The 144179-nt window shown below is 32.9% G+C and overlaps 1 protein-coding gene across 1 annotated transcript; it reads left to right on the forward strand.

Annotated features, from left to right (window-relative positions):
- Positions 1 to 42434: 42434 nt before the first annotated feature.
- LOC133321201 (bumetanide-sensitive sodium-(potassium)-chloride cotransporter) lies at positions 42435 to 99183 on the forward strand. Its single transcript, XM_061530289.1, has 18 exons — positions 42435 to 42689; positions 65427 to 65594; positions 65683 to 65797; positions 72255 to 72519; positions 74616 to 74869; positions 74944 to 75058; positions 75138 to 75277; positions 75364 to 75529; positions 76974 to 77116; positions 77301 to 77410; positions 77722 to 77857; positions 78793 to 79275; positions 80728 to 80838; positions 81147 to 81366; positions 96387 to 96484; positions 96567 to 96796; positions 97756 to 97973; positions 98939 to 99183. The coding sequence occupies exons 1-18, from the start codon at positions 42463 to 42465 to the stop codon at positions 99181 to 99183; spliced, it is 3444 nt and encodes a 1147-aa protein (XP_061386273.1). The 5' UTR covers positions 42435 to 42462.
- Positions 99184 to 144179: the final 44996 nt, after the last annotated feature.

The following is a 144179-nucleotide window of genomic DNA, read 5'->3' on the forward strand; positions in this document are numbered from 1 at the left end:
CTGTCATTGTTTGTTATTGGTAGTGGGAATTTTTATTCCATTTTTTCTGAAATGTTGTTTTTCTTCGTTCGTTTTTTTATTTTCTCATTTTTATTTATGTGTAGAAATTTAAATTAACAGATTTGGTTTGAATTTTTTTTTAGCAAATTTTTTTTTGTTCGTCCTGTTGATTTAACTGTCATTTGACAAGCCACATTTCAATTGGGAATGCCATCATTTGTAAAACGTGCTCAATTTCCATTTCTCATAAAGAAGATGAAAATAAAAAAGTTAAATTCAAATTTATACCTGACATCGTGATATATAGGGGAAAATGTTGTGGAGGGCCATTGGAGGTAATGGTGGTGCTGAAATGAATTTGTAATAGCATCAGTATTGGTCCAAGATAATGTAGGTCGAAAAGTGGCAGACTGTAAATTCAATACATGTTACTGTTTGTTAGCAATGAACAAAGGACCTCCGCCTACTCCTCCCCAGTCTCTTTTGCGTAATCTCTGTTGCTTACTTTTGGCTGTTTGCCATTTGAATTATTGATTGAAAATGGTGACATTCTGGTGGTTCACAATGAGGGAAGCAGTGCGGCTGCTTCATCTGGAATTAGTGGTAATTTCTGATTGTGATATTAAATTGCAAAGCAATATTGTAATTTTATGATTTTGTGTGTGTGTGTGCGCACATTTTTATGTCAGCAACAAATGGCAGAGTACCGCCACCAATAATTTTACAACTCCCCAAGAGAGAATTCATACCGGCAACCAAACCACGTTCCTTCCTTTGTCTTCGACTTCTTCTAATTTTATATTCGTTTTATTTATGATTTACATTCACATAAATTTGCCGCAAAGTGTCATAAAGCGGAGTGGTGAATACATTTTATTTCATTGTCGTCGTCTCCGTTGTCGGAGCCATTGGGGACCACAGCCAACGAATCTACTTGCCAAAGTCCAAGTCCATTGAGTATTTATGAGTGTTCCGTTTGTCATCGTTTGAACTTTATGACAAAGTGACAAACCAACCGACTGCCTTTTTTGTATGCGAATGCTGTGCCCACTGCGAACAGTCGGGGTATATCAAGTCAAAAGTTTCACCGCATGATTGGAATTCCAGCTGGTGTTGCTGCTGCGCCTTCTCTTCCTCCTTCAGCTGCTTCTGCTCCACCTCATGTAGCCTGGCATTGTTTCGAAACTAACTACCACTGGGCAGGATATTATTTCCATTGGAATGACTTTGCCATTATAATCATTGGCAACAGCCGAGCATCGATGTTACTGCTTTGCTCTTTTTGATTTTTGTTGTTGTTGCTGCTGTAGTTGTTTTGTTGTTATTCTTTATCTCAACATGCAGTAAGGTAATATATTTGTTTGCTATTGTTGTTTTAAAATAAAATCCAACAAAATTATTACAAAGTTTGATGTCCTCAAAGCCAAGAGGCATTAAATTTCCTGCCACAAGTATTTCCTTGGAATTTAAAGCAGTGACAGTTTTGTGATAATTTTTTTCTGTCAGGTTTTTTTTTTTGGAAAGGTAACAAAGGTGGGTTTTAGGTTTAAGGCACCGAGAATTGGGGTGGTCCATTCTCGGTGTCAAAAATTTTTATTTTGTTTTTCGAATCTATTCTAATTCAAGAATGTCACTACAACATTTCAAGTGAAAATCTCAACCACTCTTGAAGATATAGGCGATTTATTGTGTCAGCATCAAGTGACGGCAAGAGTGATTCTCAAACTTTAAACGCATTTTTCTCGAAGCAGTGTTTGGCGGGCAGGATAACTCAAAAACTAATAATCCAATCGGTTCCAAATTTTGACACGTTTCTCTGTGAGTTTATAGCATTCATGAATTTAAAACAACAACAACCAACTAAAATACATAGTTGAATGTTCGACCAACACAAATGTTCTTAAAAGAAACCGACGCCAGGCTAAAAAGTTTTTAAAAAATCTTAAAGAAACAAGTTTAAAGATGTTTGAGAAAATATTTCCAATAAATTCACGCTATAGGCTTTTGAAGTATAAGAAATTCATGGTTAAATGTCCTTAAAAAATCCGCGTTTAAAGGTCCAGGAAAACATATTCCTAATATAAGTCTACGCTAAAAGGACATTAAAAGAGATCTAAAATGTCCTTGAAAGAAATCCCAAATGTCCTTGTGCTCCTAAAAAAAATATTCCCACAACGGTCCCTGAAAATATCCTTCAACAAATTCTTTGAATATATCATTAAAAAATCAAACCTTAAATAATAGTCTCTAAAAATAGCTAGTTTTGAGCTGTGACTGCATTTCAAAACTCCTCGCTAGTAGTTTGTTCCTTGTTCCTTGTTGTTCCTTGAAAATATTCGTCAAAAATTCAGTCCTTAAAAAAACTTTTTTTAAACTCCTTGTTTAATAAATGGATGTGACAGTTCCTCAAATAATCCACTCCTAAATATTCTTAAAAAAATGTTTCCCTTGGTCCTTATCTTGTTTTCTTCTAAAAATGAACGCCTACAACTGTGTCAGACCCTAAACACAATTCTTTAAAAATTACACCCTGAAGAAACTCGAAACAACAAGATTTAAACTAATGTTAGCTACTCCTTGTTTAGGAACTACTTCCAGCTTATGATCTAGTCCATCAACTTGGGCAAGCGTGGGTAATGATCTAAAGCCTTCAGTGTTCGCATAAACGAATTAGAGCCGGGGGGTCCAGGACTCGAAGTGTAGGGATTTTATTGAAATTTGATTGAGCTTAGGTACTACTTATGAGAAGCAAGATCCTCGTCTAGTATTGGTTGTATGATAAGGTATTAATATCAGTGATGTAGTTTTTGGTACTATTTACAAAATATTTACATAGTTAACCGTTATTTTCAAATGTTTAAAACAGAGTTGCATTTTAGTATTTAAATGATCAATAAAACGTATGTGTTTATACTATAGTAATTAAAATATGAATAAGACTAGAGTTGATTCGCTTCAACCCTTTGTACATGGGACAGTCCTTTGCTAATAAAAATAATTCCATTCTGTATTGGAGGAACAGTCTTTAACAAATATTTTTAATAATTATAAAACTTAATTTTAATACTTTTATAAAATATTCCACGTCTTGTTTATATGAGTAAAAAAATGATTTTTGAAAAATGAACACCTTTTAATAACTGAAAATATTTCAAAAAATTTCATGCCTTGTTAACGATTAAAAGAAATAATTTTTAAAATATCCTGTGAGAGCAGTTAAAAGGATATACTTTAAAAATTATCATTTAAATATATTCTCAAAAAAGCATCTCCTATTATCACATCATCCTCCTTCGCAAATGGCGTGCAATATATTTTTACGGCCAACCAATATTTTGCCTATTAACGATAACGAATTTTCGATTTTATTTTGGTGGTCAATAAAAAATTATAAAAACTGGAGAAAAAATATATGTTGCCTAAAGAAACTTTTGTTGCTTTTTCTATATCTCTCGCTACTCGCCCTTCCTCCATGGCAAGACAGCAACTTTTTCATGTTAAGTCTATTTTAGAACAATAGGCCATACATTCCGGAGCTGTCAAAGGAAACGTGGTCCAAACATAACTTTTCAATTATTAACGCTGTAATAAAGATATATGGTTATTTGAAAAATACATACACATGCACCAATACATACAACCACACATAAGATTGGTTTTTTATATACTACCAATATTGGAAAATAACGATTTTCTTTCTATACAAAACCCATACATGGAAATGCATGTATATACATATAATAAAAAAATATGTGATTTATGATAAAATGAAAAGAAAGTAAATAAATATGTACGTATGTATATTTTTATATAGATTTTCACACACAGCTGCCACAGTAATAAAACAACACAGCAGCACCAACAACAACAAAATAACTCACGTTTTTCTTCAATTATTTATATTTATGTTTTTTGTTTTATAACACCATATTATCCATATTTCTTCCCCACCACCACACCACCCTCCTGGACTGTTGCTGCTCTGGACCGACCGACCAACCGACCATACCTAAACATAATCAACTGACGCACGACCATTTAAAATTGTATGGGGTTTTTGTATTTTATTTCGTTTTTTGCTGTTTTTGTTGTTGTACCTCTACTTAATTTACTGATAATAAAAAAAGTGGTGGTGTACCCCATTGATGATGTACCAGTACCGCAGCCAGCTCGCAGCAGCCCCCATCTCTTTAATTGGATTAGTGGCTTGTAATTATGATAGAGGCAAATAATAATAACAATAAAAAAGCAACAACATCAGCAACAAATAACAGTATCCCATTAGAAGTCAATGAGTTAATTTAATAACAACAACCTGACTGTCTGACTCACTCATTGACTGGGCTGGGTTTGGAGAGACGAGTGGCCTGGTGGCCATTTGATAAGACAATAATTGTTACAGTGGACTAATACTATTACGGACATCGTCAATGGTATAAAAGCGGATTTAAAAAATATATATAGCATCCGAGCTGACGAATGTGGTGATTTTTTTACAACTCTTAACAAGGCGTGGATTTTTTTAATCGTTTAAATTATTTGTTTTAAATTTTAGAGATCTTGGATTTTTATACCCTACACAACTATTTTGTCAGGGTATTATAGCTTTGTACAGCCCTAATGTAATATTTAGAGGGCGGAAGTATAGCGCTGATAGATTTCAAATTTTCCTTGAGGTTGCAGTTCCAGTAATAATTTGGGATGAAGTGACCGACAACTTAATTTTTATACCCTACACAACTATGTTGTCAGGGTATTATAGCTTTGTGTAGCCCCAAGAGTTTTGTAACGCCGCGAAATATTGGTCCTAGACCCACCTTTAAGTATACCGATCGTCATATCTCGACTAGCTGAGTCGATCTAGGCATGTGTGTCCGTCCGTCCGTCTGTCCATTATAATTTGTAAACACGATACAGGCCACAGTTATGGACCAATCTTCACGAAATTTTGCATGTAGGATGGGTTCTGGCCAATGAAGACCCCTATTGTTTTTGGTAAAGATCGGTTAATATTTAGGGGATGAAATGGACCAAATACTAAATTTTTGTCGGTTTTTCTGGTCGCTCCAGAGGCCGCAGGTATGGTCTGAACATCGTGAAATTTTACATGGAGAGGGGGATCGGGCCTAAGAATAAGCATGCCTGTTTTGAAAAAGATCGGTCCATATTTAGCGGTCAAATGGACCCTGACTTTTGTGTGAAAAATGACAAAATTTTTATTCTGGGGCGTATATACTTGTCCCTGAATGACATATGCCCGAGAAGTTGATAGTATACCCAAGAGGAGTTGTTGGCCTTCAAATTGATACCTATTATATGGCTGTATGTACTCCGATGCGGGAGTTATACGTAATTAAGTAAAGGTGACTATGTGCATATTATTACTATTACTCCATTAGAGGACGGAAATGTCGCGCTGTTCGCTTTTAAATTGTACATGAAGTTCCGATTATGGTCAAGGACGACGCTTATAGTTTTCGGTGAAGTTGAGATTTCATTCAGGGGGTGCAATGAATCGAAAACTTTAATTTTGTCAGATTTTCTAGTGGCTCTAGAGGCAATTATTATATGCAGAACATCACATATTTTACAAGGTGAAGGGGATCTGACCAAATACTTAGGGCGGCTGTTTAGATGATGATCGGTCAATTTTCCTACGGTAAAATCAACCAAAACCTAAAGTGACCAATTTTTTTATTTTATGGCGTAAAAATTCACTTCAAGAAAAAAACATTTTGGAAAATATGCAAGACTTAGAAAAAGGAGTTGTTGATCTATAATCGGTAAAAAGGGTGCAAATATCACGAAATATTGCCCAGGCTCTGAATATAGAACCGCCGAAAGTGTACTTTTCGTGGTAGTTGTGTAGGGTATCATATGGTCGGCCCCGTCCGACTATACTGCTCCGCTCACTGGTTTTTTGTTGTATTAAGCCGAACATCGCAACAAAACCCACGTGAAGGGAATATGGACAAGTAATTAGAAGGGCTGTACTGAATATCTATATATATAAAAGAGCTTAGTGTTAAGTGATTGAGTGAGTGAGTGACTGACAGATCATCGCCCAGACGAAACGGCTAAAGCTAGAAGCTTGAAATTTTGAGTGTGGGTTGGTGTGTAGGCGTGAGATAAGGCTGGGTTTTTGGAAATTCGAACTAGAAGGGTACGAAAAGTACTAAAATGTACCAAATATGGTACCCTTTGTATTAGGCGAACGGGAAGAGCTAGAATTCTGAAATTTGGAATGTGGGTCACTGATGTAAAGTTAGGAAGATGTACAAAAGCGTTTTTGGAAATTCGTACTAGAACGGTACGAAAAGTACTAAAAAGTACTAAATGTGATACCATTTGTATTTGGCGAACCGGTAGAGCTAGAACTCTGAAATTTGGATTGGTGGTCGCTGAGTGTAGGATAGATGTACCAACGGGTTTTTGGAAATTCGAAATAGAAGGGTACGAAAAGTACTAAAATGTACTTAATTTTGTAAATTTCGTAGCATGTGAATTGATAGAGCTAAAAACTTGAAATTTGGAATGCGACTTAGGGATGAGATGTAGAGTCTATTTAAGGAGATGGTTTTGAAAGCGTGTACTCATGTGTACGAAAAGTACTATATGATACTATATTTGGTACAACTTTAATTTGGAGATACAAATCGAGCTGGAATCCTGAAATTTGAAATTAACATTACCGTCGGAGTTGGACATCTGAGTGTAGGATTGGGAATGTACGTAGTTTTGGATTTTTTTTACCCAGTTTCAGTAATTTATATTCATGGGTACTAAATTTGGTACAATTTGAATTTTATGCGAAACAATAGAGCTAGAATCATGAAATTTGGAGTCAGGATAACTGTTGGGGTGTAAGATCGAGATATGTAGGATGTTTTAAAAATTGTTACTAATGTGTACTAAATTTGGTACAATTTGAATTGTGGGTGAACCGATAGAGTTGGAATCATAAATCTTGGATTTAGGATCAGTCTGGGGGTGAAAGTTTGGGTTAAGTGGGACGTTTTGGAAATTCGTACTACTGTGTACTAAATTTGGTACAATTTGAATTGTGAGTGAACCGAAAGAGTTGTAATCTTGAAACTTGGATTTAGCATCTCTGTTTAGGGTAAGTAAGAAGTTTTCGAAATTCGTACTACTGTGTACTAAATATCGTACTATTTGAACTGTAGGTGAACCGATAGAGTTGGAATCCAGAAACTTGGATTTAGGATCACTGTGAGGGTGTAGGATTGGGGTCTGTAGGAAGTTTTGGAAATTCGTACTACAGTGTACTAAATTTGGTACAAATTGAATTGTGGATGAATCGATAGAGTTGGAATCTTGAAACTTTGATTTTAGGATCACTGTGGGGGTGTAGAATTGGGGTATGTAGGAAGTTTTGGAAATTCGTACTACAGTGTACTAAATTTGGTACAAATTGAATTGTGGATGAACCGATAGAGTTGGAATCCTGAAACTTGGATTCAGGATCACTGTGGGGGTGTAGAATTGGGGTATGTAGGAAGTTTTGGAAATTGGTACTACTATGTACTAAATTTGGTACAATTTGAATTGAGGGTGAACCGATAGAGTTGGAATCCTGAAACTTGGATATAGGATCACTGTGGGGGTGTAGGATTGGGGTCTGTAGGCAGTTTTGGAAATTCATAGTACTATGTACTAAATTTGGTACAATTTGAATTGGGGGTGAACCGATAGAGTTGGAATCCTGAAACTTGGATTTAGGATCACTGTGAGGGTGTAGGATTGGGGTCTGTAGGAAGTTTTGGAAATTCGTACTACAGTGTACTAAATTTGGTACAAATTGAATTGGGGATGAACCGATGGAGTTGGAATCCTGAAACTTGGATTTAGGATCACTGTGGGGGTGTAGGATTGGGGTATGTAGGAAGTTTTGGAAATTGGTACTACTATGTACTTAATTTGGTACAATTTGAATTGAGGGTGAACCGATAGAGTTGGAATCCTAAAACTTGGATTTAGGATCATTGTGGGGGTGTAGGATTGGGGTATGTAGGATGTTTTGGAAATTGGTACTACTGTGTACTAAATTTGATACAATTTGAATTGTGGGCGAACAGATAGAGTTGGAATCCTGAAACTTGGTGTTAGGATCACTGTGGTGGTGTAGGATTGGGGTAAGTAGGAGGTTTTGGAAATTCGTACTACTGTGTACTAAATTTGATACAATTTGAATTGTGAGTGAACCGATAGAGTTGTAATCCTGAAACTTGGATTTAGGGTCACTGTGGGATTGTAGGGTTAGGGTAAGTTGGAGGTTTTGGAAAATTATACTACTGTGTGCTAAATTTGGTACAATTTGGATTGTGAGTGAACCGATAGCGTTGGAATTCTGAAACTTGGAATTAGGATCTCTGTGAAGTGTAGGTTTGGGTTAAGTAGGAAGTTTTGGAAATTCATACTACAGTGTACAGTCATTATGGGGGTGTAGGATCGGGGTATGCAGGAAGTTTTGTTGGAAGTAGAAGGGTACGAATAGTACTAAAATGTACCAAATATGGTACCCTTTTTATTAGCGAACGGGAAGAGCTAGAATTCTGAAATTTGGAATGTTGGTCACTGATGGAAAGTTAGAATGATGTGCAAAGGGTTTTTGGAAATTCGACCTATAAGTGTACTAAAGGTACTAAACTTTACTGAATTTACTTCCTGTTGTATATATATTGAACATATATAGCATGAATCCTGACATATGAAATGGAATACTGGTTGGGAAGTGGTGTTGATGTACGGAAATAAGTACATTGGTACTTATGTGTATAAAAAGTGTAAAATGGTACTAAATTTCGTACTATTTACATTCAGTTGAGTGTGTAGAGATGGAATCTTGATAATCGGAATTAGCTTTAAAAAATCGTACTTATTTGTACGAAAAGTACTAAATGGTACTAAATTTGGTGGAAGTTGGATTTAGGTGAACAGACAGAGCTGAAGTCTTCAAATTGGGAATTAAAATGACTGTTGGAATGTAGGACTGAGGTAGATTATGAAATTCGTACTTATTGGTACGAAAGGTACTATATGGTACTAAATTTAGTACAATTTGGATTTTGCTTGAAAGGATGGAACTGAAAACCTGAAATTTGGAATTAAGATTTCTGTTGAAGATTGAGCTATAGAGACATCTTTGGAAACTCGTATTTATGTGTACGAAAAGTACTAAACGGCACTAGATGGATTTGGGTGAACGGAGAGAGCTGGAAACCCATAATTTGGACTAATGGTTGATGTTTGAATAAAGAATTGAGATATGGAAGCATAGTACCTATGTGTACTAAATAGTACTATATTTCGTACAACTTGATTATGTGTGAACGGATAGAGCTGGACTCCCGAATTTTTTAATTAAAATTACTGTTGGAGTGTAAGAAATTGTTAATTATAGAAACAAAAAGTACTAAATCGGTCCGGAAATCTTACAAATGTGTGAACGGATAGGGCTGTATTCTAATATTTTGAATTAATATTACAGTTTGAGTGCAGAATTGAGATATGTCGGTAATTTTTTAAAATTCGTCATTATGTGTACTAAATGGTAAAAAAATTTGGTACAATTGTGATTCGAGTTAACGGATAGAGATAGTAAACGTAAATTTTTAATTAAAATTGCAAGATTAAGGAAGTATTGGAATTTCGTACTTATGGATACGAGAAGACCTAATTGGTACTAAATATGGTACAATTCGTATTATGTGAGCGGGAATCCTAATATTTGGACTTAAAAATAATTTGGAACAATTTGGACTTTGGTGGAAGTAAGATTAGGATTGATGGATTGATGTAGTTTTAGAAATTCTTACCTATGAGTATGAGAATTACTAAATGGTACTAAATTTGAAACAATTTGGATTTGGTTGAATCTTGAGATTTGGAACTTAGATTACTGTTGAAGTGTAGTATTGAGCTATGGAGACAACTTTGGAAACTCGAATTTATGTGTACCAATAGTATAGAATAGAAAATTCACTAAACTTGGATAACGGAGAGAGCTGGAAACCTAAAATTTAGAATGTTGGTCATTGACAGAGAGGTAGAAAGAAGGACAAAAGGGTTTTTGGTACTAAATTTAGTGGAGGTGACGGTGTTCGAACAGTTCTAAATGGAATTACATGTGGAACCTGTACGTTTTTGCTAAAGTGTGGATTTCGGAAAATAGTGCTTATGTGTATGAAGAGTTATTAATGGTAATAAACTTGATATTAAATGTAGGAATAGAGGTGGAATTCAGAACTATAGTACAACTAATTATACGGTATTCACCATTTCCATATGAAATATTTTTTTATTCCCTTTCCGCATACGAAGTAGCGGGTACTTTGCTAGTTAGTAATATTCGGAAAATATGCTAGTGTAAGGAAGAGGATGATTAGAGGTCAACATCTAATCGGACAAGAGGGTGCAACTAACACGAAATATTGCCTAGGCTCGGAATAAAAATCTGCAGAAAGTTAGAGTTCAGTGACAGTTGTGTAGGGTATCGTATGGTCGACCCCATCCGACTAAACTCCTCCGCTCACTGTTTTTTTACTTATGGTTCGTATAAATTTTCATTTATTTATTTCTAAAAATGTTCCACTGTACAAGTATAGCTTGTGTATTCCATTCATTTACATGTCTAGCAAATGGGGCCTCGTCAGCTAATTTAGCGCTCCATGGTATGGCTGACATATGGCTCTAATTTCATAAATTAGTAGCGCATAATTAATTTGAACATAAAACAAAAAAAGAAAAATATTCAAATATGAATCGTTTAGCATTATTACACGCGTACAGTCGGTGCCAATAGAAATGCAAATATTTGACTTGTATGTATCGAACTTTAAGCTATTACCCTCAGGTCGCATCAATCAAATATTAAATTCGAGACTATCCCAACACAATTGAAGAATGGGCAAGAAATTATGTTCAAAGAGAGTTAAATATAGGTGTGGCAAAAACAATTAAACCTCCCAAAATATTTGGCACACTTTTAAAAGTGAATCCAAAATATAATATGTGGGGAAAAATCGACACAGGTACATATTTACCACACCCACTCACAACACAAGCGTTTTTATTTCACATAATAAAAATTGATAATTTCAATATATTTCAAATTACGTTTAATTGTCAAATATTTCGGTGGCCACCCATGGAATGTAGCGACTTTCAAACCGCCCCCAAAAAAAAATTAATATTTCTCATAGAAACCCTCCGGAATGCACGTGTGCAACAACAACCACTTTGTTTACAAAAAATTGAATCACAATTTCAATACCACGAGTTGGCTTTGATTGTGATAACTGTCCATCCATCCAACCAATCAACCCACTGACTGACTGATGGCTACGTCGTTTGCTAAAAATAGCCTCCATATTCAGTCATTAAAAATAATCTCTCAATTTCTACGTAATCTCCAACAGGGGCGTCCAATAAAAAAAGTTGTAATCAATTCAACTTTTTTTATTAATATTTAATTATTATTTTATAAATAAACCGAAATAAAAAGGTGTATAAAAAAATTGATATTCTCTCATAAAAAAGAGCAAGCATTTTTAGATTCAAATTGTGATCTTTTAAATAAAAAAAAATCTGTTGATAACCAATTCGAATATTCGAAAAGATTTGAGAGAGAGAGAGAGAGAAGGCATAGCAAGACAGCTGCAAGGTTATGAAAACCCCCAAAGCTCTTATTGAAGAAAAATACAAGTTTAGAAAGATCGTAAAGTTCTTCTAATATAATACAAGGATGATCATCTTATATAAGGACAGAGATTCTTCATTTAGAAGACCGGAAAGCCAACGTAAAGAGACAAATTGGTTTTCCAATTTGAAAAATGGAGGAATTCTGATTATTATAAAATATCAGATAACCTTTTTATATAACAGATAGAATATAGAATACCAAATGGCCTTCATATAACAAGTTAGAAGGTTTTCTTAGAGAATAACATAAGTTGTTTTTTCATGGAATACCATAAATCCACCTAATAGAAGACCAGAAATGCTTCTTATAAATGTTCGGAACTCGTCATTATAAGAATACTATAAGATTTTCTTATAGACTAGAGAAAAAGTTTTATAGACAAGCAGAATGACTAATTATTAAAGACCAGATAGCATTTCTACAGAAAACTTGCAGGTCTTCTTATAGGAAATCCGAATGCCACATTGTGGATACCAATTCTTTTTCATATCGGAGGCCTGAAGGTCTTACAAAGTCTTATTGGAATTTTTATAAAAGCCCAGAAAATCTTCTTATAGATATCGCGATAGGAGAAGGATTATTTATAGAATAACTGAACCACTTATAGATAACTAAAACGACTTCTTATATGTGATTTTATGTTTTACAGATTTCAGAAGGTCGTCTTTTAGAACACTAGATCGCTTGACAATACATTTGTTACAAGGCCAGAAGGTCTTCCAATGGAATATAAAAAGGTATTCTTATTGGAGACCGGATATATCCTCTTATAGGGGAGGGGAATAGCTTCTTGTGGCAGGCTACAAATTCCTTTTCATATCATCAGATCAGAAGGTTTTCATTCAAACAATTTGAAAGAACTAATTTGTATCTATTCGTTGAATTTAAACCGCCTAAAAAGAGATAATTGTCTATAAAGATTATATGCTTCAGTTAGATAACCTGGAGTCCCGCTTCAACTCATCTATTGAGGCTCCATGTTTCAGCTCATCTATTGAGGTTCCCTGCTTCAGCTCTTCCATAGGGACTTCCCACTCCAGTTCGTCTTTAGAGACTCCCTAATTAAGCCCGCCTATAGAGATCCCGTGCTTTAAAGTTCCACTGCTTTAGTTGGTCTGTAAAGACTCCCTGCTTTAAATTGTCTATAAATTCTTACAACTTAAGCTCTTATAAGAAGGCCTGAGAGGCCCTCTAATTATATAAAATATCTTTAAGGACTGTAAATTATAGTAGATTATCTTCTATAATTAATAGAACATAAATATTTTCACTATAGAAGATCAATGGTGATCATTATCTAGATGATAACCTAGAATACTTTTTGAAGGTCTTCTATTTCGAAACGTTGTATAGGGTCACTAGCGGATTTTCTTGTAGTAGAAAATTTCTATATTTTTTGAAGTCATCCGCCGATCCGAAAAATACAAGCAAAGGTGAAGAACACTTGGAGCTGTTTCCAGAATTCTTTTATGGCCTTTAATTCAAAATGTGTAGACCCTGTATTTCATTTATTATACCCTACACAATTATGTTGTCAGGGTATTATAGCTTTGTGCAGCCCCAAAAGTTTGTAACGCCCACCTTTAAGTATACCGATCGTCATATCTCGACTAGCTGAGTCGATCTAGACATGTGTGTCCGTGCGTCCGTCCGTCTGTCCATTATAATTTGTAAACACGATGCAGGCCACAGTTATTGACCAATCTTCACGAAATTTTGCTTGTAGGATGGGTTCTGCCCAATGAAGACCCCTATTGTTTTTGGTAAAGATCGTGTTATATTTAGGGGATGAAATGGACCAAATACTTAATTTTTGTCCGTTCTTCTGGTCGCTCTAGAGGCCTCAATTATAACCCAAACATGCCGATTTTTTACATGGAGAAGGGGATCGGTCCAAAGAATAAGCATGCCTGTTTGGATAAAGATCGGTCAATATTTAGCGGGTCAAATGGACTATTACTTTTGTGTGAAAAATGACAAAATTTGGTTGACCTTTAAATTGATACCAACTATATTGTCGTATGTACTCGGATGTGGGAGTTACACTTAAATATTTACAAGTGCTTACGTATTCAGATATTTTTTAGTAACCCATTTACATACTAGAGGGCGGAAATATAGCACTGATCGCTTTGAAATTTTTCATGAGGATCAAGGTATGGTCAAGGACAACGCCTATAATGTTCGGTGATGATCTGATACTAATATTGGGATGAAGTGGACCGAAAACTTTATTTTTTGTGTTTTTTCCAATCGATATATAGGCCACAATTGAAAGCCGAACATCGCAACACAACCCACGGTGAAGGAAATCTGGATAAGTAATTAGAAGGGCTGTACTGAATATTAATAATATTTGTTGCCCACAGAAGGTCAGATTTTCGATTTTGAAGTTGTGTAGGGTATAATATGGTCGGCTCCGTCCGACTATACTGCTCCGCTCACTGGTTTTTAATTGGATTTATAAGGTCATTTTATTATTCAAGGAAATATTTAAGTCCTTAATTAATTTTTACCCTCATGATGGATTTCAGCCGTGCTAATAAATGAAGCATTAGCATAATGGGGAATGGCATTTTTTCAAACGAAGATCAAATTTCAATTCGCGGAAAAATAAATACCCCAAAAACAAATCAAATAATCAAATTAAAGGATTTCTTTAAATAATGAATGGTACCGCGAGAATAGGAAACCGCCATCAACCAGTAAAGCGAACAATTTGTTTTGCACTCAAATTCATAAGAAAGGATTGTGGACTTGTAAGGAATTTAGGCTGAAAAAAATGTTTGTTTCATCAGAATCTCGAAACTAAATATCGACAATTAACATTTTATTACAATCATTTAAAACTGTTCAGCGGCTTAAAGAACAAAAAAAAAAAAAAAAAAAAAATGCAAAAGATTGCAAAAAAGAGAATCAAAAAATGTGAATAGCAACTCGAAACAATTTCAGTTTGATTGAAATGCCTACATTTTAGTTTTAATGAAAATTTATTTCATCAACATCTTCAGCATTATCATTTATTTATTCAGCAAGAATAGTGTCTCCATCATCATCAGATGACGAGGAGTAGCAGGAGGCGGGGCCACTAGCAGACTATCAGCAGCAGCTGACACTGCCATTGTAGTCAACAACTAACACTAATTGTAATGCCTAAGCTTTTAACTCATTTTGAATGGATTTGCGACATTCCATCCATTCATTCATCCATCTATCCATTCACTGGATTTGAATGGAAATGATAAACTAAGCAAAGAAATGGGAATAGAAAGAAGAAAAAACGCTATGCACAATACAGTGGTCGGCATTATTTACTTGGGCTGACAGCTATATAAAAAAAACTTAATTTAACTAAAAAGCTATTGCTGACCACTGTCTATAACAATAATAGATGGAACGTGCAATTAGTAGCGATGAGTCAAATCATGGAAGGATATCCAAGTTGATGGTTACGCTGATGATTACTGGTCATCCATTTAAATTTTCTTTCTTTCATTTTTCCTTACATGTCATCGTGTGTCAGAAAAAAGGTGTCTTAAATACACACACTCACATAAGCACGCACATATTATACGCACACACACTGTATAAATTTGTTAAATTCTCACAATAATTTAGTTAATTATACTAATTAAGCTGGCAATTAGCGTATTCTTACAGAAAAAAAAAAACAACAACAAAACCAACCACACATAGAAATCGATTAAATTAATGAATCAGCTTGGATTTGGTATTAGCAAAAAAAAAGAACATTACAATGGAATTTGAACTTCTGTAGGATACCAGGAAATATCAGGATAATTGAATTAAAAACCACAAATAAGATTGCCGAGAATTTTTTGCTTTTGTAATAATTGGACCACAAATTTAAAGGAGATTTTGTTTACGAAAAGAGTATGACAATTTTTTCAATTTTTTTAGGATACGAGAAGTAAACTAAACTGAAAGGTATAGACGAGTCGAATAAGGGGATCTTCATATTGCATTGAATTTCTGCAGACGAGCTGGAGCGGACAAGCTCTCTATATAAGCTAAGGCAGGGAGACTCTGTAGACAAGTTGAAGCAGGGAGTCTTAATAGACGAACTGAAGCTGGGTGTCAGTACAGAAGGGCTGAAGCAGTGAAACTTTATAGACGAGCTGAAGCAGGGTGTCTACAAATCTCAGGATCTTCATAGAATAGCTGAAACAGGGATCTCTATCGTCCAGTTGAAGCAGGGAGTATTTATGGACGAGCTGAACCAGTGGTCTCTATATACGTGTAAGGGTCCCTATAGATGAATTGGTGTTTTATAAACGAGCTGACGTTAGAAGTACCAATATGCGAACTGAACCAGGGAGGGCCTCTAGACGAATTGAAGTACGTATTTCTAGACATGATAAAGTTCGTTTATATAGATGATGTGGATGAAATCATTAGGAAACCAGGGAATTTTTGCTTACAAGCTTCAGCTCATCCCCTAAGGGTTATTGGCGATCTGATATAGAAAATCGTGACGTGATAATGACATAGATGTTGGGGACCTACACCATACCTGCAGTTGAAGTAACTGGAAATCAATCAGAATATTAACCAAAGATCGACTTCTATGGATGGATGCTGCAGGTAAGGTGGCAGTGCATCTACATCCAATACCTATTTGGCTTTGTAGCGTGAGTTTTGGTTGACGACTACCCTGTAAAAAACGTAAAACTCCGCCAAATTAGACCTTGGTTCTTGAAATTTACATATTCAGTAAGGATGTTTTGAGCGAACTGAGATAAGGGGTTCTCTATATGAAAAAGATATTCTAATTAGGCTGCTTTGGGGAAACTTTTTGGACGTATTGACGACGGTGGAAATCGATTAGTACAACAATCGATGGTGGAATTCTATTTATAGATGTTCCGAATTGTTGGTTGATATTTCCATGGTTCTGGTATGGATAATATGGTGGCAGTGCGCCAACAATTTCTCAAATACCTCAACGGCCCTTTAGTAAGAATTCTGATGAACGACTTCAATTTAATTAAATAAAACCTCCATCGAATTTAATGCGCTTCCTTGGCCTTGGTTCTTGAAAGTTGAAATTCTATCTAAAAGCAGAATGTGTATTTTCAACCAACCATGTAGAAGAACTTCTGGAGTTCTAATATTCTACAGGATCCGTGTCTGATAATTGCTATAAAATATATTTCATACATATACTCATCAAATATAGGCATAATGGCGGGTAACTGAATCTAAGGTATTTAAATTTAGTCCTTGCTGCTTGTTAAATGTAACATCATCTACATATCAACACTCCCTTCCCAGCATTTCAACTGTTTCGTCATTGTATAATTTTCAAATTTCTTATCTTCTATATTTCCAACCTTTTTTTCTTCTTGACCTTGAATACGAATTTTGTCCTATTACAAAATTGCCCCAAAAAAATGTTACAAATCCTTGGAAATTGTTGGTCCTTAAAGTTATTTAATTTGTTTTCTTGATTTTTCTCTCGATTCATTTAAATGCAAAATACCACCCACAAAAAAAAAAAAAAAAAAACTTCGAAGCAAAATACTTTCAAGTAGCAACCAACATTCAATTTAAATCGACATTTGGCTGCTCTAAAATAGTATTTTTTTCTGGAATGCAAAATGTTGTTGCTTTTTTCTTGTTGTTGCTGTTGTTCTTGTTAATTTTGTTTTCTTCCATCGCCGCTAAATGAACATCTTTTTATGTATCTGTCAAACACGCAGCACATAGGCCATCATTTATCATTCACAATGTTTGGCACTTCCTCTTCCTTTTTTTCTGTATCTCTCTCTCTCGTCATTTCTCAAACCCATTTTTGTTTTTTTTTTATTTCTTTCTTGGTTTTTGTTCGTTGTGCATTTTATCTTTTTCTTAGGTTTTCTTCTACGCTTTGTAATTATCTTAAGCAAATATTTATGTGTTTGCTACGTTTTTGTTGTAGTTGTTATTTTACACGTTATGTCAATTCGCGTTTTTTTTGTCATGATGACATAGATGACATGTCGTAAAAGGTCGGTGTTTTTGACATTTGCGACATTTAGAAAATTTGGGAAAATAAAACGAATTTATTTTTAAAAGACCATCTAAGATGTTCTAAGAAAGAAACTTCGATGGCCTATTAAAAGTTCGAGAGAGTCCTCATGGATAGATTGTATGCTAGAGGGAGAGAAGTCGTTAGTCGCTAAATTCGTCTACTATTAATTTGATCTTGTAAAAGTATTCTTTGAAAAGGTTTCCTGTCTACAGAAGACCTGCTGAAAGTATACTATCTGAAGGTCATCTGTCCAAAGGCCTGCTGAAGATCTAATGTCTACAGAAGACCTGTGGAAGACCCACTGAAGGTTTTCTCACAATATATGCGGAAGGTCTTCCGCCTACAGAAGTCCTGCTGAAAGTCTACTATATATAGAGGACCTGCTGAAGGTCTTTTTTCCTATAGAAGATCTGTTGAAAATCTGAAGGTTTTCTCACTATAGAAGACCAGCAGAATAAGACTTGTATAAGGGCTTCTGTCTATAGATACCTGCAGAAAGACTTCAGTCTATAGAAGTCTTGTATAAGGAGTTCTGACTACAAAAGATCTGCTAAAGGTCCTCTGCCTACAGAAGACTTGCTGAAGATCCGATGTTTAAAGAAGACCTGCATACGACATGTCTATAAAAGACCTGCAGGAGGTCTTATGTCTACAGAGGACCTGCAGAAGATATTTCTCCTATAGACAACTTGCAGAAGAGCTTCTATCTATTGAAGAACATGCAAAGTCGTTGGTTCCATTCTCACAATGGCCTCTGTAACTCTTTGTACCCTTAGAAGAACATTGGGTGATATGAGGGTGATTTCTAAAAGTATCATGAGAAAACTTCTAACTTCTATCTTTGGAAAGTATTTGATCTCTGGAAAGTCATCGGTTGACTCTTGAAAGGCTCATGTATCTCTATATTAGCAATGGCTGATTTCTAACTATATAAAGGCCATCTTTTGACCCCATGAGCTCTTGAGATCTCCGAGCAACCTCTGCTAGGCATTCATATCCAGCAACTAAACAACCCATCACTAGTCCTCTTATCAACCTCAAAGATCATCATCATCAGTATCATAATAATCGCCCGGAACAACCATCATAGACATTGCCTAAATGAATATGAGAGCTGTATGCCTGCATGTCTGGTCGCCATTAAATGATGCCTCCTCGTCTTGATGGCGTTTGAAGAAGATATTCAGGAGGTTTCGTTGTGGGTTGTTGGAGATTTTTGTTTTTTTTTTATTTCTTCAACGTGGCATATCACCGCATCACCATGTACTAAATCAAGATTTATGACTATTTGTAAGATGGACAGACAAGACACACACAAATACTTAGGCAGAGATAACTTTTGACAGAATGCCTGTAAACTGGACAACAAACTACACACTTCCACGACAGATAACAACCTGAGCGGGAGGTGGGCGAAATTTATTCACTGACTGGCTTAAGCAGCATTTAAAGTGCCGTAAAAAATATTCAACTACTGACCCTCATCTTAAAGAGCATAGAATATATTTTGCACAAAATTTTCATTTCTCGTTGTTGTTGTTGTTGTTGTATAAATAGCATCTATTTATCCCAAGCTCATCCCAACATCCATATAGTAGTCATTCATTCAGTCAGTCAGCAGCCAGGCACTCATTCCGTTCCATTGTGCCTTCATAATCATCAATGAACAAGAACATCCCATCATGCCTATCGAAAAATACAGCAGATATTTAGATAGAGATTGTATAAATATTGGCCTATTTAAGTTGCCAACCCCCACTACTCACTCAGCATTGCATATGATATTGATAATACCCAGTGATAAAAAGATGCTGATGAATTTCCCTGTCAAAGCCATTGTTGTCGGTCGTTGGTTCGGTTGCTCGCTGACGAACAATTCAATTGTAGGCGTTCTAAGTTAAATGATTTTGCGTTTGGTTGTCAACGTTTTTCTTTTTGTTGTTGTTGTTGTATTTTAAATGGTCGTTTATCAGTTTAGAAAAGGCGTCAAAGTCATCATTGCAAATTCCTGCCAGTTTTCTATTTCATTTTGCAGCCCCGGCGTTATGGCTTTATTTTTTGTTCTCGTACATAGCACGTGCTAATGTTTCGTGTTTCTCAAATCAATTGAATTTTATCATTGGCTTGATAGGAAAATGGGATCTGTGTTTAGATTGACATGATTCCAAGCGATAGACAATTTTATACGTTCCCTCTTCAGTTTCTTTTTGTTTTTGCGAATGATTTAAAGTCTTTTCTTCAAATTACCTTAAAATATCAGCTGCATAGTTTAAGGCGTTAACATATATTGATTGATCCTTTAATCGTATTGAAATTCAATCAATTATCGTTTTCCTTGAGATAATTACCATCAATAAGCATAATTACATATGATGAATTTCGTACAAAACCCCCTGTAATCCCTTGTTAGGGATTACTGCATGTGTGAAGCACACTTTTAGGCGTTTAATAATTAATTGGCCTTTTTAATTGGTATTCTTATGAAAGTATTTTGTTGTATAGTCTTAAATGTATTTGAGCAGATTTGCATAAATTATAAATAACATCAAAATGGGTGGAAGGTCACCCTATATATTTTATGTAGCCGTTATTAGGTCTTATGTTATTAAATTAAGAAGATAAATATATTTATTCGGGGGAAGAAGAGATTACATGAAAATCTTCTTTTAATATGTACAAGAAAATAAAATAAAAGAGACGTATGGGGAACTGTCGTGTTCCTTTAAAATACATTTGAATAATCAGCCTCCGATTTTAAAGAAGTCCTGAAGGGAAATATGTGGACGGGTATGTGAACTATGTTAGAGACAAAGTCCTCATGAATAATTTTATTCTTAATATACTAGACCTTCTTAATGTAGAAGCTGATCATTGAAGGCAGACATCTCCAGGTAGAAGAACTGCCTTCTAACTATAAGATACCTTCAGTGTATAATATCTTGGGGATAGGAGATCCCTAGACATTATTTTTCTCTTTGAAGTTGAAGGTCTTCAAAGATTGCTCATCATATGTTCGGTATTTTGAAGGTTTTTTCCAAAGGAAATGCTAGTAATTTGTCTTTTTCAGACAGCCCTCATATAAAGGAACGGCGTTTAGAACGTTTTTGTCACATTTTCTAATTGAAATCCGAAAATGGAATCCGTAGAAATACTTATTCAGGGTCCTCCACAAAGAATATTAAAACATGTGTGGTCTAAATATGACAGCACTTAATATGTAAATATAGTGTAATTTCCGGTTATATGGGTCCATCATCTATGATACTTCCACTATAAACTTAACCCTGTTGAAGATTTATAAGTTATATTAAAAGGTTATTTCTATATATAAAGGCTGTCGGCAACACCGACTGGCACTTTTTAACTTGTTTAGTGGACATAGATATAAGGTATTCTGAGCACAGATCGGGTAAATTGGAAAAAATGAAAACATGCGGATATAGATTTCTCGTCCTTAGAGGCCCTATGTAAAATCTTATGAGCGACATTTTTGTAGAAAACTTTGGATGTAAAAATAAGTGCGAAAAAGAATCACAAAAGAATTCCTCATTCGATTTTGCTGAAGACATGGGATTTCAAAAAATAACCTGCAAAGATATTCAAAATTTTCCTCATGAACTTTAGAGTTACCAGCAAAAAATGTAACACACCATAAATCAAAAACTTGATTAAGTCTTCCAGGGGTTTTTATATACCTGCCAAGGGTTTTCATTCGCATAAGGAATTTTCCACTCCCCAGAATATTTTTGCAGGGTTGGAAAATGCATACAAATGATCCCATAACTTTTTATGCCATTGTAATCAATTTCATGATCATTTTATGTCCCACACATTATTCGGAATTCTTATAACTCGTGTTAGGATTTAAGTTGTGGGGGACCCTAGGTTGACCTTCAGACATTCTTTGAACTGATATATTTTATAATATGCCAAATAATAAACTAACATCTCTTTCATTTCATTCTCATTTGCACGAATTAAAAATTTGACTTCATTATTTTTGTTTAAATATTAATACCTTTTTTATTTATTTTCAGAATAAATCCCACGTCATTATTTCGGTTAAATAAGTAAGTAATTCTGCGAAAATATTAATTTATTTATTTAAAACTATAATTACGTTATTTATATTGTGTTTGGCCTATTTAAATACCCAGCAAAGTTCACCAAACAATTAACAAATGGAATTTTCATATCGTTTATCGACTTTTCATTATTACTGCTGTTAATTGCAATACAATTTGACCACTGCCATGTCAGGCCGAACAAGAAAGTGTCAATAACTATAATAACAACAACAACAACTGCAGCAACAACAACAATATTAATAATAAGAACAGCCGGGTTCAGTTATTATTAAATGTCAAACTCATGAACCAATCTCATTATCGGCTGATTGACAGATGGAGAGACAGATGGGTGGGACAAATGGGCGGACAGCCAGCCTATGGTGTGTATTCATAATTTGAATAAATGAACAAAACATTAATGGCTAACAAATGAATTGAATGACAGACAGACACTCAGACAGACAGATGGACTGAACTGAGCGTTTGTTTATTCACAGCAAATAATTCAAACCAAATGATGGCTTGGCTGACTGACTCTTTGCCTGGTGTCAGCAGTAGTCAGTTAAATATTTTCATAATGCCACCCAAAAAAAAAAGTGGAACAAAAAGCAGGCCATCGTCTTCCATTCCATTTCTGGCTTGAGTAGTGAATCAGCCGGCCTATATTCAATTGCTATTTTCAATCAAAAACAAATAAATGTCGTCGTCGTTGTCGACATCGTCAATATTCAATAATAATAAATTGATGTTAATATCTTATGAAAAGATAGTACAAATAAATAAAATAAATCTTTTTTTTATTTATTTATAGACATTTAAAAATATTCAATGTTAAGAGGAAAAATAAATACAATTTGTAATGAAATAACTGTATTATGAGGGACATTTTTTTAGCGCACCAAGCGATTGTCATATGTTTTAAAGATATTTGAACTTTAAGAGACCAGTTCAATGTCCTTTATCTATAGAACACGTGGATGGTCTATTGTATATAATTGTGGGCAATATCCAGTTTATATAAAGTAAATGGGCAAATTCTATCCAATGAATTCTAAAGAATTCTGTAAATGGTAATGTGCCAGTCTTCACAGCAATTTGAAGATACCTTGGAAAATAAGATTGAATACATATTTGCTCGGCGGCGGTCCATTTGAGTTGATATTGAAAGTTGTACATTTTACAGACCACAAGTCTGTAAAATATGAGTCACCACTTTTTCATCTGGAGCCCATTTGGATTTGGTCTCGGAATTAAAAATATTGTGATAATTTATAGGGGACCCCCATTCTCGGTGTCATTTTTTTTTGTTTTAATTCGAATCTACACTAATTCAAGATTGTCCCTACAAAATTTCATGTGAAAATCTCAATAACTCTTGAAGATATAGCCGATTTATTGTGTCAGCATCAAATTACGTCTAAAGGGCTTCTCAAACTTTGTGAGTGTATAGCTATCGTATGAACTAGGATAAAGCCAATCGGTAAATATCTTCCTTATTTTTTAACTTTGTTTTTGGCCAAAAATCGGCGATTTTCGAAAAATATTTTTTCAAAGGCGATGTCAATAATCCTAGTTCATACGAGAGCCAGACATGTACTCTTTCTAACACCGTTGGCATTTTCGGATTCCGATGTTCCAGTCAAAAATAAGGACTTTTCTTTAATTACAAAAAACTAAAAACAAAACAATAACAAACATTTTTTGTAAATTATTTTTCTTCTCTTTTAAATCTTCAAATATATATGTGCAAAGTTACAAACCTTAACAAGCATTGGTATTGATTTACCAGCCCATTGAAAATCTTGAAAAAATAAAATCGGGAAAGGGGGGGGGGGGTGGTTCCCTTAATATACCCTCAGCTTTATGACTAATGAGTCTATATACCCGTTGCTGCAATATAAATGTGCCTCATCGAAATATCGATTTTAGACCCCAAAGTTTCTTTGGGCCAAATCCGTTTCAGACCATGGCTGGCTGGAGTAACTGATTTCATCCAATCTTTTCAAATCGTAATATTTCTTCTAAACGTAGGTTAAGATGGGGTGTGTCGATTTACTTTTTCTGCTAGCTCCCCACAGAATGGCTATAATGTTGCTGATTATTAAGCTAATTTAATTTATACAATATGATATTTTATTAAAGCATTTAACATGTTTTAAGACGGGACTTATCGGCCCACTCCTTCTAGTTGGTACCTCCAACACAAAGAGTAAATAATTTGAAAACTTGTAAATCTCATATAAAACGAAGGAAATATCCAATTTCATCCAAACTTTGCACATCGTAATATTTTTTATACGAAGTTAGAACCCGTCGGTTCATTCCTACTGCTACATCCCCCTCAAAGTGCCAAAATTTCCAATTTTATCCACATTTTGCACATTGTAATATTTTTTATACGAAGTTAGAGCCCATCGGTTCATTCCTACTGGTACCTCCCCCTCAAAGTGCCAAAATTTCTAAAATTTGTTCCAAATTTTGCAAATCGCAATACCGTTTATAGTGGCATATGGGTTATAACTAATGCATCCAAAAGTGCCGCGAAAAGTTCTGGCCATTCTTTGATATCATTTATAACGAAATATAGCTTATAGCGGGCCCTTGACTGTTTACTAAATCTAGACAAAGTCTTCCTTGTCCTTCTCATACCTCACCCATAAAGGGTATATTTTTTAATAACTTGTAAAATCGAATGGTGTAAGCGATTTAATCCTAATAATTTACAAAACCTGCATTTAATCGTAACATGGGATCTATAGGGCAATTTCTTCTGGTACCTGCCCACATATTGTCAATACTTTCATAAAAAACATATACCTTATGTATATGAGGCGAATAGTAAATTCTAATTGGTCTAATTGGACTTTTATATTTGTACTAAATATCGATTTAGTGCAATTATCGGCAATATAGGTACATTATCTCAGGTATCTGCCCCACACAAACTATGACAACTTAAAAAAATTATATGATAATAAAATGTTGCTCAATTCGAAATAAACTGAATTAAAAAACAAACAAATCAACCACCTAATTTATGACAATACTTTTCCACTAAATGTGTATATTCAATTAATTTAAATTAAAATTGAAAACTAATTCTAAATAGTCTTCTAAAAACATCTGTGACAATATTAGTTTATTGACTTTAATTCAAAATTTATAGTTCTTTTTTTTAGAAATATTAACGTTGTGGGAAAAAATGTTTTTGTTATAACAATAACTAAACCAACAACATAACAAATTAAACAACTTCAAAAGTTAAGAAGTTCTGTCGACAAAAAACCTGAAATTCTCAAAGCAATGCCCAGCAATCAATGAGCGCTGACGTTAGTTTTGTTCATGTCTGTCCCATTGTGAGTGTGTTTATGTTTGCTATTGTATCTGTGTGTAGAAGTATATATCGAAAAATGAAACTTTGAAAAGTAAATATTTGGTCAATTTTCGAAGAAATTGAATTTTAGTATGGACCACAAGCGTATCTGATGACGTAAAACCTTTTGAATGCAAACAGTGTTTCGAAATAATGAAACAACTAAAGTCAACTTACGGCTTAACGATTCAAGGGTATTTGTTAATGAGCTGACGCCTCGTCTCATTATAAGAGGGTACAGTATTTGGATCGTGAATATATTACGTGGTTCGTAATTCTATATATTAGTGGGGAAAGTAAGGGGTAAGGCAGGGAAGACTATAGTTTCTGATTTCGCCAGTGATACTCATCAGTTTCCTTTGTTGTTTTTTATTAGGGTTATTCTCCCCAGAAGATATTTATAGCTTCTTCACAAAGGAACTTGTATACCCAAATGTCTCTCGTAATAAATAGATGTACTTACGTTACCAGCGATACCACCTCATTGGGAAGCTCGTTTGGAACCAATGAGGATCAGTGGCGACATCCGACTCTATCCCACTAATAAATAGATTTTTTCATATATTTTTATACCCAGCGCCTTATGGCTAATGAGGGTATATACACGTTTATACGGTCAAGATATGTTTTATCGAAATATTAGTTTTTGACCCCATGTTTCTTTAGACCAAATTCCTTTCAGAAAACTTGGATTTATTTACAAATGTCCGTCCGTCAGTCTGTCTGGCCGGCTGGTACGCACGATAACTCTTGAAGGGAGTAATCGATTTCATCCAAACTCATCTTAATATTTCTTTCAACCCTAGTTCAAGTTCGAAGATGGGTCCACTCCTTCTCGTACCTTCTTAATTTTGTGCAATAAATTAAATTTATGATATTATGCGGAACGGACTATCCGATTTGAACCAAACTTCGCACAACCTATCATCTTTACAAAGCCTAGATCAAGTAGAAAGTTGGGACCGCTTGGTCCACTCCTTCTAGTATCTTCCTCACAAAGGGTCAACATTTTCAATATTTATAAATCCAATTTCAGGGGAATGGGCTGTTCGATTTGAACCCAGCCTTGCACAACCTATTGTCTTTACCAAGCCTAGATTGAGTTCGAAAATGGGACCCCTTGACCCATTTCTTCTGGTACATTCCTACAAATTGTCAACATTTTCAATATTTGAATAAATTGAACCAAATCTTGCAAAACCTATTTTCTTTACCAAGCCTGGATCAAATAGGAAGTTGGTATTCATTGGTGAACTCCTATAGGCACCTCCCCTGCAAATGGTCAACATTTTCAATATTTATAAATCCAATTTCAGGCGAATGAAATGTCCGATTTGGACCAAACCTTGCACAACGTACTATCTTTACCAAGTCTAGATCAAGTAGGAAGATGAGACCCATTGGTGCAAACCCTCTGGTACCACCCCACAAATGGTCAAAATTTCCAATATTTATAAATCCATTATTATCTTCATCGATCCTATATCAAGTTCTTCCCCAGAAAGGGTCAATATTTTATTAGCTTGTAAAATAGGGAGCTTATCATATAACAAGAACGCTCCGAATTGTCGGTAGCGGTAGAAAACCGAAATATTAGTTTCTGGTACCACCCCCACAAATGGTAGACGATTCTATTATCTTCATGGATCCTATGTCAAGTTCTTCCCCAGAAAGGGTCAATATTTTATAAACATGTAAAATAGGGAGCTTATCATATAACAAGAACGCACCGAATTGTCGTTAGTGGTAAAAAACCCCCTTTTTTTGCTCGCTTAATCGTCTATATATACTCTCTACAATCTATAAAGACTCCCTTATATCATCCCTGTTTCAGCTCATCTATAGATAATCGTTATTTCAGCTCATATATAGAGACTAACTTCAGCTCGCAGGGAGCCTGCTTGCCTATAACAACTTCCTTCAGAGGTTCACTTCAGTTCGTCTAAAGACTACCTTTAGCTCGTCCATTGAGACTCTCATCAGCTCTTCTTTAAAGACTCACTCCAGCTCGTCTATAGTGACGCAATTCAGCTACCCTATAAATACGGTCTTCAGCTCATTTTAAAGTCTTTTAGCTCCCCTATTGAGATCAGATCGTCCACGGAAATTCTTTGTTTTAACTCATCTATAGAGAATCTAAATTTCAGTTCGTAAATATAGACTCACTTTAGGTCGTCTAAAGAACCTCCCTTAAGCCCGTCTATAGAAACTCTCTTTAGCTCGCCTAAAATCTTATTTCATCTAATCTATAAAGACTCTCTCTTTAGCTCTCCTATACTCCTCTTCACTCCTCTTTGCAGACTCACTTCTACTCATCTATAGATACTTGTCAGCAACTTCAAGCCAATGATAGTGATTTTACAAAGTACCTGACACTTCCCCTAAGTATTTCAAGTGTTATTATCCCGATGTGTGTTCTATAAGTAGTTTATTGGATTTTTCAGCCAATTCACTTCACTGTCACATTAAAGTTTCTAACGTGGGCTAAAATAAGTCACTGCATTTATTTTTTTGTTTTTCTTGAGAAAACAAATATTTTTTCTCTTTGAAAAAATTAAACCGCAAATCACTCTAAGTCGTCTATCGTTTCGAATCAATTTGCGGGTTCAGACGTTATTGCCATTGTCTGCGGGCAAAAATAATACCAGTCACGGTAACAATACGATAATAGCAACAAAATATTGCAGTTGGGGAAACCTTAAGCGAAGTGTGTGAATGTCATGGTTTATCCACGTGTTTTACTTGGTTTTTCCAATAGATTTATTGCAAGTTTTTAGATGTTTATTTTTTTTAATGAAAAATGTTACACCAAAATATCAACAAAATTGTTTTTTAAAGACCAATTTTAAAATGACCACTTGAAATTTATCTGAAAGCGAATATCTTAGCTTTTGGTTGCCCATGGGAGAACAAATTACCTTTTGTTGATCATCTAATTTATCATTTTTTTCAGATGTTGTTGTAATTTTTGTTGTATTTTTTGTGTATGGAGATTTTTGTTTATGTCTTTTTCAAACGCATCAGTGCTGTTTATTTGCACAAGGCATATTAAATTTTAGTGGCTGTTTTGTGGTTATGTTAAAGATATTATTAATTCCCAACAACATATTTCTACGAAATGTTTTTTTGTCTGAATGTTGCTATGTTTACGGCCACTTTGCTTTTATGGCAAAAAATCCACAAGGTTCCCATCCTTTTTGAAATGAAAGTTTAAAAAATAGGAGAAATAAGTCAAGAGATTCAAATAAAATAAATTTTGAGACCAGCTGAATAGTGCAGGACGATGGGAGTATGTAAACATTGATCAGGTTTCGTATATATCTATGTATAGACCTGCATGGAATCGTTATAGGCGAGCTGGGGACAAAAGTTGGAGGAAGACTTTGTAAGCGAATTGTAGGAGTCCCTCTATATACGAGAAGAGGGGGGGGCCCAATGTGGGACATGAAAGAAGGTTTTTTAACCCAGCTGGAGATATGAAAAAAGGGGATATGAAAATAGTGTGGGCCAGCTGCAGAGCTGGAGGAGGACTTTATACACGGACTTATATTTATCTAAGACCTTAATGGAGTTCTTATAGACGATCTGGAGACAGAAGTTGGAGAGAGACTAAAGGGAGATTAAAGGGAGGTTGGATGAAGTTTATTTAATCCAGCTGAAGATTAAGGAGAGGATATCAAAATAGTCTACGCCAGTCTAGGAGTGCTGGATCAGGACTTTATACACAAACTTGTTATAGGGAGTCTAACTATAAGCGTGTTCATTGATATTCCGTCCTTTCTCTTAATTATTTCCCTGCAAATGTTGTTGCAGCCTTGTCCAACACCTAACCTTATACTTGAAATATGAAAATGTTTTTTCTTTGAATTTTTCAATTAGACATGGCAGCAAACCACCAAGAAACATGGATTATTTTTTGTTTTAATACAAAAACCAATTAAAATGAAAAGTTCAAGTCACGAAAAGCTTTAGTTGTTGTTCTATAACAACAATTTATTGCAAAGCAACATTGTTCAAATGTGTTCATAACGAACATGCAACAATTGCTGCTTGATTTTCAAATGTTTGTTTGATTTCAATGAAAAACACTCTTTTTTTGCAAACATGAAAAGAGTCAATGAAATAATAAGCATGTACGGCTGTATGTATGTCTGAATATTTATTTATTTATAGTCTGGTCTTGTTAAAACTTGCCCACAAATCAATATATTTTTTTCATTACAATTCCACGCACTTGAAAATTACGCCATGGATTTTGGCCAACAACAACAACAACAAGTGGTTGTTTGGCAATTAACGCCCGGCTGCCACCAATCAACTCAACGACTGACTGACTGCCTTGCCAATAATGGCAATGTCTCTTGATATTAAAATTGAAAATGAAATGAAAAAAACAAAACAAAAAATATGTTTGTATTTCAGTTTACATTTACATATGCATATTTTGATGTTTATTGCTGCTGCTGCTGCCATTATTATTGGGTCAATGTTGTTAACAATTGAATTGACATTTTTGTTGGTGTTTTTTTGTTGTTGATTGTTTTTTTTTTATTTTATTTTATGCATAATAAACGGCTTAAATATCTCAACACTCGCTGCAATTAGTTGTGTACAAATAAATATCGAATACAAAAATTAATTCAGTGAAATGTAAATAGGTGAAATTATTCCGACGATATTTTTTGTGTTCGTGTCACTACACATCGCTTACAATCAGTTCCGTTTAAATTTAAATAAAATATGATGATATTTTTGCGATTTGGGGACAACTTCTTCTATTATAACCAATATTGCGACACTGGGGGACTATAGATGTTCTTAAGCATAGAGGAGCTGAAGCAGAACAAATTTTTATGAACGAATTTAAAAGGGAATTTCACTGGATGACCTGTACTAGGAATTTGTTATAAAGAATATGAAATATGGTGCAAAATCCATTTTATATATGAAAAACATAAAAAAGTATATATAGCATGTTTTAAAGTTCTTTACGTTTTTAGCTACGGTCCTTAATTTAAATTATGCAATCCAAACCAAAGACAAAAATGTACCTAGCATGGCACGTACGATTAAAGAAACTTCCATACTTTGAAAGCTTCTACTGAAAAACTCACTTTTCAGACTTAGCATACTATGGTTCGCAGGCCTCGATATATATCAGGGGCTACCGTTATGGATGACATAGGTAGATACTTGTGGTCATTCTTAGCAAAATATCTTAGCGATACATTTATTTCGGAATGTTTTATTGTCCCACATTAACATAGCCCAGTCCATAGGGTGGACTATTGTGTTAGGGATTGACCTGTTCCATGCATTCGATTCGTCCGGCTATACAACAGTTTGAATTTGTTTAGCATACGCGTTCGTGTATGGTTTGTACACCACAATTTGTTGGCTGAAGCCTTCGAACGAAAAACTTTCGAGAAACCAAGAAGAGCAGACAAATCATTGTGCACCATGAAAATGAGAGATCTCACAATGGCCAAAATGTGGAATTGACGGCTCATCTGTCCGACAGCCCTAACATGGCATCCAATTGTTTATTTTTATTCCCGCACATCAAGAACATTTTTTGAAGAAGAACATTCTTTTGAAGTGTTATACGATGTGGTGGTCAGATATATACCCTCAATCTATGTTTTGCAGAGGTCTATAAAATAAAACACAGCTTTTTATTTGCTTTATATGTAACGTATATGTATTTTAAAGGGTTGACTATCTTTGGAGAGGTTCCGGATGAGGTTGTCCTATGACACCCCATTTTAAAACCTATTATTACTTTTTGCGCAGTTCGCATCAAACCAGACATTCCATTATCTTGATGTTGTGCTAAAAAATATTGACACTTTGTGGGGAAGTTACCAAAAGTGATGGGCGAACGGGTCCCATATTCAAGTTTGATATATGTAAGGTAAACATATTACGATGTGCAAAGTTTCGATGAAATTCGATACTCCGTTCGCTCCATATGAAATTTTCAAGCTTTCAAAATGTTGACCATTTGATGGAGAGGTACTGGAAGGAGTGCACCAGTCATTGTTAAAATAGTAGGTGTTGCCATTTTTATCGGATAGTCCATTCGCTTGATATTGGAAAAATTAATTAAGTTTGGAAAAAATATTATATCAAATCGGACATTCCACCCCAACATTAAAAAAATGTAAACATTTTGACCCTTTGTGTGGGGAGGTACTAGAGGGAGTGCGCCGATAAGCCCTAACTTCCAACAATGGTTGGTTAAAATATTAGTTTACGCAAATTTTGGTTTTGGATCGGATGCTCTGTTCGCATACTATTATAAAATTCATTTTCAGCACAATTTTTATCATTTCGTGGGGAAGGTACCAGAATGAGTGAACCGGTATACGCCATTTTCTAATTTAAACTAGAGTTGGCAAAAATACGACGATATGCAAACTTTCGATCAAATCGGGCATTCGATTAGCCTAATATTGGATTTATAAATATAGCACTTTGGGAGGGGATGTAACAGAGGAAGGGAACCAATGGGTCCCATTTTCGGACTTGACATAGGCTTAATAAAGATAAAAGGATTTACAAAGTTTGCTACAAATCGGATAGTCCGTTCGCATGCTATATAAAATTATTTTTCAGCAAAATGTTGACCATTTCGTGGGGGAGGTACCATAAGCAGTGGACCAATATTTCCCATCATCGAACATGAACTAAGTTTGGAAGATATATTAGGATGTGCAAAGTTTGGATGAAATCGTTTACTCCCTTCGAGAGACATCGTGTGCACCAGCTTGTCGGACAGACATTTGTAAATCGACCCCAAATTGTCTGAAACGGATTTGTTCCAAAGAAACGTCTAAAACCAATATTTCTATGAGGCACATTTTGGTCATATCCATGCCCACATTAGTCATATTAGGTATTAGTCATTAGGTATAAAAATCATGTTTTTCAGATGTTTCAATCGGAGTGAAAACTGTTTATCGACAATTGGTTTGAGTGCATAAAGGGTGTAAGAGGTCTGAACAATAACTATTTTATGTTAGATACTCCATGGAAAGAACAAAGTCTTTCATTGGAGTTATCAGTTTTGGTAAGAGTCATTCGCTCAATCACTGCATAACTTACGTCGTACAAATGAAGAAAACTGTTAGAAAAAAACTTTTAAATTTGGCCGAACATGACGTTCTTTTCTCGATCATGACTCTTCTGAATGTTTCCATTGGGTTCTATTTGTAGATTATATAATAAGGTAATTTGCTATTATCACACGATAGGTACTCTTAATTAATTCACTTTTCTTATTTGTTTAATTTATTCTATTTTTAGCGATACTAATTTAGTTTATTCATTTGTTTTCTTAATTCTTGGTTAATTTCGCATATTTGCAATACAAACAATTATTTCTAAAAATACACCAGGTGACAAAATAAATAAATGAAATAAAGAAAATTCCAAGATCATTTGATTAAGTAAACAGAAACATGCTGTCCCAATATTCATAACTATCAACTGTGTACATAAAACATAAATATTTTAATTTATTAAAACATTTCTCTTCAACTTCAATTTACGTCAATCAAGTGTGGCTCCTTTTTTGGGCTGCTTTGTCAATTTCTCTAAAGCAAACTTTAACATTTTTTGGCCGTCATTCAATTTCATGTTTGCTTGAGAATATTCAATTTCTTGGAATTTAATTTTTTTCCTCCTTGGCTTTCAAAATCTGCAAAAATTCATAAATTCTTATCAATCATTTAATCTTTAAAAAGAGAGGTGTTGCTGGATCCACAGCAGCAGCAACATCAACATCATCTTTGTGATTTTCTTCGAACATTCACATCAATTCAGTTTTTTCTTTTGTGAAGTATGTATCTATCTGAAGACAACTCCCTCCTACACGTGTTGCAAATTGAACGTAAAATCCGCTCACTCTCGCTTTCGTTTTTTGGTTTGTTGTTGTTGTTTTATTCAATTTACATATTTCCAATTTGAAAATAAATATGAAGAGGCTTTTTCTTTTCGTTTCCCTTCATTCTTCTTCATTCATATTTGGCCTACTGTTGATAAGGCTGGGCGAAGAAAAAATAAAATTTCATTTTTTTTTAATATTTTATATGTTAACTTGCAAATTGTATTGGTATTATATTGAATTTTGCAAGGAAGCCAAATCTGAAATTAATATTATAATAATACTAAGAAAAAAACGTTTAATGGGGAACAACAAGGATTTAATACCCTACACAAGGTTATAGAAGGATAGGCATTATGGCATTAGATCATCTTCTGGGCAAAATTGGGTTTTCTTATCCAAAAGCAAATGACTGAGGGCCAAAGTGTGTGTGTGTGAGAGAGAATAAGTCAATTCAGAAGCCAAGAATGCCAAATTTTTTCTTATATCATATTAAACTTTCTTTTAGTAGAAGATAAAGAAATTCTCTAAAAAATTACCAATAATCCTATCCTTAAGGAAACTCAAAATATCTACTGATATAACGGTCTTCTTATGAAAGATCAGGATCAGGATCATCATATAGAAGAAAATGTCTTTTTATATAAGACCAGAATACAATCATAATATCTCCTACAGAACTCAAATAGGTTTTCTTATGAAAGCCGAAATGACTTCTTAGAGAAGTCAAAATTACTCTTTGTAGAAATAGAAAGAAAACTTGTTTTATAAGACCATCAAATGGTTTCCTTATTAGAGACCAAAAGGTCTTCTCATAGAATAAAATCGTCCAAAATCGTCTTCTCATAGAATACCAAATCATCTTCTTATAGAAGACCAAGTCGTCTTCTTATAGAAGACCACATTTTCTTCATTTAGAAGACCAAATGGTCTTCTTATAGAAGACCAAATTTTCTTCATTTAGAGGACCAAATGGTCTTCTCATAGAAGACCAAGACCAAAGAGGCCAAATTTTCTTCATTCATATAGACCATCAAATGGTATCCTTATAAGAGACTAAAAGGTCTTCTCATAGAATACCAAAGGGTATTCTTATAGACGACCAAACGGTCTTCTATAGAAGACCAAATCATCTTCTTTTAGTAGACCAAATCATCTTCTTTTAGAAGATCATGTCGTGTTCTTATAGAATACCAAATTGTTTTCTTATGGATGACCAAAGGGTCGTCTTATATAAGATCAAGTCGTCTTCTTATAGAAGACCTAATAATCTTCTTGTAGAAGACCAAATAGTCTTCTTATAGAAGTCCAAATGGCCCTCTTATAGAAGATCAAATGGTGTTCTTATAGAAGACCAAATGGTGTTCTTATACAATCGTCTTCTTATAGAAGACCAAATAATCTTCTTGTAGAAGAACACAGCGTCGTCTTATAGAAGACCAAATTGTCTTCTTATAGATGACCAAATGGTCGTCTTATATAAGACTAAATTGTCTTCTTATAGAACACCAAATGGTGTTCTTATAGAAGACCAAATGGTTTACTTCTGTAAGAAAGGGTCTTCAAGTTAAAGGGTCTTCAAATATAATACCAAGGTCAATCAGTAGGTTTTTTCATAGAAGACCAAAATGTGGTTTTTAGAGGATCAATTACTCTTCTTATAGATGAATAAATTTGCTGAGCTCCGAGGGTTTTTATAATGTTGATGTGTTTGCCCCCTTCAGAGAAAATAGTAAGAAAAACTTCACAACTTTTTAGAAGTCTTCCATACGAAACCTCGAATTCCATGGAAGTGTTCCTTTCGGCCTTAAAAAAAAATCGGTGTTTCCATAAGATCGCTCCTATTCGATTAAAGTTCCACGAGCAGAGTTTCGTTGTCCATGCCCGTTTTTGTTTTGTTTTGCAATTGCAATATAAAGGATTATCTTCTTCACAAAACAGATAATTTCTCTCAGAAAAAAATCCTAAATTCCATTACCATTATACTCTGCATAAATATCGATATTCCCCGAATCTCTTGGTAACAATTATTTCCATGTACACATTTTTCTCTATCCAATATAGGGTTATTACCAAATAGAGTATCTCAATTAAATACACAAACTACCCATCTACCTTCATTTCATGTTAATACCATTCATTCACTTTTTTCAATTGCAACAAAAAATCTATTTCCCAAATACAGGTATTATTCTATACCCAATATCTTAATCTGTTCAATCAATTCCCAAGTTACTCACAACAATTTCAATAGAACATCTCACACACACACACATCGCCATTCATAATTCAATATATATTTTATAACAGCACTTCATACATTGATTTTCAATTGGAAAGCAAAATAAAAAAAAACACACACACACACACACAAAATTGAAAACCCGCCTTCAATGCATTGCCATATCTAGCGTTTGGGATTTCAATTTCCAATATAAATTCATTCATTTGCTGTTGCTTTTGTTGATATTTTCACTTAACTGCAAATGCTGCCACTTGTTATGTGTCGCACACACAAACTCACACACTCACATATACACGTGAAAACACATGTATGACAATATTGTGTTAACAATTGTTCTTTATTTTTATGCTGCACACTTTGATTTGAACTGTGTTTTCCAATATTGAATATTAAGTACTCTCCACTCGTTGGATGTGTCTACTTTTTTTCCTATCCATCGAACGGAAACCGGAAATGGAGTGCTATGCCATTGTTAGCTTTTCACACAACACAGCAACACATGTCCAACAATTGTTTCATTGCTGTTATGGGGCCATTGTCGCCTCTGTGTCTGTCTAACGATTGCTGAGAGTGCTGGTGTTTTTTTATTACCATCAATTTCCGTTTTTTTTTTTGGTTACCTGTTCGAAACATGTTACTGATGGGGAGTTATTTTTTTTGGAAACATCCTTTTTGTAACCAATACCATGAAGGAAAGTACTAACCAGTATAGAATACCAGAAGACTGAATTAGAAAAATACCATATGCTCTTGTTTTATAAGAAAAAGAGAAGAATACCTTCTGTTTTTTATAAGAATTAGACTTTGAAAGACGAAGGAGACCTACTCCGCTATGAGAAGAATATTTGCTATTCTATAAAAAATTTAACATTTCATATTCTATGAGAAGAAGACTTTCAGTTATTCTATAAGAATAGCCTTCTGCTCTTATATATGAAGATGAACTTTCTCTTCTATAAGAGGAATACCTTCCTTCTCTTCTTCTAACAAGGAAGACTTCCCTTTTGCTCTTCTATACGAGGAATACCTTCTTTCTGCGCTTCTAAAAGTGGAAAACTTTCCTTCTGCTCTTCTATAAGAGGAAGATTTCCCTTTTGCTATGAGAAGGGTTTTAGCTCCACTATGTGATGACTTTCAGTTCTTCTATGAAAAGCGACATTCAGCTGAGATGAATATCTCTTCAGTTCTTCTAAGAGAAACCTTATGCTCTTATATGAGAAGATGGCCTAAGAAGGAGATCTTCTGATCATTGTTTAAAATACCTGCTCGTCTTTTATATGATGTGCTCTTCTTTTACTTCACGAAGTTTTTTGTTCTTCTGTGGGAAAAGCTTCCGGTCTCCTATGAAAACATGTAAGAAGGTCTTCTGCTCTTATATAGAAATGATTTTTTTCATTGTTTATGTATCTGCGTACATGTGTGTGAGTACCGCATGTATCCATACAGAGCCAAGTATGTAAATTGTAATAAAAAGGAAACATTGGAAACATTTTTTTACATGCCATTTCGAATGATAGATAGGTATGGATATAAGTACATCAAATGGAGCGGAGTGGGGGCCCAACTTTTGTATGTCACCTGTTTTTTTTTCTGGTGGCCATAAGCAAATGTTGGTTTGTGTTGTGGATGACAAAAAAATTGACTTACAATTGCTTTGAATGAATGGCAACGACAATAACAACAACAAAAAGGTACATGCAAAATGTTTTTAATTTGAATGAAAATTGTTTTCATTTTTTTATTTTGTTCTTTGACACATAAATTTCGCTGAATGGAAACAGAGGAAATAGAAGAAAAAAAAAAACAACGTCAATTGACATTATCTTGTTTTTGTTTTGTTTTTTTGTTCATGTAATTAATGTTGTTGGTGCTTTTTGTTTGTATTTTGGTGTTACACATTACAAGTATTTGTTGTTATTGTTGTTGTTGTTTTAATTCTGCTTTATTACAAAATGTTAAATAGGCCACTCACGTTGATTGGCCGGGGCTTAATAAGCCCAAGTGCATATTTAGTTCATTTACTGGTGATGTTGCTGTTATTGTTATTGTTGTTGTTTTTGTTTTGCTGTTACAATGGAATTTACATAGAAAAGCTTGTCTAAATAATCATTTTCGGTCCACATTCTCTCATGGGTAGCTCAAGGACGGTCTCATTTAAAATGATAATGACCACATTATTATTAACCTAAAATCAACAAAAGAACATCAGCAGAATTTTTTAGTATTTTTTTCTTTTCTTTTTTTGCAATGGTTTGGTGAATATAATTAGTTGTGATATTCGCATAGTATTGCTTGAGATATGGGAAGGCAAATAAAAGGTTGGATGCTTTTGTAAATTGATGGGGAAATTAAAAATGGGTGAAATAAACAATAGGAAATAAAGTAAATAAAACACCAACTAGGAGCCACCTATAGATGACATTTTTAGGAAAACGGGACATGTGTTCTTCTTAAGGAATATAAGAAGATTGTCCTACAGCAAGGAAAGGTTAGTTTCTCATAGCAGAATAAATGTTTTTTCCTTTAGATGGTAGGAGGCAGAAAGGCAGAAAGGCCAGAAAGTCCTCCAATAGAAGGTCAGAAGTTCTTCTTAAAAATAGAAGACCAGAAAGTCTTGCTATGTAACTTATAAATAATATCCTTTTGAATGTTTGAACAGTTCAGACGACCTTTCTCTAAATCTAATTGGTCTTCGTATTTAATACCAAAAGACATTCTTAAAAACACTTAAACGCTTTGTTTAGAAATCTGTATACTGTTTTTATAAAGAGCTGAAAGTCTTCTTATAGAAAAGCTGGATATTTTCTCATGAAGGAACAGCAATAGGTGTACTTTTAGAAGAGAATGACTTCCAATAGAAAATCAATAAAATAAGAATCCCATCAGAACTTTTATAAGAACATCAACAGCTGTGGTGGACTACTTAAAGACGAACTGTTCTTGAAGAAGAACTATGTTGGTTCTCTTACAGATTGGCGAGAAGGCCAGTTTATCGAAGATCAGTCTTTTACCACAAACCAAGTTAAGAAATAAGGAAGATCTTCAGCTATTGGATTTATCCTAGTTCATACGATAGCTATACATTTACAGAGAAACGTAATCGATTGTGTTATTAGTTTTTGAGTTATCGTGTCCGCCATTCGCAAAAACGCTGTTTGGAGAAAAAACGCGTTTAAAGTTTGAGAAGCCCTCTTGCTATTTCTTCAAAAATTGTTGAGATTTTCATTGAAATTTTATAAGGACATTCTTGAATTGGTGTAGTTTCGAATTAAATCAAAATACAAAATTAATTTTTTTGAAACCGAGAATTTGGTTCCCTTAATATATTCCCCCTACTCGATTTAATAAAGCAATTAAATTGATTTTGACATTAAGCTAGAGACTCAAAAATACCCTCCCAAACAATGCCAACTTCAAGATCTGTTCGAACCCAAAGCACGTACGCCTTGATACTGAATTAAATAGTCATTTTTGTTCATATCCGGAAAATTTGTCCTAAACTAACAAACAGCAAACATCCTGAATGCGTCCTGTCTATGTGGCATCCTTTTTTGTTGGTGCTGCCAAATAAATCTCAATTAAAGTCCATGGAAAACAACAAGGGTCAAAAACCGGCACTACTCCGCCAGGCATACTCAATAGCCCATGTTCATGAAACTATGGGTCCCTCTGTGGTTGGTTGTTGCTGTTCATTTTTAGTCAAAGAGGTCATGGGGTTATGCTTTATTGCATAGATATGTAGATCTGTCTGTTCGTGTATAGTTTTTGTTGTTTTTTATTTTGTTTTATGGATACGCTGTCCTTTTTTATGCTGTGGCTGGAGGGTGAAAGGAATGTAAGCATCGTTGCTTTTCCTTTATTGCTAAACTAAACTTGAGGTGTAAATGTTTCTGTTAAATTTTATCTGCTCCGTTGTAAAGTAGGCCACACATTTTAGTCTACTTTTGGTTTTTCATATTTTTTCGTTTTCTTTTACCTTTCCTTTTTTTCAGAAAATAGAACGAACCAAAATAAACCAACTACAACCTTCGAGAGTTGTTGTTGTTATTGTATTGTATTCATATAACTGCCACAGTTGAAAGGTTCCTTTGAAAAGGGTATTTGTGGTTAGAGGTGATTTTCCCAGAACATTAAATCATTTTCTTTTTGCGTTTGGGCCCTTTCTAATTGAATATGTGTTAATGGTGGTTCTATCTTCGTTTCATTTTTTTGGGGAAGAAAAAAAAAATGTCTCGGTCGTTGCTTTTAACCGCACCACTTCTCTTTTCTTTAGGCCTAGGGAAAATATTTGCTATTCCGCCCACACATTGAGGAAACATTGTCGAAAAAAATATTTATTTTTTGTAAGCCTAGCAAAATGTCAGGAGGATATACAGCCATACAGAATTCACTTCAATCGCCCACAAGAATAACCAAACACAGACATACACCCATGCTATAGCAAAAAAAAAAAAAAAAAAACATCTATTCGGTATTACTTGTTTGAATTGTGAAAAGTGAATTTTTCCACATGACTTAGACACAAAAACTGAATATTTTCTTTACTTTAAAAACGGTAAAAATAGAAAAAAAAGGAAAAAATGCAAAGGGTATCTTAAGGTTATCCTTTTTATAAGTTTTAAAAAGACTTTTTGTGGAAATACATCTGAGGAAAATAGTAATGACGTCCACATGTAAAGATGAACTTTATATGGGATAATCTTCTTATAGGATAACAAACAGGAAGATTTGCTACGCATAAAATGCGGAAGGTTTTTTGACGAAAAAAAATAAATAAAATAACTGAAGGTATACTCAAAGAACAGCTGAAAATATTTAAAAAGGGATTCCATTTTAAGAGCTGCAGGAATTCCCATACAAAAAGTAACAAGTTTTCTCATAAAAAAGCTTAAGGTCTTTTACATAGAAGAGAAAAGGTCTTCTTCATAGAAGAACAGAAGATCTCATTTTTCATAGAAGTTGAATGTCTTCTTTTTCATAAAAGGGATGAAGGTCTTCATCATAGAAGTGCTGAAGGTCTTCATCGTAGAAGTTCTAAAGGTCTTCATCATAGAAGTGCTGAAGGTCTTCGGCATAGAAGTGCTGAAGGTCTTCGTCATAGAAGTGCTGAAGGTCTTCATCATAGAAGTGCTGAAGGTCTTCGTCATAGAAGTGCTGAAGGTCGTCTTCTTCATCATGGAAGAGCTGTAAGTCTTCTCCACTACTGAAGGTGTTCTCAGAGAAGTGCTGAAGTTCTTATAAGAAGAGAAGAGCTAAATCTTTTAGCATAGACCTAAAGATCTCACAGAAGGCCTGAGAATCTTCATAGAAAAATATTTTCTTATTGAAGATCAGGAAGTGTTTCCCAGAAAAGTTAGGGTCTTCTCATAGAAGAGCAGAAGTCTCTCTGAGAAAGCTTTATTTTAAAATTTCAGAAGATCGTTTTGTAGGAGACCAGGGCATTGAACATTAAAAAATATTTTCATATGAATCCAAATGACCGCCTATTTACAAACGACCAAAATGCCCTCCTCTTGTATATAGAATCAGAAAATCTGCTCAGAAACCTGAAGGGTGCTGAAGGCCTACATCATAGAAGTGTTGAAGGCCTTCTTCATAGAAGAGCTGAAAGTCATCTCCACTGCTGAAGGTGGTGTTCTCAGAGAAGTGCTGAAGTTCTTATAAGAGAAGAGCTAAATCACTTAGCATACCTAAAGATCTCACAGAAGGCCTGAGGATCTTCATAGAAAAATATTTTCTTATTGAATATCAGCAGGTGTTTCCCAGAGAAGTTAGGGTCTTCTCATAGAAGAGCAGAAGTCTGCTCAGAAACCTGAAGGGTTGCTCTAGACGAATTTTATAAAAGACGGAGACCTGCAAATCTTCTCAAGAAGATCAGAAGTGATTTTCTCATAGATGTCTGATCAGAAGATCGTCATTTTAAATAGGACCACATACCCAGATTATAGAAGCCCAAGAGAAGAAGATATGTAGGTCTTCTCAAATAAGATCGCGATAATCAGAAAAGATCTGAAAGTCAGTTCATAGAAGAACTGAAGGTCTTCTATTCAAAGATGAGTTTGTTAGAAGAGTTGGTCTTAAAGATCGGTTCATCACAAACTAAATGTTCTGCTTGGAGAAGACTAGAATGCACTCCTGGTTTCTTTTACTTTCTGTCGGAATATTAAATTGACAATGTCATGAAGATATGCTACACAAATGTATAACACTGAACCACGTATTGAAGCTGAACCTCTAATAATAAAATTTTAAAGACGTTTTATACTAAGCAACCACTGCTTTTATGTTTTGATCCGATTATGTTTTTTTTTCTTTTGATAAGTTTTCTCTGCGTATCTGTGTCCTTCCAAAGGATATATTTTTAGCATTACAACAACAACTAAAATAACTTACTATATCCTTTCTGCTTTATATTTTCAGATTTTAAAGTGATTTATTTGTAACCCCTTGGCAAACACTGCTCGAAGGACTAACGAAAAGAAAATCCCAAGAAAACTAAAAACAAAATCTTGTCATAACCTGAGAGGTCATGGTGTCCGTGAACATTGTTTGCTTGTGACAACAACGAAAAAAGTGTCAATAAAATATAAACAGAACAAAAGAAGGAAAGAAGTTTCGGTGTCCGACAGGACAAGAATAACAAGAAAAACACATAAATTGAAGTGGCAACCCCATAAACGGACTTTGGAAATTGTGTGACAACAGAATTTGAAACGTTTTCAGAGAAAATTAACGCCAGAAGTTATCTGCAATAACTGGGAAATCTCCTCTTTGTTTCATTTTGACAAATAACTACCAATTAAGTGTCCGTCCACAAAAAGAAACAAAAAATAAAGATTTTCTCGATTCAGTCTTCTCCCAAGAAAAAAAAACAAAAAGAAACGAAGAAACATCCAACAAGCAACGCACAATAACAACCAGAATCCCAGTGTTGATGGAGGATTGAAACTGAAAATCGAAAGAAAACAAAAACAAAATTGTTAAATTTTAACCTGACGAAAAGCCTTTTCCCGGGGAGCAGCAGTAATAAAAGGCTTGGACAACAGCAGACCGCTTGCTTTGTTTGTTTGTAATCTCGAAATTTCACTTGTCAAGCCAACCATTCATCCACCCACACACAAACACACACAATGGCGGATTTCTCATCACTGGAAATGGGTTCGGTTGACCGACCACCCAATCGCTTTCAAGTGAATCCTGTCAACCACAAGAACAACAATGACAAGACAACGGCCGGCGATGATGTGCCACATGAAGTGTATCGTCGTTTGACCGGAACTGATGGTGAGCCCATCGAGGATGATACCTTCAATGAGGATGCTTCACAAATGGTCAAAGCCCAACCCAAAACACAGAGGTGAGTGTTAACAGCCCTCTGGCAAATAGAAAAAAAAAACATTAAATCTGTTACGATTACCTGCCCTTGGGGTAAGCGAGCAGGTTGAAATATTTCGAGTCTTATTTTAAGCATTAGTTCTGCCAAGAAATAGGATTCACATTCGGGCATCTCTATTCTATTTTGTAGTTAATAAGAGGTTTTACAGATCCACTTTAGTTGTCAACCCAAGAAAGGACAAAAAGAAGTTTTTCTGAGGCAAATTACATGATTTCATTTTTGAAATAAGATTTATTTAATGCTCAAAGCCATACAGGAAATTGATGTTGTCTTTTAACTCAGAGTAGGGATGGGGAGTGAAAGGTGGTATTTTAAATTTACCATCACATACGGGGCCATAAAGTCAACTTTAATACGATTAGACGATCAACCATCCAAAGATATTTATGTCAAGGCCGAGGAAGTCTTCTTATGGAAAACCATAGATCCATCTGATAAGTGACTAAAGGATTTTCGTATGGAAGAGTAAAGGACATTTTTGGAAAGACAGAATTGTAATTGAAGACCTTTAGATCTTCTTATAGAGTACTAGACGTACGTTTAATAGAAGATCGTGAGGAATTTATATAGAACCCATTAAAATCATTATAACAGAATGTGGTTTTTTAGAGGTGAAAAACATACATCTTCGCTTGCAGTCCTGGAAGTCGTTTTTCTATAGAAGACCAACAAAGTCTTCTTATGGAATGGTGAGAACACGCTTAAAGCTTTAATGGTAATTATTTTATTAGAAGTAGAAAGTTTTTCTTGTTCATTTTTCATTATAAGTGCTTTCAAAAATTTTCGTCTATAGTCTCGGTGGTCTCTTCAAAAGTCCATGCCTACAGTGTTAGAAGTGCTTTCAAAAATCCATGCCTATTGTTAGTGTTGGTTTTCAAAAGTTCTTGACTATGATTGGAAGTCCTTTTAATATCCCAGGTTTAAAAACATAAACGTTCTTTCAAAAATAGTCGCCAATAATCTTGAAGGCCATTTCAAATATGGTCTAGGAAATCCGTTTAAAAATCCACGCTTATAGCCTTGGAAGTCCGTTTAAAAATCCACACTTATAGCCTTGGAAGTCCGTTTAAAAATCCACGCTTATAGCCTTGGAAGTCCGTTTAAAAATCCACACTTATAGCCTTGGAAGTCCGTTTAAAAATCCACACTTATAGCCTTGGAAGTCCGTTTAAAAATCCACGCTTATCGCCTTGGAAGTCCGTTTAAAAATCCACGCTTATACCCTTGGAAGTCCGTTTAAAAATCCACGCTTATAGCCTTCGAAGTCCGTTTAAAAATCCACGCTTATAGCCTTAGAAGTCCGTTTAAAAATCCACGCTTATAGCCTTGGAAGTCCTTATAAAAATCCACGATTATAGCCTTGGAAGTCCCTTTAAAAATCCACGCTTATAGCCTTGGAAGACCTTTTAAAAATCCACGCTTATAGCTTTGAAAGTTCTTTGGAAGGTTTTTTTAAAAATCCACGCTTATATCTTTGGAAGGTTTTTTTAAAAATCCACGCTTATAGCTTTGGAAGTTTTTTAAAAAATCCACGCTTATAGCCTTGAAAGTCCTTTTAAAAATCCACGCTTATAGTTTTGGGAGTCCTTTCAAAATCCACGCCTTTAGTCTTGAAAGTCACTTCAAATATCCTCACATATATTCCTGAAAGTCACTTCAAATATCCTCACATATAGTCTTGAAAGTCCTTTCAAAGATACACGCTCATGGCCTTCGAAGTCCTTTCGAAAATCCACACTTATAGTCTCGGAAGTCTTTTCAAAAATCCACGCCTACAGTCTTGAAAGACCTTTCAAAAATCATTGCCTACAGACTTGGAAGTCTTTTCCAAAATCCACTCCTATAATCATAGAATTACTTCACAAATCATATCTAAATATTCTTGTAAATCCTTTCATTAATCCACGCGTATAACCTTGAAGTCATTAATTGAAAATATTTTCAATAAATCCATGCCTATAATTTTGGAAATCATTTCAAAAAATCTACGTCTATAGTCTTGGAGGTTCTTTGTAAATTCCATCATTATAGAATTTGAATTTTCTTAGGAAATATTTTTAAAATATCCATTCCTATAACCATTGAAATACTTTTTAGAAATCCACGTTGAAAACCCCACAATTAACTTTAAAAAAAATCCTCTATTATAATACATGAGACCCAAGGATCTTCTTCTTCAGGAAATATATTAAAATTCATGGCGAAGGGTATAACATTTTCGTTGCGACCTACCTTCTCTTCGATGACGAGGAAATTAATGTACATCTTCAATTTGAATTGAGCCAGATTTGCATTTGTGGCGAATTTATTGTCTTAATGCCAAAAACAGCTCTATAATCATTTATTACCAACTGCTGGTAATAAATTACTGTGGGAAAACTTTTAAGGCAAGTTCATAGTCCTCCGTGTACAACTTGCACACGTTTCCATTTCAGTTTTTAATATCTCAGCAAATGGAATTCCACTCCAACGCATATTCTCCAGTTTGTTGTACAATTGACAGATGGTGGCATGAGCGCTTTTGTTTTTCGGGTCTTAAGGAATTTCGCCTAACAAATCAACTGCCATTGAAGTTCAGAGATTCATTGGACGGCTGTTGTTGTTAGAGCTGCCTGCCAGCTAACAATTATTCACGACGAGGCATGACAAGTCAAACTTTTGGTTGCCTGGTTATTTGTCTTTTTTTTCTAATTCGCCTTCGTCTTTTGTACAAAGATAGACATTAATATCACTTTTAGGGAATCAAAGGTAACCATAAGGACTCAGCAATTTACCTTGCTTTCCTTTTATTGGTAGCAATGAACTTTGCTGGGTTGTAATGCTTTGAGTTACTTTTTTTTTGTTTTTCTTCAACTCTGTTCTGCATGTTTTTTCTTGTTATCCTCCAGAATTCAAATTGCATTCCATTTCTGGCCATTCACATTTCTTATCTTGCGTGTGCTAGTCATTATAAGTTGTCGTCATATGTTCATTTGAATTTTATGACTTGTTACATATGTGTTCTGTCAGCTGGCATTTACTTAAATGGCATTGTTGTGTGATGCATACTTTTAGGTGTTAACAGAGAACTTTAAAATATATTAAACTCAAAATGTAGTTGTAGGGAATAATTTAGTATTTAGGATGTTTATCTAGGTATTTGGAAAAGAATATATGTTAAGTGTTGATACCTTGTTTGAGATGTATGTTTAAGGTTTGGTGCATACTTTTAGGCAATAAGAAATATATTGTCAATTAATTTTAATTGTATTTAAAAATTTTCTATTGTCCTAAAAACTAAAGTCTAACATTATTATATTTTTTTTAATAACGCTTATAGACATTGTACTCGCCTAATAGTTTTTTTTTAATTCACGACTTAAATTCCTCTAAAAATTTGTTTTAATAATCTACGCATATAGTCCTGTTGGTAATTTAATTTTTTAATATTCAACAATTCTGGCCATTCACGTTACACATTATGCATGTGTTAGTCACCATAAGTCGTCGTCATATGATCATTTCATTATGACTTGTAACATATGTCTGTTTGAGTAAAGGAGACAACAGCTGACATTTACATAAATGGCGTTATTGTGTGCTGCATACTTTTAGGTGTTAACACAAAATTTAATATTTAACAAGCTCAAAATAAAGTTAGGCATTTAAGGGGACCCCCCCATTCTCGGGGTCAAAATTTTTTTGATTTAATTCGAATCTACACTAATTCAAGAATGTCCCTACAACATTTCAAGTGAAAATCTCAAGAAGTCTTGAAAATATAGCCGATTTATTGTGTCAGCATCAAGTGACGGCTAAAGGGGTTCTCAAACTTTGAACGCGTTTTCCTCCTTTGCGAATGGCGGGCACGATAACTCAAAAACTAATAACCCAATCGATTGCAAATTTGTACATGTTTCTCTGTGAGTGTATAGCTATCGTATGAACTAGAATAAAGTCAATCGGTAAAGATCTTCCTTATTTTTTAACTTGGTTTTTAATCAAAAATCGGCGATTTTCCAAAAATATTTTTTCAAAGGTCCACTATTTTGTTAATTTTAGAGCGAAGTCAATAATCCTAGTTCATACGAGAGCCAGACATGTACTCTTTCCAACACCGTTGGAATTTTCGGATTCCGATGTTCCTGTGAGGAGTTATAATGCCCGCCATCGAAAATAAAGACTTTTCTTTAATTACAAAAAACAACAACAAAACATTAACAAACATTGTTTGTAAATTATTTTTCTTCTCTTTTAAATCTTCAAATATATATGTGCAAAGTTACAAACCTTAACTTTGCCCACTGAAAATCTTGAAAAATTAAAATCCAGAAAAAATTAAAACAATTTGATATTGTTTGCTGTGACGTATGTTCAATGATTGGTGCATACTTTCAGGCAATAGGAATCAAACCAGAATTTTAACTATTGAAATGTTTTGAAAATATATATTTTTTTTAATAAATCCGGCTTGTAGATCTTGACTCTAAGGCATATTATTATGGAGGAAATTGTATAGAGTACTTACTATAGAGGTCTTATAATAGAAGATCGGCAGTCCAAAATAAAATAAGGCCAACAAAACGCTTTACTGTAGGCCAGAATGTTGCCCTATGTAGGAAAAAAAAACAAATATGGAGATCTATAGAAACCAGAAGATTTTCTTATAGAGGATCAGACATCCATGTTTTTAGTCCAGTAGGTCGTTCTTCTATAGATGACCAAAAATTCTTCTTATGCAATGTTGAGTTCACATTCACAAAGAGGTACTTAGTGGTCTATATTGAATTTTATATCCACACCAATAGCCTTGAAAACCCCACGATTAAAGCCTTGGAAGTACACCTATTAAACATATTTCTTTTAATCCACGCTTTAAGACGTTGATGTCTCGAAATAGTATTTTTACAAAAATCCAACCTTATAGCCCCTTATTTTGTACATCCAAGCTTACAGCCTTTAACTATTTGTTTAAAAAGTCCTTTAAAATATATTATATTTTAATACATAATGATATCTTATTTGAAAGAAGTCCTGTAAACATTTTTCAAAAATTATCATGAAAATAATTTAAAAAAAATCACGTTCTTTAAAATATTGATTTTTAAGTTTACGTTTTTTTTTTTAATAACTGGTGCTTTAGCATCATCTAAAAATATTTCAGTTTTTGTTTAGTCCACGTCCATCAACCAAATTTCCTTCTTCTTAAGAAAAATGTCGTTTAAGCCATCTCCGGTGGGGTAGCATCGGATCCACCTTTGTTATGTTAAAAAATGTAAAAAAATCCGATAACTATTTGCTAATATCGAAATGTATTGTTAACATTTATTTGTTATTTATCACATACGATACCTAAAATTGCCACACAATCCATTGGTTTCAATTGACAGGTATTTTACATGTCAACAAATTTGTGCGGCACCATTTCTTTAGGGATAAAATAAATTTGGTGTTTATTTCACAAAAAAAAGAAAAAAACACCGACAACAAATGTTTCATTTGAATAACAAATAAAATGTAATGACTGAGAGAGAAAAGGTGTCAAAATCTCGTTATGACACAGTGTCAATGACATTACCACCAGCCCAAAAAAAAAAAGAAGCTGCTTATTATATTTCTCTGCCTGTAGTTATAATAATTTAATATAATGTGACATTTGTTCGATAATATTGGATTCGATTCGAAGAAATGTGATATTTACATATTTTTACAGGATTTCTTCGTTGGAACGAAAAAAATTACAGAATCAAATACACACACACACACATACTTACCTTCGTGTTCAAAAATATGATATGGATATTACATCATAAATTATATTTATTCCCAATCTTCTGTTAATAATATGCCGGATATTTATTTAAAATATTTAAATAGAATTCTATTTTTGTAGAATGTGCAATAAAGGAATTTATTTTTGGGAAAGTGGGTTTCAGTGATGGTGATTTCGGACAAATTTTAAGAAGAATGTCTAATTATTGAAAATAGTAGTTTTTGGGTAAATTCGAGGAAGGCTGTCAATTTTTCTAGAAGTAAATATTCATGCGAAGTAAACAGACCAACAAACTGGGAATATTATCTGAATATAACGCTTGATTTTGTGTGGGTCTATTAAATTATCTTTGAAATGTACACTTACAAAACAATCTGTTATCCCTAAATATGTTTACGACCTTTTACTTTTTATGTAAGATATCACCTCAGCTCCTCCTTCCAATTTTATATTTTAATTTTATAATTAATACCTATTATTATTATAATTAGAAGAGCATTTTATTTTTTCAATTACGTTTGATATTCCACCGATTTTTCGATTTTTGTTATTATTATGATTTTCACTTAATTACATTTGATATTTTCATTTTAATTGGTAATGTTTTTTATTCAAATCCTTTATGCGTGCTTCTTTTTTTGTTGAAATTGTTAATGTAAGTATTGTTTCCAAAGTTGTTTTTTTATTGTTGTTAATGTTTTACTACCAGGCTTCTGCACGTGACATAACAATCTAGACTAATGAATATTTATTGTTTTTTCTTTTTGTAAAAAAATTAAATATATATTTTTTTATTCTTTCTACTTATATTGTGATTGACCATATGCTATCTCGTTTCAAGCCACGTGTCACTTTGAGTACGACCCCAGCATAGATTTAAATAATTTTATTCATTGTTTTTGTATTTTTTTTGAATAATAATTTAATATTTAAATAACTTTGGAATACTTAAAAATGTATGTTGCCAAGAGTTAACAAAATATATTAATAAAAATTACATTTACACAAACATCAATGAAACTCCTCTCAAAAAGCTAATAAAAAAGTCACACTCTTCGAAACCCCCATTTATAGAGACAATTTTTAATATATATTTTTTATTGGTAACCCATTTAAAAAAAGATTTATTATATTTTGATTTTTTTTAATTAGTTCGTTGGCAGTAAGACAACTTAACTTTCTTCAATTCCCAGAATTCAATCGAAATATTTAAAACAATAAATATTATTAAAAAAAAATAGAAAAAAAAAATAATTATTCCATTGAGGTGCAGGGTATTATGTCTTTGTGTATATGTTTGTAACAGGCAAAAGGAAACGAGATAGACACATGGTTCATTTTGAAAATATGCATACAATCACTTTCTGTTGCGATTAATGCATGTCCGTCCGTCTGTCTGTCTATCTGTCCATGTTAAATTGTAAACGAAGTACAGGTCGCATTTATTATTCAAATTGGATGAAATTTGGCACAGCTCATTCATTGAAATTGGAAAAAATCGGTTCAGATTTAGATATAGCTCCCATATATATTTTCGTCCGTTTAATGTAAATGGTGCACCAAAGACCTCATATATTCTTCGAATTGCACGATTATGTGTGGTATGTTTCGTGAAAATTGGTTCAGATTTAGGTATAGTCCTATATATATTTCGTCCGATTTAATGTAAATGGTGCACAAAGTCCGAATATATTTTTCGATTTGCACGAAATTTGACATAGCGTACTGAATTGAGTCTAGAATGATGTGTGCTAAGTTTCGTGAAGATCCGTTCAGATTTGGATATAGATCCCATATATATTTTCGTCCGATTTTATATAAATGGTGCACCAAACTCCTAATGTTTCTCCGATTAACACGAAATTTTGCACAACATATCAAATTGAGACTTGAATGACGTTATTGGGTTTAATTGAAATTGGTGCAGATCCAGCCATAGCTTCCATATGTATTTCGAACGGGTGTCTGATTGAGATTAAATTTTTAACAGTGCGACGTACCGAATAGCGTGTATCAATTTCGCTATACATAATTTTCCATAAATTTGTCCCATGGTATGCAGTAGACTCTACATCTGCCCAAATTAAATTAAATTTATCATAGGTTGCAGAAAGACATGAGTATGTTCCTTCGAGGGAACATTGACATACAATTGTAAGGATACATATGTACAATATACCCAAGTGGTGAAGGGTATCACATAGTCGGCCCAGTCCGACTTAACTACTTTCCTTACTGGTTTTTATTTTTAAAAAGCCTAATGCCAAACGATTCCAAAAGATAAACCAAATAAGGTCAACGATTCAAAATCAAATATTTTTGAACAGATGATTGCAGCTATATAATCGAACGGGCAGACCATGTGAAACCCTAACTCTAATGTTCTGCAGATCTATATTCCACGCCTGAGGAATATTTCACGAAGTTTGCAACCTCTTGTGGTAATACATACGAAAATATGTAGACCCCTTAACATATGTTGGTATTACCCACATATCCGACCACTTTCATCATTGAAAGTTAACAGTTCCTCTTTCTTATACTTCTAAACTTTTCGGGATCATTTTTTGGGGAAATTTTGTCATTTTACACACAAAATTCTGTGTTAATTTTCCCCATTGAATAAGAGGAAAATTGGTAAATTTCATCATCTAAATTCTGATTACCACTGACCATTAACGGAACTTCATGCCAAATTTCGAAGCCTTCAGCGATCCTTGATCTGATCTGACGTGAATAAGTATATACTTGTAAATATTTTATTTAATATTTCAGTTATAATTTGTATCAATTTTAAGGTCAGCCAGTCACTCCTTTGGCTTCTCCAGTCTTTGGTTTTCTGATGTAGTTTTTCCCACAAAATCTTTGGTCCATTTGATCCACTAAATATTGAAAACATCCATAATTATTTGTTGGGCAGACGTAAAATTTTGTGATGTTCGGGTCATAACTGTGGCGCCTAGATTGACCGGAAAACTCACAAAAATAAAGTTTCTGGTTCATTTGATGCCTTAAATATTAGCCGAATTTACAATTTATAATGGACGGACACACATACCTATATCGATCAGCTAGTCAATTTATAAAAGGTGGGTCTTCTTTAAGGTATAAAACCTGCTCGAAAGGTCTCTTGACAATTCACGTGTATAGCGTGGACCGTCATTTAAAAATTGACCGGTTAGGGTGTAAGATCATTTGAATGGGACCTTAAAACAGATATTAAAAATAATTCATTCTAATAGCTTGAATAGTCCAATTAAAAAATATTATTTAAAAAATCTACACTTATTGCTTGAAAGTCCCAAAGGTCAATATTCGTTAACAAAATACACGTCTATTGCTTGTCTGGTTCTGGGATAAAAATATTTAAGACATTCGCGGTATTTTAACTATATGTTCGTAATACACATTTAAAGCTTCGACAGTCCTACGCTTATAGCTCGAACGGCCATTGACAAATAAATAATCCATTCGCGATAATTCGAAAATTCCTCAAAGAAATATTTGAAATAACATTAATAGCTAGGAGGATCCTTACGATATCACGGAATATCCTTGAACATATTTCAAAAAATCCACAGCATATCCATGAAAAGATTCAAAGAAAATTCAGTTTAATAGCTCGTAAGGTCATTGATGAGTATTCCTATGAAATCACCGATAACACACTGTTCAATAAGCTTTTGGGGGAAGGGAAAGTTTCTAGTGGTGATGAAAGCACTTGGCGAATATATTAAGAATTCAGAATAATATTTTAAACATATGTACATTTTTTGAGTTATAGAATGAAAAATGTGTTGCTGGCTATTGCAGGTTATGTCTGATATCACGTGTCTTCTGTCAAATCGAATGGGGACTCCATCTATCTCGGGCATTTTTCGTACTTATTTTCTAGAACCGCAAATTAAATGAGATTTTTTACCTCCAAATATTCTACAAAAATATCGCTCATAAGGTTTTAGAGAGGGTACCCAATTACGAGAAATCGTTCCTTACTTAGAAACATTTTTTATCTGTCTTAATTAATATATTTTTTTAAATCCAATTAGCTCCAAGTTAAAGGCTCATTGAAAAATATTGTTTTGAAACATTCACGTTTATATTTGGGTCCTTAATAAAAATTTACTCATTTATTTACTAACAAAATATCGGTTCTTTTTATTGAATTGAATTTTATTCTCTATACTTATCCTTATTGCCATCAAAGGATCATGGTATTATTTATTTATATTTCATGTCTGGAAATTTATTTCCTTGGAATTCTGTCAAAAGCCTTATGACCTTTAAATTACATCCCACCAAAAACAAACGGCAAACAAGGACATCAATTTATAAAACATGCCAGGCTATGAATTGGACATGCAAATAACAACAAGAAAAACAACAACCACGCATAATGAATAAAACAAAGCAAACAGAAAAAATGAAAACATAAAACGAATCGACGAACCGACGTAACGAAATCTACTTTCAAAGCTAAATGAAATTGGTTTTTGTTCATTTGAAATGTCCTTATTAATGGGCGCTTTTAACGTTGATATCCTGACACTTTTACTTTGTTCGCTACGCTCCATGGCCTGTCTTCCAAAGCCACTGGGCCATAAATAATTTTACAATCGAAGTTGGTTTTTTTGTTACGGATTTTTTTATTATAAAACGTAAAAAATAACAATAAGAACAGCAACAACGACACGAACAGGCGAAAGCACAATCATAAAAGTGAAAGCCATTTTCCAAACGTTATTGCCAAAAAAACAAGAAGAAGATGAAGCTCATCGAAATGACATCTAACAGAAACTCAAATTACCATAACAACCGTTCTGTGAAATGAGTTGGACCTCCGTGTTTTGATAGACCACACACACAGTCGAACAAAGGACATTTGACGTCAATAACAAAATAACAACATCAAAAGGTAACGACAATTGTAAACAATGATTGTCATCAAATTAAACAAAAAAACAGCAACAACAACGAAACGAAATATTTCGAGAAATAAAACGAAAAAGTAATTAAATGATATGAACGGAAATGCAATTGAACATATTTACATAAAATGTGAAATGAAAAGGCTTGGCGGATTTTTTACACTTATATATATATATATATATGTTTTTAATTTTTTTTTTAATATTTACCTAACTAACTTTATGTATTTGAAATGAAACATTAAATTAAATGAACATAAAACATTATGTGTTGCCACAAGCCGCACAATACCACAATGACCAACACCAAACTAACTGACAATTAAAATCCACTGTATCCACACAGTAACGTATACGCATCCGTTTCCTGACCAGCAAAAAAAAAAAACATTCGACAACATGACACACTGTGACAACCAGAAACGTAAAACCAAAATTTCGCTTTCGGTTATATTTGCGTGACCAGAATACGATATTTGATTAACAAGCGTGGGAAAGTGTTGAAAGATTCTAGTTACTGTTTCTTTTTTTTGGAAAAGTCAATTATTTTGTAATTCGTTTTGGTACGATGATTGGACTTCATCCCAGTAAAATATTATCGCTGTGGAATTTATTTTTTTAATTCGTCATTAAATCATACAAAATTATATTATGGCTGGTGACTGGTCAACAATTTTAAAGAGTGTTAACGTTTAGAGGTAAAAGATCGATTTCTATTAAACGTTTCATATAAAAAAATCAAAGAAAAACTAAGAAAACAAAAAAATTGAGGTTCTATTTATTTTAACACAAAATAATATAAAGTGGTTTAGAATATATTTAATTATATCCTACTCTAATCTGTTGTGATGCTATTTTATGTTTGTGGCTCCAAATATTTGTAACGTCACGAAATATTTGCTTTATACCCACCTTAGATATAAGTAAGTGGACTTTCGTCTAATCGATTATTCGACTTTTTGTATAAAAGTCGAAGTCGTCTTTTGATCTTTGAGGAAATCGCAAAGACCACTTTTCAAGATTGACTTTCGATTTTTTTCATAATTACTTTGTTTATTATCACAAATCCCAAATTGCCCAGAATTACACATTCCAGAATTTTATTTTCTCTGTTGACAACAATTACTGTAAAAACTCGAAATTGTAGACGATTTTTCATTAGTTGTTAAAAGTCGAAAATCGATTTTGAACAGGTTTGACAAAATCGATAGATCGGATTTTTAGTCAAGGACAAAAATCAAAAAGTCTAAAAGACGACTTTTACGCTCAACTACGTATCCCTAACCCACCTTTTAGTATTCCGATCATCATATTATGGCCAGTCGAGTCGTCTATCCATAATACTCAGATTTTCCGCTCGCTCTAGAGGCCATAATTATGCGCCGAACAATACGAATTTTATGAATAAATTTTACATGGGGAAAGGGCTTTGGCAATGAAAAAGTGTGGATGTCAAATAGACCAAGACTTTTATGTGAAAAGTGGCAATATTATATGAATATTGTTCATAAAGTGTTGCCAATTTTCGGGTTTATATATGTAATTCATAAAACTTTACACACTGGTTTCTTGTCGGAAAGAGAGATAGAGGGAAAAAAAGAACTTTGGAGTTGGTGTGGTGTCGGTTTTCCTATAAAACAGAATATATTAGTTGATTTTATTTTTCTACTTTGATTTTATGTTTTCTTCTTTGTTTTGTCTTGTCTCGATTTTTTCTTACTTTGTTACATGTTATTGCTTCTGTGTCATTATAAAAATCCTATTCAATGTTAAATTTTCGGTTGAGCTTGTGGCTTGTATCAACACTTATTTATTATATTATATTTGGCACTTATATCGAAATAATTTGGAAAATACACATGCGAATTTTATAGCACTAAAGCAGAGGTAAATAAACAATGGATTGCAAAACTTATCGAGTGAGTGGTTGCAAAAATAACAACCTCTAAGTGAGGGGAGAGACAGAGAACGATACCAAAATACAGGCGCAAATTGAATGGTGGTGGAATACATTTGTTTTGTCAAAAGAGAGAAAGTTAGAGAGGAAGTGAGGAAAAAATGAGCGCAAATAGTGACAAAGTAGAGCGAAATATAAACATACTTTTGATATGAATGAAGTGTTTACATTTTTTTGGAAAAAAATAGTGACTTTCTCATGATTATATTAATTTTTATTTGTAAAACTAAACATCTATGAAAAGATCTACTCAATTTTTTTCTGCGTATTTTCAAATCCCTTGATATATTGTTTATTATTAGAGTCACTATTTTTGAGGTAACCGCCACGAAAATTTGCAATGTATCAAGTTTTAGGTCCAGTCAAAAAATAAATAAAATAATTAGGGTGTAGTGTATGGGGTATTATATGAACGAGGTGACTATACAGCTCCGCTCACCAATTTGTTAGCTGACGTCCTTAATGAACTAATAAACTTTTATCAGACTAGGTCGTATCTATTCATATAATTCATTTACATCACTAAGGTGTTATTTATGGATTAATTTTCATGCAAACAATTTGGAAATTTTTATCATTATCCTATGCTTCTATCATCGTCACTCCACATTAGCCGTCCTTCTAAAAAATTGTCTGTTTTACAAAATGTATTCAGCAAAAATGACATTGCTTTTGCAATTTTGCTGAATTGACAATGGGTTCCTTTAATATCGTAGGTTAATATCTTTGTTAGTAAATCGGCATAACAACATTTTGTCGGTGAATAAATTTCTGAAATCAAAACAATTTATGATTTATTTTCTAAAAATAGTCATTTGCAGGGATTCGTGACGCCAACCTCTAATAATAGAGTTTACCTTTTTTTGTTGTTAATAAATATTGATGCGCTTTGAAAAAAATGATAAATTTTAGCCTGTACATAAAGCACATTCAACTTTGGTCAAATTGGGGGGTTGAGAAGACATTGCAGACAATTTCATTGGCATTTGATCTATCCATAAGCCATACACGATGAATTCTTTTTTATTTTGACGCAAAAGTATTGGGGTAAGCTGAGGAGGGTTAAACAAATCTAGTAGCAAATAAAATTTATATTTATCCTAAGGATAATTTTCACCATTAAAGTCATTCAATAAATCTTGCGGCTATTTGTTTTTCTGTTCGGCTTGTTTGTTTGGTAGAGAGAAGAAGAAGAACAACAACAATAACAAATTGTCTGTTACCCTTAGTAACTTTGATTCAACGCTTCTTTGACCTTGACCCAAAATGGGTTAATGACCTGATTTTGTTACAAGAAAACATTAATTCATTCATTTACACCGACTGTCTGTCTGTTGACTGCTGACAGGTTCAGCGGGGTAGGCTATATTTTCACAAATTAATGTAGCGCATCAAATGATGGATGAGAATATTCGTTGGATAATATAATTAAATTTGTTTGGCTTCCATTGATTTTAAAACTAATTGGGCGTAAGGAAAAATATTAAATATTTGCAGTAAATATTGAATAGAGTTTATGTGTATGTTCATTATGGACTATACGTTAAATGTTATCGCTCAATATGTATTGCATACTTTTAGGCAATTTCACAATAATGTGTCTAGCCGTAATTTTTTGTATTTATAGTTAATATATATATACCTACATATTTATATATCAGTATCAGGGATGCGAAATGAAATTATTCAAATTGTACTAGCTTTCAATAAAAAGTGTACTTTTTTCAGTCCGATTGTACTTTTTACATATTTTTTAATAAATTTGTTATTGTTATTAACAATTAGTAAAAAAAATACATAAATGTGATGAACACTTAAAAATGACCAAAAAGTTACATACTAGTTCATTTGTTGTACGACTTATAAGTCTTATATACAAATATTGTTTTTAGGAACACAAGTCTATTCGGTTTTAGATCGAAATAAAATGATCAATTAAGTAAAACTTTTTTGAAACATATTCTTATGTATGTTTAGATAAGATTTGAAGCAGTCGAAGTATTTATTCTGTTCCTTCCTTTGGTTTTAATTATGGAATTTGGAATATATATTAACCCTAATAAAATAAGGAAACATATCTTCTACCTTTGACCAACAAGTGCATATATTGTCGTTTTGAAAGACTTAATAGTTTATACATACATTCTGGAACCCTTAGACTGTATTTCTAAATTGATATTATTTATAATTTTTAGTACATATTGTAAGAACAATAATAACAGTAACCAGTAAGGAAAGTAGTAAAGTCGGACGGGGTCGACTATATGATACCCTTCACCACTTTCGGTATATTCAACAGATGAATCATAACAGACGTCGAATTTTTGAAGGACCATTAAGATGAAAAAGGATCCATAAACATGTAATTCTGCAACCTACACTAAATTTTCAATTTGGTCACATATAGGGTTTCTTCTTATAATGGGACAAAATTATATAAAGGATATATATATATATATATATATACATAAGCTATATCGAAATCTAAACCGATTTCATTGAAACTTGTCACAGGTTAAGTTATATGCACTATGTACTTAAAATCGGGAGAAAATATATATAGGGACTCTATCCAAATCTGAACCGATTTCAAAACTTTCCACACGCTAGGTTATATTAACTTCAGTACGTTGTGCAAAATTTTGTGTCAATCGGTCTACCTTTGGGTTTTTGGTGAACCATTTACTTAAAATCGGACGAAACTACATATATGGGTGCTATACCTAAATCTGATCCGATTCTTATTATACTTAGCACACGGTACGCTATAAATTCAGTACATTGTGCAAAATTTTTTAACAAACGGTCCAACTTTTGGGTCTTTGGTGCGCCTTTTACTAAAAATCTGACCAAACAATATATAGGAGCTATATCTAAATCTAAACCGATTTCAACTAAACTTGGCACAAGTTATGTAATAGTAACTTCAGTACGTAGTGCAAAATGTTGTACCGATTGGACCCACCTTGACGAAGCATTTATATCCAACTTCTAGGTTATACTAATTTCAGTATGTTGCGCAAAATTTGTGTTAATTATGTGTAAAATCGGACGAAAATATACTTGTAGAAGCTATATGAAAATCTGAACCTATTTCAATGAGACTTATCAGAGATTAACTTATATTAACTACAGTTCATTGTACCAAATTGTGTGGCAATCAGACAAACTTTGGGTCTTTATTGCACAATTTACATACACTCGGAAGAAAAAATATATAGGAGCTATATCTAAATCTGAACCGATTTTCACGAAACTTAACACACATAATTCTAGACCTAATTCATTGCGCTATACCACATTTCGTGCAAATCGGAAGATATATAGGGACTTTGGTGCACCATTACCTTAAATCGGACGGAGTTATATCTAAACCTGGACCGATTTTCAGGAAACTTAACACACATCATTCTAGGCCTAATTCATTATGCTGTGGCAAATTTCGTGCAAATCGAAAGATATATGGGGACTTTGGTACAGATTTTCATTAAATCGGACGAAAATATATATGGGAGCTATATCTAAATCTGAACCGATTTTCAGTAAACTTAATACACATCTTTCTAGACCTAAATCAGTACTCTATGCCAAATTTCGTGCAAGTCTAAAGATATATAGGGACTTTGGTGGACCATTTACCTTAAATCGGACGAAACTATATATGGGAGCTATATCTAAATCTGAACCGATTTTCTCGAAAATTTGCACACATTATTCTGGAACTAATTCACTACGCTATGCCAAATTTCGTGCAAATCTAAACATATATACGGACTTTGGTGCCCCATTTACCTTAAATCGGACGAAAATATATGGGAACTATATCTAAATCTGAACCGATTTTTCCCAATTTCAATAGAGTTCGTCCTTGGACCCAAAAAAGTGAGCTGTGCCAAATTTCATCCAAATCGGATAATAAATGCGATCTGTACATTGTTTACAATTTAACATGGACAGACAGACCGACAGACGGACGGACATGCATAAATCGACTTAAAAAGTGATTCTATGCATATTATCAAAAGGAACCATGTGTCTATCTCGTTTCCTTTTGCCTGTTACAAACATATGCACAAAGACATAATACCCTGTACCACAGTGTGGTGAAGGGTATAAAAATGGGTTTGAAAATTCCGAAATAATAGAGTTGAGCCTTAACTTTTGGGAATCAGCTTCGAAATCATTGAGTGTAAAATAATATTGAAGTCATTCCCACTGCGCCAAAATAGTTTCAATAACTTCGTGAGGTGAAAGCCATCGAGTTGTTGAGTATTTAAAAACAACATGAATATCTGTACCGAATTATTCCTGAAACATTGATAAATCATCTCTCTCATAGTTACAGAAATAATAATTAATATCCTTACTGAATTTATCAATATATCTGGAATACTGAATTTTGAAGCGGCATAGGACACTACGTTTAAACTATGGCAAATTCATCCATTCGTAACACAGCGGGGGATGGCGATTCATTTCATATTGTATGTTTAAGCACTCATAATACTTTTAAGTGAGAATAATTTACTACAATTTAGAAATAGTGCTAAATACGTCATTGGGGTGCTATTGTATTTTTGATTTCGAAATAGTGCTAAAATTAGTACAATTGTACCAACTTTTGCATCCCTGATCAGTATATTAAAACAGTTATTACCGAAGACATTAGACAATAGATTATGATATTTAAATATGTGTAATAGGGTGTAGCGAATTCTGGTTAAATAATGGATAAATAATGTCGAAATATGACTATTTATTCGGAATACTGAAATCGATATATAAGCAGATAATATTTGTATTAGAAAATCGAATTTTTGTGAAACAAATAGATAGATAACTGATATTGATACAAAATCAAATTAATTCAAGAGCGTAGACATTTTAAAAATTATTTTTCTTACAATTAAAGATGAATTTTAAAAATATATATTTTCCAACGACTTCAAATATATTTTTTATCGATATCTTTATGGTCAACCATATTATAGTTGAAACCAGTGAGCGGAGCAGTATAGTCGGACGGGGCCGACCATACGATACCCTACACAACTATCACGGAAATCTAACTTTTTGCGGATTTTTACTCCGAGTCTGGCAATATTTCGATTAGAGGTCAACAGCACCTCTTCCTTACACTGACATATTTTCCGAATATTACTAATATTCAGTACAGTCCTTACAATTCATTGTCCAGATTCCCTTGACCGTGGGTTGCGTTGTGATGTTCGGTTTATAATTGTAATAGATCGACTCGAAAAAATAAGTTTTCGGTAAAACTTCATCCCAAAATTATTATCTGATCATCACCGAAAATTATAATCGTTGTCCTTGACCACTACTGGAACCTCGTGGAACATTTCAAAGCGATCAGCTCTATATTTCCGCCCTCCAGTGTGGTAATGGGTTACTAAATAATATTATATATTATATATATTTAAGTGTAACTCCCACATCTGAGTACATACGACCATATAATTGGTATCAATTTAAAGGTCAACCACTCCTCTTGGATATGCTATCAACTTCTCGGATGTTTGTTCTCCATGGGTAAATATATACGCTATAGAATACAAATTTTGTCATTTTTCAAACAAAAGTCATGGTCCATTTGACCCGCTAAATATTGACCGATCTTTATCAAAAAAGGTATGCTTATTATTTGGCCCGATCCCCTTCTCCATGCAAAAATTCGTGGTGTTTGGGCCATAATTGCGGCCTCTGGAGCGACCAGAAAAACCGACAAAAATAAAGTTTTTGGAACCCATTCTACATGCAAAATTTCGTGAAGATTTTTCCATAACTGTGGCCTGTATCGTGTTTACAAATTATAATGGACAGACGGACGGACGGACGGACACAAATGTCTAGATCGATTCAGCTAGTCGAGATATGACGATCGGTATACTTAAAGGTGGGTCTAGGGTCAATATTTCGCGGCGTTACAAACTTTTGGGGCTGCACAAAACTATAATACCCTGACAACATAGTTGTTTAAGGTATAAAAATATTTTTGAAGTCTTGGATTTTTTAAAAAATATTTTTTTCCAATTATTATATTTATTTTAAATGAGCCATGTTTTGATAGAAAGCGAATATTAACCAGTGAGCGCAGCAGTGTTTTCGAATTGCGCATACCATACCTCACACAACTACTGGACTTTAATTTTCACTGAAACGAGATGTTAATTATTTGCCAAATTTCGTGACAGTTGTCCCATATTTATTTATTTTTTGATTATATTTCTACAGTAAAAGTGTATGAGGAATTATTTTTTAAAACATTTTGTCCTTCTAACTCGATTCCTTGTTCTCCAAAAATCTTTCTCATAAGATTTTAGGTGGTTGTGACATAAAGTTATATCTCCGAACTTTGACCTACGGTGAATTTTTCCCTGTGTGGTTTTCATATATCCACAAAGGTCTTCCAACCCAAAGAGAAATTTTCATTCCCCATTATTCTATACGATAATATATTTACATTTCCAAATACTTTGTTTTTGCAAAATAGTCAGGCTTAATCCCAGTTTGTTGTTTTTATAAAAAACAACTATTTATTAGTGGGGAATGTATGGCATTGTAAAGTAAGGGGTAAGGCAGGGAAGACTATAGTTTCGGATCTCGACACTGATCCTCATAGTTCCCTTAGTTTTTTGTTGGGATATTCTTCCCAGAGGCTATTTATTACTTCTTTACACAAAAACGCCTTTCATACCCAAATGTCTCTTGTGACAATTCAAGTTCTTACGTTACCAGTAATATACCCCAATGAGAAGTTCGTTTCGTTGGCGCCTGAAATCGTGGTCAATAAGGCATTTACATACAACTACAATACATTTCCCACTGCTATGTGTCGTCACTTTGTGACGAATGCACATAACGTTGTTGTTGGCATTGCTAGTTAAAGCAATAAACCAAACAGTATGACCGTGCCTCGTCTACAACTTCAGTAGTGTTGGCGGGTTAGTAAAATTGTATGAGGAATTACTTTTTAAAAACATTTCGTCCTTCTCACTCGATTCCTTGTGTGTCCTTTTCTTCTTTAATTTATTGAAATGCACTCCAATTATCACAAGGTGCGATTATTTATCCTCGAAATATTCTACTACTCTATGTATGTATGTCTTTCAATAAATTCTCTATACATTTCATAGTATGTAGAACTGTCGGACTCGTCCGACTTGTCTTCTAAAATCATATTTACTTAAGCCAAATACGTCAAAAAATTAAATTTCGAGGAAAAAGAATCGGGTTTCTAAATATTTGAACCGGATATTCAGATAATAAGAAACGATTTCAACACCTTATATGCATATTATAAGAAATCTAGTAAAAAAACGTGCTAAATTTATTGTACCGGACTTTTATCGGTTTTATTATCTGAACATCTAGTACAAAGATTTAGTAAACCGGTTCTTCTTCTTTCTAAATACTAATAACTGTTTATGTATTTTTTTATTAATATTTTGTTTTATTTTGCGTTTTCTCTTTATTATTTATTGCACTTTGTTGTAATTCCAAAAAAATACCAATCAACAGAAAGGAAAAACAAAAAATACAAATCTTGCAGAAAATCTCTTCAGAAAGCATTAAAATTTTAATGGCCCTATAATAAATTTCATTTTCCACAACATAAACAATTGAATCTACTTCCATACTCCACCCAACATGCTGCTGCACAAAAAAGGACAGGCATCCTTTTTTCTTCTCTTTGAAAGTGACATGTAATTAAGGCAACAAACTTTGTGTTTGTTTGGTTTTTTTTTCAAACTTTTGTATTCCATTTGCCAAAATCTAAGTCAAGAAAATGTTTCTTAAAAATTGTTTGGAGCGCATTTACACCTGTTCACCGTTGCTTCAACGGATTAGGAAGATTTTCTAATTTCTTTTATGACGTCTTTGCTTTTGATTAATGTTTTTGAAATTAAGCTGATGAAAGAAATTCCATTGCGAAATTTATTTTATTATGGGTCGGATTTTTATGACGTTGACAATTACTTTTGATAATTGAAATAAAAAAAAACATTGCTAAAAACAAATGCATGTTTAGGTGGTTATAACCGCCTTCTGGGGGAACTACTGATTGTCCTGGAATAGCTACATGAAAAAAAATGTTTAGAGACCATTTAAACTACCAAAAGCTACATAAAAATAGTAAAACACAAAAAGCTCATAAGAGGCGTAATAGATAGTCTCATATGAGGCTTTTTGTGTCCGAATGTCTGATAATGAATTTCCAGTGACATTTCTTTCAATCGACATCACATAACATTCACATTTGTCATTACCGCACATCGTTAGGCTCATAAAAATGTCATTATCTATTTTCCTTGCTTGTTTTTGTAACATTCTTTCCATGTTATTATTACGGCCATAAAATTATTTTATTTTTGGTTGGAAAAAACCATTATCCTTGGAAGACCAAATAGATGAAGACATCTTCTAATTAAAATGCTATTTTTTTAGAGGAAACAACGTCATTTCCACTTCTTCTTATTTAATATAACGTCCTATGGTGTAACCATTTTATTGTCTGTCGGATTTACGAATCATTTCTCACTCTTCTTAGCTACGAAGGCGATTATGTCATTTCGTAGTAATCTTATAATCAACAAAGTTAAAATTTCGTTTTTTCATATAAGAGTCCGATTTTTATACCCTACATAACAATGTTGTCGGGGCATTATAGCTTTGTGCAGCCCCAATAGCATTTAACGCCGCTAAATCTTAGTCCTAGACCCACCTTTAAGTATGCCGATTGTTACATATCGACTAGCTGAGTCGATCTAGACATGGCCAAAGAATAAACATACCTGTTTTGATAAAGATCGGTCAATATTTAGTGGGTGAAATAAAGCCGATTTTTTTTGTGAACAATGAAAAAAATTTATTCTATGGCGTATATATTTACACATAGACACGAGAAGTCCATAATATATCCAAGAGGAGTGGTTGACCTTTAAATTGATATCAATTTTATTGTCGCATGTACTCGGATGTGGGAGTTACATTTAAATATTTAAAGGTGCTTACGTATTCATATATTTTTAATAATAATATATGAATACGTAAAGGCCGGAAATATAGCGCGGATCGCTTTGAAATTTTTCATGAGGATCCAGGTAAGGTCAAGAACAACGTCTATAATTTTCGGTGATGATCAAATAATAATTTTAAGATGAATTGGACCAAAAACTTATTTTTGTGTGTGTGTTTTTTTCGAATCTATAGGCCACAATTGAAAGCCGAACATCACAACACAACCCATGTTGAAGGGAATCTGTATTGAATACTAGTAATATTTGTTGACTTCTAGTCAGTTAAGAGGGTGCAAAAATCTCGAAATATTGCCCAAGCTTGGAATATAGAACCACAGAAGGTTAGATTTCCATGAAAGCTGTGTAGGTCATCATATGGTCGGCCCGTCCGACTATACTACTCCGCTCAATGGTTTTTTAATATTTCTAAAAAAATATATTCTCTTCACAGTCAACAAAAAGTTTTATAGCTTAGAGAGATAAAGAAATAGATAGTCCTTTAAAAATATATACATATATTTAACAAGTATGGACGGGCGAAGTTTTTAAAAATATATATTTTTGAAAATAATTCTATTTTTTAGTCTACTCTTTAGATATTATTTAAAAATCGAATTTTTGTGTATTTTAAATAATCTGTTGTTACAGAGTGTTGTAGGTCTTTAAAAACATATTTGTATTTTTTCAAGACCTTGGTGTCCTCTTAGAAATCCTTTGCCACAACCACAAATATCATATTTATGACAATTTTACGATTTCATCTCTTTGTTGTCTTGCAAACCAAACCCGTGGTTGTTTCTTGTTTTTAAATTTTCTGATAGCATCTGCTATTTATGGCTTTGTTGTTTGTCTGTTCGTTCGTTTATTTCTTTGTATTGAGATTTGTTTTGTTTTGTTTTAATATTTTATGTGTGTCGTTTTTTATATACTTTGACATTTCATTTTTAATTTGAATTCTAATTTTTATGTTTTGTTTTGTATTATCTCTTCTTCTTCTTCTTCTTTTCACCCGCCCACCTATAGACAATCTATCAAGAGTAGTTTTCGTGACAAAGATAAACCATCGCGTTTCAAGGACTTACAAACCACACGCTTTCAAGTAGAACCACAAAATGAGGATTCCGATGATTCAAATGAAGATCGCGAACTTTTGGATAATGAATATGACACAAAGTATGGCAAAAGTTTTCGGTAAGTTTACACATACAAACACACATACGTTACACACAATGTGAATAGAGAAAATTAAAAATCATTTCTGTTTCTCTATTCGCCACAGACATTTCACACGAGAAGCCTTACCACGCCTGGATAATTATCGTAACATCATGTCAATACAGGCAGCATATCGACCCACATTAGATGAGCTGCATAATGCCACCCTGACCGGAAAGGTAAGTAGTACGAAACAACAACATTAATTACTAGGGCCCGAAGGATTTATTTGATATTAGAAATTAATAAATTGTTGCTAACTTTAGGAGGAGGAGGAGGATTACGAACTAGAGGTATGAAATACCAATACTATGACAAAGTCAATATTTTGTTGCTTGCTTCCTTTGATGAGAGCAATTCAATTTAGTAGTTGTTTTTGTTTGCTTCTTTCCTTCCTTCCTTCCTTATTTTGTTTTTTGATTTTGCTTCATAAGGAAAAAAGTTTTGTCCCTTTGCTAAAGTGCTACAAGGCCAAATGTCAATATGCCACCAATGCTAAGTAGAAAGTCATGTAGCGTGTTTTCTAGAACAACAAAAAGACAATCGTCATCTGTGCAACATTAAAAATAATTATGGCCTTTAGCTTTTGCATAACATAAATGTTCGAGATTTCTACACCCTATACCATATGGTGGGGTGTATAATAAGTATGTCACTCCGTTTGCAATATCTTGAAATAATCTTGATCATAATAAAATTTTATTTCGTAGAGCTAGGAACTTTTGAACGTATGTTGCTACTAAACCTAAAAGAAAGGGTATTTAAAATTGGGTTTTTAAGGTTCTATCGGCATTTTCTAATCAAAAGAGCTGTAATTTGTCATTCAGCAATTTCGATGTTTTATTATTTCTTTAAAATTAAAATCTATTCTCTAAAAATTACCAAAAAGAGTCATCTTGGCCGGACAGGACCTATATGGAAAATTTAATAAGAAATAAGATTGGTCTGAGCTTTCATTACAAATTATAATAGACTGAAGGACGAAGTGACACACATAGCTAGGCCGATTCAGCTAAGATATATATGACGACACCGCCGATCGTCATCTTGAGGCCATTAAAACATATAATACCCTTACAACATAGATGTATAGAGTTCTACACGCATTTTTAATTTGAAGGGGCTGTAATGGCATTTTCTTAGAGGTTTAAAGACATATTTGCAAGATATTTCCATTATAAGTCCCAATTTTGACGCCATATAAATTTCCGCCACGATTTCGGCATGTTAATGATCCCAGCCAAATTGTCCAATCAAAATTTGTATTTTCGTTCGCAGAATAAAATGACTCCTCGTTGTCATTTATCGTGGCATAGCGCTATTAGGTATGGTGAATGCCGGACCATATGGTGCAGGGTATAAAAAGTTCGCTACTACCGAATTTTACGATTTTCTTACTTGTTGTTACATATTTGTTCTTTCTCATAAAGTTTTTTCTTTTTTGCTGAAATCTCTTGGACTTATGATTTCGCTTAATGCTCAAGCAAAAACTTCTAAATCAAATAGCAAAGTTAATCGGCTAGATTGCTTTCGACAAAGAAGATTAATTTGGTTGTGTTGTCGAAAGACAAAAAAAGGAAACAATCCATGTTAAGAATTTTTTTTTTCGTAAATTAAGCTGCTCAAGTATATATATTTGTAAGTGGGCTTAAGAAGGGTTGTCATTTCTCATCTATTCGAACATTTACTAATTAACCTTTCTCTATTAAGGACATTCCATGTTTACAATTCCATTCATGGGTGTAGTACCCTTTACCCTTCCTTCCCCATTCACTTCACTGCATCCTTGCAACACTGACATGTTGAAAAACTGTTTAACATGGAATTACGAAATATGCAATTTCCTGGTATTACTAATTTTAGAATCGAATTTTGACAACAAAATGTGGCCCAGTAAGAAAGATGTATGTGAGTTCACCTAAATAACTGTGTACAACACCATTGTAATAGTATGCACTCACTCACACACCTTTACACCTTTTTAGTCTATACAATGTGCGGTCATGTACCAGAACACGATAGAAAATCTACTTATGTAGTAAAGGTAGTAAAAATTACATTAGGTCGGAACCAAAATTTTCCAAATCCTGTTATTTTCGGGAAACATGACATTTAAATGAGTAAAAACATTGTTAAGTTCAGTTGGGTCGAACAAAACTAAAATCGATCCGCATATTTCTATGCCATTTTAACTAGCCTGTCTGGATCACAGATTCTTAAGTTTAAAAATATAAGCAAAAATTGTCTGTGTCATTTTTATTGATTTTATGTTAATACTGGTCTTATATCCTCTGATATTCATTAACATACATAAAATTGAAAAAATTCTAAATATCGACCTATGTTTAACCCTTTGAGCCCCGAATTTTTTCCACAATCTTAGAACAAATTTCTGTAAACAGATTTAATGCAACTATCCTAAATAGGATATGCACAAAATTTGATATCGCTACATCCTTGCATTCGGGAAATACAGTACATTCTATCTGAAAAATTAAAGTCCGATATGAAGAAAACCAAATTCAAAATCGACAGAAAAATCATTTTAAATTATTCTCCATATTCAATTTTTCAAGAATCAAAAATCATTCTCATGGCAGAATTCGTACAATTTGAATACGAAGCGATTTAAATAATTTGGATGTATACACAAATTAGTACTCTACACAAATTTACTCTCTTCTCTATATTGAAATACTCATAACTTCACAAAAATTTGAATTTTGTTTATATGTGTCTACCATAATCAGATTTTGACATATGAAATCCAAATAATATATATCTACTAGCTGCATACTAAATATAAGCTCTAAAACATTTTGTTGCCCTTGGGCAACTTTGGGCCACAAAGGGTTAAACAAAATCTACCAAAAAGTTTTATCAATCCTCCAAGAACCCGTGATGTTAAGCTACAATAATTTCGGTTAGAAAATACCCCAAGGACCCCGAGTATACATTAAATGGGTTTAGTTTCTTACCCACCAAGAACACACTGCTAGAACATATACCTGTCAATGAAATGCCCATTCTTGGTTTCCCTAAACTTGTTGAATTATTTGTCCTCAGTATTTACCATTCACGCCCCCTTAGATCGCTTATTTAGTCAATATGAAAAAATTAGGTAATTTTCCAAATATTTGCTATCTTCCCGATGCGCTCTACGCCAGCTGTTTCCCTCGCACATAATCTTGTGGCAATGTGCATGCAGGATGTTGTGTCCTGTGAAAATAACTGGTTAAACATTAAAATATGCTTGGTCTAATCTTCATTTGGATCACTTCCAAAGCATTTTGTGGTTCTCTTTTTCCATGACCCCAGTTCTAGACGTGTTGCGCTAAAAGGTTTGGCGGCGTTATTCACATCAAATGTAGACTGGTCAGTTGCACTTCTGCCGAGTAGATTTCTATCTCATTTCCTATTATTCCATATGACCGTGACGCATGAAATTATTTATGTTTTTTGGACAGATCAGTTTCGGTCTGTCGTTTCCGTTGGCGATCCACTTGTTCACAGATTTAAGTCTTAAAGCTTCTACGGTCGCTTCAGATTTTATTTTGATGTCAATTGTGTATATATAAAATATGATCTCCAAAGACTATTTGGTGTTGGCCCCACATATACCTAGGCATCATGCTCTCTCTGGCCTTCAAAAATATTGCGAACTATAACAATTCGACCTTGAAGAAATATTCACATTGCAATTTCTAGCGGAGGTGGTACAAAATTTCCAAGAAATCTTTTGCATTTTATTATAACCAGACATTTAACTTAACACTGCTCAGTCTTGGAATTTGTTTTTCAAACGTGATGAATACTTGTTATACAGTTTGGCAGTCCTTGTACCATTTTTGGATTTGGTAAATGACATAAACTAAACTGCAGACGTTTATGTCATTCAAATGAAGAGACAGTTTTGGGGAGATTTAAATTTCTCTGCAATTGTTCAACCAAGTCTTGTTGATGTTTCAAACATAATGGAGCATGAATGAAAATGGCATTTTTTTGTCTTTCCAACTAAGAGGCGAGGAAGTTACTTTTATGAAATATATTAAAATGAAGCCACAAACTCGAATGGCTCTTGAAAAAATATATTTTAACAAGATTTCGGATGATCGCTGAAAATATAACCGATAAAAAATCCACGTTTGGTCGTTAAAAATATATTCTGAAGTAATGTTATATATGCTTTCACATAGTTGCCATACAAAGTCTCCGCTTAATTTTCGATATGTTGGGTGTCTGGAATATATACAGTTTTAGATCGATTTAATGTATTTTAAATGACCACCATCTGATGTATCGAACATCTGATGTAATAAGTCCTTATTCCAGAATTTTATTTCAATTATTATATAGATGTCAACCCTAACGTCCCTTTGGTGACCCCAATTCAAATTTAATTTCCACTTTCATTCCCAGTATCAAAGTACAAAGACGATTTGCATTTCCTTCCCATGACAAGAGTCTGGGTATTGCATTACAATTGCTGTTGTATTTAATTATTGTTGTTTCTTCTGAAATTGCATGGGCCAAATAGACAGTAACAGCATCAACGTTCCACAAAAAACAGCCACACTCAATTTACATCATGTTCCCATTTGGCCACCACAATAACCAAATAGCACCTTTGTTTAGAGTCCAGCTCTCTCCATCTCTCTCCCCAATTACTTTGTCGTCTAATTTAATTTAGTTCAGTTGATCTGCATATTTAAGTTGTCATAAAGGCCATGGCCGGATGCTTACATAAGTAATGTGAGAAATGGCAACGGTAGGTGGAGAATCGTGTAGCAGAGAAGGAAGAGAAAAAGAAGGAGATCTGCCGTATAGCCATGTACGATTTATTGGGTAATGGGCGAAGAAAGCAATTAAGTTTGTACCGACTTTTTGGATTTTGTAATTTGTAAAAATAAATTGCTTTACCTGGTTGCCTCCATCTTTGCTTCTCACATATATTTATATGTATATACATATAGCGGTAGCCATAAGTATGTAGTTTATGGCATGTGACTTGACTTATTACAGGATCAACAAATTTTATGTTTGCAGGGAGCATGGAGTTTTGGAATTTGTGTACATAAAATCTGACTTATATTAACATGTTTTTGTTTTTTTGTGTTAACATGACTTGACTTCATTTACACCATTAAATTTTTTTTGGCCATTGTGTTTGCTCTTGTTTGTTTTTGTATGATTTGTATGGTAGACGTCAGTACCGAAAAATATTTGATTGATGTCCGAGACATTTCGTATGTAATAAGTCCGCAAAGAAATCGGGTCGTATTTCAGAACTTATGGCGATTTATCCGAAGAAATAAATGTCAAATAATGGAGTAATATTTGTGATATTCTGCAAATATATTGTTAAGGAGTAGTATAGTCGAACGAGGCCTCTGTGCCGTCTTTTCGTGAAATGTCTCATATGTTCGTTCTCTTCATACATGAATGAAATTTTCGTTTTATATTTCATTCATAGCAACAAAGGTGTGCGTAATTTTGAATGAGCTACCGCTCAGCATGAGTTGTGATATATTGTTGTGATGTAATATTTTTGTGTATTCTGGGTTTTGGTTTATTAGATCATTCCTTCCTAAAAATCCAAGACAATTTGGTTGAAAGCTCAAAAGCTAAACGCATTCATGCGTTATATTATTAAAGCTATGGAATTGTGTTAAAGCGTCTGCCTGACAAATATATGCGATTTTAAGAAGAGTTGAAGTCAGAAAATTACATGTTACCGCTACAAAATGTTTTCTTATGGTTCAAATATTCATAAAGTGTTTTAAAATACGATGTCGTTAATAATGAAGAATATTATCAGCCAAATGAACATCGCTATCACACTTATGGGACCATAAATAAAATTGTGTATAGTCCAATCACAAAGTGTCCGTCCTCGATACTTCCACGAATTCCGTATCGGGGCAGGGCATTGGCGTAGATCTTATCATTTACATGAGAGACCATCTCTGCGAGAGGAAAAACGGTCTGGAAATGTTTCAATAAAAAAGGAAATCCAGTCACCGCAACTGTTGAACTAAACATAATTTCGAGAAAGACCACAAATCAAACCGTAGCATCTTTAGGATGGAGATGCTTCACAACAATAACACATGGGTTACCCGAGCCCCAAATGCGATGATTTTATACGAAAATTTATAAATGTTATTTTAATAAAGTAGAATCTGTACAGGTTAAATTTACTTTATTTGCTCTCAAAATCCATTCAAATCTATTCATTTTTTATACACCAAAGGATTAAAGGCATTTTCTATACGTTTTCGAATGTGAAACAGGATTATATGAAACATGCTTTTTGGTTTATATCCTGCGTAACATAAAGTTGGATATTCTTTGTGTGCTCTGTGTCAGCACAATTTCCATAACACAATCCTGTTCCGTGAATTTCGCTCATGGTTGTTCTGTTATTCCGGTAATGAATGGTGAAAAATCAAAGCCGCCGAGAAAGTTGTTACGTATTTTTCCGCGTAGTTAATAAAACAAAATACCTGCCTATCTCTACAAAAAAGTTGCGACATAAAAAGTTGTAGTGTTTTTTTGTCTGGGAAAAACATTGAATATCCCACTGAATAAAATTCATTTTTTTTGTTGGCCTATTGTTTTTGTTGCTTTTTATAGAATACTCACAGTTTGAATCGCAATGACGACCTGGAGGCTGGTGCTGCCGCTGGTAATGGCATGCTGAAATTTGGCTGGATCAAAGGTGTCCTGGTGCGTTGCCTTTTAAATATCTGGGGTGTTATGCTGTTCCTGCGTCTCAGTTGGGTGGTTGGCCAAGCCGGCATTATGGAGGGTTTCATATTGATTCTAACCACAACAGTTGTGACCAGCATAACGGCTCTGTCGATGTCAGCAATTAGTACCAATGGTGTCATAAAAGGAGGTAAGTGAATATATTTTAATTAAAATATGTCAAATGTTAGGCAACCATATGACGGAATTAACGATGCGATTTAAAAGGGTATCAATTTGTGTGTGTGTGGTTAAAGGCTGACTGAGTTATTAAGGCTCAAGAAAATCTATTTTTTGAAATGTGAAGTAAATGGCTTGTTAAAGACACTGAACCTGAATATACTGGAATGGCGGGTTTTAATTGTTGTTCAAATCGGTCAACAGCTCTCACACATATTTTCATCAGATTTTTAGTTAATGGTGTGTCGATTAACGCGAAAGTTTACTGAGTCCAGTATATCATGCGAACAGTTAGTATCAAGTCGTCGAATTTCATGTAAATGGCACACAACATGAAAATGAGTGTAGGATGTTTATTGAAAAAAAATTATATAAAATCGAATAGCCGAGCGGTAGAACATAGATTAATCCTTGATTGATTACTTAACTAAATCAGTACAGTTGGACGGGACCGACCACACCGCTCAAATTGCACTTGTTGCTGAGCTAAATCAATCATTATTGCATAGTCCCCTGCGTTAACGGTAATATATTACATAGTTCAGAATATCTCCCATATCCATCACAGAATATCAAAAAAAAGTCGTTTATATTGATAGTGGTTTAAGTGGTTTCTTAATATTGGAAGAATAGACTTAAACCACTTTCAAAATAAACGACATATATTCGATTAAATATTAGCTTTTATGTACAGGCAACTTTTTCCGGATCATGTATTTCGGAGTGAACATATACACCATAATATGGAGTATATGTTATTTTTCACAAAAAAGTTATCTACGATCATCTTGTTCGGGTCATTATTGTGGCCTCTAGAGCATTGCCAAAAATCATACAAAAAAATAGTTTTGGTCCTAGACTATAGTTCAAAACCGAGCCTACATTTCGTGGCAATATAACCGCTGCCTAAAACGTATAGAGACGTTAAAAATCTTTGGGCCTCTCAAACGTCTATCCTGACAATATATTTGCGTTGGGTAAAGTATAAGAAGTCACATCCCTTTTCTTTCTAATGCCGAAGCTAAATCATTTTTATGTCTTCGGACCGCAATATAGAATATAGCGGATCAAGTTCAAATATTATTGTGAACGTCATACATTCTTGGACTAATACATCCCAGATATGCCGAGGATACAACATGCAGTGTACCTGTTATTTTTAACGAAGTGTGTTTGCTGCACGTTAGCAGAACGTAACGATCAACAAAGCGGAATGGTCCTCAGAGCCTCAACAAGCTCATTACAAAATTTAACCAAATTTAAAAACACTCGCATTGAGTATCCGACCAAGTGGAAGTCGAATCAACATAGTTAAGGATTTGAAAATAGGTGTTCACATTAGTGCAGGGAAATCCGAAATATGCATCAATCTAGAGTCCTCTGAAATATCCACAATTATCCTGTTCAATTTCCTTGAAATAAAATCAATCATAAATGTTGCCTTTTGCCGTGATTGATGGGCAAACATATACCCACTACCCTGTTTCGTATTGGGTATTCATCAATTGGCCCATTGTAAAGCAAATTGCGAAATATGCATGAGACACACACACGCATACATACATCCTCATCTATAATCGACCTCTAGGCAATACAGGATCATTGTTCCCAGATGGACACCTACCATTTACATGCATACATGTAAAATGTGAATGGCTCTATTGGTCTCCTTCGCTTTTGTTTTCTCAAACAAGGAAACAAGAAGCAACAACCCAAAATACCCAACTTGGTCCAGAAATTATCAAGAACAATAGGCTGTAAATGAACAACAGGATAATAACGTCAGATAAGTGGGCAGATCGTTAATATGACAATAACTGGAATTGGTATTAAAACTGAATGAAAATGCGATTATTTGAATACTGTATGAAATCAGTTGTCCCACTACTTCATTATCGTTTCTTTCAGCATAAATTAACTACAAAAATAAGAAAATCTATTAATACAAATTGTTGGTAAATTCTCATCCCTGTTCTACTTCATTATCCTTTATTTGTAGATTTAGTCACAAATTAAAAAAAAATATTTATTCATTTATCCATTCTTCTTTTATTCGTTGACATTCAGGTGGAACATATTATATGATATCACGCTCGCTGGGTCCGGAATTTGGTGGTTCCATTGGTTTGATATTCTCTCTGGCGAATGCTGTGGCCTGTGCCATGTATGTTGTGGGTTTCTGTGAATCCATGCTGGACTTATTACTTTCCATGGATGTCAGCATTGTTGATGGTGGCATACAAGATGTGCGCATTATTGGCAGTGTAACCATTCTCATATTGCTGATAATTGTGGTGGTCGGCATGGAATGGGAGGCCAAAGTAAGTAGGAAAAAAATCAACTTTTCATCTCAGACCTTCATTTTTTCATTTTCAATTGCCCTTTTTGTTTTAAGGCACAAATTGGTCTGCTGGTTATTTTGTTGGTGGCCATTGCTGATTTCATGATTGGCAGTTTCATTGGACCCAAAAGTGATGAAGAACGTGCCAAAGGTTTCCTGGGCTATAACAGTAAGTGAAGCGCACACAAGCGCACTCACACCAAATCTAATAGAATTTTAATAATCCAATTATGTTCTTGTTTTCGCAGTGACTTTATTCAAGCAGAATTTCTTTCCCGATTATCGTCCCGAAAAAGGTGTTGTTCATGATTTCTTTTCGGTGTTTGCCATCTTCTTTCCGGCCGCCACAGGTATTTTGGCTGGTGCCAACATTTCCGGTGATTTAAAGGTATAATTTACATTCATTATTCAATGAAGGCTTTTAAATTTATTGCGAACTCTGACACTTCTTTTGCATGCTTCCTGCGTTTAAAGGACCCTCAAAAATCCATTCCAAAGGGTACCCTCCTGGCAATTTTAATAACAACCATCACTTACTTGATAATGGTTGTAATGGCTGGCGGCACTGTTGCTCGTGATGCCACCGGCAATGTCACCGATATGGTTAATGGCTCCTTTGCCTTTTTGGATTGCCTTCCAGGTGAGTGTGGAATATTATTTACATTGTGACATTCGTGACGTTAGGGGCAAAAGGGAAGAATGCAAAAATCTGATTTTGTTTTACACTTTATAAATATTTAATTAGAGTGTGATATAAAATATTTTGCAAAGAGGGTGGGAAAAAGGGGGTGGGGAAGGTTTGGAAATGTTAACGAAGGAAAGCTGATACAAAAATAGCGGAAATTATACAAAAAATAGCGGAAGGTCCTAAGGTTTTCTCAGATAACAGCTTGATTAAGCCTTTGAAGGAGAACTGCAGAGGTTTTATGTTAGATGGGCTTAAATTTCTTATGTATTATTTTTTATTGAAGAATCTTCCTTATTGGATAGCTTAGGGTCTTCTTTATAAAAGAGTTTGAAGCCTTCTATGCATAAGATTTTTAGGCCAAGTCAGTTTTTTCTTTTAAGAAGACCTTGATGTTTTATTTATAAAAGAGCTTAATGTTGTATGTATAAAAGAGTCTTCTTTATAAAGGAGCTTGAAGTATTCTTTATAGAAGAGTTTGGGTTCTTCTTCACAGAAGAGCTTCTTTATGGAATAACTTGAAATCTCTATCTTGATATCTTCTTTATAAAATAACTTGAGGGATTGGCTTATAGTAGTGCTTGAATTATTTTCTTATGGAAGAACTTGAAATATCTTATTATTGAAGAACTTCAGGAATATTATTATATAGCTTGAGGCCCTCTTTTGGAAGTGGTTGGGGTCTTTTTCTCCAAAAGCTTGTGGTGTTCTTATAGAAGAGCTTGTGGTGTCCTCTTACAGAAAACCTTGAGCTCTTCTTATGGATGAACTTGAGAGGTATTCTTATAGATGAGCTTGAGAGATCTTCTTATAGATAAGTTTGACGCTTCTTCTTACAGACGAACTTCAGTTTTTATTAAAGGGTTGCCAATGGATCATAAAAAAGTATTCTTATCGTGAATCAATGCCCTCTTAATGAAAATCAAAAGGATTTCTAATGAAATACCAAAGATACTTTTTATGGAACAAGAACAAAGCCTCATATGACCCTCCCCATTGGTCATCCGTAAAGATAAAATGTTTCTTTTGTTCTGTTTCTTTATTCCAAATATAATCTCCAATAAACCCATTGATCGCTGGAAAAAGAAGAAGGAAAGTTCCTCAAATAGCTAAAAATAACACCATTCAATATAACTATTGATCCATTATTAAGGGTATTTGTTTCTCTTTACATTGTTTTCTTTTTAAGCCATGAAGAAGAATTTGGGAGGTGGATGGACATTATCCCATATTTTTGTTCTTGTGTTGATATCAGAAATCAGTCAGATTTGTCTCTTCCTTGCAAAATATTTCGTCACATAAACAGCAACAACTTACGAATATTGGCATTAAAATGTTTTTTGTAAATTGTAATCTTCTTACAAGGAATTTTCAACATTGTTTTTCATTCTTTTTTCAGGCACTTGCGAATATGGTCTATCGAATTCCTTCCAAGTCATTGAGCTAGTCTCCGGTTTTGGCCCACTCATATATGCTGGCTGTTTTGCTGCCACACTCTCATCGGCTTTGGCCAGTTTGGTATCGGCGCCAAAAGTATTTCAGGTAAGGCTGGCGTTCGCATTTCAACATCGTTTTTTATTTTTCGTAAATCTTCTCCGCTGAGCTTTAAGCGGCTTTTGGAAAATGTTTACTTAGTTTTTGCTCGAACACTGCATTTAATTAAAACTTTTGTTTCGAACATTTAATGGAGGGCAAAAATGCGATTTTGTTTTTGTTATTATTTCAGGCTTTGTGCAAAGATGAACTTTATCCCAAGATTGTGTGGTTTGCCAAGGGTTTCGGAAAAAATAATGAACCGGTCCGTGGTTATGTTTTGACATTTGTTATTGCTGTGGCGTAAGTCTTCAATTGCTTTGTTACAGTTTTTTTTCTTTTCTTTTCGTTTCTTTTTATTGTTGGCCTTGGTCCTTGTTAAAGAAATTACTTAACTTCTTATTATGAAATGCCAATGTAAGCATTGTTATTAATTTTTCAATTTTTTTTCTTTTTCTTCTTCTTCTTTTTTATTTTCCTTTGATGTTATTTTTGCTGTGCTCTGTCAAATCTAACAAATGGCCCTGTTGCTGTGTCAACCTTCGTCCTTGCCTGACTGCCCGCCTGACCTCGTTGTCCTTCCTGCCTGCCGCCTGTCATTTTGGTGATTTCAGTTTTATTTTAATTGGCGAACTAAATCTCATAGCTCCTTTAATATCGAATTTCTTTTTGGCCGCCTACATGTTAATCAATTTCAGTACATTCCATGCCAGTTTAGCCAAGCCTGTTGGCTGGCGTCCAACATTTAAAGTGAGTAATAATACACATCTATATGGAACATGCATGTATGTATGTATATATTATATAATATTTTATGTGTATTAATAGAAAAATATGTGTTTAGTATGACAAAATTGATATTGTTGGGTAATTTTATCGGTATTTAGTTTTCCCAATAAGGACCGACCTAGGATGAAAAATTCAGTGTTATAAATGAGAGTTCTTACATGAAACAATAGCAAAAGCCAATAGCTCTTTCTATACAATATACCAATAGACATTTTTTGGAATAATATGTCTTGATATATGTAAAAATATATTATATTTTTTATTTTTTTATATATTTATTATAATTTATAGAAGACGGACATATAGAAAATAAGGATATTCTAATATTTGTCATTCAATGTCAAAATATCTCATAAAGAAATATCTCTTAGGGAACCCACATAATTTTGTTTCATAACGTCTGCTTATAAAAAAATTAATAATTTTTCTAATAGAAGATTATTGCTTCCTCTTCTATATGATATATATAATAAGACATTCCTTTCCGTGTAAGTAATTCCAAATAAAAGTCTTGACGATGGCATAGCGCTGCAACCACCCACTTAACTGTAACTTCCTGTGAAACAATACCCGTTAAAGCTATTCCCTTTTGAAGTATATACACAATACCAACAAGAAATCGTTTAGGATGCCAACCAGCAATCCCTTCCAGCATTCTATTTTAAATTATCCTGAACAGTATCAACAATTTGGCATCATAAGAATGTTTTATTGCATTTATGTGAGAGAGAAGATTAAACGTGTCTTGTTTGCCAAACACACAACAACAGCAGCAACAAGAACAAAACAACAACAGCAACACCAGCTTGCATGTACCACTAACACATCCACATATTTTTGCACTAATGTACATTAATTTATGTTAATATTTTCTTCATTCCTTATTCCGTTTTCAGTACTACAACATGTGGCTAAGTCTCGTGGGTGCTATCCTCTGTGTCGCTGTCATGTTCCTGATATCGTGGGCCACCGCCTTGATCACATTCGCTGTGGTATTGGCATTGTACTTAATCGTAGCCTACCGCAAGCCCGACGTCAATTGGGGCTCCACCACCCAGGCGCAGACCTATAAGAACGCTTTGATTTCTGTACAACAGCTGAATAACGTTGAGGAGCATGTTAAAAATTATCGTCCGCAAATTTTGGTACTCTCCGGCCTGCCGAATACGCGTCCGGTTTTGGTCGATTTTGCCTATATGCTGACGAAGAATTTATCGCTGATGGTTTGCGGTCACGTATTGCGTGGCACTAGCTCACAACGTTATCGCAACTATTTACAGGAACGTGCCACCACTTGGTTCCGCAGACATCGTGTCAAAGGTTTCTATTCATTAGTGGATGGTGAGGATTTTGAATCTGGTTCCCGGGCATTAATGCAGGTTAGTAACAATATATGTGTGTGGGTATGTGTGTGTGTCTGTGTTTATTGTTCTGTTAATGATGATGATCATTTGTCGAAATTAAGTTTGCCCTAATGATTTGTTCGTTTGTTTGAAGTAGTGATTGTGTGCTTGTTTTGTTTGTATTCTCAAGAAAATTAAATATGTTAGTGTGGATGGGTTGGTGTGTGCGTGTGTATGTGTGCACTCGGCTTTTGCCAATACAAAGAAAATTTGTCCTTATTAAGCATTCCTTGGGATGGTAAACTAACCATCTAAATAATGAAAGAGAAAACGGGGGAAAACTGAAGGACATGCCTATTAAGGAAAATTGCAGGTTCATGTTTATTTCCTGAATGTGTGTGAGTTGCTGCGTGGGAAGCAGCAACTCTGATTACTAACCCAAAAACGAACAAAAAAAGGAATCCTTTTAACGCGTCAATACTTGTCATTGTCATTGGTCGTCTGAAACATGTTATGAATTTGGACATTTGACAAATAAGAACATGTCATGTCCTATTATATATTGTTATGTTTATATGTTATTAGTTCGAAAAACTATAATCGAACAACAGAAATTGGATAGCTTTAAAAGGATGTCGAAATTTCCAATTTAAATGAACCCTATTTTTAAGGACACACACATCACAAAAAAAAAACTTCATATAATCAAATTTTCTGTAGTCACGTAAATTATGTATGTTCTATACATTCGACTAGAATCATTTTATGCCTCCGTTCATATACCTATTGAAGCTAAAAAAACAAGGTCATCTTAATAATGCGAATTTACGTTTTGTAATTATAAATAAATATTTTTGTTGTATATACACATATATGTATATTTAGTAAACATTTCACTTTATCTACAATGTGAATAACATATAAAACCACTGGACAATATTGCAAAGAAATGTTACTGTATGATATTCCCAACTATAAAAGAAAATAATTGAGTATTTTTATTAAAACAGTATCGCTGGCTAGTATGTGTTTAGGCAAACACTTAAAATAATCATCTGTGTCCCCGGGTGGCGTATACGTGCCAACAACATGTATACGCAGTCATGTTCCAATGGGAAAATAAACATAATATAGTAAAAACTATATATAATATATGATGGACACTGCTATATTGTGATGAAGCATTAGGTTCCAGAAATTTGAATGTTTTTTTTCCTCAAATACAGAAATAGAGAAAATAATTTAATCAAAATAACAACAACACGAAAAATAACCTAAAATATTGAACATTTTTTCAATTTAAAATATGCACGTTTTGTTTTCCAGTTAACATTTCAACCATGACTGAAACATTTTTAAAACTGAAACCTTGTGGGCGTATTAACAAAACCAAACACAGACATTTTTTTGCGGGGCCATGATGGCAACATTTTTGAATAATGAGAAATATGTTTTTCTATACAAAATTAACTCCATTTTTTTCAACAGGCTTCCGGCATTGGCAAACTAAAACCAAATATTTTATTAATGGGTTACAAGGCAGACTGGCAGACCTGTGAACACAAGGATTTAACACAATACTTTAATATAATGCACAAGGTAAGTTGGCTGTTGCTGGTCCGGCTAAAGGAGAGCAGAGAAAAACATCAAACAGAACGAATGCCCCTAATGAATTACCAGTACAAAATCTCAGCAGGAGAATACTTTTTTTCATTTGTCATCATGATGATGTAGCCCAACATTTTGCTGTTGCCATTCAATGCTCACAACAGAATTTAGATGAAATCCTTTTTGGTATTCATTTCATTGAAACTCGTGCGGAGCATTGAATGGCGATCATTGCGAAAATATTTGCGAATACAAAACAAGACAGAAAAATAATAACAATAACGTGTCTCACTTTCAAGGCATTGGACATGTACTTATCCGTGGCTATACTACGTGTTCCAAATGGTTTGGATTGTTCACAAATATTGGGCGACGAAAGCAATGCCCAACGGAATATCTTGGATGTGCCACGTACGTTGCAGCCCAACGAAAGCTCTGCCGACCTCAATTCAGTCGAACGTACCGCACAAAATGGCTTGAGCGGCAGCATGGATTCGTTGAGTCGCAATGTATCCCAAGGTAAGCAGCTAACCAAAACACAACCCACAACCAACCAAACAACAACCGACAATAGCAATAACAACAACAGCAACAACAATTCCCACAAAGATATTTGCCAAAAACAATTTCATATCCGATATTACTAAAATTCATGAGAAAAACAAATGAGTTTGTGATATAAAGCATCATCGGGATGTTAATTAAAGGGGATGGTTGTTGTTGTTGATTTTGCTCTTGGTCTTATATAACAACGACAAGAACATCAGCAACAATTCTACAAGAAGACAAAGAATGCAAATTATTCATGAAATAAAAGTTATTTATTAAATGTAACTTCTTAAGAAACGTTTATAAAGTAATTTGTGGAAGTGAACTTTACGTTGAAGAAAGCAACAACAACAGGGATATACATACATGCATACATACCTACATATATATTTCTTTGTATTGTTTTAAATAACATTTCAGGTAGGCACATTTTTTTTTTTTTTAAGATTACATTCTAAGGGTGGAAAGATAACAATATATCGATAGAAAGTAAAAAATGAAGAAAATAGAAATATTTTCACGCAAAAGCAATATTTTTAATAAGACTGAGAAGCCATAAACACCCTTGACATAATATATTCTCCGAAGTGATAAGCATGTGGTGGATTAAATTTTAGAGAGAAAAAATGACCCGGAGCCACTGATATAATAGAGTTTTATATAAACAAAAAACGAGAAATGTTATTTGCAGGTTTGGGGAGGGGGTTTATATTATAATGTACAGCGAGCTGCCGAGAAAGACAGGACTTGTGTGCCTAGAAGGCATCGTTTTGCAGGGTACATACAATGTGTAACCTGCAACAGTCGCTTTTAAGGCTCATTCTTAAAATTAACTACAAAATTTCAAAAATCCTGTGATCAAAATCCACAAAACGAGTGCATTTTTTGCTTTTCGCTAAAAATTTTATGGGACATTAATTCGGAAATAAACAAAAAAATATGAAAGCTTTTGGAAAAAGTTAATAATGTGAAGAACAAATGAGAATTTGCAGCGGTTTTGTTATCTTCTCGTCGTAAATTTCACTGCAAAGACTTGTGTCCAATACTTGGAGAAAAAACAGATATAAAAACTGCCGGCCGATCATCAACAACTATATAAATTGGATCCTTGAATGGATCACTTGTCTGAACCGAAATTCTAGCGAAAAATCAGGCCCATTACCACCTCGGTGGGACTGGGAAACCCCCAAAAAATATATATTGTGAATTCGAATTTTCATTTGTTTATGCCCCTTAATTTGTATTGTCGATGTTAAATGGCATTGACCTACCTGTACTTACCTGTACCTGAGGATGGACTTTCGTAGATCGACTCTAAATCGTCTGAAAGAAATTGGGTCTAAACAAACTTGGTGTTTACAACCACTACTTCGACGAGACACATTTTTCCAGTAGTAAAATGTATATAGTTTCATTAGCCATAAGAATCCCCAGTCATTTTTTTGTATACAAACATCTTCATATATGGTTGATATTCAAACTTGTTGTTTATACTTGAGAATTGTGTATAACACTTGAGTTCATCTACAAAGTGTTGATTCTCTTCTGTGTAATTTCCCAGGCAACTGCTGGGTAATTTGGTGTCCATTTGATGTTTTTAATATTATCTGATAAACTATGAAAATGTTACAGTTATAACAAATGTTTGTTACAAAGTTGACAAAAGTTGCCATGTGTTTGTGCAAACAATATATTTTTCGGGGGTGGCGTATGCGTGTGAATAACATGTATACACCACCATGTCCACATAATGAAAAATGCTATAATTCATAAAAAAAAGATGTGTGCTTGGCAAAAGAAAGAAAACATAATTAAATAGTTATGCAATTGTAATTCTCAGAAACTAAGATTTTTTTTCTGAATTGTAATTAAAAAAGATTCTGTCCTCAGCTTTGGTACAATGAAGATTATGGATACTGAAAAACCAACATGCTCTAGATTCAAAACATATATGGGCAATATTGCCAATTTTTTAACATAGCTGAAGCGGAGGTTCACCCCTTTATAACTCGGGAACTACTTAATTATATGAAAGAAAGTGAATAGTTTTGGATTAATTGATCTGTCGTTGCAAACTGTTCATGATATTGACCTCCAAACTTTATTTTGGTGGAAGCTGTGTCTACTTTAATGTAAAAAAATGTGTAAAAACAGGTTGAGGCGAACCAGTTTTTTTATGTTCTCTATCGATTTGTGACTAAGCCACTCATTGCACAGTCTTCGTGTCAAAAGAAAACTAGATGCCAACAAAATGGGGATTTTTCAAAATTTTAACTACATCTACCTTTAAATGATGCTGACATTTTGAAGCTCGATTTTGAGTGTTTTTTTAATTTTACTTCTAGCTTTAATACGCAAACAGGAATTTATAAAAGTCGATTATAAGATTATTGTAGTCGCGAATCTGCGTAATTTGATATGTATTTTGAGTATGTAGTATGCACAGCTTCAGAGTAATACTCATCCGAATGTTCGAATTTTGTGCGATCAAATTTCTAAAAAACCTATTTTTCGGGCCAAATTTTTAGATCTGTCAACTGAATGATATGAGTACCCGCGATCAATAAGGTTTTTTACGTTTCGGATGATATAAAATCTTCTTCGTGAAAATCCATCTACTAGAACGGCGGGAACTGGCCTTCCAAAAAGACGAAATTTGGCAAAAAATGTTTATGAAAATATCGCGGATTTATTTGCGTTTTCTGTGTATCATTTCCGCTTCAATAAATGACCTCATACGGATTTTAATCTTTTTCGAGAAGAGAACTTTAAAAACTTCAGCCGAAAGAGAGATGTACGCCATTTATTTCAAAAATAGATTGTGCTGGCACATCCTTGGTTCTTAATGGACCACATTGAAATGGTATAGATCGATGTATTTTTTTAGGGTGCACACCGAAATCGGATGCGCGTTAATGGCATATGGAGTTTTCGGAATTTATTCGCGTTTTACGATTTTTTGGGTACTTCAATATAACGTGTGGCACATCTTAGCCGTCAAACAAAATTTCGCAAAATATATATGGATTGGAATATAAACTTCAGTACTTCCTGGAACCCGCATGCGCATCAAATGATTTTGAGAATTACGCGATTTACACGCAATTTAAAATGTATATTTCATAATATTACTTTATTTTAAGATTTATTCCTATTTATAGAATTCTAAGATTTATCGGAAGGGTCTTGATATAAACCGCAAGGCGTATACTTATACACAAAAAGAGATTATTATTTTATATGTCAATTTTTCGGCGAAATTCGGGTAAAATACAGAATAACCCCAACATTTTTTTCTGAAATTTCTTGTATACAATTAAAAAAATATGTAAATATGATGACATTTTTTTTTCAAACCAACAACAAATATTTTTCCTTAATATCTTGTTTTGTTGTCGCTTTGATTTAGAAACCGTTACACGGACTTGTGTAATTTTGATATCATTTGATTCACCATCGTGTTTAGATTATGTAGATATTTTTAAATTAATTTTTAGGTGTGTGTATGCCATTAATATAATGAAAATATTGATGTCATCTGCTATATTTTTTTATTTTTCTCATATTTCGCGAATATGTGGAACTTTATCGTGATTATTATAATATATTCATATTCTTATTTTACGGAGGAAGATATATATCAACGTTCTTGGTCAATATAATAAACGGCGTAATTTTAAGATTTTTTTCTTATGCCCAAAATTAAAACCTCGATAACTTTTGCGCGCATCAACCAAAAATTTGATCGCGAACGGTTTCGGAGTCAGAACATTTTTCTCTATATGTGTACCAAAAATCATAGATGTGCCACAAAAACAAAAAAGCTGATTTTCTGAAAATGGAATATTAAAAAATTGGCAATATTGCCCATATACAAAAAAAAATATAAAAATAAATAAATAAAATAAAATAAAAATGGCCTCCTATATCAGCTCCTGTCTTCGCACCACAAAAAATTAATAAAAAATCTCTTCGAAAATATGTTCGTATTCACTCAATTGGTTTTATGATATTCAAAGCAATTGCTAAAATAATTCATATTGCTTTTTATTATTATTTAATTGTTTTCTTGTTATTTATACATAATTAAATGAATTTTAAATACATTTCAAGATGAAAACAATTGTAAAATAGTTTACAAGAATGTTATTTTTTTTCTATGAATAGTTGTATCGATCCGCTACGAGTGAACATATAGGGGTTTTAATGGTAAATTTAAAGGGAGGATCTAAAGGTCTTCTATGAGACACACAAGGAAACGAGTTAGAAATGCGAATTATTTCACAAAAAAATCCGCATTCAATTTTACTGAAAAAGTTATCTCTCCTTGTATAATAGGGTCGCCAGCAAAAAAAAAAAAAAAAAAAACATGATTTGGTTATATTGATTTTTTCCCTTCTGGCGTATTCATATTCCCACAAAGGTCTTTCATCCCCAATAGGAACTTCCACCCCCACTTGTCGCACAGGCATCTCAAAAGTATTTTTTCTATCACACCCAAAGCTAGTTAAGCTAGTCTACAAGGTGTTGATTTGAATATGACAAATTTACCACACACCAACTGAGAAATGTTGTATCCATTTGTTGTGCGGTTATCTTTCCCAGGCACAATAAATTAATGTATAAATTGAGTTGTACATATGGAGGCGTATACGTGTGAATAACAAAAAATACACATCAGGCTTACCAAGGCATTTATATTTCGTATAAATATATGTGTGATTTTGAAAAAAAAAAAAATTTAATTAAATTCGCAATTAAGACGTATTGGTTACCTTTTGTAAGGTTTTCTGTCATTAGAATAAATCGTAAGGTTTAATATCAGTGAATGTATTTTGTGGTTTCTATCAATTGAAGAATTCACAATAAAACTGCAAAGGCATTCCTCAAGTTGTAGCTTAGGACCTTTGGAAAGGAAGTCCATTTTCCCCTATCAATTGTAGTTCAGTCATTTCCTAAACGTATATATAGTAGGAAGGCCCACTAACAGGTTTTTGGTCTACAAACACATTTTTCATAGATGATTGTTTATCAAACTTGTGTAACACTTGAGTTAATCTTCAAAGCAATTCTCTTCTGAGCAATTTCCGAAACAACCGCTGTGCAATTTGGTGACCAGTGGTTGCTCTTTAATATTCACTGGTAGAATATAAAAATTATACATTTTAGTTGTGGTAGTTGTAGCAGATTTTTAAGCAAATATGGCCTGTGTTTGTGTACAAAAACCATCTGCTATGGGGGTGACGTATACGTGTCAATAACATGTATACGTCACGAGATCCATATTGAAAAGAAAATAGAAGAAGTTTGGGAAAAAGAAAGAAAACCTATTCAAACAATTATACAATTGTAATTTTCCGAAATCAGAGATTTTCTCTTCCCTATATAATAAATTATAATTAAAACATAGTCTGTTACCATCTATCTTTTGTGCAATACTACTGCGATATTAATATGAAAACTAATGAATACACATTCATAATAAGCAATAAAAATCAATATTATACGACGGACTGGTTGCACCAGAAATATTTTAATAATAAAATCAATTCAACGTATTTTTTATTCACTGAGCTGGTATTGAAAGAATTTTCCAAAATATTTCATATTGTTTTTTATTATAAACATATTTTTATTATAATTATGTTTCCATAATTAAATGAATGTTAAATTCATTTCGCAATAATTGATATGCAATTTATAGCATGGCGCTATTTGTTCTAGTATTATATTCTTTCAAGGAACATTATTTATGGTTAAGGATGAAAAACAGTACAGAAATGGTCTGCTACAAGTAACATATTTGAAATATATGAGAAGATTTTTTTAGGGATTTGTGAGATGATCGAAAGGTCTTTCGTAAGAAGATATGTTAGCCCTCTGTTAGAAGCCCCCCTTTAGGAATAAGTTCATGGTGTTCTATGAGAAAACTGAACGGTCGCATTGTATTGTAGAAGATCCGTTGGTTTATAAAAGTACTTAAAGTACTTTATTAGACAAACCAAGGGTAGTAAGTAGGCCGTTGAAAGTGTTGATTTTAATCTAACTACTTTAACTGACCTCCATTAATGTATTTGGTAACTATTTAATTTTTCACTAATATTCCCTAACACGCAAGTAAATCAATTACAAAAATTGTGTTGTAGGTATAACAAAGGTTGTTAGCGAACAAATGACCAGTGTTACTGCCATGGTGGCGAATAGGTGTTGATAATATGTATACGCAACCACAATTTTCGTGTTACCAACAAATTTAAATTTATTTGAAAAATAAACATGTGTGTTTTATTTTTAAAGAATTAACTTAATAAAAATAATTTCTTCCGAAACTGAAGTATTATAAAGTAATAAAATTACCCTCAGTTGTGGTCTTTTTGTAATTTCAATAATTATGGAAAACCGAATTTAATTATTTTTATTTATATAGGTATTTATGATCATTTACTTCTTGCTCTAAAAAGCCCAGCCAATGTGGAAAGGGAACTTCCAACTTAGCCTGTGTTGCCACAGAATAATGAATAAGAACATAGCTTTCGAATCGAACTGATTTGAATTAAATCGATTGCGTTATTTATACCCTTTCATGTTTGTATGTATGTAGCCCTTTAACAGAGTTACTTTACACTTTAATATTTTTGGAAAATTGCTGGTATTATAAACATAATTGAAACTTTTACACATATCATACAAATGTTTAATTGCTTAATTTTATTTTTATTGATTCCAAGATGATAAATGCATTTTTATAAATAATTTGCATTCTTTAACTGCATGCTAACAAGCGAAATTACTATACACACGTACATATATACTATTGTTAAATTTATATCATTTTAATTAAATATTTATGTTATACTTTTTGCATGGATTTTTTTTCAACATACATTTTTTATTTCGCCAACAAACTGTAAATATATGAATGCTGCCACCATCACCAAAAAAATATTTATTTGTATTTGCTAAATATATATAAATATTATATGGCACATTTTTTATTATACAACAAAAATAATAAAAAAAAAAACATCGTAACTCACCTGCCATGTGTTATGCTGCACTTTTGCCCTACTACCTTCCAACCACACACAATAAAATTACCAACACCAGATGCTGGCCCAATAACCGCTGCGACCACAGAAAATGGCATTAAAAAAGGTAAGTTTTATTTATTGTTGTCACAAATTTCAGTGCATTTAATTTATGCGATTTAATAATGCCAGTTAAATTTTTTGGGAAATAAATATATATATACCAATGAAGTTGTTGGTATAGGTTTAGAAAAATTACTTTCTTTACTGGAGACATAGATTTCACATTTTTTCTAATGTAGTTTTTCATAAATAAAAAAAATTATTTCATAAATAGAAACATTACGTTTTTTACATTTTTTCGAATTTGTTATTTCATAAATAAAAAGTCAAACTACTCACTTTTCTTATGGCATTAATTGGTTCAGAATTTATTTAAACATATGTATATTACAAAATTATCATTAACAACTGAAATTTTGAAAAAATATATTAATATTTGGAATTTCATTTCAATATTGTCTTAATAAGTTCTCACCACATACCCTACACAACTATGTTGTCAGGGTATTATAGCTTTGTGCAGCCCCAAAAGTTAGTAACGCCGCGAAATATTGGTCCTAGACCCACCTTTAAGTATACCGATCGCCTTATCTCGACTATATGAGTCGATCTAGACCGGTGTGTTCGTCCGTCCGTCCGTCCATTATAATTTGTAAACACGATACAGGCCACAGTTATGGACCAATCTTCATGAAATCATGAAATTTGGGTTCTGGCCAATGAAGACCCCTATTGTTTTTAGTAAAGATCGGCTAATATATAGAAGATGAAATGGACCAAATAATAAATTGTTGTCCGTTTTTCTGGTCGCTCTAGAGACCGCAGCTATGGTCCGAACATCGTGAAATTTTGCATGAAGAAGGGGATCGGGCCAAAGAATAAGCATGGCTCTTTTTTAATAAAGATCGGTCAATATTTAGCGGATCAAATGGGCCCTGTCTTTTGTCTGAAAATTTACAAAATTTGTATCCTATAGCGCATAGATTTACCCCTGAAAGACATAGACCCGAGAAGTTGATAGTATACCCAAGAGGAGTGGTTGACCTTTAAATTGATACCAATTTTATTGTCGTGTGTACTCGGATGTGGGAGTTACTCTTAAATATTTACAGGTGCTTACGTACTCAGATATTATTTAGTAACCCATTACCACACTAGATGGCGAAATGTTCTGTGAGGTTCCCGTTATGGTCAAGGACATGCCTATAATTTTCGGCGATGATCAGATAATTATAAAACAAAACAAACAAAAAGAGACTGCAGGAAAATGCGGAAAAGCAAAACCAAGTCAGTGAACCATTGGAAAGTTACAAGGGGTAATGTGTATGAGGATGACAAAGGCCAGGGCAAGTATCATTTGTGTTTGGTGTTGGTGTTCAACCGGCTTTCCACGAATCAGTGCGAGGGTGGGGTGTTTAACACATTTGTAAACACATTTTGTTTTCAATTCTCAGTTTCTCTTTTTTCATTTCGGTTAAATAACGATAAGAGGGTAGAAAATGGAGAAAAATGTGTGTTTTTGTCGATTTAAAATTTATGCAACGTAAGATAATTTGTTTATGGTTTGTTTGCATTTGTTCAGCTGCAATTTTTTCTCGCTTGCAATTATCGAAGTTAGTAGGAAGAAAAATATTTATTATGTGTTTGTTTTATTTATTTTTTGTTTGTTTATTGGTTGTGATATTTTTATATTACAACCACAAGGTCATAATTCAAATGTTGCGTGAACGTTGTTAGTTTTCTGAATAGTTAATTGATTTGTTTAATTAATTTAAATATTTTTCAGTGTCCTGAAAAATGATGTCCTTCACAGAGTAAAAATGTTAGAATCAACAAAAAATAATTATTTAAAAATAAAATAGTTTAAATAAATATTAAGTTTCTAAATGCACATATGTAAGGCTGTAAATGGTTTTATAAAAAAGCCAGGTCTAAGATTATAAATTTGTTTACTAAAAAACAGGACTAAGGTACTGATGGACCCATAAACATTCTTTATTAAAAACCACGCCTAAAGCAATTTTTGCAATAAAAAATCGTAACTAATAAACCATGCCTAATGGATAAATATTCTTTATTAAAAACCACGCCTAAAACAATTTTTGCAATAAAAAATCGTAACTAATAAACCATGCCTAATGGACCTCTAGAAAGTTCTTCATTAAAAAAGGATCCATACTGAAGGACACATAAATATTCTTTATTAAAAAACCACGCCTAAGTCTCCGATGGAGCTTTAAAAAGTTTTTCATTAAAAAAACACGCCCAACGCTCAGAAGGTTCTTCGAAAAATTCTTATTAAAAACCCACGCCTAAAGCAATTTTTTGCAATTTTTCTTATTAAAAACCACGCTAGACGCTCAGATAGTCCTTAAAAAATTATTGTTATTAACAACGCCAAAAGCTCAGATAGTTCTCGCAAAAAATCATTATTAAAACACACCCATGAAGACTCAGATGATCTTTTAAAAATTCTTTATAAAAAACCACGCCTAAGACTCAGATGATCCTTTAAAAGGTTATTAAAAACCACGTTGGAGGCTTAGAATGCCCCATAAAATGTTTTGTACACGTGTGAATAACATGTATACGTCACGAGATCCATATTGAAAAGAAAAGAGAAGACGTTTGGGAAAAAAGAAAGAAAAAATATCCAAATATGTATACAATTTTATTTTTCCGAAATCATAGATTTTTTCTTCCCTATATAATAAATTATAATTAAAACATAGCCTGTTATCATCTATCTTTTGTGCAATACTACTGCGATATTAATATGATGATGATCAGATAATAATTTTGGGATGAAGTGGACCGAAAACTTAATTTTTGTGTGTGTGTGTTTTTTTTCTTTTTTGAGTCGATCTACACAATTGAAAGCCGAACATCACAACACAAGCCACGGTGTAGGGAATCTGGACAAGTAATTAAAAGGACTGTACTGAATATTAATAATATTTGTTGACCTCTAGTCAGTCAAGAGGGTGCAAATATCGCGAAATATTAGCCAGACTCAGACTATAGAACCACACAAAGTGAGATTTTCTAGGAAGTTGTGTAGGGTATCATATGGTCGGCCCTGTCCGACTATACTGCTCCGCTCACTGGTTTGGTATTTATTTTATTGCAAAGTGCTGATGTTTGTCATCAAATAGTTGGCTCCAAAAGCCTTTTTTAATTTTCACTTTTGTTGTTGTGTATTTTTTGTCAGCAGTTATTTTTGTGTGTTTTCGTACATATTCCTATCAAGATTTATATTATTTTAACCTTTAACCTCACTAGCCTCTGGACAACAAAAGTCATCTCCTTGCACGTGTAATAAAAAAACAGAAATTTGAATGTATGTATGTAATAAAATTCGTATGTCAGCAATTGTATGACTTATAAAAATGATAAATAACAAATGGATTTTATTTTCTTTGTTGAAAAGAATTTTATGCTTGTTTCTCTTCGATCACCTTCTATAGCAGAGGTCATGACTATCTATTTACTTGAAGACATATTTTTTTTTCAAATTATGTTGTAAAAACAAGTTGGGTATGTGCGAATAAATGACAGATCACATCATAGGTTTTCTGATACTTTGTAATTTGTGTATATAACATAAAAAACTGGAAATATATCGAATTTTACAAACGAATTTGTCAAGTATTTAACAATCTGACCATTTTTTTGCCGCAGCGTCATCTATTGATGGGTTAACATTGTGAATGTCCCTTTTTTAATCGATTTACTTTTCCTATATGAAATTAAAAACTGGCATTTTAAATTTCACAACGGCTGTGAAGGCAAGTATTTGCCAGAGCTGTCAAATCTGGAGAAAATAATAGGTATTTTAGTTTCTTTATAACTTTTGAAAGATACATAAATAATTGGAATTGACAGAGTTGCCATGATAACAGAAATTGCTAGTTTTCTGAAATTATATTATTAGGTTGTGTAAAGTTTGATTGAAATCGGATAGACCGTTCGCATTATATTACAAACCAAATATTGAATATTTCGTGTGGGAGGTACCAGAAGAAAGGATAGCATTTGTCTCAATAGCATTTGATTATACATGACTTGTTATATAAATACATTTTTCGTAAACAACAAAATTTAACTTTGTGCTCTTCTGCTAAATACAAACAAAGGCTGACTTTAACACCGGATATTAATTTTCCCCAATACTCAACTTCCGCTTAACAAAACATCTTCCAATGCATCTGACAAATTGCTGTAGTCAATTTTCTTGTCCTGTTTGACATCGACTTTGTCACAACATCGAAATATCAATATTTTTGACATGTGAAATCCTTTGGTATTTCTTTTGTTTGTTTTTATTGGAATTAGTAACGAATATGACTCCCGAGAACAATGCAAAGCGAACAATGAGGAAGTCAAAGGCAAACACATGCGTATCATGTCAACGTTTCTTGGAGATGATGGTGTGGCAAGGACGACTCAATTGTCGGAATCTTTAGACGTACCTGCGGTATAGTATTAGAATCATATTTCTGATATTATCATTCTTCGTTGTTTAGGATGGAAGGAAAAAAACTGATTAATTTGTACCTGGGTTATAGACGACACGTTTTATCTAATGGATATTTTTGAAAGATATGTGGATTATGCAAGCTGAACTAAAGTGAAAAAGAAAATATTTCTTCTTCTCTAATTTCAAAGTGAATACAAAGCATAGTATTGATTTTAATTGTAATATAGTATAGTATTGATTTAATTGTAAATACTTAATAATTGAACGTCTTTTCAAATTATATTCTATATTTTGTACAAAGAAATCATTTTTATGAAGTTTACAGACCATTAGAAATGCCTTGCTAATTTCATTTTAACTTGAAATATTAGATGTAGCAAGAAAATGGCAAGGTCAAGAAACTCGAAAAAAAAACATGACAAATAAAAATTGAGTACTTCAACATAAAAAAGTGTTTTTTTTTTCTTCTCATTTAACAAAATTGTTTTCTAACTGATTTCCTTCTTGGAAATTGTCTATCTATTATTTTATTGCAGTCTTTGTTTGAGTTTTCATTTCATTTTATTTTTTTATTTTATAGCAACAATTACAAGCTTCTTAAGAAAAAAAGGAAAACAATTTTCTTGATGATTTTTTTTTTAATTTTCTTTATATTACTTTCTCAATATTTTGTCATTGTTTCCTAGACATCGATGTTCGTTCTAGGTGTTGGATAGATTCTTTTGTTTAACCGTTGTTATTACTTTTCATTGTTTGAGGATATTGATTTGTTTTTTATAGTTTACAACTTCATTTACTTGCCCACCTTTTGGTGAGAGAGAAAGGGGGTAAATAAAACGCTTTAGTGTGGCATGGAGTAATCATCATTTTGAAAAAAGGCATTTTGTAATAACGATTTTATATTGGGATAATGATTTCTTTAACTATTTGATTTACAGAAACAAATGGTATCCTTTACGAGGGCAGATCAATAATTCTGTTACTTTTGAGAACATGCACAGATTCTGTTTCTCGGTCGTTTTATGTCCGTTCGTTTATCCGTCTGTCTACCTGTCTGACCATGTTAATTTGTCAACAGAGTACAAACCGCATATATCATCCAAATTCGATGAAATTGTGCACATTCGTCTTATTTGGTCCAAGGATGGAGCTCATAAATAGTTTCGTCCGATTTTATGCAAATGTCGCACCAAAGCCCTCCAAAGTTCTGTTAATGTTTGTTTCAGGAATTCGTCCTTAAAATACGGCGGATGAGATATGGTTAAATCAATTTCGTTCACATTTACTATTTGCTTTACCAACATATTACCGAGGCGAGCCCATTCAATAGCCTCAGCCTTATAACAAAAATTGTAAATTCGTTTTAGCCATGTCGTTCTACCTGGTAGGCGCGAAAGACTACGTCCCAATATGGTTATCGGTGTAAAACAATGTTAGCATATCGTAATATTTTATTCATTGATTATAAATAATAACGATCTAAGACATTCGACTCAAAATGGCTTAAATTTGAGATATTAAAGATTTCCCGACAGAAGAAATTTTGAGGCGGCTAAGACCATCGAAATTACTAGAATGAAGCGGGATTATTGCATGAGAGATATTATACTCTAAAATTAAAGATAAATTGGGTTTGACTTATGTGGCGTCGATGCCAAAAATGGACCCATATTTGAAATTTTCTTCTTGTAGGGTATTATCTTTTCAGAAACCTAAATTCTAAATTATAGACACATTATAATCAAGGATCATTAAAATACCAAAAATTGATATGTGGGATTTGCCTTTTACCCCTCAAGAACCAGAAACATATGGAAAATTCAATGGACAAAGGGAGTGGCTAAATCAAAATTTCACTCCGATTAAAAATTTATTATTTTTTTTTTTAGATCTACGAAGACCATTTATTGATGTTCCCAACAGAATCTTTTCAAAACCCTAAATGCCAAATTATAGATATAATCAAGGACCATTCAAATACCAAAAATCGGTTGGCATATTAATATGTGGGATATGTATTTTACCCCTCAAGAACATGAAACATATGGGAAATTCAAAGGAAAACGGCACACGCCTAAATCAAAATTTCACTCGGATTAAAAATCTATACTTTATGAGGTCTCCGAAGAGTGCATGTCAACGTTTAAAACAGAATGACAAATTTAATTTATGAGGTCTCCGAAAATTGTAATGTGTATAAACACGTATGGTCAGGGTGAACATATACGTATGAAATGTCAGCAAAATCGACCGATAATTTTTTTTCGCAATTCCCACCAGATGATTTTTAATATTGCTTTTAGTTATTAGTTTTGCTTCTTTTTAAGTCTCCGACATTTCTTTTATACCCCAGGAAAATATTTTCTTTTATTTCATGAATTTCTTTGTGGGGTTTCGGCATATGTGGGTCCTTTTTGAGTAACCACACACAAACTACGACTAATAGCATTTGTGCTGGACACGTGTTTCCACACTCTAAATTAATAAGAACACACACCGAGACACTATATACACCATGAACTGTCTACATTACTTTCTATAACATTTTATCACAAATAGTGTGTTTTTTCTGAGAAATATACCAGAACAACAATAGCAGCAGCAACAACAATATACACATTCTTCTAAACTCTTGTGACTTTTAAAGTGTACTTCAACTTAATATGCCTAGGATAAGATGAGCCAGCCATAGTCCATATTTAAAGTTGAATGTCCCATTTGGGCTACCTCAAAGTGTGTGTTCAATGACCACAGCAAAACAACTGTGCTGAAACTTCATCCATGTACTTTGTCGGTCGACAGTATCAAGATGATAACTTTCAATGACCTATGAAAGTTAACAGTTTTGTCGGTCAAACCAAGTCCATGTGGAGGTGGCCAATTAGAAGCACTTGCGATGGCCATGGAATGTTTTTTTTTACCAAGAAATGAGATAACAGTTTTTTTAAAGAATTTATAAGCTTTCGTCTCTTACCAGTCATTGCTGCTACCAGTTGAATGCCTCTGGACGATAATAAATTATTATCACAAAATTTATCGCTTAATCGAGATAATAGACAGACAATGAGGTTAAGTGTATATTTGACCCTTAAGTACGTGAGGTCCTTGATTGCATTTGTATTAGTGTTATTATTATGATTATTGGAAAAGTTAGTTTCCATTGATGCATGACTCTTGCTGTGGTCCTTTGGGACGAAGCATAATATTAAAATTGTCTCTTTGTAATTTGGGCCGCATAAAAAGGACAACAACTCAAAACATTCTGCACATATTAATGATGCACGACCTTTGTATAATTTTGTTTGTGTATTTTTTTCTTTAGTCTGTCATTAACAACATCGATACTAATTAATTTGTTTACTAAAAAATACAAAACTTTATTCTTTGTCTTTTGTTCGTTAAACAAAAAAATACAATAGCCTCCAGCACCAGTGATTTATCGTTTGTTGCCGGCACCCAAAGTAAAGAAGTATCTGGCTTACCGGATCCTGCTGATCCCAAAACGGCTCCTCTTTTGGTAAGTTCGTTTGTCTGATGTGAATAGTGTGTGTGCGTGTGTGTCACCACAACGATTTTTGTTGTTGTTTTTTTATTTACAGACAAATTCTTTGCGTAAATCGAAAACAAAACACGATGATCCCGCTGCTCTCTACAAGGGTCCCGGTGGCGTTGAATTGCCCAAAGAAGTTTTGAATGAATTGTCACAATTCACCAGAAAACGCAGTCACGCTGTGATTGATGTTTGGTGGTTATACGACGATGGTGGTCTTACCCTTCTGTTGCCCTATATTATAAGTACGCGTCGTACATGGCAGTCATGTAAATTAAGGTAAGAATATACATTTTTGCTACATTTAACTATTCTGGGATTTTAAATTATATTCAGCTTGGTTGAAAAATAAATTTCCATAAAAGATTTAGAATTTATTTTTCTTATGGAAATTCAGCCACATTCAGCCAAGTTCAATAGTAAATTTCATACGGAAGTCTATATTCAAACATGGTGGAAATAAAAATGCATCCATGCTACTAATTTTCGTAAAAATATCCATTCATCTACGCTGTATAGGAATTTTTCAATGGTCTTCAGTCAAACTGAATAGTCAATTTCCAATGGAAGTCTCTATTCAGTATTCTATTATTTGTCCATGCTGAGTAGAATATTGTCGACTGAGAAATCAATTGTAGATTCCTTTTGAAAATCTGTTTTAATCTGGCTGAATGTCTCTATTTAGCCTGACTGAATAGTGTGAAAATGCTTTATTAATTTGACTAAATATTAATCTTCCAAGGAAAATCTTATTCAGCCTATCTGAATAGTAATTTATATGCAGACAATTTGGAGATATAAATTTATCCATTCTAAATTTCATATATAAATATCCATCAATGTAGGCTGTATAAGAATTTTCCATTGGCCTTCAGTCGAACTGAATAGGAAATTCCCTTTAAAAGGCTCTATTCAGCTTGGCGGAATAATTAAAGTCATACGGTATTCAGTTGTTGCTTTAATTCCTCTTGAAAATCTTTTTTTTTTTTTTTAGTCAGGCTGAATATATCTACTTCCTATGAATTGTTATTTTCTATGTGAATTCATATTCAGCCATGATGAATGGTAAATTTTCCATGGAAATCTCAAACTAAATATTATATTTGAAACTTTAAATTGCCTTGTAATTCCAAGTACAATTATTTTCCAAACATTCCTATTCTCGACATTGATATCTATCCAAAAAGATTTTTCCATTTTAAAATTGTTATTTTTCTTTTTTCTCTCTCTCTTTTCAGAGTTTATGCCTTAGCTAACAAAAAAGCAGAATTGGAATTTGAACAACGTTCCATGGCCAGTCTATTGTCTAAATTCCGTATTGATTATTCGGATTTGCAATTGATTCCTGACATTACCAAAAAACCACAAGAATCATCGACACAGTTCTTTAACGATTTAATTAAGGACTTTGTTGTTGCTGAAAAGGATACAAATGTACAACTGCAAGAGGACGAGGGTGAGTGCCACAATAAAACTTGAAAACCAATGTTTTGGTTTAGCTCAAACAATCATTGAAGTTTAAAATAAAGCCATTTAGGGCTACTTAGTGTGATGGGATTCATTGGAAAAACAACGGAATTTTTAATGAATGGATGAAAAGAATTTTACTTAGGAATTTAATTGTAGATTTTAGATAGAAAAGAAGAAACCACAGTTTATGCTAAATATACAATTAAATAGGGAAGCTATTCAACTGATTTGAAATTTCATGGGGGAAAAAATACTCATTCATAGTAAAGCCACAGATTGTCACATATTAATAGTTCTGCAAAAAAATTTCAAACTTCTTCAAAATAGGATTTTAAAATATATTTGCAAAATTTGATATTATGCAAAAATATTTAGATAGTAGGTACTTGAAAATGTTTTTCTTTTTAAATTAGTAGAGTTGGCGGGTTATTTGGGATACCATTTCTATTTTGTTTTTGCTAAATAGTTAGGATGAATCTCAGTTTTTTTTATAAAAACATCTATTTATTAATAGGGAAAGTATGGCATTGTCCACCAAGAGGCTATAGTTTCGGATCTCGCCACTGATCCTCATCAATTCCCTTAGTATCTTCTAAATATCTACTCTTATGGCTCAGGGAATCATTTAATAATATCCTATATCTTAAACCGTCCTTCAAAAAATAGAATTTCTAAAATACCTATATAATAGTTTTATTATTTATTTCGCAATAAATTTATATGTTATAATAAAATCGTACTCCAGGGGAATATCTCATAAACTTTGTCAATTATCTTCCACGGCTGGATTGATCTTCAAATTTATTCCATCGAATTAAAATCATTTTATTTGCTACTTGCCGTTAGTTAGCCATAAATTTTGGCCTTTCTTTTTATTGTTGCTGTAGCTGCTGCTCTCACTGACATATTAATTCATTTATTGTTATTGTTGTATTTTTATCGTCATTGTAGTTGCCATTACCGAGGATGACATGATGGCCGTACAGGATAAGACAAATCGCTATTTACGTTTACGTGAATATTTACGAGAGCAATCGACAAAATCCGATTTGGTTGTAATGACATTGCCCATGCCAAGGAAAAATATTGTGACAGCTCCCCTGTATATGGCCTGGTTGGAAAGTTTAAGTCGTGATATGCCACCGTTCCTGTTTGTGCGTGGCAATCAGACCAGTGTTTTGACCTTCTATTCATAAACCGACGAGAAGGAAACAAAAATCCAATAAAGCGCAAAACTACAATAACAACAACAGAAAGGAAATCAGGAAAAAGGAAAGAAAACAATGGAATGAAATTGTTGTGAATAACCATTCTATATAAAAGATATATACATAGAGACATATGTATAAGCTTAAAGAGACATGTTTATTTTTCTATATATAAATATTTTTAATTTTTTTTTTGTTTGCTTTTAATATTTTATTTTGATTTGTAGTTTTAAGTTAATTAATTTTGCTTAAAATTAAATAACAATAAAGGGTCCAACATAAATATATGTTAACGTGTAAATTAAACAACTCGGGCTAAGTTGATACAATGAAATAGAAGTTGACCCGCTAGCCCCAATATGAAACACACATGCCACTACACCTAGACTTATTACTTAACACCCATAGCCAAAAGACACTATATGTCCATAAAATTGCAAAAAGAAAAAAAAAATAAATAAAATAAATAATAGTAATAACTATATGCAAATTAGTTCACACCCATACACATGCAAAGCGACAAATAATTAAATCCAACTATTATTTAAACAATTTGTAATTAATTTTAAATGAATCACAATCTCAAGATTTTTGTTTATTTGTCTTTGAAATGTTAATTTTTATTTGATGTCATTCACAACTAGAAAAACTAGAAAAACCACATAGAAATGACAAAACTTGTTTTCAGGATCAATATGAAAAATATATATTTTGCTATAATTTTAAAAACGTTAATGAAAAATACTGTAAACTTCCCCTATACTTTCCGTTCTTTGTTTCTGCCGTTTTATTTTTTTCCCATATTTTTGTTTTCTGTAGTTAACTCACTTAATTGAAATGCAATATGTGCTATCTTTTTAGTTTGTAATAATAAATTCACCTTCAAATAATTTGTTAACATTTTAAAACGTATACCCACACACACACACACACACCGACCGACAGTTTTGCAAGTAACTACAACAGCACGACCACTGTTTAATGTATTTTTAATGACAATATTATTGTTTACTAACTTAACTATTAAATGTACGAATTTGTATTTATAACTACTGTATTGTCGATTAATAATTATTGTAAATTCTCTTTGTTTAGTTTATATGTTAATCAATGAATGTATGAATAATAAAAATAAAGGACATGTTAAAAAAGTAAAGAGCCAAGTAAAAGAAAAAGAAATGAGTTAAAACTTCGTTTATTTCGGGCGGGCGGGCGTAACTTTTTTATATATAGTTCGGTAACTGTACATATATTGCGAGCAGTTCATTGGTAAAATTTTGAAGGAAGATTTGACACAGAATGACAACTAAATTACAGCCAAATTACCAAACAATAACCTGTACTGTTTCGAGAGTATGGAGCAGAAAGATTGTGGAAAAAAAAACAAATTACAGTCAATTCTCTTGAAAAATATATCAATACTCCCCAACAATACCGAAATTTGGGAGGAACCGATATACAGAGGCTTTCGGGAAAAGTCAACAATTATTGAATATTTACAGTAAGAAGATTTGATATGCAAAGTATACTCAAAAAACCAAATCACGGTTGAAAACGAGCTAAAAATTCCTAAAATACCGAATGTTAGGTGATGCGTTATATGGGGCCTATATCATAACATAACGGACCGAAAAATTCAATATTCAATATTAGACACAAACGAGTAATATCAATGTGTGTTTAATATTTCTTAGTTCTATCATAAATATTACGAGATCTATATTGCATTTTGCATCTAGTTAAGAATACAATAAACAGGCATGTCACAGTAATGAATTCCGACCGAAAGTGGAAATTAATCTGTATTTAGATCGAGCAGAAAACGAAAAATGAGCTTTTTGGCATGAAACCACTTTTGATTTTGTAAGTTGAATTGTATTTTTTCAGAACATTTCAGAAAAATCGATATTTCGTTTTAGCGATATTTACTTGTGAATATGTCGATGTGTTTCAAAGGGAAATACAAATTTGATATACCCTCCATTTTAGGAAAATGAAAATTAATTCCAGCATCGGTCGTAGCACCATATAAGGACCACGTCAAAACCGAAAGTCAGGAGGAATTTTCCTTTGAAAATTAGAAATGATAGGATATTAAAATTCGTCAAACCGTGCAGGACATTTTTGGAGGATTATGAGAAAACATGGACGTATAGTAAATATTCATAAAACCATTTTTTTTCTTTTTACTTGAAAGTCGTACATTGATGAAAATTGGAACGGCTAATTATTTCACTATATGCTTTATTCAGTTTAATTTTTAATAATAAAAATTAAACTGAATATCCCTGCCTAAAAATTATTTTTCCAATAGAGATGTGCTTTAAGGTATTATTTCACTTTTTATATCTTGTCAATGTCAATAAGGCAATGCGATGTGCTAATTTGACATTTCAAATACATATACATACATACATACATACAACAGTATTTTATGTATGTATGTATTTATGTATTTTATTTTTTAATTGGATTAACGATATCAATTATATTTCTAGGGAATAAATATTTGCAATTTTCGTTATGGCAATTACAACAAATTTTAAAAATTACACAACCATACACCCATGCACACATCAACATTTCAATGCTGGTGTGTTAATTATAATTGGAATATAATTCATATAATCACCTTATATTTATATGCTAATGGCCTATGAGCCAATAACTCGTCATAAATGGCGTTTTTTTAATGTTGGTTCTTTTTTTTTGACGGGATGTCATAACCATAGGATATGTATGAAAACATTTTAATAATTGTGGGTTACATTACAAAGTGGGTGGACTATATGATAATATATGTATATCAAAAATAAAATAATTAATTGGCTGTTATATTATTTAATAAATTACAATAGAAATCACTGAGGTAGCTTTAAAAAATCGCACTTATGTGTACGAAAAGTACTAAATGGTACTAAATTTGATTCAAGTGTATATATATATATATATATATATATATGAGGGTATATACACTATCCCATCGAAATATTAATTTTAGACCCCAGGTTTTTTGGACAAAATCCGCTTCACAAAATTTGGAGAAGCTTTATAATTGTCCGTCTGTCTGACTGGTGTGCGAAATAGCTTTTGAAGGAATTAACCTATTGCATACTGTAATATTTCTTCCTCACTTAAATCAAGTTCGATAATGGGGAATATCGGTTACCTCCTTCTTGTGCATCCCAATACAAAGTAAAGTATTTTAAGCCCAACTTTGAAACTCCAATTTCATATTAAAATTCAACTAATTTTGTAATTTTATTTCAAAAGAAATTATACGATTATACCTTTCACATGACACCACTTTCATTTTAATATCGGCAATACGAAGAAAGTTATAGCAAAATTAAATGAGATATGCAATTTTTATAAACCCATCGTCCGCGCCATCTTTTGGTGTCTGTAAGACGTTACCTGTACCTAGCTCTATTAACACAAATAAAAGGATAAATATTGGTCTTTGACATAGAATCGGCAAATTGTATTTTGAAAACTTTTGTAAGGCCACAACATACAAATTTATCCTCCTACATAATAAATAAAACATTTCACATTTTTTAAATTTTGAATAGATTACGAAATAGTCAGACTTCCTACCTTTGATATGACATCAATTTTATTACAATACCTGCAGTAGTTCCAAAATTATGAGACAAAAACCAGGATATTAAATTCTACATTTATGAAATTTCCAGTTACGGCATCAATATATGGCTCTCCGTTCGCCAAATTGTATGGTCGTAAAGGAAATTGAAATCGGCATATATCTATATGAAATGGAATAAAAAATAGCCGCTTCAATGGATCGTTAATACAGCAATAAAATTGAAGAAACGCCTAATGAACTTTTTTAACAAAGAACGCATTTTAGTTATGAAATTCACTGATTTGAAAGCGTTGATCGTTTGTATGACGATTCATCGTTAAATTATGGACCAAACTGAAGATGTTTAAAAAAAAGCAAAACACTAGATGTGTGTAAACTGTTAAAAATAGTGTTGCCAAATATATAACTGCTAAAAAATCACCTTTATAGCTGTAATAAATATATAAAGTCATTGTGAAATAAAACTGCAGAATTCCCTCCAACCATAGCTGCAAAATTCATAAAAATCGGTTAAGTATTTCCGGAGTTATTCGAATTTAAATTCTACAATGCTTCGAAATATACTTTCTGTTCGATGATGGGCGCCTGTTACCAAAAAATGGAAAACACCACAAAAATCGATCTTGCAAAAATGGAAATTTTTTCTCCGTACAGCTTCAGTGTGTGTATGTGCAAGTAAATATATTTTACATTGCATATGTGCATAAATCACATACAATCACACCTATATAACAAGCAACAAAAAATTGCACCTCGAACTGCCATTTGCCCCTACAAGTATGCTATAATTTTCATACAACCGCAGACATTACGAAAACAAATTTTGCCTTTTTTAAAAGACCGATTTTTGTGTGGTTTTTCATTTTCAGGTAATAGGTGACCAGAATTGAGCAGGAGGTGTATTTCGTGCCATCGTTGAATTGAAATACAAATATCTCGGCAACTACTAAACCGATTTTTATAAAGTTTCCAGAAATGGTTAGAGGAAATTCTGAAGTTTTATTACACACTGTCATTACATATTTTTACAATTATAAAGGGTGATCTTTTAGTTATTATCTTTTTGGAAACACTGTTTATAACCAATTACATATATTTCGTGTATTGTTTCACTGCCAAACATATTCAGTTCGGGCTATAATTTAACGATGAATAGTCATACAAACAAACAGCCCTTTCAAATGTTCATAGCCTGTTTCTTCGCCGTTTTTTAACATTTCTTTGAATATTAAATAAGTAGTCTTAGTGTATTTTTATGGCAGCCATCTTTCTTTAAGGACTACCAAATCAGTTATGTTGAATTTTTTGAAATCTCTTTCCTGATATGAGGCCAAAAATGTTGTTCCGAATATCAAACCTGGTACATGTTATGGAGCCAAAAGCCCGCAGTTTGCCAATTAGTTAAATTTTCTATCTACCTGTTCTGGATGCCTTTGCAATTCCTGAAAGAAAATATACAGCTGAGCCTGACATCGTTCTTCAATTTGTTCCTCTACACTACCATTGTATTAAGTACTATTAAGTAAATAGTGTATGTAGTTGAGTTATTTCTTTATGTACCTTCTTCGTTTATTGAAATAAAACAAATAAACAGATTTAAAAAAAAGTACTAAAAATATGTGTCCATTTATGGACGTCTAAAAAAATCTGATAGTGGGGGTTCACAATATTAGTTTCTTAGTAACAATAACGCCCAATAATGGCTCCCAATGAATTTGAAAAAAATATCCTAAAAATTTGGTGCAATTTTGCGCAAATTTCGCAAAAATACCAGGCTTCCAGAATGAAGTAGCAAGTTACCAGGAAAAAAATCGGAAAATTTTGGTCTGGCAACACCCCACCCGCAAAAAAAGAGTGCCTAAAAGTATGCTACAAATTTTGTAATTTCTTTGTACGGCATTGCCAGATGCAATTTTTTACATTTTTTGGCGGGCTACTTTCTATTTTCTTCTGGGCGCCTGGTATTTTTGTGAAATTTGCACAACAAATGCATACAGGCAGGTGAATGAAACATTGTGACGTCATCACACAAATTATGTCGCATGCGTAGGGGCCATGTAATACTTACCATATTTGTTGTATCCGTAAATAAAAACAAATAGTATTTTTAATAAATTCATTATCATTTAAAAAATATATATTAATTATAAATTTTAAGAAATATTTTTCTTAACAACTTTGCCCACTTTTTTGGACTACATTCTATTGTAATCCTTCCTTGTGGAATTTTATTATTGAGATATGAAGATAATTCCAAAATATATATTGATCGTTATCGACGGGCCTGCCATATTTTCAAATAATTTGTATATCGTTTTCGATTGTCATCATACGGAAATTCGAGCATATATAATTCATGAAACCTGGAACGAAAAATAAAAGACAAATTAAAAATATATATATAAGCATTAAATAATCTATACTAATAAAAGAGTAAAGTGATTGACTGACTGATTGACAGATTGACTGATTTAACGATTCATCAAAGCCCAGACGAAACGGCTGAAGATATAATCTTGAAATTTTAGGTGAGGATCATTCTTGGTCCAAAGGTGACAGATAAGGCTGGGTTTTAGGAAATTCGTATTAGAACGGCACTAAAAGTATTTGGCGAACCGGTAGAGCTAGAACTCTTAAATTTTAAATGAGGGTCACTGATGGAGTGTAGAATAGATATAGCAAAGAGTTTCTTGGACATTCGAACTATAAGTATACGAAAAGTACTAAAACGTACTAAATTAAGTACAATTTCGTAGCTTGTGAATGGATAGAGCTAAAAACTTGAAATTTGCAATGCAAATTAAGGTTGAGAAGCAGGGTCGATATAAGGAGCTGGCTTTGGAAGCGTGTGCTTATGTATACGAAAAGTATTATATGGTACTATATTCGGTACAAATTTAATTTGGAGGTGGAATCCTGAAAATTAAAATTAACATTACGGTCGAAGAGTAGGATTGGGATATATACGTAGGTTTGGAATTTTTTTTACTTATGTGCACGAAAAGTACTAAATCGTACTATAATTGGAACAATTTGGATTTGGCTGAACCGATAGAGCTAGAATCTTGAAATTTGAAGTAAGGATTACTGTTGGGTTGTAGGATTAGGCTTTATTGGAAGTTTTGGAAGTGTATACTAATGTGTACTAAATGGCACTAAATTTGGTACAGTTTGGAATAAAAGCTAACCGATAGAGCTGGAATCCTGAATTGAGTAAAAAGATTTTCATTGGATTGCATGATTTCCATTGGAAGTTATGGTAATTTTTATTAATGTTTACTAATTGGTACTTAATTTGGATTTGGCTGAAGCTATATTTGAAATTTGGAAATTTTACACGAGTACAAAGATTAATAAATTACAACAATTGTTGTAATAAATTACAACAATACAATTGCGGTCAGAATAGGTGTGTAGGGTTGAGATATGGAGGTAGTTTTCGAAAAAAGTACTATAAGAGAACATAGGTACTAGATGGTTCCAAAAATGTTAATAATGTTTGGTATTGGGTTTTAAATACTTCCCACATTCGCTAAGGAAGTAGCGGGTATATGCTAGTGTTATAAATAAAGCTACTTAACAAACCCAAACCTTTAAAAATCTAAATATAAGAAAAAATCGACGTAAAACTCTTTCAAAATAAACCACACTATTATCAATGAGGGAAATTTGTTCATGATCGGCCTGGCTTGCGTCCTTGTGTAAAGTTCCCAGGTTTTTGGCAAAAGAAGGACAATACATGTTGCGCTATAACAACAACATTTTCAGGTGCTCTTCCGACACTATCTTGTCCCAACAACTCGATTTTAAGGAGGAGTATATAAATGGAGAAGAAATCGAGATGTTGACCACTTGTGGAGAAAGAACCACCGCGAATGGATCCATACGCCTCATTTCTGGAGCATGTTTTTTAGGGTTTATATTTCCCATGTGTCAAATGGGCGAAGATATACCTTTAAAAAATTCTTCCACAAAACAAACATATCCTTGAAATTGAATTACTTAAAAAAATCATTAGAGCAAGTGCATTAAATCTCCGTTGATATGATGTAATTCTTTTCTGTTCAAATAAATGAAAATTGCACGTAATGTCAAGTGCTTCCATTTCACATGCAGTTAAAATAATTATAGTAAGTAGCGAGAGCAGACAGCAGAACGCGTTAAAGACAAAGAACAACGTTTGTTATCCCTGCGATAGTATTCAGCAAAATTCTGTGAAAATGGAAATCATCACATCATCGCGCATTTCCTGGCCAACTGTGGGATACATTTTGTTCTTGTTTTGTTCTCTTCGCATTTACACTTATTTTCACAAGAATACATTACATAATCCATGATTTACCATGTATGTTTCATGTCTTTCTCGGTCATGATAAAGCATCATTGAAATGTTGGAATTCCAAGAACTAAATAATGTTGAGGGAATGCTCCTTGATATTTACTGGGCCACAGCAAAAGCAAATCAATGTCTTCAAACAGTGAAAGGAATTTGGAAAACAAATGGAGTTAATCGACATGTTTCGAAAGTGTAAAAAGGTGGGGCTTTTCTTTTTGATGATGTTGCTTTTTGAAATTTTTGTGCTATAAAAAAAGGCAATATGCAATGATGTATAGTTAGATGTGGCGGAACATGTGCTGCCCTTCACATTTATAGATTAAATCCTTCAAAATGACACCGTTTTTAACTACATATAGCTTAAAAGGACGGTAGCCAAATGTCCTGAATTGTCCTTGCTTAAAATGATCAAATGCCCTTCATTGTATGTTGTTGTAGTCCAAAGTGCTGCAAAACCCAGGATTGTTCATTCCATATCATGGGAATTCCTCAAACACTTTTTGCATAAAGACTTGGCTCTTAAGGCTCATAAAGTTCAGTAAATACTTTAATACTGTGTATTTGCTGATTGGGACCTTGAAATGCACTCTACCGAAATATCACGCTGACTGGCGACAATGGCCTCGAGACACCTGGGATTCGGAGTTGTTGTTGAAAAACCCCTCTATCGTCACCGTGTGACTGTTTCGTATGTTTTGTGGTTCGTCGAGAAGATCGGACCTTACCTTCTTGAAAATGGGATTGTATGAAGAATTTTGTTGAATAAATTGCGCATCTAGAGATTACTAATTATTTTCTATGGTCGTAGTTGGATGATATAGATCTGTTTAATATAAACAAGACGACGATATTTTCCATTTAAGGGAAACACCCTCCCCCTATTCACGATTTTAATTTTTCAAGGTAAATCAATACCAATGATTGTTAAGGTTTGTAACTTTGCACATATATATATTTAATTTAAAAGAGAAGAAAAATAATTTGCAAAAAAATTAGTTTTTTGTCTTGTTGTTGGTTTTTTGTAATTAAAGAAAAGTCCTTATTTTTGATGGCGGGCATGATAACTCCTCACTGCAACATCGGAATCCGAAAATTCCAACGGTGTTAGAAAGAGTACATTTCTGGCTCTAGTATGAACTAGGATTATAGACTTCGCTCAAAAATTAACAAAATGGCGGACCTTTGAAAAAATATTTTTGGAAAATCTCCGATTTTTGACCAAAAACCAAGTTAAAAAATAAGGAAGATCTTCACCGATTGGTTTTATCCTAGTTCATACGATAGCTATACACTCACAGAGAAACGTGTAAAATTCGGAATAGATTGAGTTATTAGTTTTTGAGTTATCGTGCCAGCCATTCGCAAAACCAATGTTTTGAGAAAACGCGTTTAAAGTTTGAGATGCCCTTCAGCCGTCACTTGATGCTGACTCAATAAATCGGCTATATTTTCAAGAGTTCTTAAGATTTTCACTTGCAATTGTGTAGAGACATTTTTGAATTAGTGCAGATTCGAATTAAATCAAGAAATTTCTTTAAAGCCCGAGAATGGGGGGTCTCCTTAAGCAACGAAAGCATTGTTCTTTGACATAAAAAGTTTTCGGACCGCAATTGCCACCAAGAATTTGCGATTTAAAATTGTAGCAAGTTTCACTTTAAAGGGACGTGAAGTATATGGTCTACGTCAATATCAAGACTTCTAAAGAACGAAATCGGGACGTTATGGTTATGCAAAATTTCATAAAAAGGGTGTGGTTCTGTGTGTGATGGTTATTTGGTTGATATTGTATTTCAACGGCTTAAGGCTTATGAGCGTATATATATACCATGATACAACGAAAATGTGTCGCATTGGTTTTAAATGTTTCGGTTTCGGGCCAATGATACTTGGTGTCGATTTAGAAAGGTGGGAATATTGTAAATAACATATGAAGGCAACAGATTATCAAATATATCTATACAATTTAATCTTTTTGCCGTGTGCGTTCTTTGGAAATGGTTCGCCCGTTTGAACATTTCATGTCTTATATAAAGCTAATTAAGTATCAGATACTATTTACGTTTCGCTCAAAGTATCATTTCTATTAAAATTTAGATGATATCCTAATGTTGAAACTCTTCATCTGGTACCTCCCCCACAAGAAGTCAACTTTTTGAAAGTTTTAAATCTATCTGGTTTGGTCCAAACTGTATTCCAAACCTATGTCATTGCTTTCCAAACCTATGTCATGTCTGTAAACACAAGAAGTTCGACTCCGCAAAATTAAAATTTTTACAAAAGTTAAATGTTTTTTAGAAAAGTAAAAAATAATTTTAATATGACTACACATAAACAAAATTTTACTCGGCGTTGCATCTATAGACCTCGACGGCCACTATCCAAACATGTCCAACAAAAAACATTTTGCTAGTGATGTTTCCACAACTCTTATTGGAATTCCGTTCTGAAAATTTTTGCTTTTTTAATCAATGAAAGCAAATACGATTACATGCGCCTGTAATTCTACACTTCGTACAATTCCATTTGCTCAAATTCCAAAATGCGTTGAGCACTTGTTTCAAGCAATAAAAAAAGAACCTATTTTCCATTGAAATTACTGCACGACTTGTAACAGAGTTCACTTAACATTCTACCGTTCTGTTAGTGCAGTTTTTATACACATTTGAGTAGAGTACACAAACAACATTTACACTCCTCCATGAAAATCCTTCTAGAGTTTTATTTTCCACACATTACTCTTTTTTTTTTTGCTTCATGGTACATAGCGCCAGTCGACCGAAGCCTTGACGCCAAAAACATTTTGTATTTGGGAAAGTGGTTTCGAAATCAAATGTTGCCAACATTAGATCAATAGCCTTCAGTCTTTAACAAAATTTCCTGGGACTAAAATACGCTGAGTATGGGAAAAGTCTACTAGTTGTTGGTAGTCGGTTTTTTTTTTTTTTTGAGATTTGCCTGATGCCAAAGCGATAGTCGCCAAAGGAACACTTTCAAAATAGTTCACATATGACAGAGATGGTATCAATGGACAATTTTTCCAAGTGCAGATCAAAAGCAAAAAGAAGACGGGAACATAATCACAGATAAATATTTTATGTATTGACTCTTTCAAATGGCCAAATAAATTTGTATAAGTTATTTGACTTTGTGGAACTTGTCGTCAAATTTGAATGGCAACGATACTAGAATTAACTTCGATGATAAGAAAAAAAATGTGTTATATTTAGTTTCATTTACATTTTTTTCTTAAAGTTCGTCTCTCATGATCAAGATATAGAACGGTCCTATTTATAATTCTCTCCGATTTTGCGTAAATAGCAAACTATACGATTTACTCGATTGGTTTAAATTAGATAGATATAGCTGACTTGTATAATTTCGTTCAGATTCATTGTGATACTAAGTAACTATAACAGCTTGAAAGGAGAATGTGTAAGTAATCACACACACACATTCTATACCATATCACTACTTGAAGTCACTGTGGTATTCTTAAGATAAAAATCATTCGCCAGCTTTACAAATGTAAGGTTAAATTCCATTACCATGACGACTTTGATAGTTTGGCAACTAGCTTGGGTAGCTTTTTTTTAAGGCTTACTGCTTGGTTGATGGTTGTAGGTGGATAAATAAAAATAATTTTCATTATTTGTGTTGCCGGCAATGTCTATATATAAGATTTAGACTCGAGGAAGTCTCAAAATGTGTGTTTGTTTACTTTTCTCTAAAATTCTCTTTAAGGACCAAACTAAATTATCGTTTTTCTCTAACTTTTATTATATTTGCCAACATTTTATATATAGTTGAAGACTTAGTGTAAATAAATAAAAAACAACTTTGAGTTCATTTGTGACATTGCTCCGCACACCATTATTATCATTTGTTGGTAGTGTGCTATAATAACAGAAACTTTTTTCTTTGTCTGTCCTTGGCTGTGCTGAAAAATTGGCAAGAAATGCCGGGGACAAATTGTCGTTTTATTTGTAAAGTTTTGATGGTAAGTTTTAAAACAGTTATTTAAATAAACTTGTTCTTTGCCCATAGATTATCATTAGTAATAATGTTTAATTGTTGAGGAAGGGAAGGACTACGAACAGTGAGGGGAAATAAAAATAAATATTATAAAATATTTCATGGTCATTGCGCATAAATAAAATTTAAATGTTTTGGTTTGCGTTTTCCTCTGTAGAAAGTTCGTGTTCAATTACATCATCCGTCTGATGGGATGGAATCATTGGAAATTAAAAAAAAAGTGAATTTCGGTTCGGTCGGTCTGAAGTCTTCATAGCCTTTACACAAGATGAGCTTATTCAAAATTACAGAAAACGATCGGGGTTTTATGGTTGGGAAATGCCTATAAGACTATTAAAAAAATATCCTGAACTTAAGGGATTTCCCCATACTTGATTTAAAAATTTCAATATTCTCAATGGGCTGGTAAATGAATACCAAAGCTTGTTAAGCTTTATAACTTGGCACATATATGGGAAATTACAAAATTCTTTTAAAATTCCATAAAAAAAAATAAAAAATTTTTTTTGCGAGCACATTCATGATTTTTGGTACATAGGTTAAGAAAAATATGCTGATTCGAAATATGTACGCGTTCACAAATTCGGATGCTGCGCACAAAAGTTATAGCGGTTATAAATCTTGTATTACAATATAACTTAAATTAATTCCTATTTGTTGTAAGTCGCGAATTTCTTCACAAATGGTTAAACACATTTGTTTTCTTTGCGTACTTGTCAAATCACATTGAATTACGGTTAAATTGTCGCGAAAAACAAATAGAAGCATGAAGATATCTGAAAATAAAATAAATAAATTTTTTAATTAAATCGAAATGTTTTTTTTTGAATTTTCGATTATTTTAGTATGGTTAAGGGATACGGTTTTGCCTTAATCTTTTAAATATGCGACGCTTTTTTCTTCAAATTATTTTAGATGATTGTTAAATATCGGTATATTCATCTGATAACAGTTTCGACTGTAAAAATGACTAAATATATTGCAGTTTCAATACATACAAATTACCAATATTTAAAAGCATGCAATTCGCGTATTAGTTGAAATCAGTTGATGCGCATGCGGTTTTCGTATAAACCGAATCAATGTCTTTCAATAATTATGAATTTTTCGATGTTTAATTTAGCGGTCAAAGTGTGTCGTTCGATGCACTTTACTATGCAAAAACCCTAAAAATGGCTAAAAATCACGTATCATACATACGATTTTTATGCGCATCCGATTTCAATAATCTCCTATGAAAATACACAAAAGGACTCCTATTTTAAAAGGATCGGTTAACAACCGCGGATGTGCCTCCACAATCGATTTTTGATAAAAATGCGCATATTATTCGCGTATCGATGTATTTTTGACCTATTTTCACACAGATTCGCGAATATAATAACACAAGAATGAATGTATGTGAAATCAATTCGAAGAAAAACGCGATTATTTACGCGAATTTGTCAAAATAAATTTTTGCAGTTTTTCCCACATTCAAGGTACCTATATCCGCCGATTTATTGGGCGGAATTAATACTCATCGGGTTCCACGGAATTTGAATGGACTTTCTAAATTTTAGACTTAAATAATATGTTTTTTATAAAAATTTACGCACCAAAATTTCGTCTTTGGAACCCAATTGCAAAGAAGCTACGGTGAGCACATTCATGAGATATACACCAAACGAAACAAAATCACGAGTTCTACAATCCTATAATTAGTTTATAGAAAATCCGGCTTCAAAATGTCAGCATCCTTTTTGGGTGGATGCAGTGATTATATCGAAAAATCATACATTAGAATCATATTGTCCATGGGGTATTCTGCAACTTAGTCATTGATCACATGTGCGTGCGTTGTATAGTTTAGCCACAAATCAGGAACGAACACAAAAAAACTAGTTGGCTTCAACACATTTTCACCCATTTTTTTACATTACCACCATCACAGCTTCCACCAAACTTATTATTTATTACCAATATTTTAAGATTTTGACAAGAACACTTCATTTTATAGAAATGAATTTAAATTATATGCAATATGTTCATATTTCGCGAGTTATAACCTTACAAACCTCAGCTTCAAGGAATTTAAAAGATTTTTGTAATTTCCCATATATATATATATATGGGCAATATTGCCAATTTTTTAACATAGCTGAAGTGGAGGTTCACCCCTTTATAACTCGGGAACTACTTAAGGAACAGGAATTTATAAAAATCGATTATAAGATTATTGTAGTCGCGAATCTGCATAAAAAAATGTTTTTGAAAATATCGCGGATTTATTTGCGTTTTCCCTGTACCATTTCCGCTTCAATAAATGACCTCATATGGATTTTGATCTTTTTCGAAAAGAGAACTTTAAAAACTTCAGCCGAAAGAGAGATGTAAGCAATTTATCTCAAAAATAAATTGTGCTGGCACATCCATGGTTCTCAATGGACCACATTGAAATGGTATAGATCGATGTATTTTTTTAGGGTGCACACCATATGGAGTTTTCGGAAATTATTCGCGTTTTACGATTTTTTGTCTACTTCAATGTAACGTGTGGCACATCTTAGCCGTCAAATGAAATTCCGCAAAATATATATGGATTGGAAGATAAACTTCAGTACTTCCTAGAAACCGCATGCGCATCAAATGATTTTCAGAATTACGCGATTTAGACGCAATTTATCTCAAAAATAAATTGTGCTGGCACATCCATGGTTCTTAATGGACCACATTGAAATCGGTATAGATCGATGTATTTTTTTAGGGTGCACACCGAAATCGGATGCGCGTTAATGGCATATGGAGTTTTCGGAAATTATTCGCGTTTTACGATTTTTTGTGTACTTCAATGTAACGTGTGGCACATCTTAGCCGTCAAATGAAATTTTGCAAAATATATATGGATTGGAAGATAAACTTCAGTACTTCCTGGAAACCGCATGCGCATCAAATGATTTTGAGAATTACGCGATTTACACGCAATTTAAAATGTATATTTCATAATATTATTTTATTTTAAGATTTATTCTTATTTATAGAATTCTAAGATTTATCTGAAGGGTCTTGATATAATCCGCAAGTCGTATACTTATGCACAAAAAGTGATTATTAGATCTTATTTCTGCAAGAATCACTGCGAAAGACCTATTGGTCTCGAAGATATCGGCCAAAATCTATACCATCCCAAAAATTATTATCACAAAAGAGTATTTTGATTTTTATTATCATTTTTGAAAAAATCATTATATATCACAAGCATTGTCTGTTTATAGTTACCATTGCGGGTAACCACATACTAAAAGCGATTAGGCGACGATTCCAATAAACCACGGCATTTTTTCGCGAATATTTTCTCATAATTTACGTTCATACATTCTCTAACAATTTTTCATTTAATATATGGCAATTTATCGTCCTAATCTCAAAATGAGAGTATTAGATATGGTCGTCGCGGCTTCAAAACATCCCAAATAACTTTAGAATAATAAAAAAGAGGTTTTGCAAAATATATCGCGAGGACAGGGCCCTAAAAACTATTAAAACCAAAATCCGACAAACAAATTATTAAAAAAAATATCGCGAAATCCCATTTTTCAGACTTTGAAAACTTTATGGTCCATTAATATTGATCTTGGAACCAATATATGCGATGAAAATAGCAATAAGAAGGTCAGATTCTAAGATATGAACGGTTTTGTGGCAATAGAAATACAGCAAATTTCGAAAATAAATAGATCGACCAGTTTATTCACTGATGCATTTTATTCGCAACTGATGGTGTTAAACGGATGTAAAATATTGACTGCGTATTCGTCACCAGCTACCACAGTTTTCTAAAACGCAATACTATTTGACGAAGAATGATGTTTTCTCCCAACTTCATGTAATGCTTGTAGTTTCTGTTGTTTTAGAACTGTTCATTTCTTTGAATCTGACCACCTTATTGCTCTTTTCATCGCATATATTGGTTCGTAGATCAATATTAATGAACCATAAAGTTTACAAAGTCAGAAAAATGGGGTTTCGCTATATTTTTTTTTAAATAATTTGTTTGTCGGATTTTGGTTTTAATATTTTTTAGGGTCCTGTCCTCGCGATATATTTTGCAAAACCTCCTTTTTATTATTCTAAAGTTATTTGGGATGTTTTGAAGCCGCGACGACCATATCTAATACTCTCATTTTGAGATTAGGACGAGAAATTACCATATATTAAATGAAAAAATGCTGGAGAATGTATTGAACGTAAATGTGAGAAAATATTCGCGAAAAAATGCCGTGGTTTATTGGAATCGTCGCCTAATCGCTTTTAGTATGTGGTTACCCGCAATGGTAACGATAAAAAGACAAAGCGTGTATTATACAATGATTTTTTCAAAAATGATAATAAAAAGCAAAATACTTTTTTGTGATAATCATTTTGGGTTGGTATAGATTTTTGCCGATATCTTCGAGACCAATAGGTCTTTCGCAGTGATTCTTGCAGAAATAAGATCTAAATATGTCCACAAACATATCCCATCATACATAATTCATTTTACATCTTTAGTATGCTGGCTTTAAGCGTATATATTAGAATTTTGTAAAATTTTTATTGAGGCAAAATACTTATTACACTCACTGTATATATGTAAATATGATGACATTATTTTTTCGAACCAAAAACAAATATTTCTCCTCAATATCTTGTTTTGTTGTCGCTGTGATTTACAAACCGCTACACGGACTTGTGTGATTGATATCACTTGATTCATCATGGTGTTTAGATTATGTAGATATTTTTAAATTACTTTTTAGGTGTGTGTAGCCATTAATATAATGAAAATATTGACGTATTCTGCTATATTTTTATTTATTTTTCTCATATTTCGCGAAGATGTGCAACTTTATCGCGATTATTATAATATATTCATATTCCTATTTTACGGAGGAAGATATATATCAACGTTTTTGGTCAATATAATAAACGGCGTAATTTTAAGATTTTTTTCTTATGCCCAAAATTAAAACCTCTATAACATTTGCGCGCATCAACCAAAAATTTGATTGCGAACGGTTTCGGAGTCAGAACATTTTTCTCTATATGTGTACCAAAAATCATTGATGTGCCACAAAAACAAAAAATCTGATTTTTTGAAAGTGGAATATTATAAAATTGGCAATATTGTCCATATATATATTTCACAATTTAAAAGAGAAGAAAAAATTATTTATAAATTTATATTTTTGTTATTTGTGATTAAAGAAAAGTCCTTATATTTGATGGCGCGCATGATAACTCGGAATCCGAATATGCAAACGGCATTAGAAATAGCACATATCGGGCTCTCGTATGAACTAAGAATATCGACTTCGCACAAAAATTAACAACATGAAGGACCTTTGAAAAATTAGGAAAATTGTCTATTTTTAACTACAAACTAATTTAACAAATTGGGAAGATCTTCACCGATCTATATACTCGCAAAAAATCCAAAATTTCAACGCATTGTTAACTTATTTGAGAAAACACTTAACATTTGATAGGCATAATCTTGAAAACCTTTTTGGCATTGAGATTTTTAAGATTATATCTATCACCTTCTTTAAAATAGTAATACATTTTCCATTTTCTATATTTATTTGTCTTTAAAAAGATTTGATTCATGAAAATAGGGCAGAAATGTTAATCCGATTGCCATGAGAATAACGATTACCATGTTTGCTGCACATCGGTTCAGATTCAGACATAGCACTCATATAAAACTTCAGACGATTTTATGTAAACGAAAAAATTTTAATATCATTTGTGGTAGGTATCAGCAGATGTGGTCCAAAAGTCGACATCTTCCAACTTGATTCAAATTTGGTAAAAGCATCATCAAATTTGGTGAAGCATCACCAATCCTGGCACTCCGTTAATTTGTTAATAGACTCCAAATTGTAAGGTTTTAACGTGCCAAAAGCTACATACATACAACAACACCTACGATCGCTTTACTTATCATAGCAACGAATTCGCCTGATGTTGTGGATGTTCATTGCTCATACGATCATTCACAATTCTTTTTGGCTACCCACACAGAAGCTTCGGCTTACTGTTCCACATAGAGGCTTCGTCTTGCCGTTCTTATTTAGATACAAAAACTTAGTAGGTACCACTAAAATCATTACCGATCACCCTTAAATCGTCGTTGCCGATCATGGCGTCGACTCCCGACAACTATCATTCCCATCACTATTACATCGTCGTTGCCGATCATCGTGCCGACTCCCTATAATCATAATCGTCTTAGCGCTCACCAGTATATTAAACCACCTGAAATCAATTATTTTATCAAATTTTTATACATCAGAAGTGTGCAAGGGAACCGATTTTATTTTCATTTTCCTTTGTACAGACCATCAGTTTGTATGTAGTAAAAACTATTTGCAAGCCTTTCCGGAAGTTAAATGTGAAAATTCAAAAAAAAAAAAAAAAAAAATCTCCCGATTTATGTCCATATGAATACTTCTTAAAAATGGAAATAGGAGTGCTCTTTACTTAAAATATCGCGGATATGGCAGTTTTTAATAAAGTCTTTGTATATTTATTCGTCGCAGGTAAAGCGTTTTCAAACGCAAGGTTTCAATTTGAATTGCCCGAAATTTCTGTAGCTGTCACTTATAAAGCTTTACTCTTTGACAGGTGTAAACTACACCATCACAAAATATGAAACGATATACGCAAAACTGATTAAATTTCACGACACAATGTTGAAAAACTCAGTTACAGTATGGGTATGGTGAAATTTTTAATTTGTCCTCAATGTGATGAAAAAAGTCCAAGCTTTAGGGACAAGTTACTGATGTGAAGTTTGTCTTGAAGCACACTCTGGTTTTTCGGCATAAAATCAATATATTAATTCATAAAAAGCTCAGTTAAGGCAGTAACTAAAGCCGACCCGTTACCAACAACGTTAATTCTGCCCAGACTCATTTTTTAATGAATGAGGTTGGATGTAACCAATCTGTAACCGAGAACAGATTCCGAACGGTGTTATATCTTGAAGAGGGGATCACATTTGACCACCGAGATATTAATGCATAAAAAGCTCAGTTAAGGCAGTAACTAAAGCCGACCCGTTACCAACAACGTTAATTCTGCCCATACTCATTTTTTAATGAATGAGGTTGGATGTAACCAATCTGTAACCGAGAACAGATTCCGAACGGTGTTATATCTTGAAGAGGGGATCACATTTGACCACCGAGATTTTGTGATTTTACACATTGTGACTTCTTCCTTGGGCGCCCCTTGAAATAGATGGTACACAATTCAGGGTCGATTCAAGATAGTTGTCGTTTGTCTGCAAAGGAAGTAAGACAACCACTTTTTTCTCTGAGGAATCGAAATGACAAATTACAGCTTCGTCGTTTGAATAATGAGACTATGACCATTAAAATAGATAGACAAGATTGATACTCTTAATGAGGGCTATATTAACCACAGAAATAAATTTAGCATATGTCATCCCGGAATCCCAAAAGATAGTTAAAAAATCCCAAAACAGCGAAAAATTCTTCGAAGATCACAAATGTTTAAAGTAACGGTCATTGATTTGTCAACAAATGAATACTTTCGGCCCATAACATATGCAGTTTTTATACCAAGCTTGCGGTCTATTTACCGACTCGATAGAGGTTCATTAAAACAATTACGATGAACGTAGTTTGCACCAAATCAGATACTCCATTTTGAAAAATGTTGAAGTCTTCTGGTGGTAGGTATCAGTTTGAGAGTTTTAATGTTTGAATATGATCTAAATTGTAATAGAAACATTACCTTGTATCATCAGGCTTAAAATGTTCAAACTGGCGATACTATTCATATAATGGACACGTAGATTCCAATTTCGTATGAAAAATATTTTTTTTATAAAAATATGAACTTGTATAGGCCATTGTATCCTTCATATATTATTTACAAAATTTCCACCTTTCGGACCTTTCTAAATCCACACCAAGTATCGTTGGCCCGAATTCCAAACATCTTAAACCGATGAAGCATATAAAACTCATAAGACTTAATACTAGGCGCACAAATACAATATCAACCAAATGGCCATCACACAGTTACAGGACCATATCATTTTTATGAAATGTTGCATAACCATAGCATCACAATTTCTATATATAGACGTCATAAATAGACGCCGGGCTGCTGGAGTAGACTTTATATTTCACATCACTTGCAAGAAATTGAAATCACAATTTTTTTTGGTTACAATTGTGAGCACTTATTCGAGAGATAACATAGTTCGGAAACTTTTCAAAGACATAAAAGTATAAAGATACGACAATTGATACAATATATGGCTTTTCCTATGTTGGTATGATATCATATTCTTAACATGCCTCTGTTATCTAGGCGGAATCAACCCTAGTTATTTTTTTCACAAACTATTTTGTCGAATCTTAACGGTTTCTATGTCTTTGAACTTTTTTTATTAAAGAGCAATGATTTCGTTGCTGGAATGGAACAAATCGTCGTCTTGTTTTCAGTAAACGTTATTCCGATCAATATCGTCCAACATCATGTAGGATATCTAGTTTTCAAAATTAGAAAAACCATTGCAACAAATTCGAAATATCTAAAAATAATAAAAGGGTATCGCTTGGTTTTCGCTAAACATTTTACATCTAAATGTTTTTGCTGTGTTCACTGTTCGTAGTTGCAAATTATTTAATTTATCTTACGCCTGTGTATGCGTCAGTATCTCATGGCAGGCAGTTAAATCAGATAAGATTGTACAAGTTGGTAAAAGCAGTTACTTTTCGGCGTAACCCCAGTAGTAGCAATTGAAATTGCAAATAATATCCTTTGAAGATAACAACAACAACAACAAAATAACTTGTTTTAGAAAAGTTTTCTTAGTTGTTTTTATTTTCTTTAGCTGAGTGTTAAAAATGAAGATTTCTTAAATAGATTCAAAGTTTTTGGTTTTTCTTTTTTTTTTTGCAAATAGGGGTGGGGTGCGACAACGTTAATTACCTTTGACCGGTATCTTAAATAGAACATCCCTTTCTTTGATTGACAAGTGAGAAAACTAATACAAAATTTTGAAGACCCAGTGCCAATAAACTAATTTTACTTCCCCATAAAGATCTGCTCTTGTTGTTGTTGGTGTTTGTGATGTTAACGTTAATGACACCTAATTAACCAACATTATGAATGGAAAAGGGATATTGGAATCTGTCAAAGGACAGATGTAGCCAACACATAAATGGCTTTTTTGAGTACAAACTTAAATAACAAAGTAAATAAAGGACAAGGAGTTATCCTTAAAAGGTAGATAAATAAAGTAGATTTTGGATTTTCCTTTTGCATTAATTGGGGAAGATTTTATTCTAAAAATAACGAAACAAAGGACTATATTTGTATTTTCTCCATCCGCCATTCTCCACTTGGAGAAGAATTTTAATTTAAATTTGTACAGACGATTTTATTTGCGTTTCCGGTTTAGTAATGAAATTAAAAATGCTTATTATTCTTAGTGTTTCCAACGTTATTATGAATATTTTCGGAATGTACGATTTGGTGTACCGAAATTTTTTGACAAAGAGGTAGAGGAAAATCCCATTTTCTGATTTAATTGGATACACCATTAGCGTTACATAAAAATGGCAACATGTTAAATATTAGGTTGGTGAAAAAGAAATCCATTATTTTTTTCGGCAGATGGCTGTACTCAGCTGCGTACGTCCCTTGCTGTACTGATAGATTTCTCGTAAAGTATCGATCAAACAATTTCAGATTTATGGTCGTTGGAAGGGTGACATTTCTCAGAAAAAAAAAATATTTTGTTGTTTTTTGTTTTGTGCATTCAGTTTAGAGTTACAGGGTGTTAAAAATGGAAGTGAACAAAGAGAAAATTCAGTAAATTTCGAAACGGTTACGGCCTTAAAGTGACAGAACCGTTAATGTTATGGTATCCTATTCCAAATTAAAAGTAAAAGCATACATAATTAAGGTTTTGTATTTTAGGGAACCCCCACCATTATCGATTTTAATTTTTCAAGATTTTCAATGGGCTGGTAAATAAATACAAATGCTTGTTAAGGTTTGTAACTTTGCACATATATATTTGAAGATTTAAAAAGGAAGAAAAATAATTTACAAAAATTTGTTGTTGTTGTTTTTTGTAATTAAAGAGAAGTCCTTATTTTTAATAGCGGGCATGATTACTCCTCACTGGAACATCGGAATCCGAAAAATCCAACGGTGTTAGAAAGAGTACATGTCTGGCTCTCGAATGAACTAGGATTATTGACTTCGCTCTAAAATAACCAAAACGGCGGACCTTTGAAAAAAATATATTTTGAAAATCGCCGATTTTTGACCAAAAACCAAGTTAAAAAATAAGGAAGATCTTCACCGATTGACTTTATCCTAGTTCATACGATAGCTATACACTCACGGAGAAACGTGTAAAAATTTGGAATCGATTGGGTCATTAGTTTTTGAGTTATCGTGCCCGTCATTCGCAAAAGAGAAAAACGCGTTTAAAGTTTGAGAAGCCCTTTAGCCGTCACTTGATGCTGACACAATAAATCGGTTATATCTTCAAGATTTCTTGAGATTTACACATGTTTACCCCGAGAATGGGGGTGGTCCCTTTAAGGGGACATCCGATTCTAAAAATTCCATCGGTATTCAAAAGAGTACATATCTAGCTCTGGTATGAATTAACATCGTAGAAAAATTAACAAAATAGTGGGCATGTGAAATTTATTTAATTGTAATTCCATATTTGGAACGGATTGAATTATTAGTTTTTGAGTTATAGTGCCCGCCATCGCTAAAAAAACACTGTTACGAGAAACGCGTTTAAAGTTTGAAAACCACTTCTGTAGATGCTTGATGCTGACACAATAAATCGGCTATATCTTCAAGATTTGTTGAGATTTTCACTTGAAATTTTAAAGGGACTTTCTTGAATTAGGAAAGGTGCAAATAGAATACCAGAAAATCTTAAGGTATATTTTATCGATTATATCCTCCGCCATAAGGTCTAGTGTACATTGAATTTGTCATTCTGTTTACAATAACTAAATCCATCGAAGACACCATAAAGAGTAAATATTCCTTATCTGAATTAAATCCTATGTTGAATTATCCAGTTGAAACTTTGAAATCTTGCACATACCCCGTTAAAACGTTGGGAGGTTTGGAATTAAAAATATGCTATAGAAATTATGATAGATTAAATGGCCTCAAGTTATTTTCTATTTCATGGTTACACGTTAAGAGAAAAATATTTATTGTTGCTGAAAATTTTATTCAAATTACATTTATTATAATAAATACTATGATAGAGCGAAATATGAAAATCAAATGAAATTTCCATTTGGCATTTAAATAACAATTGTTTTATTTCCGAAATACAAATTGTTTTGCAATTATAATGAAGATGAACCTGCAACATGATTGCTTAATTCACTTGCCATGGAAATATTTTAAAATTAATAAATTCGCATTTACTACAAATGCTTGCCAACACAAATGGTTGGTTGATTTTTCCGCTAGACTACCAAAGCCGCTTAATATTTGTTACCATGTCATTATTACATGTTTTTCGTTCGAACTTACAACACGTCTTAACAAATAAAATTCATTCATGAAATCATTAAGATTTAACAAACAAACTGGTTCGATGCAATCACGTTGTATGGTATTTCTAACATGTTGGTTTCAGACATTAAGTTGATTGAATTTGATATTTGAATATGGCAATGCTTTAAGCAAACGACATGCTCCACAACATTTTGTGTATGGAACAAGTTTGAGGGTGTCTTTTCATTACAACATACAATAAATGTGTTGTATGAAACTATTTTATTTTTATTTTTCAAAGACTGAAAAAAAAACATTGAATTTTATTGGTGTTTTGTGCACTCCTTCATATGATGGAAAGTATATATATATATTTTTTTTGTATTCCCTATGTCCAAAGTCAAGTCAATATTGAGGCAATTTAGAGTGTCCATCCGCATGGAGCAATTTGTCTGCATAGAAACTATTGGTCTTTAAATAAAAATTTATTGTCACATCATTTTGCTGAAAGCTTGAATATTGTATCAGTATTTAAATGTTTTTAAACAAAAATGAAAACCATTAGAAAAACTGGTACATAATAATTATTTGATGTGCAATTCATGATGCGTCCTCTGTTCTTTTAAAATGATAATTGAGACAGTTGTCACTCGCGATATCCACATGAAAGCTGTGCCCACTTAACGCATGTGATAAAGCTTAAATAGCAAGGACCCTTACAATTTCACACATCAAGGCACAACGTTGCTGATAAACCGAGTAGTAGAGTTGAAGGATATTTCCTATACGCTTCAGTTAGTGGAATGTGTCAAACAGGCAGCAATATACATGATAGATAGGAAAATGTAAAACGTAAGAAAATGAATTCAGGGACACAGCGTGTAGCATTTGGTGAACTTGATGTAAAATAGTGAAATTTCTAAAAATTTCCAAAGAGATATAAATACTTTGGAAATGTTATCTGAAAACCAAAATGTTTGCTGGATTGTGTGCATGATTTAGTAAGACGTACTATTATTAGAGAATACAATTTGCACTTTGTTTAGAACTAAACTAGATCTTCCTTGAAATGCTATATTCTTTTGTTTGATCAGAATGAAATTTCGTAATGTGCGCGAACAGTAAAACAGACAAAAATAACATTTTTGACTAATTTTATCTCCTAAATATTAAGCGATAATTACTGCTTTTTTGGTCAGAAACTAACCTACAATTTGGTCATAACTGCTTCTTTTGAGTAGCAGTTATAATGGACAGACGGAAGGGCACATATGACTCAATTAATTCAGCAAGTAGAGATATCCCATGACATATGGTCTGTATAATTGATGTATGGTATCGGACCTATAGTTAATTTTGGCGCTACATCTAGATTCACAATTTTGATAATCTAGTACAGAAAATATTTATTGTACAATTGCAATTAATCTTGGTAAAATTCGCTACAATGGACCAATGTGGAACCCTATTAAAATTGGCGAGAACGGGTATAGATTTACATGTAGCTCTCATATATTAGGTTGGGGAAAAAAGAAATCCATTATTTTTTTAATTTATTAAACATGCCTCGGAATGTCCAAATATTCACCGTTTTGTTGTATGATTTGTTGCCATTTTAAAGGTAAATTCATAATGTCTCTCTCTATTTGCAAAAAACTCTAGTAGTCGGTTTACACAACATACCTAGATACCAATTTTTTATCATTAAAGAAATTTTGGAATGCAAGAAAAATATGATAATCGCTTGGTGCCAAGTCCGGACTGTATGGCGGATGCATTAACATTTCCCAACCAAGTTTCTGGCGAGTCACTGTAGAGGTGTGTGGCCTAGCGTTGTCCTGGTGGAACGCGACCCTCTCTTGTTGGCCAATTCTTGCCGTTTCTGGTCAATTGTAAATATTTTAAAACAGTTTTATGGTCGATTTTTAGCACCTGGGCGATGTTATGACAGCTAATATGCCGGTCAATCATTTTTCTTATTTTATCGACATTTTCGACGATTTCAAAATGACATCAAAAATTCCTAAACGGAATCTAAGAAACCCAAATTGCACATAATTGACTGTATCGGAACAATAAACACCAGTCACAATTTTAGCCGCTTGGTTTGCATTTTCGCCATTGTCAAAGAAAAACTGTAAAATGTACCGAATTTTCTCTTTGTCCACTTCCATTCCATTTTAACACGCAGTAGATCACAACTGAATGCACCAAACAATAAAAAAGTTTTTTTTTTCTGCGAAATGTCACCCTTCCAACGAGCAGAAATCTGAAATTGTTTGAGCGATACTTTACGAGAAATCTATCAGTACAGCCATCTGCCGAAAAAATAATGGATTCCTTTTTCACTAACTTTATATATATATATATTCGTTCGATATCAAGCGAATTATTTACTTGATGTAGACATGAATTATGTACAGACGGTTTTCGAAGATGTTAGGCCATGTACAGACGAGCGTTGTTCGCTCTCTCATTCGTTGTTCGACCCTTAATTATGAAGTAATTACTCAGTTCCCCATACAAAATTTTCTGAGCGAACACCGATTTTTGTACGTAGTTCAATTCGAATCACTCTCTGAATAACCAAGAAATTTGTCCCATCCCTAACAATTGAGAGCATTTATCGAAAATAAATTAATTTTGACAGCATGAAAGTATTTATAAAATTTTCAAACTTTTTTAGTAAAATTGAAAATGATGAATGAAAAGTAAAAAATTGTCTAGTTTTTATATATGCAGCAGGATGTACATTTTGTTATCTACACAGAAAAAAAAAATTGTAACCATTTGATAAAAAAATTCAAAAATCCAATTAAAATTTGATTGATTTTTCGCCGATAAAAATAATGTTCATATTTACAATCGCCGATAAAAAAATTGTAATCCCAGTCGAAAATATTTTGATAAAGCAATTCTCATATATACTAAAAATTTTGTTGAATTTTATTTTGTTAATCGATAAAATATTTTTCATATTGACAATCTTGTTTATCAAATTATTATTATTATTTCAAATTAAATTTCTTGTAGTACGATACAAAACCTTTTAAACAGCAATTGCCGATTTTTACCCTTATTATTACAGCTCTCCCACAAAAATACCTCCAAATTTTCAGTATTTTAACGGCTTTAAACTAAATGTGTAGCTCTATACCGAATAACAACTTATATTTGTTATCCATCTTTTACAATCTATTCAACAAAGTACTTTGTAATAATGTAATAAAAAATAATATGGCATATTACAAAAAAAAAATTATTAAAAATTGTCCAACAAATTTAATAATTTTTTTGGTCAAACTCGTTTGTTGACGGTTTTTTGTGAATTGTTGGTGTTTGATAAACATTTCCGACTACGTTTGAAATATGTTATCGACATCTTTTTGTCGAACGCTGATGAAGCTTTTAATCAAAAATTTCGGGGTGGCTTTTTTTTCTGTGTACATAATGTAATATAAATTTCTTTCCTCTTGGTTCTAATTAGCGTACAAAACAAGAAACAAATTTGGGGAAACTCAAACAAAAAATTCTCCAAATTTTTATATGTGACATTTGAATTTAGAAAATATAAAAAGGTATGAAAACAACAATATTTTCAGAAAAAAACTCAAATGATGAATTAAAAGTATATAGATATGGGTCCATACTATAGTCAGGAGAAAGAGAATTAATTTTTCTATTTAGATCCCCATATGAATTTTACTACAATTTTATCTAATGATAAATTCTGCAATTGAATAGTTTTTCCAAACGCTCTTTGACTTTTTTTAATGTAGTTATTGGTGGTAAATAATTTATATGTCAGGGTTAGATGTAATAAAAAGTGAGTAATGGAAATTGTTGGGAATCGATGCATGACGATATCGATATGGACCTCATCGATTTCGATAAACCATAATCGGTGAGGTCCCATCGCAAGAAGATAAAATAAGCACTCTTCTTCTTGAAGTTTGAAAGAAGTGGATCGCCAGATCAAATAAAATTGAATTTAATTTTTCAACATTTTGAAAACAAATAATAAAAGACCGTCAGTGTCTAAATTTGGAAATTAAAATTGTTTTAATGTTTTTTTTTTATTTGCTGACAACAAAACGTATGTATTGTCTGTATACTCGTTGTATTGTTGTAGTTTGCAAATTACATCTTGTTGTCCGTCCTTGTTCAACAATAAATTTCGGCTCTAAAATTACTCTGTAGATTTAGAAGCCCTACAAGTCTTTTCGGAACTTGTACAGAAATAAAGTTAATTAATGGTAAATATTTGAAAGGCTTGTCTGATTTGGAGGGTGCGGAGAATGATTAAAATACTTTCTTTCTTACGAATGCTCACGGGCGAGAATTCGAATGTTTTCAATTTATCGCGCATGATAAAGTAGGAATGAATGAACAAACATATGCAATTTCTCGCGAATGTTCGCATTGGACGAAAAATTCACAAGCAAGCAAGCGTCGTCGATTCATTCATTCGCGAGCATTTGTTGCTGAAGAATATTCTTTTGAAAAACATTCTTTGGCGAATGCTCGTTTTGTAAAGAATTTATCGCCATAAATTCATTCTTAAAATGAGCACAAAACGAAAATAATGTATTTTAATTCATTCGCGAGCGAATTTTTGCGCACCCTGGTGATTTGCTCACCATGTATAAAGCAGGAGTATTTTGTATTAGATGGAGCGCAGATAATCAAAGTCAAAAGGGTCTTGTGACAATTGTTTAAATTCATCACAAAAACCTCAAGGGTGTTAGAAAGAGTATATGTCTGTCTCTCGTATGAACTAGGATTATTGACTTGGCTCAAATATTAATAAAATAGCGGACCTTTGAAAATATGTTTTTCCCAATTCGCCTATTTTTGACAACAGACTAAGATAACAATTCAAAAAGTGGCTGACCTATATCACCGAGAGCCTTTTCCCTATCTACTAGACATTTCACATTTTTTACAATTTCCATACCAACAACAAAAAAATTTCTTACGGACACAAGGAAAACAGAGTTTATCGACCATAATCTGCAAAATAAACAATTTGTATTTGAGATGGATGGGATTACATATTCAAAATAAAAACTATTTTGATTGTTGTTATACAAGATTATGATACCAAATATACGCACATACATTTTTAAATATTGAAAATCCTAAAACCAATTTTGTTATGTTGTCGTTTTTCTGTTTGCTTATAAAAAAATGTATCAATCAATGTTCTAGTTTTTTTCCAATTAATAATTCATTTTTTTTTTCAATTTTAATCGAAAAAAAAAACGAATTATAGGTAAATTGTTTCTATAAAAACCAGTAAGAATAAGCCAGACTTGGAAATATAAAATTGTATATTTAGGTCTTTTGATGACAAAATGTTGCGCTGAAATGTGAAATGTGCAGTCGAATACCACACCACGAATACTTCACAGGACCATGAAAGCACGTATTTCTAATTTTTCCATTGTAAAATAATGCGGATGCGTCTCTTTGGACACCTGATTCTATATGAAGAAGTTGTCTGTCAGATCGAAACAAAATTTAACATGTGTTCAAAACAGAAATGGAAGTTTCCAAAACACTTAACTTTTTTTGTTTATACCGCGCTTTTTGTGCTAGGCTAAGAACTTTCCGAACTGCCCTCGTATCAGTGCTAAAAAAAATACCTCTGATTTTTATCTATTCAGAAAAAACTACGTCACTCACGCAACTTCTAATAAACCGGGCTTTAGACGTCTTTGCTAGTATGGGAAACTCTCCGAACTCCGCGAAAATGTTGAATCTTCAACATTTTTGCCAGAAATAAGAAATAACAGTAATAATGAAGCAAATTTTAAATTTTCAACATTTGGCCTGTCCATTTTTTTAACTCACTCACTCAATTTTTTATTTCTGCAGAATCTACGTTTATGCCCATTATATTTCTATTTATCCTAAGGATTGTATTAAAGAAAAAGGTTTTACGGCTTTGCTTAACTTTGGTAACATATTCCTACCTACATGCATTGGAATTACATTTAAATACAATTTAATTTTAATTAACTTATAAGAAATAAACCGTAATTATATGTTAAATGAGCTTTCTTTTCGTTTTTTTAATATATTTGCTATTTTCATTTCATATAGAAACTTTGTACGAATAATTAATTTACTCTGTTTGCATGAATGTAAAATTATAAATTTTACATTTAGGTTTACTCAAAGTTAATTATGTAGGAATTGCATGTTAACTTGAAAATCTTTACATCTAATCTATTCTCTCAAATGAGTACTAAACTAAATTTGGGGTTTTTTGTGAAATTGAAAATTACTGAAAACATTAAGGCCATGCATAAACATTCTACAATTTCCTTTCCTATGAAATTGATAATGTATGAAAGCAAAATTGTTGTTGTTTATTTTCTAAATTTCAAATACGACATTTAAAAACGGATACATGTCCAATGGAGGCGACAATGTAATTCCCTATACCATTTTATGTATATGGGATAGATGATCTTTGGATTTATATTCGAATCCACTAGCAACTGTCCGCCAATTCGTTTGCGATTATAATATCCTTCACTCATACTTTGAACAAAAAATAATGCTATGTGATTAAGTACAAGTTTACTCATTTGCAGCATTCCAAAGTTTTTGTCATTTAAAACATTTCATACACTCAAAATAAGAATTTTTAAAATGCAATTCCCCACACATCTGAAGCGATACCCATCAAATGTTAATATTATACGAATTTTAATTAATTTAGTACCGTGCTGAATTTTGCAAAATATCATATATTTTTTGGAATTATAGTAAACAGACCCGTTATAGACGCATTGATAACCCAATATTTAGTATCTGAATACAGTCAAATTAACTATTTCCCATACACTTTTAGTATGAGTTTCGAAATATCCCATGGTAAATCAATGGGTACACATTTTATTAATTTAGCGTATTTATAAACCGGAATATATTTACTCTAGCGTATGTGTGTATCCACAAGGACGACATTCTTGGCATTTTTTTCTAACTAGCACTCTGCACCATATGGTGAAATTTTATTTTACATTGATGTTATATACCAAGTACTTGGAATGCGACTGTTTTCCTTTCACCGAACAATATTTAGTTTCTAAAAAAAAATATTGTTCATTTTATAATTTTAAAATTAAGCACATGAGGCAACTCTTCATTGGACAAATATTTTGAATATATTTTGTAAAAAAAAAAATCATGTCGGAGCATATTGTGATGTATATGGGCATTTTCGGGAAAAGTTAAGCGTAAGCCGTATAACATTTTTCTTAAGTGGTACTTAAAAAAGTGAAGTTACGGCGAAAAATGTACAATGAGATACCACATCTATCTATACCACCAATACAAGTTTAATGATATAATGTCGCGTGTGTGACTCAGAAAAATCCTTCAAAAAAAAAAAAAAAAAAAAAAGAAAGGACAGATCATGTTTTCAATGTGCTATTGCACATTCAAAACTTGATCTCCCCTTTTATATTGATATTTCTTATTCACGCCAGAAAGGATTTTCCCATTATTGGCTATGATGTCTAATGTCAAAAATAAAATAAAAAATTTCCTAGTGATAATTTTAAGAACTCTTGAATATATAGTCAATTTATTGTGTTAGCATCAAGTGAAGGCGGGACCCTTAAAACAACATTAACTAAAAGGGCTTTTATTAAACTTTAAACTCTTTTCTTAAATATTTGCAAAATGTTCAGATAAAAGTGTTATACATTCGTCCGCCTCATACCTTCAAAATTCCATTCAAATTAGGCAACAACATTAAAGATTTGGAATGTGGGTTTTTTATTGCCATTACATTTCACGCAACTTGTTGAGGCACTCTTAAACATTTGCACATTTTAATTGGCGAAATTTTACGGCACCACATAATATAATCATCAACGATGTGCTGACAAGGAAATGTTTGGAATTAATTTGTCCAAACAACTACCTTCCTGAATTAACACACACACACACACACATATGTTTTATTTATTATACCATCCATCAAAAGGTGGAGGGTATATTAAATTTGTCATTCCGTTTGCAACATATAGAAATATTCGTCTGATACCTCATAAGTACATACATTTATTCTTGATCAGAAAAAATAAATTATATGTCGATTCAGCCATGTCTGTCTGTCTGTTAAAATAAATAAAAATAAAAATAAAAGATTGACTGAAATTATGTATGTATATTGCTATTATTTGTAGGATTTTTGGTTTTGAAAATAGGATATATCGGTATACGTTTTGGTATGGCCCCATATAACGGTAATCTAGATAAACTTAGGAGATTTTTGTCTCGTTTTTCAAAGGAATTGGCTGCAATTTGTTATTGGATACCGATTATGCGGTTATTTGATTTTTGGGTTATAACGCAGTACCAAATTTTCCCATATAAATAATAATTCCAGACCACGTTATGTTATAGCTCCGATATAACTACACACTCCTACCAACTAACAGTTATTCAGCATTGTCCTGTTTTGGAGACTAAGTGGCTATATTTCTCCTGTTTTCCAACCTGAGTACCTGTAATTTGGCTTGAACATTTTCCGACCTGAAAAACCTATTGGCAGACAATTTATAATAACACCGTCAGCATATGAAATTCCTAAGTTTTTTTCCTAAGTTTTACATCAGAAGATGAAGGGTATAACAGTTCGTCCGGGCCGAACTTAACGACATTTTGACTTGTTTTTGTATTCCTCCCCTCTATACTTTATTTTTTATGCTTTAACACATAAACCAGTTATACAATGACATCAAATGACCAATGCCCATGAATTACATTGCATGTTGAATGCTATATTTTTACGAAGGAGTTGCCCACATGGAGCATTGCTATAGCAATCTTGGTCTTGTGTAGTTACGTGCTTGGTAATAACCATGCTCAGACATTGCAATGCTCGGCATGCATACATACATAATTAGAATGTAATGATGTGCTTTCTCATCAGATATGCAGTTGGCAATTTTGGTTGTCATGGAAAATTTGTTAATGGATGATTTTATTGGTTTCCATCACAATGGAAGCACTTTGATGGGCTGTCAGTCCAAAAACATTATACAAATAGAAACAACAACAAATGAAGTAATTTTTATAGTCCTACAATTATAATATCGGGACATAATATGTTCTCATTGTAAATTGTCTTCCAACAACAGACCTTTGCATGAGGTTATGTCAACGTATATTTGCAATATTTTGCAAACATTTGGCACCCAATCAAATACTCCGGATGTAAAATCAAAGTCTTTATAAGAAATAAGTTAATAATATGTATTATTCATATCAAAACATTATTTATGTTTATATAACTACTCGTAGTTCTAAAACACCATCCATCAGCATTTCCGATGAAAAAATCAAATTTATGTTTTTTTTATTAATAAATTTTTATGTGAAATGTTTACTGAAATATTTGAAATACTATGATGCCAGACTGACATTATTGCCAAAGTTTTGTGATAAATTTGCTAACAACATCCGCATATGTGGGAAAAAACTTTTTTCTTTACACCAAAAATTTTCATCGCCTCTGACCATAATACATTTATAGAAGTTCAAATGTAAAGATTTTAAACTTTTCGTTTCGGTAGAAAAATTGATAAAAAAAAACTTTTAGCCATGTGGCTGATTAAAATTTACATAACATTCATTTTGTGTAACAAAAATTCAATGAAAAATTTAATATTTATGGTGGCCATAAGGAAATTATTATTATTAATTGTTTATCCACTTGCAATAATATAAAATATTTTTTATTAAATAATATTATCGATTAAGTACACAGTGCAACACATTTTCGGTAGGACAAAATTTAATAAGTGTTACGTTAGAAAACAATTGCCGTTAATTGCTTGAATTCCGCTACTCCCTTCAAGGGCTAAATCGAAACGATGTATGCATAAAGTTTCAAATTTACAATACAATTCCACCGGCCAAATCGTGCTGAAATGGTAGCTTTCTCTTTGTACATGTACCCATTAATAAAGAAATGGGTCTCAACGCCGAACAAAATTTTGCTCGCATCTACCCTACTTCAGGAAAATGTTTAAATGATTCACAGAATAGTTAATCAGACATGTGCTTTGCTTCACTCTTATCAAGAAAGGTTTTTTTTAACTTGTCAAATCGATATCGATTGATAAAGTCAAAGGGCAATAAAACGTAAAATTTGTCAAGTCGATTCATCACTCAAAACGAATTTTTGACAACGGCTGTTTTCGGACTAACTTTCAGCTACAACAATTACATGCCTCCCATTCTGTCCTGGATGATGGCTATTCGAGCGAATATTATCGAAGAATGAATGCTGGAATTCAAAATGGGGGGTGGTGTTGCTTAGACCATAAGGTTAGCCATAAGTTAAATAAAGTGTACGAAGCACATTCCTCACAGAAGTCCAATTATCATGAAAGTGTTCAGGGTGAAGAGCCAATCAATACTACATAAAATAATATGACAGGACTAATGGGAAGGTCCTATTTTGAAATACTCGATATTTCGGTAGCTGTCACTATTCATGGAAATTTTGCAACTAGAAACTACGCTATTAATAAAAATGGAAACGATGTACGTTTGGACGTCTTGTCATTGCTGATTGGATCCTTGAAACCTGTGAAAATTAAGCAAAATTCCAAAAAAGTCATATTGACTGATCATAAGTAACATTATGGTAGTTGTGGCACGGAGATACCAATAGTTATTGATGAGTAGAATCTCCGTCTTCAAGGTGTGGTTATTTAAGGTAACTCTTAATTTGTGCCCTTGTGGAAAATGTGGTCTACGCCAACAGACTAGCGTCGTTTCAAAATGTCAAATATGTTATTCATGAGGATATCGAAACAGAGGACAGTAATTTTGCGGCTGGGTTAAACGAAAATCCATTAAAAGCATATGGTCCTGTAAACATACTCGCGGGGTCATTTATCTACGACAAACAATTCATTTTTCTTTGAATCAAAAATAACACCTCATATTCTTGATCATAATACAATTCTATATCGATTTTGGTATGATAATGGACTAATGTTCCCGCCTCCTTTTCGTAATTTTAAAGTTTCAAACACATTTTTCTACCATAGAAATTGTAACTTGACAATCCGGGTTCTTGGAAAGGTAAATAAGGTTCTTACAGAAAGTCTTTACAACCACAAAAAAAAAAATTGTAATCCAGTGTATTTGCCGTAAACGAAAATTGTGTATTATCTTTCCATTAAATATTCATTTATATAAAAATATTTCATTTTTTTCATAATTTAATGACATAAGCTAATGTTGAAATAAGCCAACATTGTTTACAAAAACTAATCATGGCATTTAATTGAACAATGAAAGTATATCTGGGTAATAACATTTCAAAAATAAATTAAGCTTTTTTTACTGTGACATAAATCCATTTTTCAAAAATCATCTATTGGATATCTAGTTCAACATTGTTATGGATCATTAATAATAGCAATAAGAATAGTCGATTAAACATACCTGTCAATAATGTCTTCATTGTGGGAGGGGAGAGACAACCACACCTAAGAGAAAAACAAAACGATATCATAAATCATAAATAATGTCGATAGATGTATTAGAATATTGCTCAAGTTATTTCCGTTAATAAAAACAGATAACATAAATGTATTTTCTTGAATTTTTTAGACACGCTCGGAAACAAATTAATAGTCCTTAATAGAGAGTTATTTAAGGGAGGATTATCAAAGCAATAAATTATCGTTTCATGTACTTACGCAGGGACCCATTGAATATTAGGAAAGGGTATTGAAAACCCCAATTTGGGATTAATTTTGGAATTACAATATTTCAGAATTTATTTAAACACATTTCATAATATTTTGTCCTGTAGAATGTGTAGGAATTAGTCTAAATCCAATTACTCATTGTATAAATCTTTCGTCCTTACATGCCAAGTACATTTTTTCATTATTTTAATACAAATTATTCAAACCTTTTTTCGTAGAATGTCAGATAAATACAACCACACGCAATAAAAAAAGTTATTGAGAACATTGCAGACACAATACACAAATCAAAGTAATAGAATTTGAAATTATGCAGATTGGAATGTATGGAAAGAAATTGGAGATCCATATAAAAATTTAAGAATTTAAGGTTGCATCTTTTGGATTCGATCAAATTTTTTATGTCATGTCGCTTGTGTATTTGAGCGTTATTTTCCAACTTTGGATTGATTTTCTCAAAATAAAAAATTTCTATAAATAATTTAAATCTGTCTGCATTGACACTGGAATTAGAAACGATTGTGTGATGTACAACTCCCGCGTTGTTTATTGCTGCAATTATAGTGACATTACGACCTCTGACCGTAGGCAACACAATGTGTGCTCTTGTTCCTTGTCTTGAACGGGCTTGGGTTCTTCGTATGTGAAGATTAAATCCACACTCATCAATGAATATTAATTTTTCTCCTTGTTGGGGTATCCATTTTGTAAAGTCTTGAGCATATTTTTGTCTCAAGCCTAATGTTCTGGAGTCATTCATTCGTTCTATTTCAATAGAGGCCATCTTAAACGTAATTTTTAATTTCAGTAATCCATATTCTATGTTTTTTCGGAATTTATTTTTATGCAGGTTAAAACTGTTGAGAGAAAATGATATAAATATTTCCACAAGCTGCATAGAAAATGGATTACGGAAATTAAAAATTGGTTTAAATATTGGTTTAAAATTACTGCAAATATTATATTTCCTTAGATAAGAATAAAGGTTTCATTTCAATTGGAAAAGGTTTCATTCTATTTGTAAAAGGTTTCATTTAAATTGGAAAAGGTTTCATTTAATTTGGAAAAGGTTTCATTTAATTTGGAAAAGGTTTCATTTAATTTGGAAAAGGTTTCATTTAATTTGGAAAAGGGTTCATTTAATTTGTAAAAGGTTTCATTTAATCTGGAAATGCTATATATACAACACAAAAATTAGTAGGTATATTTGCAAATTTTACTTAAAATTGGATACAAATATTTATGGAAGTTTTATTCTTATTCTGAAATTATTTGAAAAAAAGACAAGTGAAAAAAGCGTTAAGTTCGGCCGGGGCGAACTTTGGATACCCCACTATAGGAATACTTACAGTTACGTGAAATGAAAATATGGGAACATACCAAAAAGTGGACCTATAACGACAATTCTATCAATCGATTGTTGCAAAACATAATGTAGACCAAATGCAAATTTCAGCAATTTTAAGCGTGGTTTTTCCTAAAAACTCAAAACCCTAAAATTTGGACCTATGTTATGTTGTATAAAATCCTCAAAATACCGCAATTTAGAGGACAAAGGTATATGAGGCATACCTAAAGCGGAGCCAATATTGACAATATTGTGTAGGAATTAGAGAATATTTGGCGTTTTTATAATATGAAGGAAACGAGATAGACACATTTTTCCTCTTGAGAGCAGGCATATAATCTTTTTCTGAGTCGATTTTTGCATGTCCGTGCAAAGTACAGGTCGAATTTATGATCCAAATTGGATAAATTTGGCACAGCTCATTTATTTGTCCTTAGGACGAACCCAATTGAAAATGGGGAAAATCGGTTCAGATTTAGATATAGATCCAATACATAGTATCGGCTGATTTTAGGTAAATAGTGCACCAATAACCCAAATTTAATATTTTATATTGGGACTATGCTCAAAAGCGGGCCGAACCTGACCTACTAGTTTTTTATCTCGATATCCTACAAAAAAGCAATGATTACAACAGATTGATAAATCGACTAAATCATCTTGCAATTCCATACTATGGTGAGTATAAATGGACAATTTCGAGTAAAGCATATCCCCCATACTATGGTGGAATACGGGTATATGGAGGTAACCCCAAAAATCAGAAAAAAATCAGTTAACTACTTTAATGTAATAAAGGGGGTTATATCGTGACTACCTCTAAAAGGGGGCGAATATTAATAATTTTTGGTTATGAGATTTGTTACCATATACGACTACAAAATATCAAATTACAGCGAATTCGGTTGGAACCCGCGCTCAAGAACCCTGAAATACGGAAATTTGGAGGGTACTCTTATATGGGGGCTACCCGAAAAAATTGACCTATATTTATAATTTTAATGGAACTCTATGTACCAAATTTTAGCGAATTTGCTTGAAAAACGCTCTCAAGAATGCTAGAGGGATTACAACAGACGGACATGCTAAAATACTATAGTTTATACGGTCGGAAAAGATTATTTCGATGCGTTACAAACGGAAAAAAACTAATATGCCCTCCATACTATGGTGGAGGTTATAAAAAACATAGTACTCTTTATTCAACCATTAACATTGCAAACTATGTAAAATTTCTATATCAAGTCTGGTACCTTCCTCACAAATGTTCAAAAATTTCAATATTTATAAATCCAATATCAGGAGAATGGAATGTATGATTTGAACTAACCTTTACACAGCCTATTACCTTTACCAAGCCTATGGGACCCTCTTCTATGGTTCCTCTCCTAAAAAGGACGGAAATGCATACATCAACTCAAATCCGGTTCAATAAAATTATGACGAATGGACGTATAAGGTATTGACCTTTAAACAAACATTGCATATTTGTGGCTGATATTTCAACTAAAACTGTTGAAGAAAAAAGTATTTTTACATAATAATTTCCTAATATTTTCTTCAAAGAAGAGATCTGTCGATTAGCTTCTTATTCGTAACAGTGGATAATAATTTAGAAATCTGCTTCATTTAAATAAGTCTTAATTATTTTACTAAGGCTTTGGTGTAACTGTCAGTTGGTCACATTCAATGTTTTTATATTAAATACATATTAAACATGTTCGCACATTAATACAGACATATTTACTTTATCACGTTGCGGATACATGGCCCAATTGTCGTATTGTAATATTAGTGAATAGTCAGTGAATGACGATGACAAATGACAATTTTTCTGTTGAAGGCGAAACGTGATTCCAAATCAGATGCGACACACACACATACATTGCTGGCCCATACACTGGACAATATCGAACATTCAAAAATTTGACTCCATTAAATTATACGAAAGGAAAATATGGCGCGTGTGTGTGGATGCGCATGCAATAAGTTTGTCAATATGAAAAATAATAAAAAAACCGTATCAAAGGATGTTGACGACAGTCAATGTAATATTAAAAAAAAAAATAATAAATAAATCGAAACTGAGGAAATTCTGTAAACAGTTTTCGATAGCTATTTTTTTGAAGTGGTACTACGACATTACTAAAAATGGAGTGATATAAATTTCAACAATGCATTAAAACTATGAAAATTTGTGAAGAACTAGCACTGTGTTGGGTAAAACTAAATTGAGAGCAAGTGTGCGGGATCATAACTGAGAATTCACCATTAAAAACGACTGACGTAAAGAGAAAAAAGAGAACATATGTTTACCTATCGACGCTCAGCTACGGCAGCGTATATGGGTAAGCATGCCTGATCTAGCAGCATTTTTGTGTCACGGGGAAGCACATTTTCGGAACGGACATACGAATTATATAGCTCAGGTTATAATAATTCTAGGAACAAACAATAGGACATTTTCAATAGGACATTTATTTACCCTTTTTAGGCTGATTGCTACCTATTAACAGCGTATGTACAGATTTTCTTTTCATCACCTCAAAATTATTTGTAATGTTTTTGGCTATCAGATGCAGCTGCCACAATAGATATTTATTTAATAATATTACAGTTTGCATAATTGCACGTTATTTGCCAATTATTTCATATTTGGTTGTTATGGTTTAAAAAAAATATATATCAGATTTTTTCCTGTCCATTAGCTTAGGATATTTTTTGCAGATTCATTTTAAGAAATTTTATTTTAATGACACTAAAATAAAGAATAAATTGATTTCAAAAATGCTATCGTTTTAATGAAATTAAGCAGAGATTTTTTTGGAATTGTTGTTATTGGCTAGAACAATTGATTTTTTATTATTTTTCCACCGTTTTGACTTTAAGAATTTTTTATATTCAACATGGGTAGGAAAGGTTTCAATAATAATGTTTATGTTGTAATTTATTGAGTACTGATGCCCTTCATTTTGCTTAGTTGTGTTAAATTACTCATGTATGAGTTTTCCAAGCCGTTTATTTTTATACAGTGTTTTTATTTTTAGGGCTTGTCGTAAATATAAAGGAAACTATCTAAAATAAAATAAAAAAAATCAATTTTATTTATAAACCCAGAAAAGTTAATAAATATGTTGTTATTTATGTAGCACTAGCCATACATTTTAAAGTAGTAAATAAGTGAAAAGGAAGAGGAAGGGAGAGAGAAAACTTTTAAAAAATAAAATAACAAGTTTTCTTGTCATACTTTACACACATACACGATCGTAATATACCAATAACAAACATACATTTGATAAAAATTCAATTACATTCAATGTCGTTTTTGATTTATTGTCGAGTTCAGCATGAGTCGTGTCATACAGGGGAAATATATATGATAATTAGTTGGAAAGTCTATACCCCCGGCTTGTGATATATGTAGTACACAGTTATCATTATTTTTCAGTCTTCTAGATTTGGTACAGATTTGGCTTTATTTACGAGTTTTATTGATATATTGACCCTTTTAGAGGAACGTACTAGAAAGAGTGGACTGGGTAGATCCCATTTTTAAATTTTATTGTAAGTTCGATTAAAATGTGCAAAGTTTGATCAAATTTGATACGACAATCGATACGATTTTATAATTATGGCAATTTTTTAGGAAGGTACAAGATGCCGTGTAAAAAAGTGGCACTAGGCATACCACCTTCAGTTTATGTAAGAAGGATTTTTTTTTTAATAAAATTTATAATTTTTCAAAATTTTGACAATTTGTGGAAGAGTTATCAGAGGTGATGGACTTTTAAGGCCTACAGTTACACAAAATTTATAGTTTGTATAATTGTTAAAGTCTGCCAAGTATAGGCCACACAAAAATACCAATTCGCTTCTTCTCTGGGAAGGTGCCAGAAGCCGTTACCTCCAGACCATTTCTTTGGATTTCATAAAGGTTTAATAAAAAAGATTATGATGTGCATTCGGTGGATCAAATCAGAACTCAATTCGCTTTAAATGCCTCCTTTTATCAAGGAGGTATCAGAACGAGAGGATCGATGGTTCCCATCTTCAGACTTCATCTAGGTATGGTAAATGGTACAAAACTTCAATTAGTTTCATATGACATTTACAACATTTCAGTATATTTGTGGGAAAGGTACAAGAAAGAATAGACCGATAAGCTCCATGTTCAAAAATGGCGCCAATATTCCTTTTTTTCGAACTCAATTTGTTTCAAGAAATAGTACTAAGGGAAAAGTTAGAATCATTATGTTACTACCTTCGAATATCTGTCTCATAACATAATTGTGTTCTCACAAAACTTAAGTCGAGTCTAAATGTAGTCTGAAGCTATGCTCAGATGATAAATAGTCCGACGCAGATTCATAAAAACGATAAATCATACTATGAATATAAAAACGAATTATTCTACGACTCTGTATAATTATCTTAAAAAATGTTGTAAGTCTTTTTCTTAATTCATAGATAATTTTTAAAGAATGTGTAAAATCATGATCCGCTTTGGAAAAAATCCACATCTCAGATATCTAGAAATAATTGTAAAATTAGTCAATTTTTTTTATAAATCATAACATTAGCATTTTTGTGCAGAATAAAATTTTAAAATTAAAATATTAAAATAACATATTTAAAAATATATTTAAGATATGCCAGTCCCACTGTATATACTGAGAATTTTTTTAAGGAAATCATATGAAAAAAATATATTTAATTCAATCAAATAATTTACCACAAATGCCCAGTCTATTGACATTCATGTTTTATTTAGATTTTCTTTATCATGTTTAATAACCGAATGAAGGGAAAATTGAAAAAAATATTTTTCAAATAGCATAAATAAATAATTGAACAATTGTGGTATTGTGTTTATAAAAATGTCATATTACATTTTCACATTTTAGATACAACAAAAAGTATATTAATTAATATATATATACAACTTGAAAAAATTGAAATATTTTATTAAAAGATACTAGAAGGAGTTCCTAAGGGAATTTCTGTCATAATTTCCAGTACAGTTTTATGTCCTTTGGTATGTGTAATCAGATATGTAACCTTCCCCATGATGATTATAGCATAACGTACAAAAATTGTCAATAGAACGATTTTTAAATGAATGTCAAATTGGATTTCAGCAAGCAAAAAATCTAAATGTATCATTTCAATGTTCGACACCTTGTTGAGTTTACACAAGCACAGTACATCTACATTGGGTTACGTAGACATAGTTGTTATACTTTCAACTGTGCATACATACACATGTATGTATACGGATCTTTATACCTACATAAATAAATAATTCAAAATAATGTCCAGGAAGATATGTTGTTTTGTTGCAATGTATACACAATGATATTTACATTTACACCCACACATTTTACGCTAGATATACCGATGTTGATTATATAATATACCCTTTATTACAGAAATGGACCATTTCAATTTAAAATTTACTAACTCCCTGTGGAATTTGAGAATTTTACTAGCTCCCTTTTAGACAGGTATAATCTGTTACATTTTCAAAGGATTTCAAATTTTAACAATTGTAAAACGATATAGATTTGTAAAAATGGGTTCATTGGATCCACTTCTTCTGGTTCTTATTTCACTATTTGTCAAAATCTCAGCTTGTCCTCAGCTCAGCTACTTAGATAAATGGTCCATGTGTAATTTGTATGTTGTTTAGGCCTGATAGGACTCATAAATTTCATGTTATGTGAATAAATTTTTATGAACCATATTGGCTCGGTCCGTAAATCTAGTGTTAAATGGTTGATATAATATGTTCCATTCGTTTGATATTTGTCCATTTATAAAAGAACATTTGGACTCTGGTTAAGCGCAATTTAATATTTTTTTTTTTTTTATTTTGTGTTCCTTTTTTCATACCAAATAAACAAAATTATTAAAATAATCAACTTTTAAGAAAATTGGCTCCTAATGGATTTATAAATTCAAAAATTAGTTAATCATTGCAAAAAATCTTCAAAAGTTCTTGTAGAGAAAATACTAGCAATAAAACGCTTCCAGTTGGTCCTTGAAATAATACTCTTCAATATAGGGGAGTTCCTGTGCTAGAATCTTTAAACATATTACCGGACCAACAATTTGGATTTCGTAGCAGTCATGGTACACCTGAACAATGTCACAGAGTAATAAATGTAATAAGGAATTGCTTGGAATTAAAGCAATACTGCTCTTCAGTTTTTCTTGATGTCAAACAAGCTTTTGACAAGGTGTGGCAGATCTTTCTTTGTTAGTATTAATAATGAAGAGTCTGAAATTGGAAATATTAAATCTGGTGTTCCACAAGGAAGCGTGCTGGGACCTACATTATATACATTTTTTACGTCAGATATGCCCACAAACCATGATGTCACTATTGCGACTTATGCGGATGATACGACAATTTTTGCAGCAAGTATATCTCCAAACTGAAGCATCGGCTCTAGTTCAACAGCAACTCAACCGAATTGAAAGCTAGTGTCGAAAATGGAAATGGGTCCCAGGGAAATTATTCTTTTTAATAAGACTACGCTTAGTGAGTAGGGGATATTCGGGCACATTCGGCACTTTGTTTAGAGCTCTATATCTTAGTACTCAATTAACAGATATAAAAACTGTATGGCTGGTTATTGTCCTCAGATTCTTAATCATAAAAACTAGCACCAAAAACGTGTGATAAATTAGTATTAGTTATATATTTCTACAGTTTTGTCAAAAAAAAGTCAAATTTGCCGAATGTGCCCCTACCCGGTGTAGTTTCGCATTTGATGGGGCTTATTCGGTACAAATGGGAATAGCCTGGTAATTATCATTCCTATCAATCTGATTGGAATTCAGATCCTCTAAAGGTTTTATTTTGTTTCAAATCTTTTTTTCTATCACATTTTCCTTTATAGAATCTCGTTTTGTCTACATATGTAATTTTGAACCATATTAAAGGATTACTTATAAAGACAACACCAAAAAATGTTATATGACCTTAAAATGCCGAATCTACCCCACAGGTACTTTCTATAATTTATTAATTTTTTTCGATCAATCTTCTAAAAACATTATATTTTTAATTATTTTTATAAGAATATTCATTATAATTAATTACTTTTTCATAATACTGCCTTAAAATTTGAAAAAAATTTTATACACGAAATGCAATAAAAATATTAAAAAAAAAACAAGAATCTAAATAAGCTTATCATTTATTTTGTTATTCGATACCTATGGATCAAAGTCAGTGATGTACAATGAGAGTGTTTAAGCGAGAATGCTATTTAAAATGGTTAAATAGTTAGCCTTTAATTTGAAAGGCCGTAGCCGTTGAAATCTGTCTACTCCTTTTTATTACACCCTTGTAATAGTATGAGGCTGACAGATTTCAACGGCCTTTGTTTACATTTTTGAGTTTGCGCCACCTTAAGGCATCTATATGTCAACAAACATTGTTGTTATTATTACTTGAGTACTTTCGTTGTTACCGATCGACTGGCTGCACAAATATTGTTGGAAACACTTAGGCTTTATAGTAAGCCACCGTACATATTGTTGTACCATTCAGGTAATATTGTTTACCAATAAATACTCGGCATTGGTCGAACCTTTTACTAATAAACATATCGTGTTTTATTTTCTATTTCTTTTTTGCTCACGAGTACGCATTGGGCGTACTGACTCTATTGGGAGATTCGTTGCACTGTACCTGCCAACCACCCAAGTCCCTATAGTGCGGACTTAACATTTGGTCACTTCGAGCCGCGATACGGATTGGCTTCTTTTGGATAAGACCATTGGCTTGCTGCAATTACAGTCCACAGCATAAATATTATATTAATTATTGGTACGTATAGTGCAGTGAGCAAAAATAATAACAACAAAGTGTTTCGTTTGTTTGTGTGGCCGTCATTACAACGCGTCGCGTATTCCCTCCTTTTGTTGACGATCGGTCAAAGTCCATTTGAGGACAGTCATAAGGGAACATTGTAAACAAAACAAAATAAGAAATTTCTATTCTATTTTTTCTCTAAATTCGTAGAGTAATTTGTTCTTGTAAACTTCGTTGAAGAACATCGCTTTTATTCTATCTCCTTTCGTATCGATCATATTGTTTTGCATATTTTCGGTTACAAAAATATACAATAATATATTCATATACACGCGTGTGACATACGTACGCTTACAGCCTATTCGTGGCTGCCTAATTGTTGATTTACACACGTACGTATTGTTACATATTCCAGCATCGTCGCTTTGTTGTTCTGGCTAGTTGGTCAGCCAGTCACTTGCATGCGAATAGATATACACACGCATGTAAGCATACATATTACATTTTCGCATATTCCC

This window comes from Musca vetustissima, unplaced genomic scaffold, assembly GCF_032173495.1.
Source record: "Musca vetustissima isolate MV318-11 ecotype Yass unplaced genomic scaffold, APGP_CSIRO_Mvet_v1 utg36418, whole genome shotgun sequence".
NCBI lineage: Eukaryota > Metazoa > Arthropoda > Insecta > Diptera > Muscidae > Musca > Musca vetustissima.

What these genes read in the sequence shown, in the direction of transcription:
- LOC133321201 (XM_061530289.1), top strand. Translation starts at nt 42,463, where the DNA reads ATGGCGGATTTCTCATCACTGGAAATGGGTTCGGTTGACCGACCACCC. An exon ending in GCATGGAATGGGAGGCCAAA is followed by an intron (nt 74,870 to 74,943) that starts GTAAGTAGGAAA and finishes TTTTGTTTTAAG; the next exon opens with GCACAAATTGGTCTGCTGGT. An exon ending in TGGCAGTCATGTAAATTAAG is followed by an intron (nt 96,797 to 97,755) that starts GTAAGAATATAC and finishes CTCTCTTTTCAG; the next exon opens with AGTTTATGCCTTAGCTAACA.